Source organism: Oryzias latipes, chromosome 22 (genome assembly GCF_053564925.1).
Source record: "Oryzias latipes strain Hd-rR chromosome 22, Olatipes_Hd-rR_3.1".
Lineage (NCBI taxonomy): Eukaryota > Metazoa > Chordata > Actinopteri > Beloniformes > Adrianichthyidae > Oryzias > Oryzias latipes.
The window spans coordinates 19452044-19596222 of record NC_136258.1 but is presented as its reverse complement, the minus strand read 5'-3'; the positions used below and the strand labels follow the sequence as shown (position 1 = coordinate 19596222).

Sequence of the window (144179 nt, the reverse complement as noted above, 5' to 3'; positions counted from 1 at the left end):
TCATGTGTTCATATGTGTATTACAATCGTTAACGGGCTTTACGTACAAAACGCATGGCCATTGAACGCGTGTTGACAGATAAACCCGTAGTGACTTAGGGATTGCATTCTTTTTAATTCACAGACGTGCCAACCGTTCCACATTTGATTATGAAGGAGAAATTAATAACAGTGCCCGGCTGGATTTTATGGCACCAAGTCCTTTATATATGGAAATAGAGCTGTGAACAAAAAAGCTTCCACATTTCGCACCAAGCCTCATCCAACTGTAGGTGGCAGAGGCAGATATGCGGTAGTAACCCGTAGCAACAGAAGAAGAAACTTGTCCAGTGTGAATACTATGGATTCTTCCAGCTCGTTGTGCAGAGGCATCTTACAGCGTATGTCCCACGGCATCTCCTCATCGCTGTAATCATCAGACCTCCCACTGAGGAGAGATTATCAAAGAACACTTGTAACGAGGCCTGTCTCACCACTGAGTCCTTCAGGCTAAGAAGAAAACATGCATACATCAAGTGAGTGAACACAGTCATCCACCTTATCTCGGAGGTCATTGCGACTTGAAAACCAGTGCCGGGATTTTCTTTAGTTCTTATGAACAGTTTTTACATCAAGAAAGTGTTGCTAAAAATAGAAACTTGGATATAAACGTTGATCTGCAACTGATGAGTATACATTAAGGATGTTCCAATTCTTAGCTTAAAATCGAACCATTGAAATGAATCATGGGGAAAGTTATTACTGCATGTGTTCGCAGATGTGTACGTTGAAGGTGTCAGATATGTTTTGTGCTAAATTTAAGAAAAAAGTATTATTAGTTGTGTTATTACATCACACCAGGCTTAGTATGAGCCAGCTGTAAGGCTTTTCTTCACTGTTACTTGTTTAGAAGCAAATTAAAAACATGAATTTTTCTTAATTTTTTGTTTAAGAAAAAAAACAAATATTGAGGTATGATCTGAATCATGTGTAAAATGAATCACTGGCTCCCTAGTATACATGGTTTACACTTAAATAAGGCATTCAAAGCAAATCTATTCATACACACGTTCAAACACAAAACCAGGAATCAAACCACCAACAGCTTCCCCAACACTAATCCGCAGGTGCCTCGGTGTGAGATCATTTTCCCCGGATCACAGATGTAAAATGTTTTTTTCTGTTTAGATGACTTTCAACGTCAAGAAGTGACATAAGCAAAGGAGTCCACAGCAGGGAGAAACAGCAATAGGGTTAAAAGTCTGTTAGGATTCCCCAGTAAAACTCAAAAGTGTGTTAGCTGCTGAACAGAACATGTAGCACCACAACTTGATCGATTTATGATATTGATCAAGAACCGGGGCTGCATGGTGGTGTAGTGCTTAGCGCTCTTGATTCACGGCGAGAGGCCCAGGTTCAAGTCCTGGCTGGGTCCTTTCTGTGTGAAGTTTGCATGTTCTCCAGGTTCTCTGGCTTTCCACCACAGTCTAAAAACATGCTTCATAGGTTGACTGGTAACTTAATTACCCCTTGGTATAAAGACGGGGGATGCAGCAATTGTGAGGCTCCGCAACACACTGGTCACCTGTCAAGGCTTTACCCCACCTTCGCCCAACAGTAGCTGGGATAGGCTCCAGCAGCGCCATCTCTCCAAAAGGGATTCAGTGGGTATGAATTGATGGATGAAGAAGAAGCATGTCTTTTGTTTGTTTTTTTTTGGAGGGGGGCAGCGATTATTCTTTTATCTCCAAACAGCGGTGGATGCAGTTTATTTTTTGATGAGGTTTTATTTGTTTGGTATACTTCCAGAGAGTTTTTGTGTGAACCAAAGTGAGTATGAAGTGGGTTGTGCCATAAACCAAATGCAGGGTTTTAACAAAAAGACAAATGGAAAGTGTTGTGTCTGTTTTTGTTAACTTGAGTCCATCGGTCCTTTTGTACTAAAAACTAAGAGTACTTCATTATTAGTACTGTTTTATATTACCTTATGCCATGGTTTAGATTTCACAGCTTTTATTACAACAGTAGAACTATTTACAGTAGAAAAAAATCTCTGTGCTTCAAATGGTACTAAGAGTTTTCGATCAATGGTAATTTAAGTAGTTTGCCTGTCTTGAGAACATATATGTTTATAAATAATGTTATTATCAATTAATGAAAAAATTGTTTGTTGACACACTTTCGATGATCAGAGTTAAAGGTAGATATTTTTTGCAATGAAAGCGATCAAAGAAACTATTTGCAAACCTTTGCTTCATTATTAGGACAAAAACTTAGTGCTTACAGGTGCACTTTCCCTCTGAAATCATGGTCTTTATTAAACCTTACGTGACGTTCAGCATATATACCACTTTCCTGCGGTGGCTAGCCCTAAGTTGCAGTGTGGTGTAAACAGGCAGCTTTTTGTAAAAAAACAAAAAAAACATTTAAAAACAAAAAAAAAAACTATTTGCAATTGATTTCATATTTTATTCTTTCATCATTACCATGGTAGAAGAGGGATAATGCCCTTCAAAAGGTGTCTGTTATCAGAAATGAATGAACCTTCCAGAACGAACTGTTCTCCGCTTTGTGTCTGACAGTTCACTCCTTGGCGTCATCCAATAACTCTGGTAATGGACAACTCAGTGGGCATACTTAAACTGAAGCAACCAAAAATATTTTATAGCTGAGTGTAACTGGAGTCATGAAGTAACATATTCTTATTTTTGTGTGTGTCTCCACGGTTCCTCCTGCCTGCCTGTGTTTCTGTTAAATGAGAGACATTAGCTTAAGTGAAAGGTTCGATGAAGGCGGGCATAGCCCAATAAAAAGACATGAAAAGGTTAAAAAATGATACATTTACACCTATGCACCTAAATGCCAATAATGAAAATATGTGATTAGGATTAGAGCCCAAAAACAGTGTCATATTAACCCTTCGGAAAAAAAATTAAAAGTAAACAAGAAGACCCATAAAGGATGATCTTGAGGTCTTTTGTTGCGGTTTCTCGCTTTCGTCATTTCACTATCTCCCACATGAATGCAATAACCTTCATTGCTTATATAACCTTCTGCATTTGATTACCATATTAACGTCCTGCACAGCATGAGGCTAATTTGTGAGCTATGGATGTCTTCTTGAGAAGGTCACCGCAGTGAAGTGTACACCAAGAACACGGTTTCACCCTCACTTATTAAACATTTGCTAATTGTTTATATTTGCGTGATTAGAAATGTTAATGAGAAAGAGACGGCTGCGTTGGTAATGTATGGTCTGACTTCTTTTGGAAATATACCTATTATTCCAGCAGGTTTACCTTATGTAAAAGTCAAAGGGATGGCTTACCATTGGTATTTTTTGTAAATGTTTGGCTTAAGATATGGTGATAATTGGAAATACATCAACAGCATTATCAAACCTGTCTATAAAACTCCGTTTGTTACAATATAATAGAAAAAACTCAACATCTAACTACATAAGGATTAATTCTATGGCAACAATCATAAAAAAATGAATTTTTATTAAGGTTTGTCTCAGTTTCTTACTCTTGGTGATTGGAAAAGCAAATATAATGTGAGCTAATGAGTTTAGTTTTAAAAACTATCAGTGAGCTGACGCAATCAGACTCAAACCAGAGAATTTGAATATATTCTAATGTACGTAGGTCCATTCCATGTAATGCTGCTGCAACCCTGATAAAAACAGAATAAAAAATGTGTTCACATCTAATGATGAAATCTAGCACAGCTTGACTTTGTTTCAGTTTGATGGAAATGAAAGTAGAGAATAAAATGTGAAGAATATTTTATGGTTTTTAATTTTTTTTTTTTTTTTTTTTAAACCAAATTGCATCTTCTAGAGGAAAAAAGCCAACAGTCTGACTGAAGCCACCTGCATACTGGGAGCAGACTGCCACAGTTTCAATGGGCGCTGCATGCACACCCCAGCAGGCTTCCAGATAGCAGCTAAAGAGCTTATTTTCCAAATCTCTTTATCCTTTCTCGAACTGTGAGACGTCGACAGAAAGTCAGTTAACTCTAGCCAGTGGCAGCTGCATGGGTTTTGCATAATTAATTATTTATACGGAGCCAGACATAGTAATTACCATCCAGATGAATATGATATTCTAATCAGGCAGGCTTTAATTTTAATTGCCCTCCAGCATCTAACTGTCAGTGCTGGCCTGGCTTGATAAAGTGGAGAGTCTCTAAACACCATTAGACATCTGCTCTGAGAGCATTGCCTCCACTAGCCACAAGCCGCACCATCCGCCATAAAAATCAATACAAAACGGAGGTGTGTGTGTGTGTAGGTGTGTGTGTGTGTGTGTGCGTGGGTGGGTGGGTGGGTGGGTGTGTGGGTGATGGTGCTCATTTTTCTATGGAAAGCCATTTTTTCTCGATGACAAAACCAGAACAGGGCCTCTAGCTATGGAGTCCCCGTTCCGGTGATTGATGAGGCCTTATTTTGTGTTTCCCTGTCTCCTCTTTTTGACTCAGATGGAAAAAAAAAAACATTTTGAATTATCATCTCAATATATTGAACAGAAGATGTTTTACAGTTGATTATCCTTCAATCTATGTGCTTTCAGGGATTTTTTAGAAACTTTGCATATTCTTTCCCTCCTTTATGGCTACATCATCAGTGTTAAAGGTGACAAGATTTAAAGGAGCTCATCATATGTTTCCAATCTTATTCTTTTGTAAGATGACACTATTCTTTTTAGATAGCTTGTTGTCTCGCCTGTCCCACCTGTGTGTTTCAAGCTGTTTCAAGTAATGCCTGTACCCCACTGCCAAAGGCTCAACTGTAATTGGCTGACATTTTACTGAATCAGAGGGTATTTCTATATATTTAAAAAAACGCCCCTCTCACGCTCCGCAGGTGGTTTTTCCTCCAAGCTCTTGTCCTCTACCAAAAGCCTGGGAGCTTGAGGGTCCTGCAGTATCTTAGCTGTTCCTAGCACTGCGCTTTTCTGGACTGAGAGGTCTGATGTCTTTCCAGGTATCTGTTGTAGCCACTCCTCCAGCTTTGGGGTTACTGCCCTGATTACCACAGTGCCCCGAGTGCTCCAATTACCTTGGGGTTTCCAGTCCATATTCTGCACACATGTTCCTGTATATTGTTCCAGCCACTTGATTGTGGCGCTCCATGTATGCTTTACCTGCCAACATCTTACCTGCTGGATTTGCACTATCTAATATCTATGTAGTATCTAGAAATTGACGATATACATATATATATATATATATATATATACACACACACACACTTTTTTTTTTGGCTCATTGATTTAAGACATGACTTTTCATACAAAATTTCAAATTCTTTCAAACAAAATTGGTACAGCTGGCAAATCATTTGGTAAAAATAAACTGCATCCACTGCTCTTCACTTTCACTTAGGAATTTCACCACATGAATCCTAATTTCACCAACCAAGGACTGCCTCAAGGCCGTTCACACAGCCACCACTTACAATTAGCACATTTTCCACGTGTGAAATTTTTGGTCTTTGGTAATACATGCGTGAAATATGTAATTCAAAAGTGTTTCTTGCGTTTGTTTTTCGTTGATGTGCTCAGATGTCCATCGATGGATTCGGCCAATCACTAACAAATTTTTGCTTTGATGTTGATTTATGTGTTCTTTGGTGGATTGTTGGTCCGTCTTCCTTGGCATTAACGTGATTCATTCGTGAAAACGTAAACTTTTCTCACTCTTTCCAAGTAAGTGACCAATTTTCATTCGTGTATTATGCACAAATTTTACAGAGCAACTGTGACATTGCAAGGGGCTGAGAAAAAGGAAACCATTACTTTTACTCTTTTTTGAGTCAAACTCAAAAAAGAGCATATTTGGATCTTTCGGGCAAATTAGGGATTCTATATGGCTCTTTTTAGGGAGCCAAATCTTTTGGATCAGTTCATTTTATAGAGCTGTTCAAAAGACTGGCTCTGTTTATATATATTCATTTTTAAGAACCAGCCTGGACTTTATTCCTTTAGTCCTGGAAATAATCACAGGGAGGATTGATGGGCTGAGATCTGGATCACAATAATTTAATTTAGAAATCCAGCCAACCACTGAGTTTGAAGTGTATTTGAAATATCAATTATAGCTTCATCAGATATGTGTGGTCAAGATATTAAAGTCTGATATGGATTTAGCATATACCTCCCCGCCCTCATAATTCGTGGCCAATGAGTGGAGAGATCTTTAGTCACGTGGTTTTGTCTATGGGCTTTGGTTTGAAATGCAAATGTCCAGTTAAAAGGCAGTCAGAATACAAACGCAAGGTTCAGGATTCGGTCCAGACCAACAAACTTCTCCAGCCTAAATACACCGTAAGTTTAGTATGATTCTGTTTTTACATCACAAACAGCCTGTTTACAGCATATCAGCGACTAGCAGCACCTGGATCTTCAAAACCATGACACATTCCACTAAGTAAGTGTGCACCCCTAAAAATAACTGTAAACGCTTTGCATCTCCTTCCCCGCATACGATGAGCTCTCCTCAGGCAGATAGCTGTTTATGCATCTGCTGCAAAAGCGAAACCACACAGGTTTTATAGGATATGTGCATGAATAACTGATTGAAGATGTCGCACTTCTTAGGACATGATCTTTTCATGCTATTCACATGCCTGGTGCAGAGTTAAGCCTGCACCTGCAGTGCTAAACAGAGCTTTCACTGTGTGGGCTTAAAAACACTTAAACTTCCTTGACACAGCGTGGAAAAGTAAGGGGAAACGTATGGAATCCACAGTTATTATGGCATTGCACTTCAAGTCAGGAGATGGATGGTCTCACAGAAGTATCTGACAGGCTGATAGAAGCAGCAGCCACTGCCAGCTTTCACAAATTACTGAAGAGAAATGAAAACTATTAAGTCCCATCATATGCTATTTTTTTTCCCTTCCAATACCTTTCAAGCTTTGGGGAAAACTTTGCTTTCCTGGTTGAAATCAGAAACAAAAAAAAAGAGATAATAATTGACAGCATGCGCCAAAAATGTGAAGTTTTTCAATCGGAAAAAAAAAGGAAACGTCTTTTCCTTCTCATCTTGATTGTGTATTCACAGAGAGCTGCCACATTCTTGTGTGCAGCTTTAGCTCAAGGTTTTATGATCTCCACACACCACAACTGAGGTGAGGTGAAATAAGGTCCTATGATGTCTATGGCTTCTCATGCCCAAAGTTTGAATTTCATTAAAGACCCATCTCTGCTTTCTCGGCTAGCAGGAACAAAGCGCAAGCAGGACTCAACGGTAATCCTGCCTGCGAGGGGCTGGTGTCAAAGGTCACTCATCGCCTGCAGATGAATCCTGTGGTTCGGGTGGCTGGGGCTGTGATGGAGAGGTGAAGAAGATAGAGGAGCTCTTTTTCTCAGGTTACCCAGGCAGAATCTAATGAGGTGGATTGGAGGGAGGACAGAGAGTCTGCGATTCTGCTCAGGTGGAGGCAATCGGCGAGCTCTGGGAGGACTCCTCCACATAAAGGAACACAAAGGAGGATAAGGTAGAGAGGGAGAAAAACTCTACTGCGAAAACATGAAAAGGAAAGGGGAGAGTGAGACATAAGGCAAAATCAGAGGCTGCATTCTCTGGTTGTTGCGTGAGAGCCACTTAGAGCCTGAGGACAAGCCCACGGCTAATAAAGCTGAAAGTTGGTGGAGGCTTTGACCTTGCTTTGGAAAGCAAAGCCCTAATAAGGACACAGTCTAAAGAGGAGAAGAAGAAGAAGAAAAAAACTGCTATTTCTCTCCAGAACAAACACTCTTTCCATCCCTATTTCCTGCCCTATCTTTTCATTACAGCACAGCGAGGAAGAGGAACCTATAGACACCCTAATGAAGGGGACTGGTGGATCCACTACTTTAAAAACGAGGATGAGATGGCGTCCAACATCGAATTCGACTTTGAAAACGTTCACTGATTAGTAATAAGCTGTGAAATATCCATCGCAGCTATCAGAGGCTTTGTATAATGATGGTATTCACTATATGACTGCATCAGCACTTTTTTATTTGATGTGCCCAACAAGGCTAGCAAAAGACACGGGGGGAAAGTGATATGTCAATTTTAAGTGGTTTGGAGAGTTTTACTCAAAAGTACAGCTTTAACACCAACTTTTAAAGAAAAAAAGCTCTGAAGATGAGTGACATTTAATGTGTTTTTGTGCACAGATTTTGTTTGCCTATATAAAAAAAATGAGGTGGAATAAAAACTAATGATAAAGATTGTGTTATCAGACGTTTTCTTTGTGCAGATCACATTCATTTTGCCTTTAGACTCTGCAATGTTTGTTGTAAATGTATTGTTTCTCTGCAGCGTTGTTGTGTCTTGTTTGGGCATAGTCCAAAAAAACTACATCTTTAAACCTTTAACACCTGAGACGTCGCCGGTGACAGCAAATGACAGTGACTGCTTTCTGTTCTCGTATTAAACGCCTTCATCGGTTTAACACAAAAGCATCTTCTCACATAGATTTATGTACTCTTACTGTGTAGTTATCGAATTATTAGTACATAAACAATGTTATGTACTAATAGTTCATAACACTATGTTTGTTAGACAGTATTGTAGTCTCAAAAAAACTATATATATATATATATATATATATATATTAAAAAAGGCCCCTCTCACCCTCCGCGGGTGGTTTCTCCTCCAAGCTCGGGTCCTCTACCAGAGGCCTGGGAGCTTGAGGGTCCTGCAGTATCTAGCTGTTCCTAGCACTGCGCTTTTCTGGACTGAGAGGTCTGAGGTCTTTCCAGGTATCTGTTGTAGCCACTCCTCCAGCTTGGGGGTTACTGCCCCGAGTGCTCCAATTACCACAGGCACCATGTCACCTTCACTTTCCAGTCCCTGCTTGTCCAGTTTCTCATGTTCCTTCTTCCTGATGTTCCCATCGCTTGGCACTGCCAAGCGATGGGAACCATCCTATCAGTCTGGATCTGGAAGTCCCACAGCGGATATATATATATATATATATCTATCGCCCAGCCCTAAAAATTATATATATTTAACTTTTTTTTGAAAAAATATTCATTATCAGAATGTAAAATGTGTGCCTTTTAGAACTTTTATTATAAAGATTTGGGTTCCCATTGACAAATTGTACATTACATTTTACATTTTTTACATTTAAATTTTACATTTACATTTATGGGGGGGAATTTTTTTTTCACTCAACTTTCCTGCTTTTTCTATCATTTAAAAAATGAAAATCTCTTGAACTATTTAGAAATAAAAATCTAAGCCTAATTTAAGCCAAAGTTGCTTTGTTTTATTCTTTTATGTTGACTTTTTTTGCCTCCCTTTTGCAGCAACTTTCTGTTTTTCTTTCTTCAAGTCAAAGCTTAAGAATTATAAGCTGATACTGTAAAGGTACTTGCATTTCAGAAGCTTGCCTAGAGCTGGCTGCACTAAGAAACTTTGACAAGTCGTCAATGTATGTCCTCCCAGGGTTTGTGTTTTGCTGCTCAGGCTCAGTGATTCGGAGCACTTTTTGGACCCCTGGAGATAAAAAGAGCTTCTCCATGCCTTAATAGTGTAGATAATTTGTGCCATGATGTTTTTATAACGAGGCAAGGGATTAGGGCTTTCCTTCATGAATTCAAGATTAACAACAATGCCTGTCTCTGTAAAGCCAGAAAGAAGGAGAGATGTAAAACCTGTGAGATTGCAGGGATATGAAGCAGTCCTGCATTGAAGTGAAGTCGGAAAAGGCAAAGAGAGAGTCCAAAAGAAGGCCACAACGCTGTCCGTGCAAGTGAATTGAGTTGTATAGTCATTGCATTCGTGTCAGGGTTGGTTTCTTTGAGACCTCTAACACGGCCTGGTGAACAGACCCCTGCAAATCCCTGAGAATTGGCCCTGCGTGCCAACATTAATATGAGGCAGCGGTGACCATGCACAGTCCAAATTGAGCCCTCAGAGACCATTCACCCAACGAGGAAGCGTTGTTGGATAGCAGCAGGGACCAGGAAGGTACAGCGGGTCGCCAGTCCAATGGATCGTGCCTCTGGAAATGAGAATAGTTTTTAGCAACGTAGCTCCAGTGAGAGGAAGCACTGCATTTTTGCTGCCTGGAGCAGCAGGAGCAGGGACGAGAAGGGCCAGGAGACATAAATATAAGGCCTTGGTCACAACTGGCCTTATGGTAGATAACTGATATTGAAAATTGGGCGAACGTGTATGGGGCACGCAGGTGGCCCATACAGGTCGTAGACCACATGATCCCAAAGAGTAAAAGATGTTTATGCATAATATTTCTGCGGGCAAGCTGCATTGTAGTGAACACTTAAAACCTGAGGGTGTAAGTAGGTGAGACGCAAGCCTTTCATACTGATTTTTCATTTTTCAACCCCCACAAACCCTGCACACTGCGCAAGGGGCCCAATAGTGCTGTGCAAGTGATAGGTGACTGTTAGAATTCAGGAAATTAAACAATCAGAGCGTAGTTTGTGTTGGCATTCTATGGGAAGCTACGTATGACCTGTCTATGCGGCATTGGCACAAGGTCGATAAAACGGCAGTACAAGCACCATACAACAACCTTATCCATACGTCAAAGGTGCGTGCAACTTACGTTATCTTAAATAGGATAATGGTGTGTTCCATCGTTTGGACATCTTTTTAGGTGGCCGTACGAGCCTCCAGGAAAAATAAATGTAATTACAAACAGAGAAAAAACACTTGTCCCTACCCGATTCAAGCGCATGAATCTATAGTTGGAAAAGGCTTGGTGTGAAATGTCAAAGTGGTGCTAATCTCATAAATCTTGCTCCAGGCTTTTGGTTCCACAGCTCTATTCCAGTATGAAAGACTTGGTTTCCTATAATTCCCTCCGGACACAAACCGCAATTATTCATTTGTGATAGATTTTTAATCGGTTGGCACTTTTGTGTTTTGAGAAGGACGGTACCCATACATCACTATCACATTTGAGTCCCTGATTGGTCAAAGTTCAACTGATTTAACTTTAAATGTGCAATCATTGGCCGTGTGTTTTGTACATAGACCCTACAGCAATGCGTGAGTGTGAGAGTTTTGAATGAGGAAGCATACATAAACTTTTCATTGGAAGTGGTCTCTTGAACGCATGTTTCCAAGCCCAGTTTGAACGTAGCATAAGGCTTAAGCTCGGACGTGCATCAAAGGCCATCCCAGAGCCCACACAAGCAAAATGCTACCCTTAAAACCATTTAAGGAAGAAGCATAAGCCCAAATAGAGCGTCTCAAAGCTTGTTGAGGAGGAAGTTTATCACTTTGCGTTTACTTCATTATGAACAAATCTGGTTTCTTTTAAAGAATTTTTTATCTTTTGTGATAAAAAGAAACATTTGCATTTGAGTGAGTGTACCTCAAACACTTCATAATTCTCTCCAGCAGTTATTATTTCAACTTTTTTTTCTTTTTTTCCTCTCATGAGCTGCTGTTTCTTTCAGGGAAGCCAGTGATTGCTAATCATTTTCATTTGCATATGAAGATAAGTTTAATGTGCTCGCTGGCTAATCCCCTCCCTCTAAGTGCTGGATAACAGACCATTTTTAGCTTTTAATCCATTAATGAAATTTGTTTGCTCATTGACTTGAATCAGCACCATAATTATAGGGACAAATTTATCATTTGGAGCTTTTTGAAATGTGTTTTCTATGTGTAATCTGCATATATGAATTAATGACAGTGATGTGTGATTAGGTGAGAGTTTCTTTTTTATTTTAATTTTTTAAAGCCACTCCAGACCTAATCACAAATTTATACGAGAAGTGGAGGTGACAATTTCAGTAAGAGAAGGTCACAGAAATTAAAAAACAGTCTTTTTTATGTTTTTTTTTCCCAGAGTAGAATATTTTAAATGATTCAATCTTTAAAAACACAAGATGTATTACACATTAAGTTATTTTAGTGTTTTCCAGCATAAAAACCATTTAAAATTTATGTAAAATGGTGACCCAGTGTTATGACAACAACTTTTGTGAAAATGGAGGTGCAGGATAGACTTTTTAACGTTATTGCATTTGGACATAATGTACGTTTAGTTACTGAACAAGTAAATTATAAGGCTTCTCAAATTCAAATGTAACTGAAGGTTTGTATGAATTTAAAATATTAGGAATGAACAAAAAGATAATTAAAAAACAACAGCAATATGACACAACCTTGAAATACAGCCATAACCACGATAAAAATCTATTTTTGAAAATTGATGCAGTCATTTTACAAATTTAACACTTCCCCCCCCCCCATTTTTTTAAACTATTTATCTTTATTTTTTACAATATCTTTGTTTCTATCAAATTATAGAGCTCCGTACAGACTAGCAATATTATTTCCCATTTTCCAAAGCCTTAAAATCTGCAGATGCAACAGTGTGAGAGCCCAAACACTTGTGTTCAGCACACTGTCCCCCGTGTCTTTATTTAGACTAAGAAAGTGCTCGAGCTGAGGAAGATGGTCTGGATCCTGTTGTCAGCGGGTGGATGCTGGAGCTTTATCAGGCTGCCTGGTGCAGCTGTGGATCACAAACACAGGTAGTCAGAGCACACAAACCACTGTCAGCTCTCATCACTCTCAAACACCCCGAGGGCTGCAGTGTGCATGTGAGAAAGGTGCTTACTTTGTGTTCCTCAGTCCTGATAGCCACCCTTGAGGCTCCTCTTCATCTAGAGATGTGCTCCATGCTATTTTCAGTCTCTCTGTATGTGAGCACTGGAACTATCAGGAAGCACTAGATTGGAAAACCTGAGAAGTAAAAGGTCCACCACGATTTCCCCCTAGCCTATTAAAGAGTGCCAACTGACCGGCCAACATCGCCTTTTGAATAAATAGTTTGAAGAGTGGGGACTCCAGGGGAGGCGGTGGGAAAAACTATATCATCCCATGTCACACCCTTCGTTTTTAGGTCAAAGCCAGAGAGGAATACAAAAATACTACTGTTTTTTCTCTTTTAGTATAGCTTCATGTCAAACAACCTTTTTTTATATTTGTTTAGCTTTTTTAATTGTCGTTTTGATCTTTAAAATGTTTTTGCGTCGAGTGAATTATTGTTGTGATTTGCACTTCAGGGCCACCTAACAGAACAAAACACAAAAACAAATAACAAAAGACGAGCTAAAACGGTTTTTCATTTTTTTAGATGAAGACAAACATACATTTTTGTGGTTTGACCTAATAGTTTTCATTTCAGAATTAAAAGCAATTAAATGGAATTAGTCATTCTTACTATTGTACTTAAAGCTTCTCCCTTCAAGGGTCATCACAGCGAATCAGCTTCCTCCATCTAACTCTTAACATAGGTCTGATTCGCATAGTTGGTTTAGCAAAGATTTTACGTCGGATGCCCTTCCTGACATAGCCCTCTATTTATCCAAGCTTGGGGCTGGCACAATAACACCCCTCAATGGGCCCCTTTGTAGCTACGTTAAATTAAATGAGTCATTGGTAAACAAAAGGACCAGCCCATGCTAAATAGCACTAATAAAAAGGTGCATCTCACTATAGCAAAGGACTACGGACTCTAAAACTTTTTCTACAAACTTCCATCCATCCATCTATCTTCTTCCGCTCATCCGGGTCGCGGGGGCAGCAGTCTAAGCAAAGATGTCCAAACTTCTCCCTCTCCGGTCACTTCTTCCAGCTCCTCTGGGGGGACCCTGAGTTGTTCCCAGTCCAGCTAAGAGACGTAGTCTCTCCAGCGTGTCCTGGGTCTTCCCCGGGGCCTCCGCCCAGTGGAAAATGCCCGGACCACCTCCCCAGATAGGTGTCCAGGAGGCATCCAGAACTAGATGTCAGAGCCACTTCAACTGGCTCCTCTGGGCGTGAAGGAACCATAGCTCCTCTGGGCGTGAAGGAACCATAGCTCTACTCCAAGCTCACTCCAGGTGACAGAGCTTCTAACCCTATTCTGTTTCTGAGGGAACCCTACATAGGAAGCTCGTTTCAGCCGCTTGTATTAGGGACCTAGTTCATGACCCAGGGCTTATGGCCATAGGTGAGCATTTGAACGAAGATTGACTTGTAAATTGAGCGCTTTGCTTTCTGGCTCAGCTCTCTCTTCTCCATAACGGTCCGGCACAGCAGCCGCATAACAGCTGATGTTGCACCAATCCGCCTGTCAATCTTGCGTTCCGATCTCCCCTCACTTGTGAACGAGACCCCAAGATACCTAAACTCCTCCACATGGGGCAGGAACACTCCACCCACCCAGAGAGGGCAAACTACCTTTCTCCAGTCAAGAACCACGTCACACTCAGCCGCAAACCGCCCCAACACATGCTTGGAAGTCCTGGCTCAATGAAGCCATCAGGACAACATCCTCTAGTGGTCCCAAACCAGACCCCATCTGGTCCATGTTATACAAACTTAAATCAAATTTTGAACAAGTGGACAAGATAGATAAGTTTCTTTTTTGCTCGGTACTTGTGCGTTGGATTGGATTGGGGGCCGGTTCAGCTCGTGCTGGTTTGCGGCACCTTCCGTCCATGAAACCAGGGTTAGACTCCAGGCTGCTCCCTATTCCCTTCTGTGCTGATGTGCCGGTCCCAAGCCCGGTTGGATTGAGAGGGTTGCATCAGGAAGGGCATCCAGCGTAAAACATTGCCAAGTTAATCATGCGACTCATCCTCGAAAGGGAGGTTGTTTCGCTGTGGCAACCCCTGATGGGAGAAGCCTAAAGTGAAAGAAGACATGTGCATTGGATTCCTTCAGCTACAGTATCATCACACTTCAACATGCTAAACCGCAACCATAAATCCTTCTGCTTCAGGCATGATGCTAAAGCCAAAGCAGGCCTTGGACCTTCTTGCTAGTTACTTGATCTAGTTTCGTAAGTCAAATTTTTTTTGCTGAATTGGTTAATTATTTTGTAGAAAAAAAGAGGAAGTAACAATTAAATAAGTCCTGTTTTCCTTTTTTTGTAGAAATTTTGGTAAATAATAAGTTAGCTTATTCACTAACTTGACCTCTTAGCTTCCTAAAAACTAGTGTTTCATTTTGTTTTATTACATTTTTTAATAACTAACTGTTTTAATAAGCAGCAACAGCTGTTTGTTTCTTTTCCTCATTCCATCACTCACCCACTGGGATGATAATCCTGCAGGATGATTAACATCCTGAGCTTCTCTGTGTGAGCGGGATGAGTTCAAAATCCTTGAACCACAAATTTAAAGCTATCAGGTGTTGCTAATGTGTTTCCGAGCCCCCACCACTAGTCCCCTCGCTCATGTAACCTGCTGAAAAATGGCATCAATATTAAAGCACACAGAGCTTTTTTTTCTTTCTTTTACTACAGTGCTGCCGCTGAAGCGTACAAGGCAGCCTTCACATCTGATTATGACCCCGTTATACACAGCGACTGACACATCTTTCTAACTTCTGCCCCCAAACATCGCTTAGGGCTACCAAGTCGCTCGTATGGCCCAAATCTCTCCATGTCAGAGTGGCAGGAGGGTAATCACTGCTGACAGAACTGCCTATCTGAGTAGCTCTCTCAACTCCTTGTATGCATATATGTGTGTCAGACACCCACCCATCTCAGTGACCACTGCACCAAATATGTATATTTTTTTCAGGTTCATAGAAAGCTTCGGATCTGCTGCCTTTCCTCCAATCTCTCCCCGTCTTTTTTGGGTGACCTGCTGCCACTCACCTGGGATTGCAGTAACTGACGATGAGCTTTTTGTCCCAAGGTTGCCTGCAGGGACTCTGGATATGTGATGGTGTCACACAACCCACGCGGCCTTCTGAGACTGGAGCCCCTGACATGTAGTCAAAAGGAGGAGCCAGGCTCTTTGTAAAGTGTGTTTGTGCATTGTGTGTACATGCTCCGGTGTGTAATCATGTCAGAGATGAAACATGAATGACTGAGGTGGCCGGTGTCACCAGGGAGTCCGCGCATTCTTTCTGATAGGAAATTGCACACATGCACAGCCTCACACATGCACTCTCCAGCAGATTGGCATTTGTGAGTGAGTTTAAGATAAGGATGCTCAGCCCCCCTTCAGTCCATCCAATCTCCTGCCTGCACATGCCTCTTTGGGTTCACTTAGGAGGATGCTTTCCTTTTGGTAAAAAATCTGTCTCTGCCAGTCTTTTGAATCTTTCTTTGGCATCTGACGATAAATAAACCTGGAACAACGATGGTGCCTGCCTTTAAAGGGTTTGGAAAATGAGTTTTTACTATTGCAACCACACTACCTAGAGTCTGTAATAACCGATAACAAAGAAGAATGGTGCTGTGTTAAGTAAAAAACACACCATCTTCTATGAAGATCATGTTTCATCTGTCAAAGTTTTTCTGTGTCTGTAGTGGTTCATCAGTGTGGCAGCTGAAGGAGCTTTCACAATAGTACAAACCAGCTAACTTGGTTTGGTTGACTGATAGATCTAGAAATGGCTTTAATTAGCTTTTACACAAACTGTATTATCCAAAGCAAACTAAAGACAGAACTTGGACAAGGCATGCCACGTTCACAACACCCTTCGCAACACGCGTTCGGTGACCAATTTTAATAAAAAGTCTTTGTAAATGCATGTATTTGGGCATTTCAGGCTTCCGCGTTCAAAACTATCACGCTTCCGCGTAGCTACACAAGATATAAGTCTGGGTTTATGTCCGGCTCTAAGTACGAAACATGTGACCAATGACTGTTCGATGGAAGTTAAACCAGTCAAATTTTGAACCACTGACGGGCTTGGCGTACTTTTTCATTCACGGAAGCGCCAACCATGGAGGACTAATTAATACTTTTGGTTTGTGCCCGACTGGACCTAAATGAGACCAAGTCAGAGGGCAAACTTTTTGACTCTAAAATTTGACAGAAGGGCCGAACCAGGACCAAATATGTGGAGTCTTTTGGTAATCCACCTCATTAGACAAAGAAATAATGTGAAATCTGGTCAAAAACATAATTAAAATTTGATTAAAAAATTAATATATACACTTTATGATGTATTTATTTCAAAACTGGGACTTTTATTTTAATTTTGGTGCCAATTGCACCAATGGGTTGATGTCCCTCAGGGAAAATGGACACTTAGAGTAATGCTGCATTCATATGGTGTTGGAATACTCGGAAAAAATTACTGTCCGATTTGGAAAACACACATAATCATCAGAATAACCTTATGAACCTTGGTAAAGGTCAATTTATTTGTGGTGAACCATCTATGGGGAGACATTATAATTACAGGGAGGATCAAACATTAGAATTATCAATAGAATTTATTCCAGTTTGGCAGCCCAGATTACATAGCCTAATGGGTCGCATATGACCCACCCCTGGCCTTGAACAAGATTTGCACCGCTTCAACATCTTACCCTCTCCTCTTCCAACTGTAGGTACATGTGGGTAGTGACAGTTCAGCATGAACACAACATGCTAGAAGCGCGTCGATGAATGCGATGAATGAGGATTCTCGAATGTGCAACACATGTCCTGTGTGAACGCCACCTGAACGTTGTTAGAGCTTCTCATTTTGAGTCAGTTTTGTTTGGCTGGTTTCACTGATTTTTTTCTGCCATGTGCCAATTTGCACCTTCTCCCCATGTTTATCAGTGAGAAGTCTACAATTTTGACCAGACTTAGTGATTGTAACTAAGCAACAGGTGGGGCAAAGGAGGTGACTTCAACAAGGACAAAAGACCCAAGATGACAAAAGTTTACGTCAAGATGATATAGGCTTGCACCAACACTTTACTAGCTTTACTAATGTAACGTGTTGCATAATGATTCTCTGCGTCAGAATCCATTGGAATGATGTTACTTGAGTAAACAGTTGAAGAGTTACAGTAGTCCAAACAATGTCAACACGTAGGGGTTATTAATCATTTTTCCACTTTTGTGGTGTCATTTTCAAGTTTGGAAGAATGTACAAGGCCAACGCTAAAATCCCCTTCCCTTACTTTTATGAATAGTCAACATTCAAAACTGTGAAATAACGTCGCAAACTTTCTCCCAATGTTCATAGATTGCCTGTCGTCATTGTCATTACCAGATGAATGAAATATTAATCCTTTCGTTTTCCCGCTTGGCTTTGCTCCAAATGAGCTGTCAGACCGAGACCCCCATCTCAGCCCTGTCCATCGCCGTGGAGGTGGTGTGAAGCGTTTGTGTATGGCATCTGCCAAACAGCAATGGCCTGTCAGGCCCCTCAGTCTGTCTGTCACTAAGTAATTGGCACACATACAGCATGAGCAGACATATGCAGGTGGCTGTCTCTTTGCTGTGGTACCTTCCCACCTCAGGACCCCCATGGGGCCCGTTTAAGCAGCAATCCCGCTGCGACAGTCTGCTTGTGTATGTATTATGGGCAATATCCTGCACTCCTTCACAGAGTTTAAGTGCCAGAATAAAACATAATTGGCCGTCTGGAGCTGAGGCGTAATAGGGAGAGGTTTTATTTTAGGGATTGAAAAGTTTTTCCTTTCACGTGTAAAAAGATCGTGGGATGTTTGGAGTTTGTTTATTTAACAGATGGCATTTGTTCTCCGGTTTCGCTAACCCTTTACCTCCCGCGGTATGCCAGACTTAAAATTCAGAAGCATATGTAGTACAGCAGGGGTGTTAGTCACGGTGCAATGGCCAAATCCCAAACAGGTTGTAAAATTCAGGTCTGCTTTTTTTAGTTCTTCTGTCTACATCCCTGTCTCTTGGCTCAAACCCAGAGTTTCCAGTGTTCAGAGATTTTCGACAGCAATTTCCCTGTCAACCCAGCGTTCCCCACTGTAGCTGAAGAATTCTCACTTATATAAATCAATATTTAGGATAAATTTCTACTTTCCGACTCAGCTCATTGTTCTTTTTTGTGTGTGTAAAAGTGTCTAGAAGATCAGGGGGGTTAGATTCCAGGCCTCGAGGTCCGGTGTCCAACATGTTTTCCAACCAACCTGCCATTGAAGCTCCTTATTGGCTAAAGACAGCTGATCCAGGTCATCAGCAGCAGATAAGGTCAGGTTTCTGGAAAACCAGCAGGAGACTGGGCCTTGAGGCCTGGAGTTTGACACCCCTGGACTGGATCAATGCATGAATGTCAGCGTCAAGGTCCTGAGTGTCCCACAAGGATCCCGCTGTCACAGTATGCCGGAGGAAGACCCAAATCCTGGAGGACGAAGGAGTTGCTTGCTTTGACTGACTGAAAATGCGGTAGATGTAATATATCAGCTCAATATATCAGCCTCTCTCTGAATTGGGGTTGAAATCATAACTGTAAGTCATAAATAATGGAGGACCAATGGCAGGGCTAAAGGGCTTGCTTCAAAAGTGTATAGATGCAGATTCATAAACTTTTGTCAACCGAGGTCTGACAATGGAAATGTAAGAAACATGAAGGTTTATTGTAGGTTTTTGCAAACAAACAGCAATTTGGCAGGCCTGAGCCGAATTTCCCAGGTTTTTTCCTGCCCGAAATGCATCGTATAGCTGTGACTCTTTAGTTCATCAATTTACATCTTCAGATGGTCCGCTGACTGTGAGCATCCAGCTGTTTCAAAGAGTATTTTAAGAATTTTACAATTAAAATTATTTTTATACATTCCTGTGACTCCCTTAATACGCAAGTGACTCCTAAGCTATGGAAACACCAGGCATGTGACGCATGTTTAACCCTCACACTGGACAAGCAGGGAGGGTCTTTCTTCTTCTTTGTTTTTTTACTAGAACATGTGTGCCACCTACAGCTGGAGGACGCTTGATGCAAAATGTTGAAAAGATGCAAATCTCGTGAATCTTGCCACAGGCTTTTTCTTTCACAGCTCTATTCTGATATATGAAAGAGTTGATGTCAAATATTCTGACCGGGCACACACCTCAATTGTTAATTTCTCCTTCATGGTTGATTTTCAAACAGTTGGCACATCAGTAAACTCGTGTGGACGTCATCCGTGCGTCACTACCAAATCGGAATCTCTGATTGGTCAAAGTAATACTGGTTCAAATATCAACCCACGTTCATTGGCTGCGCAATTTGTATGTAAAGCCCAAATGTGGTTGTAGAAAATTGCGTTGCTACGGATAAATGTAAGAATTTTGATCACGGAAGCCAAAAACATAGTTATTTATGTTTACATAGACTTTCATTGGAGATGGCCGCTTGAATGCCCATTACTAAGGGCAGTATGAATGTAGCCTAAAAGCCGTGTCACAGAGCCATTTTGCGCATATTGCACGGATGAAAAGGGGTCATACTTAAATATACGTGGAAATATGAATAGAATTGTGGTCTTTTCATGAGATTTTCACAGATGTATCACGAATAAACCACGTTGACACCACAGAGGAAGTACGAATATACGATGCAAAGAACACGTAAATCTACGTAGAAAAATGAACCGTAGAACGACGTGGAACAATCGTGGAAATCCACAAATTTGCATCATGCAAAAAAAAAACTCGGACATAATAAATTAGATTTACGTAATAATTGTTTATAAACTATGTAAAATACAGGTCAACTGCAAAATAGTCAACTGACCAAACATTTTGAGCAGCTTAAACCGAATTCATGCAAAGACCCGTCGCCCTAAACCCTTGACGGACATCTACAGACATCTATGAATGAAGAACGCAGGAAAAGCTTAGGAATTGAGTATATCACATACGGTATTTATCACAAAAGACCCAAATTTCATAAGCGAAAAATGTGCAAAAGGTAACACTTTATATTAAGATTCCTTAACAAGCTCTGTTAACACATTAACAAGCATTATAAATGAATTTATAGGGTGTTAGTAAGACATTTATTAGTACAATAAGTCTAATAAGGTTTATTAAATTACTTAGTTAACACATTTACAAGCATTATTATTAGGATGTTTTCAAGATGCTAATGATGCATTTACTGATATTATAAGTGATTAACAAATGTGTCAGTGTTAATAAGCTTAATAAGATTTATTAACAACCTTTGTTAACAAATTAAGAAGTATTATTATTGTTTGGGGTTCTAGTAAGATATTTATTAGCATTATAGATGCCTGACACAAGCCGAAGTGTTCATAAGCTTAATAAGTTTTATTAACTAACTTAACAAATTGATAGGCTTTATTAATGTGTCAGATGCTAGTAAGATATTTATTAGCATTATAGATGTCTTGCAAATATCTGAAAGTGTTAATAAGTTTTATTAACATCTAAAGTCAGACCATTGTCTTCTAAATCCATATTACTAAACTGCTTATAAGCTTTACAAATGTATTAATTAACTTTGTTAATAGTTTATTAATTGTTTTGCAGCACCTCATCTAAAGTGTGGACGTTTTTTAGCACAAACAACCACAAAGCATAAAGATTGTAAAAAGAACTTTATGACATTAAAACAGACTAAACATACACAAATCGTTCTGTAAAAGATATATAATAATTTAATTCAGACAAATATTTTTTTTTTAAAAAACATATATACTGGTGTTGGATGACTCTAGCATCATAGCTATAAGGATAAAGTATTAGCAAAAAAAAAAAAAGATAAAGTATTAGCATCTATCCTGAGTGAAACATTCATTGCAAATCCCATCACCAGGAGACAGTTCTCTGCATTCAATGCCAACTGCATTCAACCACTGTTGCCTTGCTTCAAAGTCCACAAGAAAGTTGCACAAGCCAGTCATTTTTGAAGAACGAAGACAATAAACCTACAGGAGCCATGCTAAAGCTAACACGCTAACGACCGACCGGTACAGAATCAAAGATGGGCGGGGCTTTTTTCGTCACCTGTGTGAAAGCAAAGTCTAAGAGGCCATTCAATAGGCTGAAAGCGAGCACGCCTGTTTTGCTGATGAGTTTGATTGACAGATTCTAACAATCTGTCAATCAAGGTTAACCAATGGTGACATTGGTTAACCTGCCCATCTTTGATTCATAGATGGGCAGGTTAGCGTGTTAGCTTTAGCATGGCTCCTGTAGGTTTACTGTCTTCGTTCTTCAAAAATGACTGGCTTGTGCAACTTACTTTCTTGTGGACTTTGAAGCAAGGCAACAGTGGTTGAATGCAGTTGGCATTGAATGCAGAGAACTGTCTCCTGGTGATGGGATTTGCAATGAATGTTTCACTCAGGATAGATGCTAATACTTTATCCTTATTAGCTATGATGCTAGTCATCCAACACCAGTATATATGTTTTTAAAAAAAATTATTTGTCTGAATTAAATTATTATATATCTTTTACAGAACGATTTGTGTATGTTTAGTCTGTTTTAATGTCATAAAGTTCTTTTTACAATCTTTATGCTTTGTGGTTGTTTGTGCTAAAAAACGTCCACACTTTAGATGAGGTGCTGCAAAACAATTAATAAACTATTAACAAAGTTAATTAATACATTTGTAAAGCTTATAAGCAGTTTAGTAATATGGATTTAGAAGACAATGGTCTGACTTTAGATGTTAATAAATCTTATTAACACTTTCAGGTATTTGCAAGACATCTATAATGCTAATAAGTATCTTACTAGCATCTGACACATTAATAAAGCCTATTAATTTGTTAAGTTAGTTAATTAAACTTATGAACACTTCGGCTTGTGTCAGGCATCTATAATGCTAATAAATATCTTACTAGAACCCCAAATAATAATAATACTTCTTAATTTGTTAACAAAGGTTGTTAATTAAGCTTATTAACACTGACACATTTGTTAGGCATCTATAATATCAATAAATGCATCATTAGCATCTTGAAAACATCCTAATAATAATGCTTGTAAATGTGTTAACTAAGTAATTTAATAAACCTTATTAGACTTATTGTACTAATAAATGTCTTACTAACACCCTATAAATTCATTTATAATGCTTGTTAATGTGTTAACAAAGCTTGTTAAGGAATCTTAATATAAAGTGTTACCGTGCAAAATTTACATAGTGGCGGTGTGACACAGTGGCCTTTAGTTGTGTTACACACTTGTATATTTAATTGCATTTGGCAAACCACTGACTCCACACTTGCATATCTCCACATATGATTTTATCTCAATGGAAATGAAACCAAATTTTTTGCACTTTTGCATGTAGCTAAAAAGGACAGAAAATGACTTTTTTGATTTGTACAAGTGTACAACCACAGTTTGAAAGGGCCTGAATTTTTGTACGGAGCTTATTTTAAGACGTCTCTTTCCCACAAAACAGTAATCACCAATGTAAAACGTCAACCTCTGCACCTCTAAATACTTTTGGATGTGTGCTCAGCAGAAAATCCCAGAAGAATGCACTTTGTTTGTTCAGATGCTTCATCAGATTGAGGTCATGGGACTTTGGCGCCCAAGTCAACATCTCTATCATCACCTCTTCCAACAGAATTTCTGCATTGTGACAGAACGTACTGTCCTTCCAAGGCCACTGTTGTCTTCAGAAGGATGTTGAATGTGATGATTTTATGGATAGTTTGAGTCTCCAGATTTGCCAGATTGGGATGCTGCATTCCAGCTTGTCTGTTACTGTTTTGTATAAATTATGTTTCATATTAGGCTCGGTGCATAATTTGTCCTGGTGAAACAGTCAAACCTCGGATCAGTACGGAAAGACAAAGAAATGGTTGATAGTCGAACCTGTTGCATGTTTCATACTTGACAATTTAGGACTCTCAACATGTCGCCTGTATGGAAATTGTTGAATGTTTGCAGATGACTGTAAATGCAGACCGACCGCTGGCCGTTTAAATGAAAATCCTAATGCTATTCAGTCCTCATGCTGTGTGTTTGAGTAAATCTCTCATTAGTATGTGAGCAGGACCGCAGCGGGTCAAAAGAACAAGACCCGGTGCTGAGAATAATGTGGCCTCAAGTCTTTTTTGTTGACAGAAAATAAGACCCCGGGAGATGGGAGAGCAGGACCACCAGCCTCCCTGCTGATTTCAGTCAACAGGCCACCCAGAGGTCGACGCAGGATCCAGACGCTCATCAAGTAGTATCCAATCAAGACCAGGAACATCTTTTTGAGGAAATTCTTTGCAAAAGTCACAAAGTTCTCTGTTCTGTGAAGAGCCAGTGACCCTGTAGCACATTTTTATATTATTTGCTGCTTCCGTCCTACATGTTGCTGCTGATTTCATCATGTCTTCCATATTGTACCTATCTAGAAATGTCAACACTGTCCAGGATCCCTCCTCTTCTTCAGAAGAAGGTTTGCATCTCATCCTTCCATTCATTTGTTCTTCAAATTGAACAATAAAGGTGTCACTGGCTGCTTCCATTTTGTAACACTACGAACGCGCTAACAGACAAATCTGTATGCTCCTTGATGTGAAACACATCAATAGACGGCATAAGGTTATTTCCATCTTCTTTACCACGGGGAACTGCTTTTGTGCTGATCTACAGGAGCTGTGGAACCAAAAGACTGAATCAAGTGGTCTGATGGGGGGAAGATTGCCTGCACGCAACTCTTCTTACGGCCCTGGTACAACAGTCCACCATGAAAAATTCAGGAAATGCAAAAAAAAATTACTATTTTTTGCAACAGTGGAGAGAAAAACATTGAGAAATCCATAGAGGGCATGCTCCTCAGAAACTTACAATAGATAGAAAAGGGTGAGAAGGAAGATCTTGTCATCCACAAGTGATTTTCAGCATGTAATGGTCTGTCATTCAAAATTGATGTCGCTCTGGTAGTTTTATTTTTAGGCTTTTCTGTGAATCTGCAGGTGCTGTTGCCACCTTTAAATCTTTCACGACCTCCTGATTCCAACACGGCGGCCAATGATTCCACAATATCGATCCACCACCGCCAATCAAAAACACCACGTTGTCGGCCTCACATGTTGAGGCTTCAAACGTTCTCTCCTCGTTTTTCTGCTTGATTAATCAATAAATGCCCCTACAATTTTGCCCAATTAGTTTCACACTCTCTTCCCATCGATTCAACGAGGAAGAAAAATATATTCCATTTTGATGCACATCAGAGGGAACTCAGACACCTCATCAGGTGGTATTGATCACCGCCAGTCGCCTGTACCGAATCGCTTGCCAATGACCTCCATCATTAGGCCCCGCGGCTGCTGGCTTATGCACTTCAGACAAGTGTTTTGCCACCATCAGCCCCCACCAACTTTCATCATCTAAACCCCACCTTTCCAGTCGCCATTTCCTTGTTTCTCTCCCTCCCCTTCCTCGTTTCTCTCCTCCTCTGTTGTTCTTTTGCTTTTTTTTTCTTTCCACATTCACTCTGGTTCTGTAATCAGATCATGGCGAACCCCTGCTGATGTAAATGGAGGTGAGAATCAGCCCAGGGTGTCAGGATATATCTTATCTCTCAGGTGCTCACCAGTAATGAGGCGGGGGGGGCTGTCAAAACCCAACCTCCTGCCTGCTGCACTCGACACAGACGAGGATATAATGAGAAGTGTGTATAAATAAAAGACAAAAAATTTAAACTCCTGCCATGTACTTTAACCTGTTTTGATTAAAACTCTCCTTTTCTTTTGGACCTGCCAGTGTTTTTCTCTGAACACAACTCCGATCCTGTAACTTTACACATTATTGCATGACTTTTTTCCAACCAGGAAATCTTTTGGTGTTTTAATTATTGAGCATTTTATTATCTCGCCATTCGTGTCCAGATCCCCCAAGACATTTTTGGAGGGAAATGTTTGGAAAACTTTCTTAGAAAATGCTGTAAGTGCTTTAGTTTAATGATATGTATTATTTGTGACTGTGTTATTTGAAAAATAAAGGTATAAATGGAATTAGAGGCAATGTTTCCCACAAATGACCTAATCCTTGCTTGACTGATCAAGCACGAAGGTTGGGTGAAGTAAATGTGGAAATGATGGGAAAGAACTGATCTATGTATAACCTTGCAGCTAAATTAGTGGTATAGGTTAATTGATCCCTTTTTTTGTATCAGTGAAATGTTAAAAGCTGTGATTCATCGTCATTATTATCGTCTGTGCTGCCGTTGCCACATGTGGGCCTTAAGCGCAAAAGCCGTCTTGATTGCGATCAACTCATCTGAGGTCTGGAGTTGTTGGACTGAGCCAGGTCTTGATGGCATGAAACCATATGGCCTTTGGTCTTCCCTGCCATCGGGTGTCGTCAGACCGGTATTGAGTATCGGTAACCATGTTGTTGAAGATGCCTGGAGTCAGCACACTGTCTTTTATTGACTGGGGTGGCTGTCACGTAGCTGTAGAGGCGCCAACCTTCAGTTGGGTTCCCATGCGTTGAAATGTCCATGGACAAGACACTAAAACCCCACATTGCTACCGATGGTTACAGGTTGGTACCATGTAAGGCAGGAGAGCTGCCACCAGTGTGTGAATGAGTGTGCTTGGGTGAATGGGACTGTGACTATAAAGCACTTTGAGCCCTAACGCAAGGTAAAAAAAGAACAACTTAAGTACACACCATTTACGAATGAAAGTCTCTACAATTAATTTTCCTGTCATAAGCAGTTTTAGGAAATTAACTTAATTTTGATCTTAGCAGTCCAGGGTATGCATACCTCTGTCCACATCTCAAATGCTTTGAGACACTCAATGTCAACGTCCCGATGCTGTAAAATAGAACAGACCGAAAAAACCTAAGACTATGCAGACAGGTTGTAGTGTTGAGGAACTGACAGAGAATTCAATTTGACTGCCATGTTTGCTCATTACTGCATTTCATCTCGGGGGATGGTCAAGTCAGTCATTGGGTGCCAAGTAGGGGTATTGGAAAAAACAGATTTGGTGAAATTGGGATAGTCCATTTGGCGACACTTACGTATAATTTATTTATATTGAATAAATACATAAATAAATATGAGCAAACATTTAGTTCAGCATCTTACTTTTGTTTTCATCTCAAAACCCAAATGGCAGCTGTTCACACCGAGCCTCTTGCAGCAGCTCTGCAGTGCACCAAAACACCATGAAGAGCTCACGAGAACCTGCTAGATGTTCACTCATTAGCCTCACTGTTATTATTGGTACAGAGCTCAATAAGTTGGTACCGGCACTGGTGCATACGGAACTAACGCTACCATATAAAAACGTGGATTTCTCTGCTTTGTGGCACCCTCATATAAGAACGAGTGAGTCAAGATATTGAAATGTCAAAATGCTGAAGGCTAACTAAAGTTCTGCTGTACTTACCAGCAAAAGATTCTAATTCAGCCACTTGAAGGATCAGAGCGATTCGTAAAGTGCTCCATAAAAAGTCTGGCGTCATGGCAGTGAGTAGTCAAGGAAATAAAGCATCCTAGAACCTTAGCATCTGAACCATAGTAGTACCGGTTTGGCTACGTATAGCTCAGGTGGAAATAAACAACACTTTATGTCCTTATTATGTGGTATAGCATGTAATGTTCAGATAGTTTTTTTCAAACCCATTCTTTTTAGAAAGAAATTGTGAGATATTGTCTCTGGTACAGTCGTGATATATACCAGGATCTTATGGTATCTTGACATGTATTGGGAAATACATCGTATCGCCAAACTCTTGCAAATACACACCCCTGGTGCAAAAGTATGCCGTTGTTCCATAGTCCTGTAACATACGGTCAGAATAACATGGCCACGATCTCCTGTACCTTTAATGCCATAGTTTTTTCAAGGATTAAACACCTTAGTACATCTGCACGCCGTTTATCACAACTAATTCTGATAAACTGTTTGTCATTACAAGAAGACGTTTTTCAAACTTGTATGTTTCTGCAGAGAAAGTCAGCCGTGAGAGACAACACATCAGGCGTCTTGAAAGCAGACATCTGGTCTCACTTTCATTGATTAAGAGGAAAAGTGCAACTTATCTAAGGGTGAACTCTGTTTGAACCTGTCTGATACATCAAGGATGTGAATGTGTACAATAGTAGGCCTACAGGCAGTTTTTGCAGTTTACCTCCAAGAGGGAATAAAATCACTAAATTACCATCTCCAACAACTTTAAAGACAAAGAAATAGATGGCCTTTTGTTTTGACCCTTTGCTTCAATAAAATAATTCTGTCATAACAAATGTTCCAAAGGGATCTTTAATGTTCTGGGTTGTTTTATGACCATTTATCAAGATAATCAATGTGTACAAATATGTTCAGTAACAAGGACTGTATGTAGAAATGATTTTTTTCCATTTTACTTTAAATGTTTTGCTGAAGAAGAGAAATTTTTTTTTTTGATATACACAATGCATTTTATAGTAGTGTACAAATACGATGCATTTGCATATACTGAAGTTGATCAAATGCAACATAAAATCATTTAACCAATTACCTCTATTACTGACAGCAAAAATCTAGACTTACAACTGTTGCAGTTCCTCAAGTGCCCACTAGGAGCTGGTTTCAGAAGGAAGTTTCCTTCTATTCTTTTAGTAAAAGTCTTACTATACACTGAAAATTAATGAAACATATGTTGAGGAGTCACTAAAGGTGATTTTAAAACTAATTTCTCAGTGAACGTGTGTGCAGCAGTTTGAAAGAACACAAAGACTATTTTTGTGGTTTTTAAAATAAATTTTAAAGTACAACTTTAACTGAATTAAAACTTTCTTTCATACACATATACTGTACATATAACTTTCATTTTTGCAACATGGCCAAAACCTACGAAACGTATATAGTTCCTTTATTCTAATTGTTATTTCCTCTATTTATGGGGTAATAATAGTTGCATTCAAGGAGGAAATTCCCAGAATAATTAAGAGATTTATAGCTGTGCAGAAAACACTGATTAGAGCTTTTTATGGGTCCTAATAACTCATGCATTGTCTCCATTTGTTGTTAGACCGCTAGATACTTGTAAAGAAAATTATCTGATCAACTTTGGGCTCTGGAGAGAAAACATTGGTAAATAAATACAGCTGGTTTTATTACAAACCGTATTTCATTAATGTGTAAGTCTACCCACCGTGGCCAATAAACGTCTCCAGCATTTTTACAACAAATTTTCTTTTTCTTTTTTTTCGTGTACCTTCTTTCAAATACGCTGCATTCTGTTAGTCAAAATGTTTTCATCACTGCTGTGTTCAAAACACAAATGGGTCAGTTGATTATTTTAATATTGCATCACACCTCTATTCTCACCTGCCAACAATAATTTTGGACTTTTCATGTTGCATAAATGGCGCAGGCCACTAAAAAAAGTCAATTTCTTAAACAAGAAAAAGTGATGTTGCATTTATTCAAAAAAATATTTATGTATTTTTTTCCTTGTCAGTCCCTTCAGGTTAACCCTCCTATTAGCCTTAGTGTCAATTTGACCCCAATTCAATGTTTGTCATTCAAAAAATAATAGTTGACCTTTTTGTTTTTACTTTATATTTCACGACTTTTCCTAATTTGATGGGGACAATTGATTAAGCATAAAATCCTCATGATGATATCTTTTCAATGTGCTAAACACATTGTATGCATTGGTGTTCCTTTGGGGTCAATTTGTTTAACTCAGCTAATCTGTTTTAGCTGAGTTAAACTTTGTGTGTGTGTGTTTGTGTGTGACCTAACATCCCAACACCTGCAGATGCAGACTTTTATCTTTTGAGTTGATACGTAACAGGTGGGTGGGGAAAACAACTATTCCCACGAGAACTTTGATACTTCTTGTGGTGTGGGGATGTGGGAAACAACATGACTTGTGAACTCCTGCCAAACGAGGAAGCCAATGTAGTCTTGTGAGTAGATCACATCCAAATCTTTCCAACTACACATGCCTCCCCAATAAAATCATCATGTCAATGGCGGCCGTGGTGCAGTGGTAGGGTGGTCAACCTCCAATCTGAAGTTTGTGGGTTCAATTCCTGCCTTACCTGCCCATGTGTCAAAGTGTCCCTGTGCAGGACACTGAACCCCACCTTGCCTCTGGTGGAAGGTTGGCGCCAGAGTGTGTGAATGGGACTGTGACTGTAAAGCACTTTGGGCCTTCAAGGAAGGTAGAAAAGCACTATATAAGTTCCTTACCATTCAAGTAAAATAGTATCAATTGATGGTTATATGAAGAGCTCAAATAATGACTTTGTCTTCAACATGGCTGACTGTCTGTCTGAACACTCTTAGCAGCACATCTACCTTTTTGTCGAAGTGAATAGAGGGACCATCATTTTCCATTTTTGGTGCTAACGTGACATTAGGGAAGGGGGAAACCATATTCTCATGAGAATTTTCCCGCACCATGGGCATGAAGATGTGTGTGTGTCTGTGTGACCTACTGTACTCACACCTGCCAGTCCCAAGCCCGGATAACAAAAGAGGAGGGGTGAGTAAGACTTTATAGTGACCAACCAATATATTTTAGAAAAAAAGGAGATGCAAATAAGTAAATTAAAATGTTTATAGGAGGAAAGGATGGGTCACCAACATCACTCAATCTGCTTCATTCTGCGGGAGTCCTCAATGTGCACCCAAACGGAAAGTTTGACCTAATGGTGGCGCTACAGCAAAGGTAGTATCATCACCAAAACCAATAGGGCTCATCTTTTTGTTGCTCCCTTGGTTTAATCATGTCTAAGTTAATTTATCAAATGTTTAAGTTTCCCCAGCAAGTGTTTTACTCGTCTGTCTCACCGGACTGAGGTTGATCTTCCACAGATCTCATCATTCAATTACCCTCAGAGTACTTAAGTGTCTGGCTTTCAGTTTTTCATTGTCAGGTCATTTACTTTGTCACCTTTTTGTCATGACTAAGTTGATTTATTAAATGTTTTAGTTTCTGACACTGAACCTGTCCCCCTACATTTTGGGTCCTTCATTCAGTTCCTAACACCTTCACCTATTTAGTTTTAAATTGTTCAATGTAATATTTTATCTATGTAAAAATTGAACCTTTGCTGGTACATTGTAACCAGAAAAGCTAAAAGTTATGAATCTTTGTCTTAGTTTTTATAGTTTTGAATATAAATATACCACAAAACTAGATGTCTACCCCCACCCAGAGAAGATGAACCATATTTCTCTGGACGAAAATCTATGGCCTTAGAACTGTCAATGCTGACCCACTTCTCTGCCGCAAATGCCCCAAAAGACGCTAGAAGTTCTGGCTTGACGACACCAACAGGGTCATCTTTCTAACTGAAACACTTTTCTAATAACGTCTGGATTATTTTATGTGTTAAACTTAAGAAGAAGTAATGACAACATTTAAGAAACAGGATTAAGGTGAAGTGGCCAACAGACACATGTAAACTAAATTGAAACAATTTAATCATCTAAAAGGAAATAAAACATTTTTGTTAGTTTTCAAAGACTTCATCTTAGATTAAGAGAAAAGAAAAACTAATAAAACTTTAACATTTTCACTTTTTGTGTAACTACAGAAAACATATAAAGTTAGTCTTTTTGTGGAAATATAAAACATATTTTGATCATACAATTGTTCAAAAATGACAATTGTCTTTGCACTAACATTGAAAAAATATTAAAAAAAAGTAAATCACTATTTAGAAAGAATATATTTGTTTTTTTGTGAGGTTACATAAAATTCCATGTTAATAAACTGAAGGGAAAAAACAACTACCAGGGTAAAATTTCAAAATATTCAGTTGAAAATTATTACTGAAAACTAACGTAACTTTTATTACATCTTTTAGAAAAAAGAGCAGCAACTTCCAGCTTTTTCTGTCCCAACTATCCCAAAAATGCATGTGAGATTGTGGAGGGACTGTACATCAATACAGACTATAGAGTTTCTCCTTTTTTAATTTTTGGATGCTGGTGTGCCGGGGGATTTTTGTCAAGGTTAAAGTGTGCCTTGGCTCAAAAAAGGTTGAAAAACACTGCAATAGAGGCTGACGAGTGAAATTCATTTGATCTGATTTAAAAAGAATGCTCATCTGAAAACATAAAAGAGACTAGATTAGCCAGAGAAAAGCCCAATATGACCTTTTAAAACAAAATTCCTGGAAAACACCTTCCTGTTACAAACGATCAAACTTCTAATTGGCCCTTTTTTTACGCTTGTTTCACTTGCGCTTTCAAGAAGATTTACTACTTCTCTGCCTCTTATTGCTGGCAGCGCTGAAGGGTTTTATGACTTTCATACATTCCAAGAGGCAAAGCTACTTTTTCAGTGCTGGTTCATAATTACAAGTGAATGTGCTTCTATTTCCAAATGAGCGTTCTTTCCGCGTGGAACGCCATCAGTGAGGGTGGCATTGGTCAGCACAGACAGACGGATCAATATCTGAATAGTCCTTTCATTATTCAACCAATGGTGTTGCGCGCAACACTGACAGCAAATGAGCATGAGAGTGCTATCACCTAAGTAAGTGTTTGCTTTTTTGGCAAATCCTCATTATACATGTATGAGAAAATCACTTCAGAGTAAAATAACATGTATTTAACATGTATTTAAAGAGGCCGTATTGTGCTGTTTCAGGTAATCGAGTGTTAATTATAAATACTTTTACACCAACATACATTCTGGCTTTAATATGCTCTGTAAACAGATTCGCTTTCTAACAAGCCGTTTTTAAATTATCCCCCTCCTGCATTGAGGCCAGGTCTCCTATGATCAGTTATTAGACAAATAAACCTCTCACTTTGTGCTTGCTTTTAATTAACATACTGTAACTGGACTTTGTAGAGAAACAGACTCAGACGTTTACCTGTGCAGCTCCTGCTTTCCATCATTCTAGGGTTAATTCAATAAAGGGAGATCCTAGGAGTGCAAGTAAAGATTTATGTGGGATATAGACAGATGTGCATGAAATAAGTCTATAGCAGGGGTGTCAAACTCCAGGCTTTGAGGGACGGCCTCCTGCTGGTTTTTCAAAAAAAATTCTGCCTTATCTGCTGCTGATTACCTGGATCAGATGTGTTTAGCCAAAAAGGAGGCATGGCAGGTTGGTTGGAAAACATGTTGGACACCGGCCCTAAAGGGCTGGATTCTGACCCCCTTGCTCTATAGTCTTTGACAGTTAGGATCTGGTTTTCGTGATGGTCTTGGATGCTTGGGATAAGCTTAGACCAAAAATGCTTAAACCCCAGAGCATTGACCAAGGATGGCAAACCCTGGTCGTCATGAGTCCTCATGGACTGCTTGATGCCAACTACCTAAAGGCCGTGCCACACAGCCACCACCTACATTTTGCGAATTTTTTGCACAGATGGAAAATGGTCATACATGAATATAAGTGGAAAAGTAAGAAAAATTGTGGTCTTAACATTCAATTTTCGGATTTAGCACGAATGAACCAGGCTAAAACCACAGAAGTACAAATAAACCCTGCAAAAAACACGTGAATCAACGTAGAACATGACTCGTGGGTGATCATTTGCGGTTTTTATATGCAACTAATTTGTAATTCATGCATGAATTACGTGATTTTAAAAGTAAAAGTCCTAAGATTTACGTAATAAAAAGATTTACGTAATAAATTTTGGAACAGCTCAAAACTGAATTCATGTAAAGACCTGTCAGCTGAGACCCTCGACAGACGTCTGCGCACATTGCTGAATGACAAACGCAAAAAACACTCATGAGTTAGTTATGTATATCACGCACGTATCACGAAAGACCGAATTTTTACACGTGGAACATGCACATAAGTGTGACACAGCCTTAACCCTTGTGCTATCTTAGATGACCCCACCCTTACATTGACGTGTTCTCCCTACCATGACAAAGGTGGATAAAGGTGGAAAGATTTCATGTACCGTAAATTCCGGACTACAAAGCGCACCCGATTACAAGCCGCACCCACCCATATTCACGTGTTTGACTGCTTTTCACGTGTTTGACTGCTTTTATACATACACAAGCCGCGGCAGAGTACAAGCCGCGCATGTGTTAGCCGGTATTGTCATCCTGACAGATCACGCCCAGCATCCCAGAGTGAGTGCAATTTATTAGCACATTGTGGGTGGTGCCAGTTTTGCCTCTGGGTCACGTATTTGAGTGTATCGACATCTGTCAAACAGCATGGACCTATATTCTGTTCACAAGTCCCTCAGTTATGGTGTTTTTATTTCATTTTTTTTTACTTATTGACAATCTAGGTATCTAACATAAAATTACAAACAGTAACCATATAATCAACATTACATCCCTCAGTTATAATGAGGAAATTTACATCCGCGATTCCACATTTCCCATGAGTCTTAGGGGCTAAAGGCGGGGCCAACGCCCGGCTCGCCATTCTGTTGTACGTGTTTAAGAATTAGCAAGTATCAGCAGTGCATGGAGGGGTGAACGGGTAAAGCTCTCCTTCCGCTTGTGTCGCGGCAGCGTTATGGGAGTAACAGGACTGGTTAGAAAACACAACGGTAAAATAAAGCAGCGGCGACTGAAAAGCGCGCGCCTCAGCGCGATACGCGCGCCTCAGTGCGGCGCGTGCGTCAGAATTCAGAAGCCTCTGCACTCCGCGGACGCCTCTGCGCTCCGCTCCCGCCCCGCGCGCTCCTTGTCTCCCCTTCCTATCTACTCCGACACCTCTGGCCAGGGCAGCTTCAAGGAGGAGCACTTCGGTGGATGGAGCAAATCGTTTCTGTGCAAAGCAATCGGACTTAATACTGTACGTTTTGTGTATGAGGGGCGGGTGCGTTGTTACGTGTGGGAGCCATCAGACTGCCATCGGCCCCGCAGCTCAATCAGCAGGAGAAGATGTCTCCAGCTCACACGGAGGCTGTGAGCTTTTCAAAGCAAAATTCCGCTTTTACGGTTTCCTTAGAAACCGTAAATGGAGTGTAAATTCACTCCATGCGCTGTTCTCTCCGTCACGCAGCAAACCGGCTTTTCCAAACCCGTTGGTGACAGTGGACTTTTTTACGCTGCTTTTAACGATTGCTTTTAACTTGAAAGCTTCATCATAATGTAGCGGCGATCACGTGCACGTTGGGTCTAATGGCCCCAAAGGATTCTGGGATGCGGCCGGGCATGCGTGTTTCGTTTTGTTGAACCATGACTGAAGTGTCTAAGACCTGAAGTCAAGTCCATGCTGTTTGGCTGCTAAGAGGTGTGTTTAATAAAAATGCCTCGTGCTTGGTGTCAGATAGAGAATTGAAACTATTCACTGAGTTTGAAAGTACGTACATGGCGGCCGCCAATTAAATCCATAAATTAGCCGCGTCACTGAATAAGCCGCAAGGCTGTAAACGCAGGAAAAAAGTAGCGGCTTGTAGTCCGGAAATTACGATAATCCATGGACACCAGTGAAGATCACAAATCATTGAAGAAAAAAGGTTCAGAGCACAGTCTAGTGGGTCTAGATGACCCAACTCCCAATGGTAAAGTGCCTAGGATAGCACAAGGGTTACAGGTCAAAAATATGGCGGTGTTTAAGTCGTAATATGTTAAATCTTACATCATTAAAGCAAGATCGATTGCTCAAAAAACTTTGAGTCTTCTTAAAGTTGTTGTTTTTTGAGAAGTGTTTGAATCAACGCCCCTCAAAACAAATCACATATGTATTCTGTCTATACATCAAAGACATCCTCAAGGCGCCGCTTCACTCAGTCGGTAAATTTTCTTTTTAGCTTTCTCTTATGGATTATGACCCATTGCTCTAAAAGCATACTGTGCTTTAAGCCTGTTGATGTGTGAAAACTTTTAACAAAAAGCTTCACGAGACCCCCTTAGTTTGCATTGGCTTCTACCTTTTGATGGGAACTCCATCTATTATGCATGAACTGAGCATCGGGGCTGAATTTAAACCCCAGTGTTGCACACCAGTGCCTCAAGATATCTGAACACACAATCAATAATTCTCCATCAGCCAGGGAGGCTACCGGGAGACCTGCACAGCGCTCTTTGAAGTTGCCTGACAAGTTAAACCCTGTCCAGTTTCTTTTTATTTTTTTTTACGAATGCATGCCTCTGAGGAAAATATGACGTGCTGCTGTAAATACTTGTGGCTCACTATGTGAAGTATTACAGCATTGAGAAGTTTCAAAAGTTGGAAATAGTCAGAAGACGAGCTCGCTTGTTAATTGAGAGAAAACGCAGCAGGAATCATGGAAGAAAATTAGGGCAGAAAAAAAAATCGTTTTTGCACTTTGCACTGATTTCAGCAGGGGTCCGTAAAAGTCACTTTAAATCCTTTGCTATTTCAATCATTGCTCTTCTTTTGCTTTGTTTCTCCACATTGGATGTTGCCGCTTGTGCCCTTTAGCACTATTCTCCAAACGCAGCCAGAGCGAGAGATTTAGAACAAAACTAATGAAGCGCGCCTTTTTCTTTTTAATTCCTTGAACAAGTCATTGATCATTTAGCCACACAGCTGTGTTAGCATCCCTTTGTGTCTCATTTGGGCCTTACTTTGACTGATACTCCAATTCTATCAACAACAAAAGGCTGTTCCCAAGAGGAGTGAGTCAAAAACCTGCAACAGAGTTCTGGAAACATAAAAAAGACTTTCTTTCCTCGATCCTTCTGTTTTTGAACAATCCCTTCTGTGTCAGTCAGATTGTCACTCTTTAGTTTCTTTTCAGACTTAAGGTCGTTGTCACATCTATAGAGTTATTCATATGGTGCAACCTCTTTGCAATCCACTGGGAGACATAGAACGATTCCTTCCCCTTTTGTGTGTGTGTGGGTGTGTGTCTGTGTGTGGGTGTGTATCTGTGTGTGTCAGCACAGTTTGGTTTTCAGATTCCTTTTAATTTATTGCTTTTGTTTTTTATTTCATCTTTTTCAATTAAATCCACATTTATGATTTAGCCAAGAACACACATGTGTATATACATATATACATACATCCATACATACACAAATATATGTACATTACTGTTGAGAACCTTATACACAACTTATACACTTTGAGATTGAGTCTCAAGTCTCGAGTCCCCCCATGTGAGACTTTAGTCCATCATACAAATATGAGTTTCAAGTCCAAATCATACAACTTTACCTTTTTGTCGTTACTTTTCTCATTTCCCCTCATTATACCTCCATCTTCCTTTCTATAAAGCTGTGGTAGTCTTAGAGGTCAAAGCATGATAGTGCCTCAATATTTCCCAACTTAATGCCTCTATTTTAACACCAAAGATTACAACTCTACTACTTTCGTTTTAATTTCTAATTTAATTTTTGGATGTTATTCCTATGTTTTGGGTAATAAGAGCGATTTCTTCCTAGATTGAGCGTGTGCGCAACTTCATGAAGAAACCATGTCCTTCGCGCTGAAAATAATCCACCCCAGAGAACAAGCAAGGGTCTTGAATTTTCTTTTTGTGCACAGCCTTTCTGACTGATTGTTTCTAAAGACGTTGTGTGACTATTTCCAGCATAAACACATTTAATTAAAGCTTCTGAGAAACTGTTATCGTTTAAAAAACGTACACTTTTTATTTATAAGTACAAGAAGAAGCCACTTTCAGTTTATGTAACCACAAAAACTTTGTATTTGGAAAAAAAAAACTATTTTAAAGCCAAAAACATTACAAATTTGACAAGGAATTGCAGAAATATCTTCAGAACGTTTTGCTTTTCTGCGTTTTGCCTTAAAACCCCACAAGAGACAAAACCACTTGATGATCTGTCCAGACAATGTCATAGTTATATGATGCAACAGCTTTAGCAACAGCCTGTAGGACAAAGGTCTCCCTTTTTTTCACTTTGGGAGGGTTGGAAAGCTTGCCTGGGAAAGTAATTGGCGCTCCCTCCGGAGCAGCAGTTAGTTGCCAGGCAGAAAATCCTCAGATAGTAACTATGGAGTCTGAAAGGTACTGTTACGTGTTATTAGTCAATGCGCAAAAGAAAAACTTTGAAAGTCTTCTCGTCTCATTTCAGTGTGAAAGTCAACAGTTCCTCTTTTAGAGTTTATGCTCTGGCTGTTTACACCTCTCAACTTTTTTTTTTGTTTCTTTTTAAGATTTCCTTGGAGTTAAGCTAAAAATTCACGCTCTTTCTTGTCCCGTTCTGCCCTGTGCTCTGGATTCACATTTCAGATGTACATCTAAACAGTACTGACCACAAGGGCACCCGCTGACAAACACACAATGAACCGTGGTCGAAAGGGGGGCCGGTTCTGAGTCTGGATTTCTCTCCTTAACAACCACAGCCACGGAGACCTTGAAGTGAAACAGTCAAGTAACTGTCAGGCGAGACAGTGAAGCGAAGAGGGCAGCAGCAAGAAAGAAAAAAGTGGAGAAAACAGAGGGAAAGAGCAGTGTATAAACAGACTCCCTTTAACAAGTTTGTTTTTTCAGGGGGTCGAGTTGCAGTTGTCTGTGAGGTCCTTCCTGTACGGTTTCTCACAGTGGCGATACATTTCACTGAATCCTGGGAACTGTTAATTAGGCTGGCAAATGGAGCTTGTAATTTTGTCGAAAACAAAACCCACAACACTTTGAATCATAGAAAGAGGCTGCAGCTGCTTTGACAAGGTTAAGATAAACACATCCACTTGATAGATAGATAGATAGATAGATAGATAGATAGATAGATAGATAGATAGATAGATAGATAGATAGATAGATAGATAGATAGATAGATAGATAGATAGATAGATAGATAGATAGATAGATAGATAGATAGATAGATAGATAGATAGATAGATAGATAGATAGATAGATAGATAGATAGATAGATAGATAGATAGATAGATAGATAGATAGATAGATACTCGGTCGCCATGTTTTTCACAGGACGGAACCCTGCCATGTTGGAGCTAGAATGATGTCAGTCAGCAGTGATTGGTCCAAATCTGTCTGTCATTGTTTCTATGGCAACCACTCTTGCCAATCAAGTGCGAGCTTGTTGAAAGTTCACACCCCTACCACTTAAAATAAAAGCTTCACGAAATCTATCACTCAAACATTATGTACATCTGATGTGAGCAGATGACCAGTCAGATGCCTTTTACTGAGACATAGTTTGAATATTATGCGCTACAGACAAATTATCATGAAAAATTGGGAACCATCATCAACACATCACTGGCCAAGTCTGACTTTGATTGGTTGACGCGACGCATCTGCTCACACTCCCAGTTCCAGTCCTGGTCTTCAGTCTCAATCTCCAGTCCTGATCTCCAGCTCCAGCTTTCATCTCCGGCTGCTGAAATCACAAGGCAGCCTGCTCACCTGCCAGCCAGTTCCTTCCCAGTCCAGCCTCTTCAGCTGATTAAGGCTTCTGGTCTCAATAAACTGTCCAAACCTTCGTCTGCCTGCTACTTTGATCCACCAGTCCCTTACAAACAACATGTTGATGTTGAATGAAAGAAAAAAAATGCTCAAGCTGTGTTAAAAAAAGAAAGGTTGAGATAAGTTTTTGTACTTGAGCGTAGAAGGGTTGTGATGGTCTATTTTTCTGTGACTTCATGGACTGCGAGTTGGGGAAACGTGCTTTCGTGCTGGCCCAGTTGATGTATAATCTTTCACCAAAAGGCCAAAACTCCTGTCCCCCTTTTTTTTTTTTTGGGTTTCTGGCTGGAACTGGGATGAAACTGAAATGAACTCTTTTATGCTGTGCGAGCCGCTTCAAATGGCTTCACAATCGAGCGTGGCGAGGCATTTGAAACAACTTGGAGGCGCCGCCATTGACTTTCATCTACATAAAATCAAGGGGCCGTTTGATCACTGCGGCCCCACACAACAGCCTGAGCGAAAACCCCACCGAAACAATAGGAGTTTCATCAGACATTGATTGAATCCTGTGAACTTTGCAAGAAAAGAAAAAAAACTACGAGGGAGGCAAAATTGTAAATTTAGATTCACATAAGAACTGAGTCTGTACTTCTCTTGCCACGGTGGTCTTTGAACACACTGAATGGATGGTAATGTAGCGCCTAAGAAGGTTGGATGTACCGTAAGGATTCCAGTTAAAGATAAATGTGGAGGACCTGCACACACATGTAGCGTCCACGAACTGTGGGGATCCACTACGGTGCTACAGGATCAATTACTGGCTGGTTGCTTGAGGGGTCAAGCTGCATCAAGTGTCTTGGGAGGGAAGCTGATCGATGTGGACTGCAGAGGGGTCCAGCATAACACACAGTGAAGGGTTAGGAACAAATACAGGATATCTACCAATCTATCCGCATGCAACTTGAGTACTTTTAATGTTTAAATATATATATTTAAATATATATATATATATATATATATATATATATATATATATATATATATATATATATATATATATATATATATATATATATACACACACGCTGCTTTTAGTGAAATATTTGTTGAACGTATTTCAGGTTTAGTAGATGCTGATACTGCAGAAATGATTCCTTTGTTTTATAGATCTCCCTAACAAATTAATCCTCTTGGACAGAAATATGCATTAGGACGTATTGAACAGTCAATGACTGCCCACACCTGCCTTATTGGATACTATAGTAGCAACTAATAACTTCAATACTAAGAGAAGTGTAATATAACACAGCAAATTGAATCAAAAGGTCATTTAGTAATGTAAATCTAAAAAACACGTTATTTTCTCTTTCTATATAGGTTTTTGAGGCAATAAAAGGCACCAAGTGAAACAAAATTTAGTTTAGTATGACTGCACTACTCAGAAAGCCTAGAGGGGCCACAAGGCGGGTTATTGGTCAGAGGAGTTGATGGGAAGTTGTTTCAATGAATTGTGTTGTTATTTATCTGTATCTCTTATTAATGCAAGAAGTGGCATTTACAGAGAGAGCAACACGATAAATTAGTCATTTATTCACAATAACTCTCAACTTTGTGTATGAGAACAGGACGGTGACCCCCGCCCCCCCTCGTCTTCCAAACAGCCAGTACCTGCTGACTCCAAGAAGTCAAAACCCCATAGACTTCTGTAGAGAAGTGTGTAATGTGTCTGCTTTCAAGTGAAAGGGGGTTTTGTCTTCCACCCCTGATTGGAGAGTCGTTGCCAAAGTAATGATGACTAAGACCGACTCGGAACACTCAATGATATCTGATTCCAACATGGCTGTGTCCATATCGCGAAAAAATGGCAACCGAGCTAGAAGTAAGCAATTCTCTATGGGTGATGTCCCACTCACTCAGTCCAGTCCTCATTTACAGTCAAGGATTGTCACAAAAAATACTAAACAAAACACTCACTTTTTCAGTTAATTATCTCTTAGCACAATACTCATCACTTCGCAAGGTTACCAAGTATGGTAACTCTTAGGCTCCAAGTATCTATCAAGCCATGTGGCTATGTAGCTTACTAAAGTTGTACTGAAACATTTTGACAGATTTTTCAGCACTGTGAACCACAGAAAATCACTCCTGGTCAGTAAACGCAACCAGAACTCACACAAAAGGTGTTTTTTTTAGAACATTAAAGTGTTTTAAGTGCACCTTATGGTCCAAAAAGTACAGAACATAAAAGTCACTCCTCACATCGCTCTTGAATTATCACCTTCCTTCAGGATGTCCTTGTCTTTTTCCATCCTTCCTGCCCCCCCTCTTTCAAATGGCCTCTCTTCACTCTTTTAATTGGAAAGCGTGAGTTTTGTCACTGATCTGATTAAAGTCTGAGTCTCTGCACGCCCGGTTCCGCTTGGATGGGCACATCTGCCCATGCTCATCCATACAGTCACCAAGGTGTCAGACGCCGAAAGAGGCGCACATTTACTCAGACACACACCCAAAGTATTGTCACTTGGGCCATTAAAAGTAAAGCTGGAGTGATTATGATCCCATTTAGAGACAGAATGGCTGTCTTGATGGTGCGTCACATGGTAAGAACATCAGGACTTTCATTGTAAATGGGGGATGGGAAGAGCATTGACAAAAGAAGATGGAAGGACGTGGTAAGGTGCAGACAATTTTACAGGTAATGAAATATGACAGAACCTTTTGACTACCAAAAAAACTGTTATTTAGCCAATTTTTTTTCTAACTAGAGAATCAAAAATTACAACTCCACAAGTCCAACCCTTCACATTTGGTATCGTTGAAAAGCCCCAAATGTCCTCTATAGATACCAAAATGAGTTAATTCAGTAGTATGTAGTGGTTAGGAGATATTTAGGTTTAGAAATGTCCTCAGAGGACAGATTTGCAGTGATGGTAGTCAAGAGGATTTGGAAGTTCAACGATTGGAAATGTGACAGAAAAGTGTTCCCTTAAACTCCAGAAATTTAAAGGTAGTGTATATCATGGCATCACCAATATAAAAAATATATATAATACCTTTCTTTAAAAAACAATCAAAAAACATACTTCACGTGAGAAAGTGTAAGGAATATCCTCCTTGATACAGTCGTAGTAACTCACCTATTACTGATGTCAACCTTGCATTGATCTCTTCACATCAAGCAGCTGGGCGGAATGCATTTGTTCTCATAAATGTGAACATTTTTCAGTGCGTCCTGCTTGTTTCAAACTCTACATAGCAGAGGATTTGATATTAAAGCTCCCCCATTAAGACTGTGGGACAGGGAGAGCAATAAAAGGACACAGTTCCTGGCGGAACTCCCAAGCTTTCAGGAAGTGAAACATCAGCAGAGTGGAACTGTGAACAAGTCATCTCTTTACTTGCCCACCGATTAACGTAAAACAAGAAAAAACACAAAAAAAGCAAATTAACGTTCTGTAAATAAAGGATTTCCTATGCAAAAGGTTATGCCATTGAGGGAAAATTTAACACACCTGTATAGTAACATAAACGAAAGGTAAGCCTGACAGGATGTTTCTTATGAACCCCTTTATGTTGGATGTTGCTCATTTGCAACGTACCATTGAATCCAGGACTCCACTTCATTTAGCATCACCTTAAACAGAAAAGAACACCAAAGACATTTTTTAAATATAAATTCAGAATTTTTTAAACCTTCTTTGTGTTCTTTTTGCTAACTTTTAATATCCTTTAAATTGTTTGGTAAACCTTAAGATTCAAATCTTGCCCCGCCCTGCTGACACAAGGGCTGAACCCAAATTGCTTCCTTACCCCTCTGGCTCCTCCCTATTGCCCCAATTGTAGGGACGGGTGTGTTCTGTCGCACAGACATTTACATTTAAATTACATTTTTTTAAAGTCATGAAACAAAGTTACAAATAAAAAAAACTAAAAATCACCTACTCATGCGGTGCTGTGTTGTTGCTAAGGGTAACGCGTAAAACTCGTGATCCCTCTGGTCAGGTGACTGATGGAGCAGTTCAATATACTGAAGCCTGGGGGGGGGGGGGGGGATTTTAGCACAAAACTCACTTATTACGATGACACATGCATTTTTTTGCACTTTTTTAAATGAACAATGACCTATATAAACATATACATAAATAAATTTGTCATTCTTCATTTAAATCATGCTCTACTGTAACTTCAGTAGAAGTTGACAGAAAATTAAAGCTTTTCATCACTGTCTCAGAAATCTCAGAAATTGTATCAATATTTGACGTTTTTTAGAATTTATTTTGTCATTGACACATATCAACATAAAAGTATAACAAAAACTTATTAAATTACTTAATTACATATTTACATGTGAGTCTGACTGTTTTAGAGACTGTTTTAGTTCCTTGCATATCTATTTATCGGTTTGTCCAAAACAAAGTTTCCAACATTTACAAAAAGGAAATCCTTTAATATTTACCAATTATTTTAGGACTAATTCCAAAGAAGACCTACTGTTTTGTTCAGATAAAAAAAAAACTGACCGGACAATTAAGCGTCAGGCGCAGAGTGTCGTATTTTTACTCGTGTGGAAAAACCCAATCTGATGCTTCAGATCAGCCAATTAACGAGTAACAGGAAGGTCTCGTCTGAGCAGGTATCCATCAATGGCAACAGCCGGACACTTTGACAAATTTGTCCAAAGGCAGAGATTTATTAATTTGTGAGAACTTCCAGCAGCTTTCCGTGGTTTGCATTAAAAGCCAACATTAATTCCCAACGGGACCTTAATGTTATTCCAAAAAAATGTTCCTCTTTCGGCTTGTGCAGTTTTTTATTATTTCTTTTTCATTAATCAGTTTTGACAGCTACTAGGAGGAGTGTGTTTAACATGAAGTTTTACCATGATTAATTTTGTTGTACAAGGAGGCATATGTAATACACTGAAATGAGACACATACTCTGAGTTTCACAGACTCTCCGAAAATAGACTTTTTGTCTGAAACTGCACCTATACAATGAAAGCTTGGACTGCTATAGGTTGTTTTCATTTATAATCCCCCAAAAAACAGACAGCAAAAGTCTAACCTGTACAAATTTGCAAAGAGTCGCTAATACATTTTCTTTGATTGTAAACTACAAGAACAATCAAGAATTATGAATAGATTATCAGAGTTTTTGTCATTCATTTTTATGAATAGAGTTTAAACTCTGGATAATCTGTGAGGTTAAAAATTTCGACGAAATGCACCAAGAATTTATAATTTAACTACATAGCCAATAGCTATCCTGCTGGATGGCATGAATAAAGCACTTCTGCAGCTTAAGAAAATAAGATTCAATTGGAACTCTGGATGTGTGTTTACTAATTCTTAACTTGTATTTATTTAGTTTTTATGTGCTTCTGCCACATTTTTTTATTCAATAATTCCCCCTTTTTTAATGGTTATTATAATTTAACATTTTCTTGTGCATAATATTATTTTTGATAATCAATTAGCTAAACATGGTGGCAGACATGGGCCTATGCCAAAAACTTAATTACGAATAAATATATTTTTAATTTAGTAGTGAGATTTCAGAAGCCTAATCACACAAAAACTGACCAAACACAGTTGAGTGAAATTTTTATAAATTTTATAATTTTATACTGCAGACAGGTGTATATAAATAGAGAGAGAGAGAGAGAGGAAACGCAGCTAACTCATGACCTTGTTAGTAATGTAAAAAAAACAGTGAGACCGCAACATGTTGGCTGCGTTAGTGTATTTAAAAAACCTGTAACTACCAATTTTGTTTGCTGTAGAAATAAAAAAAAACAGACTGATGCCACTAAAACAAACATTAGTGTGACTACTCTAACTCCCAATCTTGTTAGTAGCGTGTAAAAAAAACACAGGCTATTTACGAATTCCTTCACTACTCACTAAGTAGTGCTGTCTAAATCTACAATTCCAAAATCGAGTGCCCTAGAAATTTCCCAGAAGTCTCTGCAAAAAAACAGTGTGCATTGATGCTCACTAGACTGGCATATATAGACCACAATGCATTGCATTTTAACACTTTTTGCAAACAAAACATATTTAAATGTATTATTTAATCAAAAAATTAACGTGTTCATTTTCAGAACTCAGTGGATTCATAAATGATCGTCGTAAAACGCTCATATCAATTATATTTTCACTTGGGGAAATCTATGACGTCATATGCGCCGTTTGAAAAGAAAGAAAAAGCAGTGAAGTGAGCAGGGTGTCCAAATTGCTTTAATCCAGGGCACTACATAGTCCTGCACTAGATCATTTTTTAGTAGTTAGGGATTAGGGTGGGAATTCGGACACAGTCTGACACGGTACATGTTAGCCACGTTAGCATAACTCCCGACGTTGTTTGCAACATGTAAAAAACAGACTGATAATGCTAAAAGAAACATTATTGTGACTCTGCTACTTCTAACCTTGTTAGTAATAATCAAAAAAAAAAAAAAGTCCAACACTGGTTGGACTGAGTGACATTAGTTGCGTTAGCATATTCACAATACCTGTTACTACCAACCTAGTTTGCAATATTTAAAAAAACAGACTGACACTAAAACAAACTACGCTAGTGACCACACTAACTATGCTAGGAAAACGTTAAAAAAAAAAAAAAAAAACAGTCCAACTCTGCTATCCGTAGCATTAGCACTATTGTTTCTTGAAAAAAATAGTGGTGGTTTTTCTGCGCCTTATACTGCCGAAAATACGGTCTAAAAAACAGAGTTTTGGAGCTGCTCATAGCGCCTCGTGTGCTGAATTTCATCATAGTTATTTTAAAGAAATAAAACAAAAACAAAAATGACAAAATGCTTGAATATGTTTTTACAAAAGTGTTTTAAAAATAAAGTTACCTGCATGGCGCGAAAACAAAATGTTAGGGCTCATTGGCTTGTTTGTAATTTATCTATATGAATAAAATTAGAGTGCTGAAAGTCTGCAATAGAACTACCCATAAACAGACTAACACACACACAGCAACACACAAACCCACAAAGTGCTGACGCTGGCTCTTGCTGCTCTGTGATTTCACTCTCAGCTCCCATAATCTGTTTTATCTCAGGTGTTGTCGATAGCCGCTTTAATTAATGAGAGGATATTCTTACCGTGATTTAGCCGGCGCAGGATTATAAAACAACATATCACCCTTGTGAGGCAACGAGAGAGTGAGAGAAAAGGGAGGACTGAAAAGAAAAAGGAAGAGGTTTTTATAAAAAAAAAATAAAAGGCATTAAAATCTAAATCTCCCTGAATGAATTTATGTGTTTATTTTAAATCAACGTAAGCCCAAGTGATAAAGAAAATACTTTTGATTTTTTTATTTGTGTTTTGTCAGCAGTCATAGTTTGAAGGCATTTCTCCATATGGTAAACTGCATATACTCATATAGCGCTTTACTACCTTCTTAGAAGGCTCAAAGTGTCTTACACTCATAGTCCCACTCACCCATACACACATTCACACACTTGATGACGGCTCCGCTGCTGAACACTGACGCCAACCACCAGGAGCAATGTGGAGTTCAGTGTCTTGCCCAAGGACACTTCAATACATAGGCAGGCAGGGCGATCTTCTGATCAAAGGTCAACCGCTATACCTCTGCATCACACCCGCTTAATCCTGTACTAATTAGGCCTAAGTTATTTTTGAAGAAGCTCCACACGCTATCCAACATAAGCAGTTGGCAAGAAAAGGTCAGACATTAGGCTACGATAGTTGTCCAGATGACCAAGGACCTTCGAGACAGAGTGGGAGCTTGAGTTTCTGAACGCACTGATTCAGCAGGCTGACCACAAACAATGAATTCCCATTTCACCGGAGTAATGCTACAGTATCTCCCAATTATTTTGTTCTTTCTTTTAAGTATTAGTCATATGCATTTGTATGGAGGGTTGACCCATACGGGTGCTGCTGGCCCGCTAGAGGGTCGTACACAGGACGGGCTACATCTTAACGTGAACGATTGTTGTGGGTCTGCTAAGTTTTTCATACGGCTAATGTAAGTCGGACGCACTTATAATGTCTTTGGCCATGTTGTTAGTTGTTAGCAGTGGCGGTTTTTCCTAAAGGCGATCTGGGCCGTTTCTAGTTTTTTATCCCTGTAGATTTCTTAGACTAGAGCCGCCCACTCCTCCGTAAAGTTAATGAAATTTGCGCTAGGGCGCCCCACTATCGTGTCAATTTGCTGCTGTAATGAGAGGACAAGCAGGAAGAGAGGCGGAGGAGGGCCTTAGACAGACGGAAACGTCTATTCAAGGTTGTGGATTTATTCATTCATAATTAATGTCAATAAAGAAAAATAACTCAGGCCTTTTTTACCAGAACCACCCTTCAAAAAGAAAATACAAACTGATGCGTGTTAAGTGTCAACTACCTTACATACCAGATCTCAATTGTGAATTTAACTACACAAGTATATTTTACTTATATGAATAATAAAGTAAAATAATGATTTTTTTTGTTTTTGTGTTTGATAGTATGCAGGCTTTGAGTAACTGAGTGCGAGGTTGGAAAGGCGGGTAAGGGTGCCGTCCAGTGATTCGCCCAGGGCCTCAGACTAGCCAGGACCGCCTCTGGTTGTTAGTAAACTTTGTGCACAAGCCCCATATTGACGGCACAAAAATGCAGCATAAATTGGGTGTGAGTGTCTGCAGGACGCCCGTGAAATGTCCACACAAGCTACACTTTGTCTAATTCCTCACTTTTTATGCCCAGGCTGTGCACAAGGAAAACTCACTTGGGTCGTTCACATCTGCGTCTCAAATTCTTCACCCTTATGTGTTAAATGTTTGCTACGATCTTATGCCCTCATCAGGCCCTTAGACAAAATCAGAATGAACATTTTCACTCTATGAGTACACCAAGCGGTCAACAACTTCATATTTCCTGCAGACCACCTGTGTGTCCAGTACAGGTTTCCCCATTTTTCACAGCCTGTATCCATCCGCATGGACAGTTGTGACTAAAAGCAGATCTCCACTGGTCTGACTGCAGTGGAACAAAAAAATTAGAATCAGAATATTTACATCGCCTCCGTCATGTCTGCGTCTTACATCCGTCCCACAATGCAGGAGTTCTATTTGACGCGTCTACTTCGCAGCAAAAAGCTGGATAAAATGGAAACAGGTCTGGGTTTTAAAAATAAGAACTTCAGTTGTCCTTTCAAAATAAAAATGTACAAAATCTTATTCTATATTCAAGGTAGCTTTCCCAAACTGTGAGTGAACACCGCTGATATCACCATTTTTGCCATGCACAGCAAAAGTTCAATTTGGGAAGGACAAAAGCATAATTTATGAAGCAAAACATGTATTCTACAAGGACTGAGGCCATGTTAGCCAAAGTTGTGGATGAAGCACTGGACATGGGGGTATCAGGACAAACGTCGGAGGGCGTACAGCACCTGTGTCCATAAAAGAAGCATGAAACACAAGTTCACAGACTAGCAAAAATGTGAAAAATGAACAGTCACAAATGTGTTTGATTAATTTGTCAACCATTTATCAGATCCAATGAGTGAATTTTCCTTGAGTTTCTTCTATTCCCAAGTCGGACTCCAGTTAAACAGCCTCACAGAGGGACAGGCATTCATATATCTCTGCCTTGAACCCATGGAGTTCATACGGCAAAGCGTCTCCCAGCCCGGACAGATCATTACTGCAGACCAACCCGCCTTCCATTTATCACATCCCCCGACAAACAAAGGGAAAGAGGCCCACCGCGTTAAAAAAGTTGACATAAATTTAATTAAATGTCTGTACATGGAGCTCAATTTGAATTTCAAGAATAAGACGTGCTGTTGGGAATTTTCTGAAAAGGAAAGAGGTGAGATGAGAGATAATGTGGACAAAATTCAGCATTTTCTACAAGACGAAACAGAGTTAAACAAAATGTTTAAAAAAGTTGCCTTTTACTTTATTTCTATCAACGGAAAATGTATAACTTGCAACCGCTTGTGTAAAGTTTTAATCCAGTTGACCAAAAGCCTGATAATGGAGCCTGATTGAATTCCTGGTTTTGTGAATTAAAAGTTTATCATTGTTTTACAAAAAAGTTTGTTTTCTGTCAAGAAAAGACGTTGCTTTCTGTTGACATTCATTGGTTTGCATTGGCGCTGATTCTAGATCACGGCTTTTATTGTGTCACAAACTTCCACAAGTAAAGATCTACTTTGCTTTTCGGTGTCCGACACTTCACCGGTGGCAAATGAAAGGATTTTTACATAAAACACACTAAGTTTATTACAAAAGCAAATTATGTCCTTTTCTATGCACAGTATGCACATCCATCTTTGCAAAAGTTTGGATGTTGTTCGTTTTCGTGGGTGAAACGCAGAAACGCCGCTGAGGCCGACTCTAGGTTGACATCATTAAAATGGGCGGCACCCAAAAGAAGTAAAAGGTGGAGCCTCAGATATCGAGTCGTCTTAGAGTTTGCGAAAAATAACTCATGTTTCATAAAAGATTTGTTTTTTAGTGTGCCAAAGGTAATATATTATCAAATATACAGATATAGTTTAAAGAATAGCATGATATACGCCCTTTAATATGAAGTTTTTTTAAGCGAAATAAAACTGATCTTAAATATGGGGATACTAAACTTTGTCTAATTATTATTTTGTCAAAACTGTAAAGTCGATAGAATATAATTATTTTTTATTAATTTTGTCCACATTATTTTGTTTTTTAGAGTAAAAACAGATTTTTTGGAGGCAAATTTCACAATTGAGATCAGAGCAGAACAAAACAGAATGTTTCAAAAAGTGGTGTTTTTTTTTATTGTCGTTGGGTCTTTATTTAAAAAAAATTTTACAAACAAAACCTCAAAAACTGACTTAAGCACTACCTTGTTGTTGTTTTTTTAATTTTCATCTTTTATTTTGAAAATGTAAAACAAGGCTTAATGAAGCCCCATCATTAGGATGGCATATACAAAATGTTAAAAAAAGAATGGCGGCACATTCCTGCATTGAAGCGTTCAGATCAATCTGGTTTTTTTTTCTGCTCTGGACCAAAGTGACTTTGAAAACGTTTTGGTTGCGTGATTGTGCTGCGTTCCGCCGTTTGGTGGTTTCTGCTGAATCTCCGAAACATTCGGGAGGACTTGATTTGTTTTCCAGATGACTTGTAATTGCGGTGGCAACATTCATTTCAACCCACTTAAACATTAAAGGCCATAAAAGCTGCACACATTCGGAACATCATTTGAAGAATTTGAAGCAGCAGAGAATTTTGTAATTGGCAAGATTAATAATATTTACAACGCTGAGATGCAAATCTCTCTTCACTGAGACTCCATGAATAATTGAGTGCGAACAATCATTTTGAATAATTCATTCCTAAATAATCTTCGCTGTTTTTCTTTCTTTTTTTTTTCTTTTTAATGACCGGAGGGCACGTTGGGTTTTGCGACAGCAGAAATGTGCTGGCAGTAATTACAGTGAATATCTGCAGCTCCTTCTTAATTGCTGGGAGAAGTTCCTTTGTGCCAACGGTCTCCTTCAGAGAGGAGGAGACAAAAGGATGATAAGAGACAAGACTGAGAATAGGGAACGAGTAAACAGTGGCGCTCTGGTTCCTTCCATCCATCTTCCCACTCGTACTTTGCTTCCCATCACTGAGATTTCCGGAACCGACTCTGTCTCCCTGCCTTTAGCTCCTGAGTAGAATATTGATGCTAATGGAATTAATTACTTATAGTGTGTTTTCGTTCAGTGTGTGCATCCTAACAGCTTGGGCTGCTGGGGGAGAGGAGGCAGGGAAGAGGAGCGCTGGGAGAGACTTTGACTGAGGTGGGAAATTAAAGGTAAAAAAAAGGGGGAAGATGGAGATAAGTTGATGTGTGCAACGAGGCCTCCAGACCTCCTGGACCCCACCAGGAATACCGCTGCCGCTGATTAAAATCACAGCTATCATTAAAGCAACGCCTGGCTCAACGTTTTTAATTGAGGGTTTTAAACAGACACTTCTTGACTGCAAACTACGGGAAGCGGAGGCCGGACCTAAAGGCAATTTTTTTTGTCCTGTTTTTTTCTTCTTCTTTTTTTTTGTCAGGCCACCGGTGCTAATGATGGATCTTCCTGCTGTTAAGGCCACTGGTGTTAATGATAAACCAATTAAATTTTCAAAAAACGGGGGGGGGGGGGTACGACAAACACCCAGCAAACATCTCGTCACTCGGCTTATTTACTTCCTCTGCTCCTCGTTCTGCGGGTGTTGCCTCTCCGTCGGACGCGGTCCCAGTTAATTGTTGCTATGTTTCCTATTTTACATCACACTATTGCAATAAAGTCCCCCCTTTCACTCAAACCTCATCCCTCTCATCCATGGAGATTTCACACTGGGAATCTTACAAGAATGTCTCAAAGTACAACACAATTATTTTAGTCATTTATTTATTTTTTGCATCATTTCTGGTGAAAAACAATTTTAAAACATGTTATGGTAAGTTAAGAATTGTTTTTATAACATGTTCTTGTCGCTTTTTTTCTTTTTTGCTGATGGAGGGCATATACCGTAATTTCCGGGCTAAAGAGCGCACCTAATTACAAGCCACACCTATTACAGTTTAAAGGATAAGCCATTTTGTACAGACATAAGCCGCACCCGTCTATAAGCCGCGTGTGCCCACATTGAAACATGTGTTGTAGAATGACGATGTGTATGTGCTGAAACCCCGCGTGTAAGAAAGATGAGGGAGCGAGTGCAGTGCAAGAGGGAGTGAGAGTGAGAGCAAGAGCAGCAAAAGTGTGTGTTTGTGTTTGTTTTACAGAGAGAAAGAGAACTTTAATAAAAGAAGGTTTCCCCCAAAATTAAACTTGAAAGCTGCGTCATATTGTAGTGGCGTTCACGTGCACGTTGGGTCTAATGGCAGCAAGGGATTCTGGGGTGCGGCCAAAATAGGACTGAGCATGGGTGTCTCTTTTTGTTGCACCATGAGTGAGGGGTCTGAGAGCAGAAGTCACCTTCAAGCTGTTTGTCTGCTTGTGGGTGTGTCAAAATTAATGGGCTTGATACTGGAAATTGTCATGATTACGTATGACATGGCAGACCCAGATGCTGGAACCCGGAAGAAAACTCAAGGCAAATTGTAATTCCAATAGATTTAATGCTTTCTCAGCTATGTAGTATTGTTCATACACAGGAGTCCTAAAAAACACTAGGGGACTCCAGGTGAGACGGGGCCCGATGCTGCAGGTAGATGATGGTGTCATTTTCTCGCTCATCTGAGCTGGCATCTGACTCCAAACTGTTCATCTGAATAGCTCCAATAATCCTTGCCATGTTTGTTGTACCAGTAATGGTAGGTTGGAGGTGAGAGGGGCTGTAAGATAACAGGAGAACGTGTAAAAAGACTGATGACAGAAAGTGTGTGTGTGTATGTGGGGTCGGGGGGGGGGGGGGGGGGGGCTTACTCAATGCAAATTGTCCCGCCCACATCTCGGAGGTAAATTTCTAATGAACTCCTGCCGCTATGCAGAAACTATGTCCTAGAAAAGGACAGGTTTTAAACGGCATAATCATAAATTAAAAGACCACTGGGGCACTTTGACAATAAATCAAAAGATGCTTAGAGTGGAACTTTAAAGCCTGACCAATGATGTGCACCTGTTCTGCAGCTATAAAGCTCCACAGTTTTGTCGTCAGCAGTTTTATGTCTGAAAGTGCTTGGCATCAGTCAAAGTCCCCACTGTACACACAAAAAATATTTCCACAAGCTGGATTGCCGCTTTTCCGCATCGTCCGCTCATTAAAGTCCCATTCTTTTGATTCATTTTCAAAGTGTTTCCAGTGGTCTTTTAGTTACGACTATATTGTTTTAGCCAAAATCAAAAAGATGTTTACCTGTGAGTTGCGGTCAGGACTGTTGGCCTGTTTTACATCATAAATACAGTATTTTTCAAGCTGCATTTTTTTCATCTGCTCCTGATTCACAACGATTTGAACTAAAAAGAAAAACAACCCAAAAAGGCAATTCAGAGCTTAGTTTTGTTTCGATATATCCTCCATCATCAGAAAAATTCCCCAAAAACATTTTAAAAACACAATTTTCCTTAGAGTGGGTCTTTGATTACCTCAGACAAGAGAGTAGTGGATCAGAGACATAAAGCTGTCCAGGCCTCCCGTCCTGGTCCTCATTGTCTACATTTCTGCAGTGTCGCCAGAAACTTAAGCAGAAGCCTTGTTGCCCCCCATTGATCTGCTTGTTGTAATGATGGTTGAGAGATTGCCTGCCCCAGCAACTGATCTGGGAGCTACAGCAGGATTAAGGAAGGCATAGATTGCCATTGATTTCTATCTGATACAATCATTTCATTTGAGCTTGGCTCTCCTTCCTGTTGCACTGCAGAGATCTTTTAATTTGGCTTCATGGCCCCCCAACAGAAAGAAAAACCCCTAATGCTAGAGCATTTTACTCCACTAACACTTCCTGTTGTTCTTGACGTTACAAGAGACCTTATAATTAAGGTCGATCTGGGGGATTGTGACTGGGGGAAGATCCATTCTCGAGCAGAAATTTGATTCTCTCAAGGTTAATCCACATGCTATAAAACATTTGTGTTTACTGATGTTGTTTTTTTGTTTTTTTTTGTAGAGCATTACCTCCAAGCATTGGATGAGTATTTTTATTTGGGGAAAAACAGTAAAAAATAAATACACAAATTATCAGGTGTTGTAAAAAAAGATTTCTGTTCAACCCACTCCTTTTCAAGCAAACTGTCTTGTTTTATCTGTCTATTTTAAACTCTTGTGTTTATTTTCATTTGTGTTTGAAATAAAGAAATTGAATTGAAATAGTATGCTTGCTTGAAAGTGTAGATAAAAGACTTTTCTTTTCGTGTTTTTAATGTTCTGTTTTGTAGTGAGTATTTTGTATATCTTTACAGTTTTATCATTTTTTCACAGAGAAAAAATTAAAAATCAGAAATGTTCCTTGTGGTCCTGGTCGTCTTCAATGGTTTGTCTAAGTGTTCAAGTGGTTGCATGACAAGAATAAATGAAGAAAATTAAGGCTTGACAAATTTTAATCTGTTATAAAATATGAGTCTAACTTTTCAATTATCTAACAAATCTTTTCAGCAAAAACCTTCATATGACATTACAATTTTTTAAACTGCTATTTATATTTATATACAAAATAATAATGATAATAATAATAATATCCAGCTATTTTTAACTGTTTTCATAACTTTAAGACGTGTGATGGAACATTTTTACATGCAAGTGGCTGACACACTTTGTAAGGGGGTTTGTTTCCCAGCATGCTCTTCAATTAGTCCAATTTATATATCAAGGCCTGGATTCACCTTCAAAGCAGAAGAGCAAACAGCAAGGCTGCTATTGATTGGAGCCTGCTTTTTCCTCTCAGACATTGATTAAATCACTGGCATTATTTGCAATACAGGCCAGGGGGATGGCGTTATAGCCTTGCTCCGTTAATACCTGTCAGTGTTTCTCAGCCAAAAGTGGAGAGCTTTACTCTCCGTCACAAACTTCCTCGACTCGAAAGCGACCCCTTTAATGAAGGCGTCACAAAGCAGAAAATGCAGGTGTCCAAGGGATAAAAGAGGTTCCAGGAAATGCCCTTACCTTCTCGACCAGCTTCACAGGCACTACAAAATGACATCTCAATGTTCGACCGCCCCGATTGATTTATCATAATCAACTCTGGACCAGGAAGAAACCAGAAGGGCATGTGCACCGAAGGAAAGGCACCTTGGGACTGTGCACACAATCACGAGCCCCTCCATCAATTTCCACATGACAGCATCCAAAAGCAGAGACACACAGCTGCCACTGGTACGCGTCGGAGACGGGGCGCAAGTCGACCGACCGAGGATGGATAGCTGAACATCCAAGGTGTGCGTGCATGGATGGTGATATCGGGATAAAGAATAGTGGGTCCCGAGGGTCAAGACAGCTAATTAGCTTTGTGAGAAAACAATAACGCTAACAAGGCAAACAGACTTATTAGAGCGCTCCCATTATCCCTGCAGCTCTCTGAGGAGTACAGGAAAGTGACTTTTTTTTTCTTTTGACCACCACAGTTGTTCTCATTTGAAACAGCACTCATTATTTTATGACTGCCATATTTATTCTTAAATATATTTTAGTCAAAGCACAAAATAAACTATAATCCTGTTGTTGAGTTTTTTTTACATATGGTCATTTAACCCTTGTGCTATCCTATGACCCCACCCTTACGTTGACATGTTCTCCCTACCATGACAAAGGTGGGTAAAGGTGGAAAGATTTCCTGTAATCCATGGACACCAGTGAAGATCACAAATCATTGAAGAAAAAAGGTTCAGCACACTGTCTAGTGGGTCTAGATGACCCAACTCCCAATGTTAAAGTGCCTAGCACAAGGGTTACGACCTGTGCGGGTGCTGAGAGGTGCAGTCAGTTCAAGGCGCATCTTAAGGGGGGCGCCGGTTGGTGCACTCATCCTATTTGTCCAAACACAGCGCCAAAACAAATTGTCCAAATCAAAAGCCATTATCAACAAGCACTCTCAAAATAAAAACTGTCAACCAAACTACACAAAGAAGCCCAAAAATCAAATAGAAAAACCCCCAAGCCATATATTATAATAGGAAGAAAACTGGCAACCAAACAGGCCATCATCGAAACGTAATAAATCCCGGACAAGCCCCCAATTTAAGTCACACCCCCCTGTCTAGGGGATTGTACAAGGTCAATGAAAAACAGATGTAATGCCCAGAGGACTGAAAACCTCCCACAAAGATTTCGGTTGAAATTGATCTGGGATTTATTTACCGAATAAAAAGCAACTATTTACACAAAAATTAAGAAGATTCAAAACCTTGTATGAACAAAGAAGAAAGTTCAGCTGGGGTGGGTGGGGGAGTTCCAAAGAGAAGGTGACCGAATCAGGTGCCCTGAACCACGAGGCTGGACAATTAGAAAAGAAAGGAAACCTCCCACTCCAACAGAAATAACAAGAAAACTTAAATTAAATTAAACAAAAAGGAATTTTGGTCTCAGCTGTAACATAGTATTACCTACTTTGCCCTTGTGTGTTGTATTATTTTTCACTTTGACCTATTGCTTGTGGCATGCCCATAAAAAAAAGATGTGCATTAACATTTTTGCTCTTCAGACATGATCTTTCGTGCGTGCCCCTCACGTTCCCTGAACCGGTTTGCCCAGTTTTTGCCCGCAGACAGCCTATATCTAGACATAAGGGCAGTTCTGACTAATTCTTTACTTGTTGTTGAATTGAAAAACTCTGATGGAGGTAATCAAGTTCATTGCCCCCAATGACCAGCGTGAGCTTGTACAATGACACATCCACGCTGATAAGACTAGCATATGGGCACACGAGACTGTATGTCATGCCGTACACAAGGGGCCACAGTGTGGAGTGAGAGCAGATGCTGTCCTCCAGGGGTGTGGCTGGCAGCTAGCTGGTTTTCCTTGGCCTCTGTCCATGTTCTCCCACCGCTACAGGACTATAGGAGATGCATTTAATTTGACTTTAAGTCCCAGTGAGCTGGGGGGAACCGAGGGATCCAATTTAATACCGGCCAGCTGCCCATCGCCCGCTCACAGTCTGCCATATGCAGCTCTCACTGTGAGTGAGCACAAGTTTCCATGTTGTGAGGATGCATGCATGAGCAAATATCAATAGTGGTTGTGGCAGTTTCCCCTGACTGAAACTCCACACAGGAACTCAAACATACAGACACATCGTATACTCAGGGACTAAGCTAATGCTGGTTGGGTGGGTGCACACATTCAACCATTTAAAACATCTTAGAAAGTTCCTGATAGCAACACACACTGATATACACACTGTTAACTCCTTTTATTCCTTTATTATTTTGGGTGTATTATGTTTATGTATTTTTGTATGTCTTGCTGACTTGTGTCTTACCTTTTTCAGTTTCACTTCCTGGGTCAAAGGACCCGATCTCTGGGTTTGGTAGGCTTTTGTAGGGCCTGACCAAAAATCAGCAATTAACCTCAACTGAAACCACCTGGCCCAGGGGAGGGGCCATGTCTTATAAAAGTGTGAATTTTGGTTCATGAGAGAGAGGAGTTTGGGTTTCAGAGCATGTATGGACATTGCTGCTGGTTACCTACTGTAAAATAAAAATAACAGCCATTTTCAGCATTCACAAAAACCTTGTGGAGTGGCTTTTATTGGTCTTGCCTTGGACCTGTCGGTCTCACTCCGGACAGGAGCGTGACATTTGGTGTCAGAAGTGGGATCATGACCCAGAAGACAAGGAGCAAGGCTGCCAAACATTTGATGGAGCCAGAGCCAGCTGAACCTGATGTGGAAGGTAAAGACTGGGCAACTGATGATGGGGATGAGGGTCCTACCTTCCAGCCACCAGGAGCTGCGTCCTCAGAGCAGGAGATGGTTACACTGCTGCGGGAGTTCATTTATGCCCAGAGGAGCAGAGAAGAAATGCTGCTTGGGGAGCTCCAAGGTTTGCGGACAGCTATGGAGGCTGGCAGGGGGCTGCCATCTCTTTCCAATGTGGAGGTTGCTGCCTCTCCTACAGGACTTTCCTTGGGTGGGCCTTCACCACTGCAGCAACCAGCTCTGCAGTCTCAGCCAACGGTTCCAGCCCTACGGAAGGACCCCAAGTTGCTACCGTTCCAGTCTGGTGAGGACATTGAGAATTATTTACTCCGGTTTGAACGTGTAGCGAAGACCTGGGCTTGGCCGGAGACTGAGTGGGCCTACAGATTGGTTCCTCTACTGACTGGGAAGGCATTGGAGGCCTATTCTGCCATGGATGAGGACCTTTCTGATTCTTATTTAGATCTGAAGCAAGCTCTCTTGGCTAAATTTGACATTTCTGCTGAGACTTATCGCCAGCGTTTCAGGAGTACAGCTGTTCCTCAGGGAGAGACGCCCACAGAGACCTACCAGCGCCTGAAAGGTTTATATCGACGTTGGATTAAGCCAGACCAGTGCAGTGTGGAGGACATCGGGGAGGTCATCATACTCGAGCAGCTATTGAGGACGTTTCCACCAGACGTTCGAACATGGGTTAAGGAGCGGGAACCCACTTCTGGCTTGGAGGCTGCAAAACTGGCAACGCAATACGTCAACGCCCGAAGACCCCACGTGACCAGCACTTCACAGCGGCCGTTGCGTAAGGGACATGAGGACAGTCGGCTAGAAGGTCAGAGGTCCAGAAACCATGGGACATTTGGGAATGTGGGGGCTACAAGGGTGGAGCAGCAGGCTACTGTTAGTCGGGGTGCTGTTGGGACTAATAGGTTTGGACATCAGGCTGGTTCCAGTCATGGGGAAATCATCTGCTACTACTGTCAACAACCTGGTCACAAGGCCTCAGACTGTCCCCTTAAAAAGTCTAAACTTTCAGGTTACTGCTATGTTCCAGGTAATGACTTATGCAGACAAAGTACCCCACATTCATCCTCATTGTATCCTGTTCAAGTTAATGGTAAATATGTGTCCGCTTTATTAGACAGCGGAAGTTCTTTGTCACTGGTTAAGAAGTGTTGTCTGTCAAATGGTGTCATTGATTATAAAAACAAGACTAACATTAAGTGTGTTCATGGGGATCAGAGATCGTATCCTACAGCAGAGGTTACTATAGCCGTTGACGGCCATGCATTTTTGTTACAGGTGGGGGTTATTGACCAACTGTCTGTAGAGTGTGTTTTGGGAAGAGATTTGCCGGTTCTCCATGATTTGATCACACAAATGAAACCTAAAATATGTGCAGTGGTTACAAGGTCTCAAACAAAAGCTGGCTTGGAGCCCCTGCCAGATCTTCACAGTGATCTGTGTGAGGGTGGTTCCAAAGGCCCCAGGAAATCCCGACGCCAGCGTCGCATTGACAAAATTACAGGTACAGATTCTGATGTAAAAGTTTATCCTGAACCTGTAAGTGTTAACTGGGATATTCCGAATGACATAAGTTTTTTGCAAATGTCTGATCCTTCTCTGTCTTGGTTGTATAAGCAGGTGGAGAATGGGGAGGGAAAACAAGGATCTGGATTGAGGTTTTTGGTTGAAAATGACATTTTGTATGCTACAGGGGAGGCAGGTAAACGGTTGGTCGTTCCAGTTAGTTGTAGGCCTCTCGTTCTACATCTAGCACACACAATACCATGGGCAGGACATCTGGGACAGCAGAAAACATACATGAGGTTGGGATCCCGGTTTTTCTGGCCTACAATGTTCAAAGATGTCAAACAGTATTGCTCTACATGCCCAGACTGTCAGGTCACCTCACACATCAAAGTCAGACAGGCACCGTTACACCCATTACCGGTAATTGGTACCCCCTTTCGGCGCATAGCCATGGATGTGGTTGGGCCATTAGAGAAGAGTAGCTCTGGTTATAAATACATTTTAGTAATCTGTGACTACGCCACACGTTTTCCAGAAGCTTTTCCCCTTCGAAGCATAAAGACACCGAAAATAATCAGTGCCCTTGTCCAGCTTTTCTCTCGAGTTGGGGTGCCAGATGAGATCATCACGGACCAGGCTACCAACTTCACCTCTGGCACCATGAAGCAACTACAGAAGGAACTTGGCATCAAAGGCATAAGGACAACCCCCTACCATCCACAGACTGATGGCTTGGTTGAGAGATTCAACCAAACGCTCAAACAAATGCTGCGCAAGTTTGTGGCTGATACAGGCCGTGATTGGGACAAGTGGTTGCCTTTTGTCTTGTTTGCTTACAGGGAGGTGCCTCAAGCATCAACTGGCTTCTCCCCGTTCGAGCTGCTTTACGGGTGGCCTGTCCAAGGGCCACTAGATCTTCTGAGGAAAGAGTGGGAGGCTACCAAGAAACCAGTACCAGAAGGTATCTTGTCTTATGTCCTCCAGATGCGTGAACGCCTTGAGAAGTACCAGGATGAGGCCCAAGTCAATCTGGAGCGGGCTCAGCAAGACCAGAAGTACTGGTATGACAAACGGGCTCGACAAAGAGAGTTTAAACCAGGTGAGATGGTCCTGATTCTGCTTCCCACAAGCAGCAACAAACTGTTAGCCAAATGGCAAGGACCTTACGAGGTATTGAGGAGGACTGGACCAGTGACTTATGAAGTGGCTCACCCAGACAAGGGAAAAGCATCCCAAGTCTACCACATCAACTTGCTAAAGGCGTGGAAGGAGCGTGATTCAGCTCAGGTGTTGTTGGTGCGTCAGGCTAACGAAGACGATGGTGAGTCAGAGACTAATCTGCACCAACTCTTACAGCCAAAAACACCTCGTCTGGAGCACCTGACCTTAGCACACCAACAAGCTTTGCAAAGGCTGCTGCAGGAGATGCCTGGGCTATTTCGGGATGGTCCAGGTCAAACAACACTCATCAAGCACACCATCCGTCTCCAAAGACCTGAGACTCCTCCAATACGGCAGAGGCCGTACCGCATCCCAGAACGATTGGTGGGGGTCCTGAAAGATGAAATCCAGCGGATGCTGGATCTTGGGGTTATCGAGCCATCAAGGAGTGAGTGGTCCAGCCCCATGGTGATGGTGCCCAAGAAGGATGGCTCTCAGAGGCCCTGCATCGACTTCCGAAAGGTGAATGCTGTCTCCTGTTTTGATGCCTATCCTATGCCCCGCATAGATGACCTGGTGGAGCGTGTTGGGACTGCCAAATATATAACGACATTGGACCTCTGCAAGGGGTATTGGCAGATTCCACTAGATGAGACGTCAAAGCAGTACACCGCCTTTTGTGCCCCAACAGGACTCTACCATTTCACAGTGATGCCATTTGGGCTCCATGGTGCCCCAGCAACATTCCAGCGTTTGATGGATGCTGTCCTGAGGGGGTTTGAAGCCTTCAGTGCGGCTTATCTGGATGACGTCGTCATCTTCAGCCAGTCCTGGGAGGACCATCTCATGCATTTAAGAGCTGTTCTGAGTGCGATTGAAGGGGCTGGTTTGACTCTAAATGCTCAAAAGTGCGAGTGGGCCAAGGGAGAAGTCCAGTACCTGGGGTTCCAGCTTGGAGGGGGTCGCATCCGCCCTCTTGTGGACAAGGTCGATGCCATTCGTAATGCCCAACGCCCACGCACCAAGAAGCAAGTAAGGTCTTTCATCGGCCTTGTGGGGTGGTATTCCAACTTCATCCCTCACTACTCCACTCTCGCCACCCCCTTAACCAATCTCACAAAGAAGGGGGCTCCTAACACTGTCAAATGGACTGCTGACTGTGAACAATCTTTTATTGCATTAAAGACTGCAATGTGCTCTTCACCTGTTCTCTGTAGTCCTGACTTCCAGAAGCGTTTCACGGTCCAAGCAGACGCTTCTGATGTTGGCATTGGAGCTGTGTTGACTCAGAGTGATCAGGGGGGAGAGAGGCCTGTGTTGTACCTCAGCCGAAAACTGGAGCCCAGAGAAGTGAGGTTTTCCACCATAGAAAAGGAGGCCCTAGCCATCAAGTGGGCCCTGGAAAGTCTTCGTTACTATCTCCTGGGGCGTGAGTTTGACCTGGAAACGGACCACAAAGCCTTGTCCTGGATTGGAACCATGAAGGACCGAAATGCCAGGGTGACCCGTTGGTACCTTGACCTGCAACCTTTCTGTTTCAAAATACGGCACAAATCTGGCAAAACAAATCTGATGGCAGACTACCTGTCTCGGTGGGCCACCACGGCGGCGCCAGGAGAGGGGGGAGGTAATGTGGCAGTTTCCCCTGACTGAAACTCCACACAGGAACTCAAACATACAGACACATCGTATACTCAGGGACTAAGCTAATGCTGGTTGGGTGGGTGCACACATTCAACCATTTAAAACATCTTAGAAAGTTCCTGATAGCAACACACACTGATATACACACTGTTAACTCCTTTTATTCCTTTATTATTTTGGGTGTATTATGTTTATGTATTTTTGTATGTCTTGCTGACTTGTGTCTTACCTTTTTCAGTTTCACTTCCTGGGTCAAAGGACCCGATCTCTGGGTTTGGTAGGCTTTTGTAGGGCCTGACCAAAAATCAGCAATTAACCTCAACTGAAACCACCTGGCCCAGGGGAGGGGCCATGTCTTATAAAAGTGTGAATTTTGGTTCATGAGAGAGAGGAGTTTGGGTTTCAGAGCATGTATGGACATTGCTGCTGGTTACCTACTGTAAAATAAAAATAACAGCCATTTTCAGCATTCACAAAAACCTTGTGGAGTGGCTTTTATTGGTCTTGCCTTGGACCTGTCGGTCTCACTCCGGACAGGAGCGTGACAGTGGTCATTATAATCACTTGATTTCAAACTAAAGGTTTCAAAAAAAGTGAAGTATGTGACTGTTTTTTATGGTAAACCGTTGTGAAACTCAAACTGTTATCTTAAGCAGCAGCAATGACTTTTTATTGTCATCGTAAAAGTTGGAGGGAGAGCCTGGTCCAAAACGACTGATTTACAGTGGCCTGTCTACGGTGCGTCTGCGTAACATTGCAATGACGCAAGAAAACAGTTCATTTTCCAAGTTCATTAATCAATTAGAATGTTTACATTAACCTAGTCATGTCTGCGTCTGCAACGCAATGCAAGCTTTACACAGTAGTTCAATTTCCAGTCCATCAACGCATCAATGTCTCAGCAAAACGAAACAAATGGGAAATAGGTCCAGGCTTCAAAATAAAAGCTTCCATTGTACTTTCAAAATAAACATTTATACAATTTTCTTTTAGATTTAAGTTGACATGCCAAAGCGATAACGCATGTTAACACTGCGGAAAACACCACCTTCCATTTTCCCAATGGTCAATGAAAGTTGGATTTTGGAAGTTCAAAAACCTCATTTGTGATACAAAACCTGCATTTTACAAGGAGTCAGTGAGGAAGGCGAGGGCATGGGGCCCAACTGTCAACATTTCGGATGTTGATGGTACGCAAAATCTTTTTTATTTGAATTTCCTCAGTTGTATCTACTCCTCCGGAAGCCAGGGTGAAGGGAGGACGACTGGAAACGCAACAGAGAAAATGTAAACTGACTGATGGTCGTGAAATGGGCTCCCCATGCAGCATTAGGAAGACTGCTGGGGTAGCCCTCCGCTAGCCTCCCCGAGTTGATTGATGATGAGGAGAGTGACAAAAACTTGGTTTAAAAAATGTATCCATTTATTATAAAGTCTTTAAAAAGTTGGATCAAAGTTTTATGGAGCTCTGGGTGTCTAGCAGCATGCACTACTGACCAACCAATAGTTGATCAGCAGTTGATCAACCAAGAGTTACCCCTGCAAATCAGACTTAACTCCTCCAAGGCAAAAGTTGAAGCCTGGTTCCCAGCTCCTACTCCAACTGTTAGAGCTGAAGTTTGACACCGGCCCACTGGAAAGCAATAACCCCAGCCTTCACCGCGACCTCTAAAACCGCTCCGGGCCTCCGGAGGCAACTCTGAACACATGGATAGCATTTATAGCTCACGTTTCCATGGGCCATCCCATGACCCATACATGTGTGAACTAAGACGTGTGTGTTTTCAGGGTGCTGTATTTTACAGAGAGAAGCTGCATACCCTAGCACTGCGTCGGAGAGAAAAAAAGGCCTCACAAAGACTCTTTCGTATCGCTACTCTAACTGTAAAGCAAGCTGTATTGATACAAATGCACAGAGAGGCAATGAAAGAACGAAACCACCGAAGATAAAGTGGTTTCAGCCGGCTGTGCTGGTGCATGCGTGTGTGAAGACTAATGATGCACCGCGTCTGATGGGAAAGTCACATCGCCAAGATGGATGGTCGATTATGGAGAGATCTCTCTGCTTCTACTGGGCCCGATGTGCTGTTATTAGCATTCAAATAAATGGATCATACCGAGGCAGTCTCTTCGCTTTTGCAACTCCTATTAGATATGCAGCCTGTCTCTTCATCAGCTAAGCAGTCATACGGGGAATTAGCATGTGTGTGTGACAGACCGCAGGGCTCAGCTTTTATTTTGGTTTGACCAAATGTCACAATAATCTCTCTGCCCTATCAGGTGTCCTGATAGTTCTTTTTTTTTTTTCTCCCGGGTTGAGTTTGTGTTTGCAGGGTTGCAGTGATAAAACAGAGAAATAAGTATTTGTCCAGACTGTGACTCTGACCTTCTTTGAGCACACTCACACCACACTGGTTGGTCCAGACTAGACTGTGTCCCTGTCTACAGTAGCTATGTCACACAGCCACTATGAACATTTTACGCATTTTTCCCATTTGACATTTCAGTCTTTCGCGATACAGGCATGATATATGTAATTCACAAGTGTTTCTTACGTTCATCATTCGTCGATGTGTGCAGATGTTTGTTCAATGTTTAAGCCGACAGGTCTTTATGTCAATTAGGTTTTCAGCTGTTGAAAAATTTTTGGTTGGTTGAGAATTTAACATTTTTTATGCACAATTTTTACTTAAATCGTATGCAATTGTGCGTTACTTTTGTGAGATGCGTGACCAAATTTCTGGCTTTCCTCGTCCATTTCACATATGTCTAACGGACTTTTCATGCATGCACCACATATGTAAAACTTAAAAATCGTGTATGCGGCGCACGCATCGCGTTCAAAATACATAATTGACGCAATGAGCACAAAAAATTGCATATACAGGGCGTTCTGATCACACACGGTTCATGTACTACATTGATTTGTGTGTTCTTTGCGTGTTTTTTTCGTACTTCTGTGGTTTTAATGTGGTACATTCATGGTAATTTCACATGAAGACCACAACCTTTTCAAATTTGTCTACGTTTATTCACGAATGACAAATTTTCATCCATAGCAATACACTTTAAATGTATGTAGTGGCTGTGTGACACGGCCTTGACTCGTTCTGTTCTAATTGAAATGTGGTGTGCATTAAACAAGGCAACCACGGTCCACCATTAACTAAGTCTCTTTTTTGTTCTTTTAAATAATTCCTTAAAAAGAACTTGGAAATGAAAATATCAACTCTTAGGAAATTTGTTGAAAGTTAATATATTGACAGGATTTCAGCAAAGATTTGGAATAATAGCAATAAAAGTAAACAGTAGTAAACAAGCAAGTGTTTCAAAAGGAGCACTGAGAAGGACAATGCTTCTGCTGAACGCAATGACCGCCTCATGCCCAGCCATGTGTCAAAGTGTCGTTGGGCGAAACTCTGAACCCCACATTGCTCTTGGTGGTTATAGGTTGATGCCAGTGTTCGGCGACAGAGAGGCCCTCAGTGTGTGAATGTGTGTAAATGGACGAATAGGAATGTGACTGTAAAGCATTTTGAGCCTTCTAAGAAGGTAAAAGACCACTATATAACGATACGCCTTTTACCATTTGGGGTGAGAGCTTTGGCCGACAGGCGCTCACCTGCAAGCCCCAACCCCAGAGTGGGGTTGTGGTGACACCAATCCATTATCAAATCTATGTGTCTTGGCAGTTTTGCTTAAAATGCTGCCCCCACAACCCAGTCCTGCAGCAGAAATTTGGAAAAAAAACAAAACATAAAAAGAGTCATAATAATTTTAACCAAGTTTCTGTTCATTCTGTTATGATAACGACGCACAGTGATGTAGTGGGTTCTGGTTGGAATCCCTGTTGGGACCGTTCTGTGTGGAGTTAGCATGTTCTCCTCGTGCATGCCTGGGTTTTCTCCTGATTTGAGATTCTAAGTTGTCCCAGAGTGTGAATGTAAGTGTGTGAGGTTGCTTGGCCTTGTGACAGACTGGTGATCTATCTATCCAGGGTGTATCTCATCTTTGCTCGACAGTAGATGGGATAGGCTCCAGCAACCCCATGTCCCAAAAAGCGATCTTTGTCATGTTTTCTTTCTATTCAGAGCTCTGTTGGGCACATGTTTCTAAGCCTTAACGTCAGCTTTGGGCTTTGGTCCACTCCTAAGAGTGCACTGTGAAAGTAACACATGTAGGCGTCAATTTTTTTTTCTACACATTAAAGCAAAAACCACAAGACAATCAAAGTATTCAAAGCCTGCTCCAGTCCTCTTTCGAGCTACTTTAAAAAAAACCCGTTGTCTTTTAATTATGCTGTTTTTATCCAAGAAATTTTAAAAATCCATGTGGTTTTCCAGGATAGTGTCTGCAGAGCAGCAGTACTTTTTTGAAATTCACCTCTACTGTTGGCGCAGAGTCACCCCGGAGTATTTGTTGAATCACAATTAAAATCTTTTTCAAACAGCTTTTTTTATCTTCACGATTTGAATATAGAAATACTCAGAAATGCAATTTTGACCTTAATTTTTATATAAATAAATGTCCTCCTTAATGAAAAAAAAGCCTCACAACATGTTAGAAACACAACTTGCCTCTGAGTGGATCTTAAAACACTTAACCTAATGTTTAAAAGAAACAGAAACCTCATTGCTTAAGATGTTTATCATGCTGTACACTGAAGATTCTTTAAATCCAATTTTAATTGAACAAGTGTGCTTTATAATGTCATCTGTGAGTATTTTATGTTCATCCTTTTGAAAAAATCCACAAGTATCTGCAGCGCTGCTGCTCAACCTCTGCCTGAACGTAGTAATGAAAGGCGTGGAGAGCACACTTTTGCCAACGGGCATTTCTTAATTTACAACCTGGCAACGGAGGAAGTCCGCCATCCAGGGACGCATAAATCTGTGTAACACACAGGTTATTGCACTTTTTATGCTGAAATTCTGCTTGCTTCTGAATGCCACAAACAGTGTTTCTCTTAACTGCACAGTCTGTTCCAAACAGCCACCGTTTGTTTTATGGACTCAGGAGTTGTGCTCAGATGCAACAGACAGACCGGGAAAGATGCAGCCGAGCATAATGAACAGCTTCTCCTCCCTGATTATCTGCGAGGAGAACACCACCATCACATTTAGGAGGGACGGTGAAAAAAAAAAAGTGAATTATGTAAAATGTGGCTGTGTTTTGAATCTCGTATTGCCGTCCTAAATCATTACAGAGCATCATCAAGATTTGCCGCTGCAAACAAGAGCGTTTCATAAATCTGTGCTGCTGTAATTGAGTGCACATGCGCCAGCAGAAACACCCCTTAATGATGCTGAAGTGTCTTCCTTTTGGGCTGCTCGCCGCCACTCTGGGATAAGTTGTGTGTAATAACACACAACTTAAAATAAGCAGTAATGAACTCACACAGCATGTTTTTTCAGGACCACCAGTGGGCCTCAAAGGAGAAATTGTTAATTTATTCTTCGTCAGATTAAATTAATACATAAAAATAAACTGTTTTTCGTCGTCCTACTGTTTCCATGGATCAGAAATTAGGCAAGACCTGTTTTTCACTATTTCTATTCGAAAGTAAACCCCAGCTAAACCTTTTATCGTAAACAATCCTTGGTTTTGAAGTAAAAAGTAATCATTAAACTTTAAAGAATAAATTGATCCATTTTAGAAAGTATATTAAAGCCTTTCCTTTGATCTCCTCAAGGCCCTGCAATAGACTGGCAACCCGTCCAAGGTGAACCTGTCAGAAGTCAGAAATCTGTCTCCCTCTCTAGTCACCAGAAGGAACCATCTCCAGACTTCTAACCAACCTTCCTGGATGCCTCACAGCTGACTCTCATTTCACTCGATAAACCACACTCTACTTAAGCTCTGCAGGGAGCTCAGCTCAGTGTGAAGTATTGTTTGTGCCACACTGCCTTCATTACTGAGTGCTATATCTGGACCTGATCTTGCCTGTCGCCTGCCCTGACCCTCGCCTGGATTTTGACCAACCGCCTATTCTCTGATGCTCTCATGCCTGTTATCGATTCCTGTCTGCCTGACCCTGATTTAGCTTTGTGGGCCTTTAGCTAAGCTAATAAGCCTGCTACAATTGGATTCAGCCGTCTGCCTGTTCTTGTGACAGTACACCACCTTTGCCAAACGATAGCCAGGACAGGCTTTGGCAACCCCGCGACCCCGTGTATGAGGCTTAATGTGGAATGCAGAAGCCATGCAAATCTTATGAATCTTGCTGCAGGCTTTTTTGGTGTTACATAATTCCAGCCAGGCCCAATCCACAATTATTCATTTATTTTTCATGATCGATTTTCAAGCGATTATAAGACTGAGTTTTAGGGCCAGTTTCCAAAAAAAAATTTGAATTACACCTTTTAATTCGTAAATTTACGAGAAAAAAAGTCATAGATTAACGAGGAAAAAACACCAACGTTTTCTGTTTATCGGAGCCTAGCCTGAGGATGAAAGATGTGGAGCCTTTTGTGAAGCTTTATTTACAGATAGGTTTAAAAAACAAAGAGATTCAGAGACCTTTTGGCGACTCTAAATCAGATTATTTTCAGTGGAGCTGGCTTTCCGGGGTTCAGTGTCAGTAAAGCAGAGTTTCATATGTAAAATAAGGAGTTCAGAAACACGTTGGGTGTAGAGGACCGCTGCAGCCTTTATTCTCCTTTTCATTCACATAACCTGAAGTTCATTTGTTTCATTGCGTCATGAACCTGTCATCAAAACACCAATGCAAAAGTAAACAGTGTAACAGACGCCCCCTCCTGCAGATGAAGCGTCCCGTTTCAACATCAAACAATAAAGAGGAATGAAAATAGTCTGTTATATTAGCATTAGAACGGTGAAAATGCCAAAAAGTGCTCCTCCTCAGACGGAAGCGTCACACAGACATAGAGATCTGGTCTTTGGTGGAAGAAGAAAGGATTGAAGTGGACAGCTGCCTGCAGGGATACCGACGGCTTCATCAATGGCCTGCAGAGATCCTGCAAACCAACCATCAATAAATAAAACATTAATAAATCATAAATCAAACAAATGAGCTTCCAAACATTTGGAACATTATCAATAAACATTCAGCTCACCTGTCCCATTGAGTTTAGTCGGTCTGCTCCGTATGCTCACTTCCACTTTAATATCGTAAAATTACGCTTTTTTTTTTTTGTAAATCTACAACGTAAAATCTTGTAATATTATCTATTTTTATTTTTATGGTGGCCCTTAAACTCTGTCGTACGATTGGCACTTCCATGTTTATTTTTTAAAAGAACACATTCATGACATTCCTGATTCGTCAACGTTCGACTGGTTTAATTTTCATCGCACATTTTGTATGTAGAGGCCAACAACTTGCGTAGCGACCTGGGAACCTGAAACACGCATACACGCAAAAACATTACATCGAAAGAGGTTGCATGAAAGCGTATTGCCGTGCCTCAAACACCTTCATGTAGCACCACCAAGCTTTTCAATGGCAGACGGAGGGTGTAGATATTCCGCATATGAGTTTGGATCAAAACTTTCATCAAAACCTCCTAAAACTTTATTCATTCTTGCTTTGAAAGACCATCATTTTGCGTAGACCATTTAAGGATTTAGACTAATAAACCAAACAAGCTGCCAACAGTAGAATTTATTCTAATGCTTAAGATACTCCCTCTTTGAACACTGCTTAAGTAAATGGACTCTTAAGGTATAAAAAAAATGTAAAGGCAAAATTTTGCTAAATAACCTTAAAAAACCAAAACCATTCTTCATTTCTGCTAAATCTGCAGATCTTACCCGTACACTTCCACTTTGAATCCAGATAAATGTGTGCAAAGGTTTCCCTGCAAGATGCATATCATACAACCTTCTTATTATCCTACTTTTGAAATGAGTTTTTTTTTTTTCTTTGATCCGCAGCCACGTTTACGCGGTTGGTTTGATGAGTCAAATCCAAAACGTGGTCGGACAGAGCCTGTTTTTTTTCCGCAGGAGTGGAAGAGCAAGAGATGCTGATAGGGAAGGCTCCGGGTGAAGGGTAGTAATGGGGTCACTCGCAAAGGTGAGGACAATAATCCATCAGTAACCTTTCCTCCCACTCCAAAGCCCCACCGCCACATCTGTAGAAGCAAGTGGGGTCTCGTAACCTCTCCGGTATCAAACGCCAGCGTCTGTTGCTTGATGAAAGCCAGAAATGCCCCACCAGATCTCACAAATCCCAGTTTAACTTTCCAAAATTTTTGCATCATAGACTGAGCCCAGTCTGTCTTGACAATGTTTAAAGCCAGAGGATTATCCTTTGGGCTCAACAAAGATTTTTTTCGACCACTGCTGTCTCACTGTGGGTTTTACAAACGCTTTTGATGGATACGCCCTATTCTATCAAGCAGCTGTGTCCTGTAGGTACAAGTGATACCCTCTGGAGCAGTCTACAGCTTTCTTTTAGCGCGTTGTAGTTTCATGTTAATTGTAGGCTCTGTCAGGCTGCCAGCTGGAAAGCACAGAATATCCCAAGCTGTCATCAGCAGCTTGTACTTAAGCCCCCGAACTTCTCTTATTCACTCCTATACGAGATATTCAACGACTGCACAAGAATAAGACCTGTAGAGTCGAATTAGTAAGACACACACAATGGAACTACAAGCCTACAATTAAAACAAAACTCCTTTTTTATTCAGACTGTGAATTAAGGATGTTTTGGAATACCTCAACGCCGAAACTTGGGTCGGCCTCGCCAAGTGAGAGGAACTTCTTCCACTTTCGGCTTCTCCCATCAGGGGTCGCCACAGCAAACGAGTCGCATGGTAAATTTGGCAATGTTTTACGCCGGATGCCCTTCCTGACGCAACCTTCTCAAACCGGGCTTGGAACCGGCAGAGGTAGAGAAGGGAACAGGGAGCAGCCCGGAGTCGAACCTGGGTTTCACGGACGGAAGGCGCCGCAAACCAGCACGACGCCGAAACTTGGGTCTGCCTCGCCAAGTGAGAGGAACAAGAGCTTTAAACCTCCGGCCAGGTTTTTTTTGTTTTTTTCTTCCTTGGAACAAGGCAATCTCCTTTCGCTCACAGAGCCTGCATTTTTAATGACAACATCTGCTTCGGTGGCCCTCTGGTGGAACCGAGGGGTTGCTTAATCACACAGTAGAGCCCCTTAAGTCGCTCGTAGTGGGATCTGCTCAGCCCAGCGATCACACAGACCTCGCCACCTTGCACTGCAGCGAAGACCGAGCTGGGAGAGGGCATGGAAATGTGGTACAGGCGGCACAGAGGAGGCAAATTCAAATCAAACTTTATCTGTAGCATTCACCGCCGTTTCTGCACTTTAGGGGGCACCGGATTATAAGGTTCACTGTCAGTGAATGGTCTGTTTTCAAACTTGTGTCATAAATACCATAGGAATCATTGTACAAGACAAAAGTCAGACTTTATTAACTGTGTTCACAGTAACTCTAACGCTTGTTTGTGACATGTTAGCCACGTTAAAAGCGCAACCAGACACATATTTTTTTTTAGAATGCGCTAAGCCTATACACTGGTGTCTATCCACGTGTGTGCATTTAAAAAGTGGTTATGAGTTTACTGGATTTCCCCTCGTGACCCTCTCAGACCGGTGAGTACGGTGAAATTCAAGCTCCTGGGATGCCAACAGCCTTCTAGCCTCCGCTTGAACTTCCAAGCACCAATTAGGAGCTGCCGTAATGAAACCTGAAAGATGCACTGAGCCAGACAGCTTCATAAACATCCTCCTTGCTCATGACTGCTGCTCACAGCCTCGCCTCTCCTACTCTGCTTTGAGTGCGGATGTAAGGCTGTGCACCGGGCGTGACCGCGATGTACGAGTGATAGAATCCTCCCTCCAAGGGATGCACTCCCACCCTGACGCTGAGTCTCATAGTTATTGCACTTTCTATTCTGTCTTTCTCACTGCCTCTGACTACATTATCTTATCTGATTACTCTTCTCGGCTGCCATGTGCAGACATGCTGGAGACTGCAGTGTAATATAACATGCCTTCGTATGACTTGCGGTTGCCACATGAGATATGCCTGCGCACACGTCATACCGGCGGTAACATCAGACTTGTCTGCTCGCCTCTGAGGCCCTGACAGCTTCATTGTTATTAACCGTACACCGGCTCTGAAGCAGAGACAGCCCGGCATATCAATGCGGTAGCAAAATGCTGTAATTACGCCATAAATCAAAGCAATCTACAACCAAGCCTGGCCAATTTCTCTGCAGACCTTCATTTCATGTGCACACAGAGGCTATCTTGCCCCTTGACTTGGACGCACCTGAAAAGGGAATAGGGGATTTCGGATCAGCCCTTCTGCCTTCTCTATGTTTTCAGCTGAAAGATAGCTTTCCCAGCTTTGGATCGTAAAGTGGCTGTGAAACCGTAGTCGGCCATCAGCATACAGCTCTATTAAATAATCCACATTGTTCTCAGTGGCCTACAGGGACAGAGGATGGTATAAACATTAGAAGCAAGAACAAGCGTGCAGGAAGGCGTTTTTATCCCCTGGAAGCAGGTGGGATCCCAACTTCTCTGCTTTCAAACAACCGCTTGAGTTAATAGCAATATCAAACTTTGCTTGAAGTATGGAATGACTTGTCTTTTTTTAAAGGAAAATGGCACCAGCCCAGAAATCCCTGCTGAATTTGAGATAAATGCAACAGCTGTAAGTCGCTTTATTGTTTTGCACCGCGAAACTGACAGAATAGCTTGCTGCAAGGCAGGGCAGATCATTGCATCAGGCAGACTGTGAAGTAGAGGAGTTAACTTTAAATGGGCCACCGTGTTGCACAAATCCATCATTCTGGGAGCAGTCTGACTTGTTTGAGGTCAAAAGGAAAGAAAAGAGCAGTCGTTTAGGAGGGCAGAAAATCGAGGTCAGAGGGAAAGAGGGTAGGGACTGTGGGATGATGGGAGTGAAAGTGATGGAAAAGCCTGGTCTCTCAACACAATGTGGAGCAAGGTATGATGGTCTACATCAGAAGGTCTGCAACTTGTGACTCCAGAGCCACATCAGCTCTTTTATACCTCCATTGTGGTCATATCTTTTTACTACTGTTTCTCTTTTTCTGATAGTAAACTATTCTACTTGCTTGTCAGTCTTTCAACAGGCCTTTTTGTATTTAAATGTAACTTTTTTTTTATTTTGTGTAGACTGACGAGATTTTTTAAGCACTTTTTTCGTTAACTAAACAGAAAAAAACACTCTTATAAAGTAGAATAGATTCTTGTATAGATGAATCCAGCTGTGGAAAAATGAAGGTTATTCCTTTTTTTAGGCCAAAATCTGTTTTTTAAAATATATTTTGCAAACCTTGACTGTGTTTTAACTTTCTTTCATCGATAAATACACAACCCACATGTAGGAGTCTTGATCTGGGATGGGTTTTTGTGTCCCCAAGCAGATTTATGCTCTAATAGTATTTGAAATAGCAGTTTTTCATTTTCACCGGTCCATGTGAAGAGTGGAACGCCTGTCTCACAGATTTCCTCCCATGTTATAAATGAGAGCGTGTGTTCATGCTGCTCTGGTTGTGTTTCCATGTGGAGTTGGGTGCATCTGTAATAGAGATTTAACCTTGTAATAGTATATCTGCCTACGGTTGCTGGACATCCCTGAGGTTAACCCAAGGGTCAGGAGGTTCTCAGATTTACAAGTTCCGTTTAGCTCTCACTGTGTTTGAAGATGCTGTTGATCTACTGCCATCCCTGTGCTGTTGTTATGGTCTGTTTGACCATGCTGCACCGGACTATTTACTTAAGTAAACTTTACACAGCAGGGATTATCACTCCCTTTGCAGCAGTTGTAGAATGCAAATGAAACTGCAAACAGGTATATGTTGCACCGTACAAAACAGTGCAGTATTTATAGTCGATGCGCCTCTGAGACACGAGAATCTGGAAAAGAAATCCCAGCTCCCTTGTCTTCATGTTTCATCACTTTCGAGTGATTGTGTGTGTGCATGTGGTAAAGGAATAACCCACACTGTAAATGCAAATAGATATATACGTTTTTTTTAATAATTTTTTTTGTTTTTGTCTTCAGGCGAGAGCTGCACAGTTTCAAATTAGGCTGACTCCTCCTGAGCTCACGGATTCCCTGAAAACAGTTCAGGTTGAGTATTTTCCTAATGACAACAACAAGTCATTAAAATGAGAGACTGTTTTAAATTCACTGTTTATTCTACACTAATGTTGTACTACTGGGACCCTTTAAATGAGGTATATACCTGCAGGGATGTCACTGTGTGTACACGTCAGTGACTATCTCATCTGCCTGTCCGAGCTGAATAATTTGACAATCAGAAACCTCTGAATTCAAGTCAACCGTGTATTTGCAGCTTAAATTTCTTCTACTTTTTCACATTTTGTTATCACAAAACCACAGATTTTAATTTGTTTTATATTTCTCTTATTTTTTTCCTAGATTTCATTCAAGGTTGTGTATTGTTCCCCGTCACCCGACACCGTGCACATCTCAAAACATGGTCAATGAATTGATACATAAAAGATTCAGTCCAATTGTTTTACCTAAATGGATATAGTCTAGATCTATATTAATCCTTTTTTCTTCTTATTATCAGTTTTTATCTTAAGCAACAAAAACAAAATCTGTTTGACATAACAGTTTCATACATCAAAACCTGACATTCTGGGTCTCTTAGAGTGTTTGTGTGAAATGATACCTTATGGTTCACTTTTAGCCAATTGATCCAACTTGGTAGAAGCAAGCTTGTGATTGGACATCTTGTGTTTGCATCACAAATACACAAATAGGCAAAGACAGTAGAGACAACACAAAGAGAATCTGACAAAGTTTGCCAGACACCAATTATTCACCTCCTTTGATACCTTTTTAACAACATCATCTTGTTCGCACCTGTTGTTTAGAACCATACCTCTGTTGCTCTCAGTACTAGAGCAGATTTTTGATAAGTACCTGTATCTTTTACATCTTTAAATCCTCAGTCACATGAACCCCCGTATGGGAGGGTTGATCAGTATGGGTGCTGCAGGTTTTTGGGCCCGTGGATGGTCAAATAAGGCAGTGACTGCATCTTAAAGGTATGTCTTGCAGTTCCCTTGAGTCTCATACCTTATGGGAAGCCATGAAAATGTAACATACCATTGTTGTGCATACCATCATGCGATGCCCTTATGCCACACTCTTGGCGTTGCTAAAGTGAGTGTACTGGCTCCTCACTGATCGTGCAGGTGGTAAGTGCCTATGGGATGCCCAATCAAACTATTGCCTAATTTCCTAGATTCTAACACACACTGGGCACAAAAAGCAAGCACTATCTCTTGAATAGCACTAATGATGTCCTTGTGCAGGGTTGGACTTCCTTTACCCTTACATGCTTCTTAAGTGTTCGCTACAACCTGTCACAGCAGCATACCAGTAGGAAAAAATATCCATAAACGTGTTCACTCTACAGGCTTATCCAACAGTCCAAGACATTGACACTTATGCGGGTCAACAGCCCATATCCATCCGTATGGGCGATTGTGACTAAGGCCGAACCTTAGGTTTTTTTAACTGATTTACCTTTCGTTTTAACATTGTTGAAATACTTATGGGCGGAGCTGAATGGGGGACAGGGGGGTAGCTGCCCCCCACTTGCACCCCCAAGTTTTGTGTCATCATGTTACATGGAGGGTTTTTTTCACTGTCTTTCCTTCTTCCTTCTTCTACATGTGCTTCCTGAGCTGAGTGTGCGAGTGAAGACATTTGGTGGAGACCTGGCGAGCTGTCCAACCAGGCCCCAGAGCCAGACACCAGGCCTGCACAGAAGCTTTGTTGGATCACTGGGAAAGGGGGGCTTTTTCTTTATTTACAACTTTCATGGGAATGCTTCTGACCCCTTTGTGCTGAAAAGTGTGGGGGTGTGTGGACAGGTAAAACAGGGTACCCTGTACCCCTCATGTAGCTTATCTGCTGTTATGCACAGTAGGTAAGTTAGTTGGTGCCACCTCTTGTATGTTTTCATTCCCTTTTTGTAGATAAGTCAGTAAGACTCTTGTTTTCTTGTTTTTGTTTAAGGAGGGTGATAGCTAGGCCGTGTTCTATTTATTTCATTCCTTTGGCCCAGTGGTGGTCCCTTCCTCCCCTCTTCCCTTATATCCAATAAAAACCTTAAACGAGTGCTTGTCATGTTTCTGATGTGAGACAGATCCAGATGCTGGAACCCGGAAGGATGACACAGGTAGGTGAATGGGTAATGATTTATTTTCCAGTGAGACAGTTTGGTCCTGGCGTGACCGGTGATCTTGATGCAGCGTGACTGGAGGTTTTGACGTAGCGTGGCTGGAGGTCTTGATGCGGCGTGGCTGGAGGTCAGGAAACGACTTGGCTGGAGTTCTTGACGTGGCCTGTCTGGAGGTAGTAGTGCGGTGAAGCACTCAGGATAACTTCAGGAATGCAGAGGCTACTCGTAATAGCATCCACTCGGGTGACACTCATAGGATGAAGTCTTGAGACAGGGAGAACAAAGTTAGCGTGGTCCGAGAATTGAGAGAGCAAAAACATGAGTTAGACTCGACCAGGCATAGTCACCATAAGGGGTAACGAACTGTCATTGAATGCTGGAGCTGGGTCTCCTTAAGTAGATCAGAAGCTTGATGAAGTGAGTGGTCACATCTGGCGGAGTCAGCAGCAGAGCAGAGGGGGAGAGGGAGGAGACTGACAGAGGCACCATGACAGTGCTTTATGTTACGGCCCTATACAGCCCTAGACCTGCATGTTTGTGGACGTAACAGTAGCCAAAAAATAACAAAAGCAATATTTTTAAATGAAATAAAAACCATAACAATAATAAAATCATTAGAAAAACATAGTGTTGTTCCTTCCACTCTGCTGTTCTCATTTACCATTGACCCCCCCCCCCCCCCCCCCCAGCGTTATTTCGCTAACTAAGCAACTTTTATATTTCATGCGGGCCATCTGCCTGCCCCATACAGGTTTTCTCATTTTTGGCCTGCAGACAGTCTGTATCTCCCAGTCAGGGCAGTTGTGACCAAGCCCCAATTCTCTTATTTTTCTTAGGTGAAACCATTTTTTTATCCTTACCTATCATAGTCTTACAGGAACATAATGCACATCTTCGTTAGGAAAAAGCATTTTTTCCACTTGAATCCAAAAGACGGGATTAATCATCTTCCTCCAATGGAGCGGGTTACTCCATCTCTGCCCAGAGAAGACATCAAATGTGCTCTCCCGGCCCGCATGCCTACTGTTTCCCCTGGAGAGACGAAGATGGGTTAGTGAGTGGAGACTGGCCTCTGGTAGTGCAACTCTCTGTGGAGTCCATATTGATTACACCTGCCACCGGCGGCTAGCTGGAGCTTCGTGCTCTGACAGCTGGCAGCACAGGCCGAGATGGATAACTGCTCCAGTCGTGCTAAAGCCAGCTACATCATCACTTGGCACCACAGAAGGTGTTAAGATAGCAAAAACACTTCTTTTTTGTCACTGGTTCAGTTTTTCTCCGTGGTTATTTGCATTTCAGGTACATTTTGCAGGTTATTAAAATATTGTTCTTTCTCATTATCATGAGTTTACAGTTTTAATCTGTAAAGCCCTGTTATATCTATTGTGTTTTAATTGGTTTCTTTTGGGAATTATAATTTGTTTTCAGTTTTCCCACCCATCATGCTTCACATGGGCTCTATTGATTGATTGATTCCCCAAACTCACCTTTTTTGCGTCTTGTCAAATAGTCTTTGGACATTTTCTCCTGTTTTCCTCTTTTTCTGCCTTTTAAACCACAAATAGACTATGTTGCCCTTCCTTTCAGTCTCCAAAGCAGGTCATTTGTGCTTCTTTCCTCGTTGTGCTAGCCTTGTTTACCCTGCTAACCTCTAATATACAACCTAAGAGAAATTAGTTAGAACGAAAAATTTCAAAATACACTTGCCGCAAGCCATTTAGATTGAAAAAATGTTGTAATTAAAATGAATGCCCTTAAATCCCCAAACTACATAAGATTCCAATTTCAATAACCACATTGGAGTTTCAGGGGATATAGTTTTATTGAAATATGAATTGTTTTATGTATATGTGATGTTGTGATGTTATTTTGTTCAATTATCTATACATTCATCCACCTTAAAAACCCGATGAATCCCTTTCACATTCATGTGGTTGCTGGAGCCTATCCCAATTACTGTTGGGGGGAAGGTGAGGCACACCCTGGGCTTGGCACCAGTGTGTCGCAGAGTGATTTATGCTGTTATAATGTGAGGCTTGGTATCTATTTTGAATAATCAGATTATTGACAGGGGTGTTTTCTGTATCTGGTTAGTTAGTTAATGTTTAAAAAGTAATGTTAAAAATAACTAAACCAAACACCCCTTTTTTGGTGGCTTTGGCCAATAGCGGTGAGGCTATAAAAGCAGAGGTGTTTGTTCAGTAAGGATAGAGAAGGATTTAAGAGGTGGAGTTTAATATCTAATATACACTGGCTGGTGACAATAAAACCATTTCTACTCTAAATAGACTCTGACTGGTCACTTTAGCATAGCCGCTTTGTGCCACTCTGTTACGTGTTAAGAAAGAAAGCAGAGCAAGTATGGTCATTATGACAAATAGAATGACTGAGTAATAGCTGTTTAGAAGTCTATGAGGAGACTGTAAAGCAGGCGTAACACTGGAGAACCAAAAAGAGCAAACTTAAACTGGCGTAGAGGGATTCCGATGGCTTAGTGAGGATAAGGAACCGGCTTCTGGTGTGTCTCTCTTATGTCCTCGTCTCTGTACCTCTCTGTTCGCCTATCGCTTTGCATTTTCATGCCCTAAACCTTGATCTACTAACCTTTGGTATATATTTATAATTGCAGTCAGTGAATAATCATCCTCACCATGAGGTTTGTCGCTTGATTTACATGCAGACTGGCCAATCAAACATCCTCTAAACATACGTCACTGCACATGCGTGTTTAACTACACTGAGCATCCGATGTGTGATGTGTGATGGACCGGCACATGTGCCTCTCCTAATGCCTTTTTTTTAGGCCCGGGTCGGACCGCATGCCTCCCCTATGGGGGCGGGACCGAGCCGTCTTGCTGCTGGGTTCTCCAGGAGCCTGCGCTTCTTGAGCCCTGCCCTTAGAGCAGGGGTCGCCGTTCGCTCAGCAGTGGTTAAGTCGGCTGCACTTTAGAAATGTCTACACCGTTTAGAACAGTGCATGAAATGCGATCGTCGCTGCTTTATGGTTTCATGATAAAACACCTTATCTGTTCTAATAACGTATCACTACAACAGTAATATTAATGCATATGACAAAGGTATCCCCTCACAAAGAGTTGTGTACTCTTCCTGTGCAGTTTTTGAATTATTGGTACAACGACATAGCATTTTGGACGGAAAATAATGTAGAAGTCAACTTTGAAGTCGAATAAAGTGACTTTGGTGATTAACTCCAGGCCTTGACTAGTATATCCTTGTTCTTCACGTCCTGCACTGTCACCTCACAGAGATTTATGTACTTTTACTGTGCAGTTTTTGAATTATTGGTACATAAACATTGTATTTTAGACTAAAAAAAATGTTCAAGTTGTCAACTTTGAAGTTAAATAAAGCGACTTTGGTCCTTAATTCCAGGCCATGACACATATGTCCTCGTTTTGTCGCCTCAAAAGTAGCTTGCATGCAGAGAAAGTGGAAGCACCTCTGTCATACTGTTTGGTAGCACCCAATCCCCCAACGCAAACGTTCAACACACGGACTTAGCATTTACATTTTAAAAAAGTGGATTGATATCCAGCACGGCGTGACGTCCCACTGAAGTTGGGCAAACATTTGCTCTGCTTAATGATTCATGTTCCTTCGAATTTCTTTGTCGTTCTGACTCCTTCTCCTCGTTCCACAGCGCATCTGCCTTTGGCTCATCAAAGATCGGTGGCTCCCCAGAAGACGACGCAAGAATCCCGGATCAAGTTGCTCCACTTTTATTTATGTGTCACTCCGTGTGTTTTTAAATGCTTTTTTTCTGGTGATGAGAGCTTAGTCTGTTTTGACCCAGCCATTATTTCTGCGGTAAAGACCACAAAACCAGACCCTGCGCCGTCTCCGGAGAGATGGAATCAAAGGCGGGAGGCAGAGGAGGAAGGAGCGAGGGAGTCACTTTAGGTATTTTCAGAGTCAGTCATCCAGTTGGCTGTCAGCCGCTCAGCCTCTCAACTGTCGGTTGATGCCTGATGTCGTAGGAGACATGCCTGAGCATTAGTGGAAGTGAAACAAAAATAAACCGTTTTCAAGTATAGAAAGAGACGCGTACACACGCGTGCACAACTTGGTTGGCGTCGCCTTTGATTTATTTCTCTGGAGGGAAGAAGGACTGTATTTGTGCGTTTGAAGGGGAAAGGGGGGTGGCGGGATAAAAATGTGGCACGCAAGGAATACGTTTGCCACAGGAAATCAATTCATGTGAAAGGGCAGCCAGGCTAAGAATAGGAACGTACGTTGCAATTAATTGCTCAGATTGTGAAGGAATGCGCGACAAAAGACTCCAGAGACTCCAAAGTTGTTTTGTTACTGTAACATTCGTCTGGTCTAGTTGTTATTTTAGGGGTTTTTTGGCCCACTTTTTTTTTTTTCCTCATCTGCTGCTGTCAACCACAAGCGAATCTTAATCAATTCCTGTTTGGCGACTCATCAACGCCACCGCCTGCTGTCTCTTTTGACAGGACGGAATGATTTATCCCAACTTCTCCGCAAAGGCAGATAGAGAATAACCGTTTTGTCACACTCCAGCGGGTTCTAACTGTTTTTTTTTTTCTTCTTTTTTGGTGTGAGTAAGGGGGGGCTGTAGGGGCCTTACGGGGTTGATGTGCTGTTTTTAATGAGATCTCACAGCAGTGTTTAAATATTTAACCGTTTCTGGTGAACCTTCCCCGGCAGCCGCCAGGCAAACCTGGTGAGGTTTCATGCAATCATCACAGACAATGCACAAGCTATTCCCTGAAAACATCAGAAAAAAAAAAAGAAAATGAGCCCCTATACCTGAATATATAATGGCATTATGAATACACAGCCCGCTGTTCCTAATACCTGCACCAGAAATGCCTCTGCCCTCGCAAATAAGCATTCAGACACCATGACAAACGTGTGAGCGCTGTGATGAAAAGCTGCTGAATTATACATCTGTTTTTTAATGGGATATTTTCAAAACTTTCCTTCCCCCGCAACAATTCCTCCATCTCTGTCTTTTTTTTTTTTTTTTTTAGCTTTTTCTTCCTCGTTTTGAGTCTGCAAGTTTTTTTTTCTTTTTTTTTTTGTGAGAAGCATTTCAGCAGCGATCAGTTCAACTCCCACTCCCTTCATGTTTTTACATCCCACCACCCATCGCTCACACAGAGCGGAGCTGGGGTGTCTGCCACCACCTGCTGTGTTCAGAAAAAGCTCAGTGATGTGTGCGGAAGAGGAAGCTCGAATGCTTTTTGGACACATTTCATTAGCTTTTTTTTTTTTTTCGTAACCTGTCCTGATTCAACCAAACCCCAAATCCTAAAATAAATTTAGTGTAAAAGCAGTTAACGTAAACACACACCTGATTATTTTACTGTCCTTTATTTCAAGTTAACTAATCCGATTTATTAAAATGTGTTTCCACTCTGAAGCTACAATTTCGTGACCACAAAAAAACACAGTTTTTTAAATTTATTTACCCCAGTTCGATTTTAGCTTTCTTAATGTTTTATCCATAATTCATTGCTCACAAATAGCTAAGCTGTGTATCTGCCACCAAATTTCGTTAGCTTTTTTTTTTTTTCCGTAACCAAATACCAAATTTGATAAACTCCATGTAAACACACATCTGATTATCGTTTTTTTCTTTTATTTCAAGCTTTCTAATACGATTTGTTAGGATGTGTTTCCACTCTGAAGCCCAAAAATATGTGATTGCAAAAAAGGCGTGTTTTTCTTTTTGAGAAGCATTTCAGCAGCGATCAGTTCAACTCCCTTCGTGTTTTTACATCCCACCACCAATCGCTCACGCACAGTGAGCTGGGGTGACAGCCAATCTTGATAGCTTTTTCATTTTTTCGTAACCCGTCCTGTTGCAACCGAACACCAAATGCAATAAACTTCGAATTTAGTATTAAAAAAAAGTCAACGTAAACACACTTCTGATTATTATGTAAGGGTTAATGGCCGAGTCGTGGAAGCATGAACCGTTGCTTCCGCGAAGTGCGTCAATTCTCACGATGCACACTTTTGGTCACTTACAAAAGAAATAAATATTCAACCAGTTTTTAGTTCTTTATTCTTGTTATTTGGGGTGGCAGTGGCTCAGGCGGTTGAGCAGGTCGTCCAATGATCAAAGGGTCAGCGGTTCGATACCCAGCCAACTGCCGTTGTGTTCTTGAGGCAACACACTTCACCCTCCCTGCCTCCAGTGTGGCTCCACTGGGGTGTGAATGTGTATGAATGATGGTTAGAGGAATGAGTAATAAGCTTTGAGCATCTGGAAAAGTGCAGAAAAATCCAATCCATTATTATTATTATTATTATTATTATTATTTCGAATTAAATAGCTTTTTTCACAAAAAGCAGACTATTTGTTACATGGTGCAGCGCGTTGTCACGGTAACATCACAAGAAGTCACTCTGACCTCCGATCTCGACTGCAGCAGCAAAGGAAAGCTATATCTATGCTGATCATCACGATAGTTTAAATAAAGCATCAGTTCAGACAGAAAGTTCACTTCTTCCTGCTTGTTTTTGTCCAGATGATGAAGCAAAAGTTTGTTTTGAAAGATGCTAGCGCAGTGATACGAAACATTTAAGCTAGGTGACCGGAACTTTTACGCATGCGGTTATCACTATGCGTCATCACTTTTTAAGGCTCACCAAGCAGCCAATCAGGATTGAGGGTTCCCCCGGACCATGGTGTAAAAATTTGATGTCAAGCTTTCTAATTCGATTTGTTGGGATGCGTTTCCACTCTGGAGCTACGAATTTCGTAACCGCAAAAAAAAAAGTTTTGTTTTTTTTAAGGATGTGGGTGGAGGATGGCAGGGGAGGTGCGTGTGTACCCTGCCAGCCGGAAGAGTCTGACGGGACCCACAGATGACAACACAGCCCCGAAAAGTCCCGTCACTTTCACCACCTACTTTTTAGCATCCGTCTTTTCCTTTTTCCCATTTGCATGTGTTCTACACACGCAATCGCAGACAACCTATCGCTGCTTTTATCGGCTCCCGCCCCCCAAAAAGAGGAATAAACCAATGACTGAAAGAAGGATCATTAGCCCCTCCCCACCCCCTTTCTGCTGTGTAAAATGTTGTTTATTTGACGAGGGGTGTATATAGACATTGCTGAAGGGCCTTTAGAGTTTGGCAGACGCTCTGTGCCAAATCATATGCATGACTCCTCTTGCCATGCCGCTTCATGTGGCTGCCAAGTGAGGTTCACGGAGGCTTTTGCCAGGGGACCCAGACAACTATTCCAAGCCCCCCATTGCTCCAAACACACACTCATATGCATTAACAAAAAAAAAACACCTTCTTTGCTTCCTCACCCCAAACCTGTACCAACCCTACGCCCTCCCATTCCCCACACTCATTATTAATGATCTGAGGGACAGCTTCCATTTGATCTATTAGTTAGGACGGGACTGCTCTGCTGCCGCATCCCCGCTGGATCTTTAATTATTTCATGGAGGGCTTTCCTCCTTCGCCGCTGCTCCTTCTCTGTTGGGCCGATAAAATATTGAAGTTGAGGAGTGCAGCACAAAGTGGCTTCATACTGGGGTGGGTGGGGGTTCGTTTGAGCGCCTCTGCCCCCCCTCGCACTTGCACTGTTTATATGTGGACAAAGTGTCTGGGGTTGACCTTCTTCTGCCCGGATGGTTTTAAATTCATTTTTTCACCAGGCGCTGGACGACTTTTTCGGCAGTAAAGCCGCAAATTTCAACAAATTTAAAGCCACTTTATTTTTTATTTATTGACTCAGCCCACAGCTCCCCTTTGACACAAACAGTGACTGTGTGAGCTGGAACTCAGAGAGTATCCAATGAGGGGTAAAGTTCCCCGAAAAACAAAATCCTTTTTGACAAACGCGAAGGGAATTATTCACCGCGTGTGTAATGCACTGCGATTATGGGCCATTAATGTCATATTACAGCTGTGCTGAAAGACGGTAATGGCGCGATATCAACCGCTTGTGTTTGGGTGCCAAGAAAATCAGGACTTAACAACACTTGACAGGGAAGTGTGGCTGAAACCAGAGGCAAACACAACTTTGCATTGAAGTATGATATACGGCGCGAGCCATAACCACCTAATGGCACATTCACAGAGTCGGCGGGCTCTGACACCTCATGCAGAAGGAATCCATAAACATAATAACACCTTATTCCACTTTATGTTACCGCGAGATGCAAGGATTTACATCCCTAACTGTCACGGAATAGCAAGAACTGGCAGCAGCAGTCGTCCAGGCACTTATGTGGGGGGCGCAGAGGAATGACATTGATATACAGCGCTCCATTAATTGCCATATGAATAGGGTCTGCATTTGGTTGGTGCGCTGCTGATGCATCACAGTAAAAGAGATGGGTCACTCTGTCTTCTCCAGCCCCAAGCTTTGCCAGGCTCATAATTACTAAAACCCCCAATTAATCTTCCCATCACACAGGCCAAATATACACTTCCTACCGTATAAATGAGCTACGGCGTGTGCACTTAGACAAAAGTCGTGTGGCCTTTTACGCGCTAGGCCATAAAGCAGCAGCAGCGAGGCCCGATCCTTCACGGTTGCAATTGTAGAGGCGGCCGTTGTGCACGAGATACTTTTGGGAATGAGGTTGGCGTTACATTCAGAGTGGCAGATCGTGAAAATCTTTGCAAGATAGAGGAGTTTTGTTTGGTCCACAGCAGTTTGGCTTTCTCAATAGAAAGCTTTGTTTGTGCAGAGGTTAAAGGTCACCTAATTCTAAGATTTGTCCGAATTTAAACACTACTCACCACTTAGCGCACTTGATAGTGCGTTCACCATTTTGTAGTGCTCTCCGAATCTGCAATTCCAAAATTGAGTGCCCTATAAATCTCCCAGAAGTCCCTGCGAAAAACTAGTGTGCATTGATGCTCACCAGAGTGGCTAATATAGACCACAATGCATTTCGTTTGAATGATTTTTCATCTGAAAAAAACGTATGTACCAAATTTTACACACTATAAGGCACACCGTCAACGACTGGTCTATTTTCGAACTGGAAAGTGCAGTAAGTGAGACTAAGGAGTCAGAGATAAGTCGCTCAGTTCCCCTTGTTTGCCGTGTTTACAGTAACGCTACAACTTTTTTGTTACATGTTACATGCTAAAACCAGCCTCTAGTGGTCATTTGTGGTACTGCAACAATTAGAGTTTTTAGGTATGCTTCAAACTTGGGAATCTAATGTGGTATTTTGGAGAAGCACAAAAGGGAAATACAACCCCAGAAAAGACAAAAATAACAGAAGTTTTAGGCATGTAGATCAGAAAACAAAAAGCACAACTGAACGCTAAAACTAAAATCCAAAATAACAACAACACACAAATCTGGAAAAAGTTCTTGAAAAGTCTTGAAAGTAAACCATGTGCAATTAAAGAATAGAAATCCCTTTGGGTTTGGATTTTCTGATCATCTTTATTAGTCTTTTTTGAGGAAGAACAATCCCTTAACCAACATCAGTTTGCACTGTTTGCTAGTGTTTTGGCCCACTCAGATGTAAAAGGCCACCAAACAAAAGTCGTGAATATATATATATTTATATGTATCTATATATATTTTTAGTATCGCCAACCCAAGCAAACACAGTCTGATGGCCCATTCCAATGCCTTGTAGTCTTTCCTGATTGCTCACTTACTACAGATGATACTCTGAACCTTCAAAGGTGGCTTTGAAGATTTACTGCATCATCGCATCACCTTCTGGTTTTTCATCATCTCACCAATCAGACAGAAAAGTCGTAACTTTGGGGGGAATCATAAAAGAAATGTTGATCTGTTAACGTGGACTAATGATGAAACTGAGTGATGCTAGTGGACTTTGATAGAAACAGACAGAATGTGATTGGTTAACGGATTCTACAGCTTGTAAATATTATTAGATTAGAGATTACTCTACTTAGTGTTTAAATTAGTACAAAATTGTTGCAAAAACACACAAATATATAAACATCAGGACAGATTTTTATTTATTATATTTATTTAAATATTAATTACCTGAATAAAAACATTTTTTTGGCTGAAACAAGTCAAAAGGTTCACTGTTTTGTTTACAAAATCAATGTTAAGATCATTTAAATTGTAATTATCGGTAACTTGAGCTTGTAGAATCATTTTAATGCAACATTTGGTTTTAGGGCTACATTGTGATGTTTGAAGCGTCTAAACAACATTGTGTACACGTGTGGTCATCAATATATCAGTGCATGTTTGTGTGTGTGCGTGTGTGTGTGTGTGTACGTATTAATATGTATTTGTGTCAGCATGCAGTTCTGGCTCCTGGCCACTCAACCTTTGCTCATTGTGAACACAGTCTGTTCTCCACAGTCAGATCTGGCCACCTGCTCTCCTGCTGTCCCATCGGTAACACCTTACTGGCACCCAGTGGTCAGAAGAGGTACTGCACCCACTTTGAGCAAGGGAGAGTTTAAAATAATGTAAACAAAAAAAAAAACCTCATAAGTGGCAGTTGTTTCTAATTAGGAGCAACGTTTGTTGGAGCACTTTATCCGCAGAGGGGCTAGCATCCACGGTGACGCACGGCGGACCGCTGATCCTCCGATAAGCTTCCTCTACTCTGCAGACAGATGCACACAGACAGAACAGCCAACAAGTGAGATAAAAATATTCAAAAAAAAAACCTTGAAGCATGCAAATTCCACAGATGGACCAACATAAAGTTAGATTCAGACAATAATGAGGAATTAAGAGGATGATTGACAGTTCCAGATCTCTCATTCTTCTGGGAGCAGACGCCAACTGTCTGCTGTTTGGATCCTGCGAGCCCCAACATCTGCCTGTCCCACGTGGACCGTCCATCACGTCGGGGACTGAAGATGAATGAAAGTAACCATCGACCTGTCTAAGCAGCGACTAACCGGGTGAGTTCTGACCGGCTTAATGGAGCCCAGCAGCTCAACAACTAATCACCTGCTATTTCTCATCAGCCGGGACAGTAATTGATTGTTAAGTGTTTGACAGACTGAGGAGGCCAGACATGCAACGATTAGCACAAGAAATGTTCCAATTCAGTGTGAAACCTTTGATGAAAACCTCTGTTTTTTATAATTGGACGTTAATACGTTTGGCCTTCCTGGTGTCGAAATTGACATATTTGCCTTTTTACATGTTTATTGATAAAAACTTTGTTTTTGTTTTACAGAAAATATAAATGCTCTAAATATTGAGATTTTTGATTTAATCCCCTTTTTTCAAATAAATATACAACATTTTTGATTAAAGATTACGACTTAAAGACCCACTCCGATGAAAATTGTGGATTTTTTTTGTTTTTTTTTAACATGTTCTTGTGGAATCTTTTTATAAAAAGTTATAAATGAAGCTCAAACTGCATTTTGTGGGTATTTCTTTATTGAAATTGTTGTGAATCATAAAACATTCTGTGTGGAAAAAGAGTTTATTTGGGTTGTAGAAATTACACTTTGCGGGCCACAAGCGCCCTGTTCCATCTCTCAGCAACGGGGGAGGGGAAGAGGGGGTGGGGTTGCTCTCCCGCCCACAACCCAGATGCAAATTTTCTGATGAACTCCTGCCACTCTGCAGAAACTATGTCCGGGAAAATGACATTCATTCATCTTCTTAACTCGTTTTGACCCTTTCGGGGTCACGGGGCCTATCCCGCCCACTCGAGGGCGAAGGCAGGGGACATCCTGGACAGGTTGTGTTTCACAAATCACACACTCACATTCACACCTAGGGGGCAAGTTAGAGCATGTTTTTGGACGGTGGGAGGAGGCCGGAGAGAACCCACGCATGCACGGGGAGAACATGCTAACCCCACACAGAAAGGCCCCCCCCATTGGTGTTCTGGTTCAGGTCCCCCATCCGGGACTTCTTGAACCGTCCTGCGCTGCACCACCATGCAGAATATTTTTGGAAGATGACACTATTTTGAAATCTTGGCTATAAAGGGCATAACTGTAATTAAACGCTTTGAAAATACAGTAGATGAAAAGATGATCGGAGTGGGACTTTCAAAAGCTTCCAGACGCTTCATCATTTTCAGAAATGGATCATTGATTCTTCAAACACTTCAAACGCATTTAAACTTAAAATGTTAGTTCTTGTATTTGGATGATTTTAAAAATGATTTATTTTTTGAATAAAATTGTAAAGTTTCTGAGTTTTTTCCCAACAATTCTTCCGATGGGCGAACTTCACAGGTTGTGAGGGTCGGTGCCTGTTTTAGTCGCGTTGATCAGGTGTTGTGTTCTGTTTTTGTCTCCGTTTCTCAGCTGTTTGTGTTGTTTCCCCTCACTCCATACCAGATCATGGTTTTCTGTTCACCTTTTCCTGTTTTCACCTCATTTCTTTCTCCTCTTTTAGAGAATTTTCTCATGGCTTTTGACCTACTTTGAAAATTCTTGGCCTTTTTTCGCAGCTAATATTCTTAGAAAAATAAAAGGAGCTGTTGTTGTTTTCAACCGTTGTTCACTATTTTGTTGTTGTTTTCTTAGCATTTTGAGAAAATGTATGAGTTACAAATCAAGAATTCCAGATTCCAGCAGGTTTTGTTCATAGTTTTATCTTTCACAAATGCATCTTTTTACATATTTACTCGTTTTCTAAACTGAGATGAATGTTTTCTCCAAAACGATAATTCAAATGTTAACGCCTCACCTCAGACGGAAAAGTTGGTTGCGGTCCAGCTTTTGTTCTTCATCCGTCTTCTCCAGACCTCTGTCCTTCAGCCTCCTCTTCCTCTCTTCAGCATCCAGAGTGAGCAGGAGCACCAAGCTGGGCCGCAGCAGATCGCCGGGCCAACTGTAAACTTCCGAACCTTCCCCAGGAAGGTTGGAAACCGGGCCGCCTGTTGCCGTGGCGATGGCGTACGCCGCCGTGCTGTGCCAAAACCTGCAAGTAATGAATCGCAGATTGAAGAAGACTGATGACAAAAATCCATCTGCACAGGGCTCCATCCCACCACTTGGAAAGAAAAGGGGGGGGTTAATAAAGGGTCCCAAAAGCGAGGAGGTGCCACTTCCCCCGCCAACAACACATCAACTGTCTTTACCTGTCAACAATGACAGGCGTCTTCATGCCTTCCTGGGCTATCTGCTGTGCCGTGATGTAGTTCCCCAGAGCGTAGAAGGCTCTACGGATGAGAGGCGGCTCCCGATCAAAGAGGGCTCTCCAAGGGGACAGGCAGTCGGGAGGGGATCTCAGGAGTGCGGCCCCAAGAGTCTCCCTCAAAGACTCGGTCAAAGTGGTCTTCCCTGTGAGAGGAGGAAAGACAAAAACTGTTGAAAGACAGAAAAGTGGTTTGCTTTTTATGAAAGTGGATGAACAGATAAAAAAAAGATCAAGATGAAACAGAGAGAACTGTTATTAACGGTTTCCATGGTGATAGGTCATGTTAATATCCAGGTAATTGACAATAGCCATCAGCTGACCCCTATAGATCAATCAACGCCGATGAAGTAGCATGATTTACCCGTGGCGTCCAGTCCCTCTAGGACAACAACAGGGAACAATGGCTTCTGGGAAACTTCCGCTGAGCCGGGAAGCATCTCCAGGACAGACGCCGCCTCTGGGATGACGTCCCTGCACTGGAGAACACAGAACACAGCGTTTCCTTTACGGAAAAAACCCCGGGATTCGATTAAATGGTCTGCACTTGGAGGGAAAAGGGAAAACGGATCTGGTCCGATCATGTTTGGATCTCTTTTCAAAGCGTTCCCAGTGGTCGTTTGATTATTTTTATGATGTTTTTAGCCCAAAACCTGTGTGGCTTCTCTAGGACATAGTTTCTGTAGAGCGGCAGGACTTTATTAGAAAGGTTGTTGGTGCTCCCCCGCCCTCTTTCCCAACAGCCATAACTGAGGCCTCTCTGTTTACTGGCTCTACTGCTAACTTACACTCCCAACCTAACAATAGAAACTTTTCAAAGGCTGGTGGAAAACTTGAATTAATGAACTTCTCTGTTTTATTCTATCATATTTACTGTTTTATTACATTTCTTTGGTATATTTATAAGAAAAGTTTGTGATTTTAGTGTGAATTTGCCTATTCATGGGATTTGACCTGTTGGCAAAAAATGTAAAAATAATAATAAGACAAATTGATAAAATACGCTTGGGTTATTTCTTTAACCCAATTCTTGGGTTAGTCCCCTTGGGATATATTTCTGGCTTACTTTTTGGAGCAATACTTGTTTTTCTGGGGGTCATATTGGTTTCATTTTAACCTAATTCATGTTTTTATTAATTAAAATAACAAAATTAGTCCATTTGGGATTAAAAAAAACCAACTCACTTTATTTTTGACTATGTCGTTTCTCGTGTTTATGTACGGTGGCCCAGAAGGGTCACAACACAACACATTAACTTTACACACAACACATTAACTGCAGCAATTGAAGTGCTTTTATTCTGAAATTTGAGCGGCTAACTACCTAACAGAAAGTAACGTCACAGTGAGCTGTGGAGGGAGCATGATTAAAGTAAAATAAAGTAAATCTTATTAGTGATTACTGGTTTGTGTGTTCGCTTCATTCCCCTCCCTTAAGAGCATTTAATCAAACTCTATTTGATAATTATTACATTGAATGGTGATAGGTCACATTAGATTAATTAAAGATTATACTAGATTTGGAGCAATTATATATTAAAAATATAGCATTATTTTCTTTAGTTATTTTATTTTCTTAAATCCTTTTTCTAATAAATTTACGAATTCTTAAATAGATCAAATGTATCTGTTTTATGTCTTTTTTTCTTTCTTATTGACAAAACCTTTATAAAGTGGAACAAACTATTCCCTCCTCGACCACCAGAGGGCGCCAGATAATCAGTAAAATTCGGCAACCCACCTTCCTGAACACGTCACGCGCCTCCTCAAAGCTGTAGAAGACGTCATTGTTTATCATGCTGAGTGCAGATGGGTGGCATTCGGGTTCATCAGAGGACACCACAAAATAATCGGACACCGTCTCGTCCTCCGATGGAGACCACAGGCGCTGCGTCCACGCCTGCCCACCTCCTCCACTCGCAGCGTAGGAGCACACTAATAGTGGCTCGCGGCGCCCCAAATCCCGCAGGAGTCGCTCAACGTGCGCCGAATATTCAGCGCTGCTTTTTAGAAAATAACCCCTGATAAAAGAGTCCCTGACGCGGGGCAAAAACGAGCCCATGGTGGTGAGATCGCACCCCGGGGGCAGCTCGTTTGACAGCTTGTCCCTCAGCTCCGGGTAAAACTTTGCTCCCTTAATTCTGTCTCCGGTGCAGACGAGCACCGAGAAGCACCGGTCCTCCTGTCGGAGCCGCCCGAACACCCGCGGCGCCCGTTCCCCGCCGTGCCGCGCCTGGAGGCGAAAGTAATGCGGCTTTTCGTCGACCTCCACGAGGAAAACACGGGAGGACCACCGTGACAGCAGAGACTTTGCGTGTTTCGCCATGCTTCTTATCAGCACCGTCTCCTCCCGCGAAGTTTGACAGCTTTGAGCGAAAGTGTGAGCCCTGCCGGCTTCCGTCGTACGATGAATCTAAAATGAAACTGATGGCGCCAAAGAGGCAGAAAACGAAACTTACAATGCCTCTGCTGTCACCAACAGTTTCCCTTCTAGAGAAACGAAAGGCAACACACTTATATAACAAAAATAAATAAAAAATGGGTCATTTTCAGGCAAGTGCAACTGACAATTGGATTTTTCTTCTACATAAGAAAATAATTCTTAAACGTGTCCCAAAACGTATTTGCCCCCCCGTAATAATTCATTTGAGTGATTATAAAACATTAAAATAAAGCACCAAAAAAGGTTAATTGTTTCAAAACAATAATGTGGGTTCATATAAAACCTAACAGTTGTGTACGAAAAAGTATTAACTCCTAAAGGCTAATGCCCCTTACACTGTTTCTATGGTAAAGCAAGGCAAGGCAAGTTTATTTGTACAGCACAATTCGTACACAAAGTAATTCAAGGTGCTTCACAAAACAGAAAATGCTTTAAAATCATAATACATCATAGAAATAATCAACGTAAAATTTACTTTAAAAGAAAAGAAAAAATTTGAAAATTGATTTAATAAGAAAGGAAGGAATGGTAACCACTCTTGCCAATCAGGAGCAAGCTTGTTGGAAGGCCACAACCCCACAACACGAAAGCGGGACATACAAAGACTGTGTCTGAATTCCCATTCCTATGAGGTTCCATTTGTGCCAAAAATATCAAAATGTGTTTTTGCGTCTACTGTTATGTCTTTGGTCCATTGTCTATGTCCACTGATCGTGTTTTTGCGTCCACTGTCTATGCTTTGGGCTCATTGTCTATGTCTATTGAACGAGTTCATTTTACATTGGTTCATGTCTATGTATTACTAAGCAATACCTTCTGCATGCCCATGATTCTTTGATTATTACTTTGTATTAACTTTGTGATGTATATGCTTGCTTTATCCTTAAACCTTATCTTTGTCATTCATTGTCCTTATCCCATGTCGTCTAACTACGGCGTCAGGAAGATCCTTATCAACCGTTGCTAGTGTCGTTTGCTACGTCGTCTCACCATGTCGTCAGGAAGATCCTTAGCAACCGTTGCTAGTGTCGTTTGCTACGTCGTCTCACCATGTCGTCAGGAAGATCCTTAGCAACCGTTGCTAGTGTCGTCTGCTACGTCGTTTCACGTGTCGTCAGGAAGATCCTTAGCAACCGTTGCTAGTGTCTTTTGCTACGTTCTTTCACCATGTCGTGTCCTTAGATCTTGCTGTATTTCAAATTTTGCAAAAGTCGTCAGAGAAGTCTTTTGTACGGTCGATAAATTGTTTCCCGTATTATCACGGAACAAAACACTTTAAAAAAAAAAAACCTTTATTGACAATCCTGCAAACGCGCACTGCCAGAAAGGGGGGGGGGGGGGTGCAGCGTACAACGGTTTCACGTTCCCGTTTAAAGTTATTTAGAGTATGGCTTTAATTTAATCTTGTGATGAAACTATTATTTCAAATTATTTTGAAAAATGACTGATCTTTATAAAATATGTTGTTACAAATCTGATGGATAAACGAGGATCAGACGGGCTAATAAGAGCCTTATGTGGTCCCGAGTGCGCCATCTCATGGTCACATAAATAGATATAAGAAAAGCTCAAAAAACAGTCAGTTTTCGACTGTTATATTCATAATTAGTGACTCGACCCACTAAAATTTGAGAAGGTAACTCATCAAAGATATTTTAAAGGCCTCCTTGCAAGGCCCCCGTAAATCGTTCAGCGGCAAAAAAATAAATATTGCCATGGACTAATGACTTGAGGGTTTATTTCTGAACAAATACATTAAATCAACACCAATGTGTTTGTAATTTTATTATTAATAAATCAACCACGTTTTTCATGATCAGAACACAGCACATTCATAAATAGTCTTCGTAAAATGTTCATATTTATTATGTGTCATTCTCCGCGTTAAATAGAAGTAGTTCGCCTCCAGATCAGGTGGTGGCGGTAATGCGCCACTTTGTTTTCGTTTCAAGCGTTGTATGCAAGCCCCCCCCCCCCCCCCCCCCCCTTCTGGCAATACGCGTTTGAGGGAATATCAAAATAAAGTTCATCTTAAAAACGTGTTGTCATGGTTAACCCTGACGTCTGCTTTGATAAACATTTCTTTTTCGTTCCGTGGTAGTACAGGAAAAAATTTACCGGCCTTACAAAGGACTTTTCTGACGACTTTGGCAAAATTTGAAAAACGAGAACATCTAACGACAAAACACGGGGAAACGTCGTAGCTAACGACAGCAGCAAACACCCTAGCTAACGACAGTAGCTAACGACAGTAGCTAACGACAATAGCTATCGACAGTAGCTATCGACAGTAGCTATCGACAGTAGCAACGGTTGCTAAGTCCTGACGACAAAGTGAGACGACCAAAGACATAGACAGTGGACACAAAAACAGATTTTTGGCACAAATGGAACCTCATACATTCCTGAATTCAATTTTTTAAATGGCAAATATGACGTCATCGATTTTGCGAAGTAAAAATCTCATTGAAATGAGAGTTTTGTGACGAACATTTATGAATCCACTATGTACTGAAGATATAGAAGTTGATGGTTTATTAAAAAAATACCCAAACATTTTTTTTTCAAAAATCGTTCAGATGCAATGCATTGTGGTCTATATACAATATATATATATATATATATATATATATATATATATATATATATATATATATATATATATATATATATATATATATATATACATTCAATCTAGTGAGCATCGATGCACACTGGTTTTTTGCAGAGACTTCTTTGCACAACAAAGGAAAAAGCATCATAATAGCAAGAAAATGTCAATAAAACATATCAGTGCAAGAATAGTTATTCTAACAATATTGACCAGTCACCCAGACCCTGATTACTACACTACTGCTGCCATGCTTTACTGTAGGAATAATGTTTCTGTAGTGATTTTGTTTGTTTTTGTACATGGAAACAGATCTTCAAAGCTGTTTTTGTTCTAATAGTCTTTATGTGTCTTAGGGGTAATCAGGACATTTTCTGGTCAATGTGACCCCTTTTTTGTTGTTCTTTTTCATCAGCATTTAGTTTTTCTCCTATCTCTTTTTTATTTTGTTGAATCCTTCACTATAACTGAAGAAGATAAGTTTGGAACTGTAGCTGTTGGATAGTGCATACTATTCATGTTTCAGACTTGCTGGTTTCTTTGTTGGTAAATAGAAACTCTGACTCTCAGCTGATCGCTCCTCCCTCCCACCCTCCGTCCCTCCAGCCTATTTAAGGCTGGCTCTGCTGCTCTGGGTGTGTCAGCACAAACTGCAGCTCACAGATAACAGCTCCCAACTTGTCACAGAATGCTGCTCTCTTCACTGGTCGAGCCTCTGATAGCGCTGCTGCAGCTCTGCATCAGCACCATCCACTGGATTGTCGCCGGCGTCTTTGCAAAAGTCTGTTTCTGGGACGGAGGAGCGAAGAGGGGAACAAACTCTTGGGCTGTGAGTAGGAAACCGAGCCAGAAGAGAGATCAGACTGCGCCCATTCCAACAAGCGTCAATTATCATTTCACTCGCAAGTGCAACTACAAATGTGGCTTTTGCTTCCACACTGCAAAAACCTCATTTGTTCTGCCTTTTGAAGAAGCCAAGAGGGGGCTCAAACTTTTGAAGGAAGATGGTAAGAGACCCAGATTTTTGGTGACAGTTTTAATGCTCTAAACAATGAAAACTGAATTTGTTTTTTTCCCCCTTAGGGATGGAGAAAATCAACTTCTCAGGAGGAGAGCCCTTTTTACATGAGAAGGGGGAGTTCTTGGGGAAAATGGTCCAGTACTGTAAGGTGGACCTGCAGCTCCCCAGTGTCAGCATTGTCAGCAATGGAAGCATGATCAAGGAAAAGTGGTTCCAGAAATACGGTAAGATTTTTACACAACCATTGGATTAAGTTTTGTTTTGAGATAGCTGCTTTCTCATTGGTCCACTGTCCAAAGATGGGACCATGCTCTTAGTACACATACAGATGGATGGTGTTAAATTTGTACTTAGATGGTTAAAAATTGAAGATTGAGACTTCTGTTGTTTTTCTTATTTTTTATTATCATTATTAGTATCTCTGGTACAGCAGAGCAAATACAAAAAGTCAGGGTAAATAAACTGCATCCACTGCAACCTGCTAGTGTTTGGAAATAAAAAAAAAGATGTTGATATTATAATAATAATAATAATAACAAACTTTATTAATCCCAACAAGGGGAAACTTCAGTTCCAGTACATCTCGAAGAAGAAGGCCAGACAAACAATAATAACACAGAATACACACACATTTCGAGAAGTTACTGAGGTCAATGCTGCCGAGCGCCTTAGATGACCTGCGCCAGCGCACCTCTGTATAGCATGCAGATGGTCCACGTTGGGGGGTGGGGGTCGGGTTGGTGACAAAAAAAAGTTGTGTCTCTACACTGCGTACAATGTGTAGATACAAGGAAAAAAGACTACACCGTTTAACACAAAAAAGCACATATTTAGACAAAAATCAACTGTACATGAGGCTCAGGAGGGTGGGGAGAATTGGGGGGGGGAGCCCTCCATGAATCTGTCATTCAGGTGCAGCTCCGCGAGCCATGCACATCCTCCAGGCATCACACGGAGGAGGGAGGGGGGTTGTGGGGAAGCCAAGGTCAAGCAGGGGGTGAGTTGCAGTTATCAGCCCTGTGAACAGGTATGAAGTCAAAATCAGGATGTTCATAAGTCCAAAAGTCAGAACTGTTCAGCTACATTAACACTGGACATGTGACGCACTAAACGCGCATTCTCAACACCTGTTTAGCATATTGTGTTCACACTGTACTGTACTTGCCTGATACAACCGCATGTGCCTACAGTTGGAAGAGGTTTGGTGCAAAATGTCAAGGTGGTGCGAATCTCGTGAATCTTACTCCAGGCTTTTTCTTTCAAAGTTCTATTCCAATATATAAAAAAAAACTTGGTGCCATACAAATCTGGCAATGGTACAAAAATAAATAGCAACTAATCAATTTATCCTCCATGAACAATTTTCGAGCGGTCGGCACTTCTGTGTAGTAAGATGGACGCCATCCAAAGGTCTCTACCAAATTGCCCTGATTGGCCAAAGTTTAACCTGGGTTAAATTTCAACAGTTATTGCACGGAGAGCCTGAAAACGGTTGTAGAAACATGTGTAGCAACAAGAGTTTCGAACACGGACGCCTACAATTTGCATTTACGTGCGTTTACATACTTTTCATTGAAAGCAGTCGCTTAAAGCCATGTTGCCGAGACCACTGTGAACATAGCTGTACTTGTTCTAAGCAGCACTGCATACGCATTTCTAATCCAACTGACATTTAACCCTGTCTTATCCTATGTGCCTTCTTATGGACTACTTGGTCTATTACAGTCCAAGATTTCAGACAGAAGGGCTTCAGAATGTCCTTAAGAAGAAACTGTTAACTTCTTGGTTCTTTTGCTATCAGACATGGATTGTGTTTACCCATTCCTGACATGTTTTGATGGACGTCTTACATCTTCGTTAGAGTCGTCAGAAGTCACCTGTCAAACTTTGACAGGTGATGTCCGTTTTCTGCTGCAGGATGTTGCTCCAGGTATGGAAGCGTTGGCTCGCTTTCGGAAGAAACTGTTGCAAAATCATCCTCAAACGTCAAGCAAATTAGGACTTCAACCTTCATATCATCATTACTAAACATACATAAATAACAACGCAGAAAGGCACTTTGCAAAAATGCAAAATAGTTGCTGATCTTTATCCTCAAATTGTTTTTGTCCCAAACCTGTTTTCTTCTCTCCTCTAGGTGACTACTTGGACATTCTGGCGATCTCATGTGACAGTTTTGACGAAGAAACCAACCAGTTGATTGGGAGGACCCAAGGCAGGAAGAGCCACCTGGACAGCCTCTACAAAATCCGCAGCTGGTGCCAGCAGTACAAAGTGGCCTTCAAAATCAACTCGGTCATCAACACCTTCAACATCGACGAAGACATGACAGAGCAAATCCGGCAGCTGGACCCTGTCCGCTGGAAGGTAAAGGTGGGGAACACTATGGGTGCGAGCAGCTGGGAGCTGAAACCCCGCTCATCTTGAGCTTGTGTGAAGGTCTTCCAGTGTCTGTTGATTGACGGAGAAAATGCTGGAGAAACAGCCCTAAGAGAGGCGGAGAAGTTCGTCATTAGCGACCAGCAGTTTCAGGAGTTTCTCTGCCGGCACAGCGACGTCTCGTGTCTGGTTCCCGAGTCCAATGAGAAGGTAGGATATCAAGAAAATGATCTTTCTGTCATATAAGTATGACACTTGTTGATAAGAAGATATTGTTATGGATAGAAGAGATGTTGTTAATACCGAAGATATTTTGATCAACATTTTATTTTGGGAATTATACCAGAAAATTTAAATTTTTTTCTTTATTTTACACTTGAAAAATGTTTACTGTGTAATGATTGAAGTCCAGTGATTCTTTCCTCTTTAGTCATACTTTGCATCATGTCTATTTATGAACGTTTTCATCTGTGAAACTGCCAGGAATGGTCTTAACCCTTTTTGTAGTTTGATCAATTTGGGTAGCGGGAATCAACAGCAGCCGAATATAAATAAATAAATAAAAACATGTAAAAATAAATAAATAGAAAAACATGTAACAATACATATATATAAAACTACTGCTGAATTTGACCCCATGGGTTCTCACAGGGTTAAGAAAAGTGACTTTAAACATGACTCAAAAATGGGGCAGTTAAAAACTGATCACTAAATGGCGTGTTATATGATATCTATATATATATATATATATATATATATATATATATATATATATATATATATATATATATATATATATCATACTTACATTTGCGCTCAAAATTATATATATATATATATAGAGAGAGAGAGAGAGAGAGAGAGAGAGAGAGAGAGAGAGAGAGAGAGAGAGAGAGAGAGAGAGAGAGAGAGAGATAGATATCATACTTACATTTGCGCTCAAAATTCCTCTCAAATGGGGTGTAGAGTCAACATTCTCCGCTTGTAATCTACCAGCAATCTAGAAAAGTTGCAAACAAAAGGAAGCATGACCAAATAAGGACAAACCCCAAGGTACAACCATTGACTGTGTAAGAGAACTGGACTGAGTGAGTGTGATGTCATCTATAGAAAATGACACATAGTCAATTCAGTCGTCATTTGTTCGCAATATGGCGAGCCAAACCTCATTAGTAAGCAGTGATTGGTTTGAGTCGGTCTGTGTCAACGTTTCTATGGCAACCACTCTTGCCAATCAGGTGTGAGCTTATTTGAAGGCCACACCCCTTTCAGTTGAAATAACTACTAAAAAACGGGACCATAGTGCCTTGGATTTTAAAAGCAATTCGGACACCAGGACTCGAAACAGTCAAAACAGGGGAAGCGCATAATATGGACCAGCCCAGGAAGAAGGGAAAGACAAACTCAAAACATGACAGAACAAAAAGAGAACCAAAACACAAAAGCAAAGAAACTAAAACTGTAACAGAGGTAGGAGAGGGGGAATGATTGTTCTGACAAATAGAATGATGGAGTAAGAGCTGTTCATGTCTCTACAGAAGTCTATGGGATCTTGGCTGCTAGCAGCCAGTGGGTACTTCCTCTTTGGAACACGAGGGGGGAGGGATCACTCAGTCCAGTTCTTATATATAGTCAATGGCCTTGACTGTGACACATCAATGCAGCGTAATATATGAACTCCACTGGTAGATCTGATAAAAGCAGTTGGAGTGAAAGCATTAGGAAATGTGGAACTCCATTCATAAAAGAAAGTATATATAAATAACTGGACATATTTGGAAGGTGTAGGTGGAGTTTTTAAAGAGACCAAACTGTTGATGAGCCATTATCAGCAACATCTTTAAGGCATTTTTAGTTAAATGCATAATTTTACACCTGTTTATGTCTGATTTGTCCTTTTCTCCTCCTCAGATGAGGAATTCCTACCTGATCCTGGATGAATATGTAAGATCAGAACCTCCTAAAAGAAGCAAGTTTATCTCCATAATTAGGTTTTTAAGGAACGAACACACTGTATTTCCTCTTCGGCAGATGCGTTTCCTGGACTGTCGAGAGGGCAGCAAACGTCCGTCCAGATCCATCCTCGATGTGGGAGTGAAGGAAGCCATTTGCTTTAGCGGCTTTGATGAGAAGATGTTTCTTCAGAGAGGGGGGAAGTACGTTTGGAGCAAAGCAGACATGAAACTGGAGTGGTGACAGGAACTGCACCATGGCTGATCAAAAAAGAACAATTTGCACAATGTAAATAGACTTGCTGTTTTGACTGTGTGTAACTTTAGCAGAAGGATTCAGTTACGAATGTTAATAATGTGTTGATTTACAAAAAACTTGCTGGTGTATATTTTCATTTTTGCCATTCTGCCTTATGTTATTGTTTTTTCCTAATTTTTTTTGCTGATGCCTTTGGAAATAAGCTAAGTAGGCGAGTTCCATCGAATTTCTTGTAAAAAAATAAACTAAAAACCTGCATTTGAAAATTCCAAAGTGTACATAAGTTTGTGTTTGAGAAGAAAATAAAACCTCATACACTGTGCATGTTGAGTGTCTCTATAAGAAATGGCGCTAACCTCTGCGATCTTTATCTGGTCTTTATTTGGCATCTGGTACTTTATCTTTATTTGATCATGAAAAGGTAAAAATAATCCAAAAACCTTAATAATCTCTCTCTCTATGCCCAAATTGGACGTGGAAAGCATTTCAGATAAATTCAAATGTAGAATATTTCAATACTCAATAGAGTTTAAATAAAGTTTTGTTGCACTGGATTTCATATATGCGTATTTTTATTGACAAAATTTAAAATAACACAATTTGAAAATCTAAAACATAAGGCAATATAGCATCTCACATTTATAAAGCTAGAACAACTTTTAAGCAGCATAAGACATATTTATAAATACCAAACTATAAATAACAAAAACTTAAAACCGCAAAATTATTAAAATAAAAACAAAATAAAACATTTACTTGTAGCCTATTTTTTGTAGGAAACTGCAGAAGGCAGATAGTTTTTGAAATGCAAAAAAAATAGACTTTTCTTTCAGAAAACGACGTTTATTAATAAAAATTATACCTAAAATATTAAAATTGTTTAAAATAAACAAGAATTTCTTTCTTTTTTAAAACGACCAAATTGAATGTTAAATGTTGAGATTGTGTTTTTTGTTGAAAGCCACCTACATAAATCATTCCAGAAAATTGTAACCGTTTTGCTTTATGTTTGATAGAACGTAAATCTGATGCACGTGCCATTTGGTTTTGCTATTTCAGAAACGTGCAGTGTTTGACCAGCAGGGGGAGCACTCTTGTTTTAAATTGGTGAAACAAAAATAAAGGTATTGGTGCTCAGCTGTCCTCTAGGGGGCAGAGTTGGACGGCGGAACGACGGCAGAGTCTGTGGCAGACTAATGGCGTCTCTCCAGTGAGAAGCAGCTGATTTCCTACCGAGCACGGCAGCAGGAACGGTGGAGAGGTAAACACGCCGCCCCCGGATTTTTTTCTGAAACAAGATAGCCCGCTGCTTTGGCGCGAGGACTCTGCCACGGGCTGCACGCGCTGGGATATCTGGGAAATTGGTCGTTCCATCAGACAAAACAACAAGCCAAGCGAACGAAGAGGCGGCGCGAGCTCCCTAAGCTTTTATTTGTTCCATTTCTTCTTCGTATTTTATGTCTAAAATTGATTTAGTATTTTTGTCGTCGGTGCCTGCGTTTACCCGGGGCCTAAATTTGGGCCCAGTCGGCGACAGTAGCAGGTCAAATGTTTCCACCGCGATGTTTGACGGACACATAATGAGCATCCCCTCCCCAGAGATGTCCTGCCACTCCGCCTGACTGCCTTGCTCGTTAATCCAATTCAGCAGATCATCTTCTCCTGAGGTCACAGCATCGAGACGGCCTACTCTCAGCCAAACAGGTGAGACTTCTGTGCTCCTCTTCATCCTCTAAACATGATGTTTTTGCAGCAAACAGTTGGATTGTGGGAAAGAAATTAGCTGCAGGTGGTTGTTTTTGAGTGACATCACTCAACTCAGACTTTATGGGAGCTGAGACTTCTCCACAGCTGGTCAGACCTCCATTTTTCTATTCCAACTCCCACATCATGGGAGTAGAGTGACTCTGAAAGCAGGTGAGGAGACAAACAGCCCTCTTGCTGCCCCAGGGGTTGGGGGCTCTAAACTGTCCTCCACTCCTCCGATCTCCTGCTTCAGCCATCAAGGACGAGCAGAGCTTCCATGCCTTCTTCTATTTTTATTTATTTATTTTAGAAAACCCTCCCCATCAGAAGGAGGTAAACAACAGGAAAAAAAAAAAAAAAAAGCATCATCCTGCTTCTCCCTTCCAAGCCTGCAGAACGCTCAGAGGGGCCGTTAGCAACGGGGCCCCCCTTTCCAGAGGGAAGCCGTGATGGAATGAGGATAGGGTGACTTGATCTTGGTGCAGTGTCAGAGCTACAAACGTGTTGTTTTTAGGGTTCGGTAGCTCGTTCGCCTAGAGCTGCGAGACGGATCGCAGTCCGAAGTCTGCCACACATAGGGCACACGTAACAAAGCATCCTCCCTTCCCCTCAAACACAAAGCTATAAGTCCGGCTGCTCTACTCAGAGACACGGTCGCTCGGTACACCGGTCCGCTGGAGCGGACTACTTGTCTTCTATTTTGTTTATTTTTTTTGTTAAAGTCACTTCCCTCAGTTTATACTGGACATTATTTTTTCATCGGGGATGAGTCATTAGTTGGAAAATAAAATACGATATCATCGTCCATCCCGATGTTTTACTGTAAACATCGTCAACTGCCAATTTAAGGGACATCACCCAACCCTAGTTGTTTTCCACGCAGGATGGGCTCTTTCACAGTAAAAGCACTAAAAAAAATCATTCAAAATGCGAATTTGACCTTAGCTCAATTGTTGGTTGTTTAAATTTTGTGAACACATCGCGACCAACGCTTGAATTAAGGTCAAATTCGCAATATTAAAGCCAAAAGAAAAAAGTTTTTACTGTGCTTTTACTGTAAAAGGTTCTGTCCAGTGTGGAGTGGGAACCTCCAAACGCACCGGAAAACACGTTTGGCCACATTGAATAGAACCTTTCACAATAAAAGCACCAAGAAAACCTTTTCTTTTGACATCAAAATGCGAACTCAACCTTAACTTAAGTGTTGGTCGCGGTATCCTCCAATTTTGTGCCTTATTATATTTTTTATACTTTCACCGGTGCCTGAAGAGTAAATCGAAAATTTACCACAATATCGTCTTGTGCAATAAGCCGATAAGGTAACCTTATCACAGATGTCCCCAATATTGTTAGTGATCAATATTGCAATGAAGATAAAACTTGGGATAAATGAACAAAGAGCAAAACAACTAAACATATTATTTCCATTTCACTGCAACAGTTTAATTGAAATCAAAGTCAACATAACTTAAATTATAGTCCAAATGAGCCTTGTCTACATAGGAGGTGAATATCTACAATAAAAGGGCTCCATCTGAATTGTCAAATTCATAAAGGGATTTATTTGATACGTTAATCAATTCAAGCTGCCATAAGATTGTTTTAGCACATTTAAAGTAACTATTTATCTTAGTTTTTGCCGACTTTTGCCAAATCCGTATTGCACAGCTTGATATATACGATCAATTCACGATATCTTGTGCAGGCCTGGGTGATATAATGAATTTGCTCATTTCATTCTACCTGTTACTAAAGTATCAGATTGGGACTCAGTATTGACACTAAAAAATCAAATGACTCGGAATCGGCCCAAAGAAAGCTGATCGGGACATCCCTACTTAAATGTTTACACACATGATGTTTTTCCAAAGTAACCCATCGTTATTGTTGTCCATATTGGTTTTGGCCAATACTACCAGAAAGGTAGATATTTGTTCTTTGGGGCGTTAACCTGACACACCAGTTCTTACCCGTTTCCTATTGAGATGAAACTGCTGCAGGGAAGTAGAAATGATGCCTACTTGCTTTGCTAATTGTTTCCTTTATCGCAAGTCATATCGTGTTCACAATATTGATGTCTAATATCGCACATCGCAAGTTTTCCTCATACCCTGCAGCCCTAATGTAAAACCTTATTTAGACGTTACATTGATTTATAGGCGCATTTGGTGAATGTCTATACTAAAGCACCAATTATGGTCTGTAGTTCACAAAGCAGCACCTAATGTAAATTAGATTAGTAAAGTGACATCCGTTTAGCTTAACCTACACTACAGCGTTAATCCCTACTAGGGGTTTGCTATACTAATGAGTGTCTATTGGGTCTTTAAGAGGACTGAATGGAAAATGATCTCTTCAATACTTTTATTTTAGATTTTAAGGGACGAATAACAAAAAAAAGGATCAAATTCAATTCCATGAAGTTTAAAGTCCATGTTTTGTTTGCTTAAAAAAGTTGTCAAACCAGAGGATTCTGCTTGTAAATGATCTCAAAGATAGAAAGAAGTCATTTGAACCACAACTTCCTGCTTCTTATTAAATTTCTTCTTGATCCAGTAGGTGGAACCGTTTAGTTCTACATTTGTAAAGCCTTAGTCACATGCACCTGTACGGGGAGTTGACTCTTACAGGTGTTGTTGGCTTGTAGTAAAAAAGTAGTAAAAAAAAAAAGATCATGAACATATTGGCTCACAGAGCGACCTATGACCTTGATATTTCCTGCGGGCTACCTGCATGCGCCATACAGGTTTAGCCCTTTTTCACCCACAGACAGCCTGCATCCACGCGGGAGGGCAGTTGTGACTTGGGCCATAACGAATAAAAACTGCCTTTAGAGTTTATGCTTGCAGATGGATCCTCCAGTGGCGGTAGTTTACGGTCCACACTGTAAACGCTCTAGCGATGAGGGAGGGTGCGGCAGCAGAACCCGATGCTGAAAGTCCCAAAAAGTCCAAACTTGACAGTAATCCATAACTTTACATTCACAGGTTTGCTGTGAGTTCTGAAAAGCTGCTAAATGTAAAGACAAAGTTTCCAAATGAAAATCCCTGTATTTAAGCTAGTCTAGTACTTCAGCCGTGTGTTTATTCGTCCTTTAGCCGTACGTTTCCCCAGTACAGCTAAAGCAGAAGCACTTTGGACAAAGTCCTGAACGCTGTGTACGGTATAAATGCCGTTCTCACACACAAAAGCGTCAAAAAGCAGACTCAACCGGCTATATTGAGTATTTGGTGGATTCTTTTGCGTCCTAAAACATCTACATGCTGTCACATCGAACATCCGAGCTTTTATTCTTTATGACCTGGTAACATTCAGATGAGAACTCACTGAGGAGTCATTTGACTTCTTCCTTCAGTGCTGCCAGGTCACTGAGGGTGTATGCAATAGTTTAAAGGCAATTTCAGTTGGGGGAGGTGTGTGTGTGTGCGTGTGGGGGGGGGGGGGGGGGTACTTTTCAGGTGCGAGTCAGAGGGAGATGTTGACAAGTCAACGGCTTCTGAGTCCAAAATAGCTCAGCAAAGAACTCCAGCCACTTCAGCTCAGTGTGTTTGGGCTCCGTTCCAGGTATTGCTTGAAGATGAGGCGGGGTTATTATGAAAGAGGGGGAGGCTGCATTATGGGATGCTCAGGCTCTCAGCTGTGTGGCATTCTGAACATGCTTTGGTCCTCCCGGGCAGGTACGCCGTGTAAAAGGAGACGCTCTTACGCAATGCTCTTCAGAATCCGTGGACACTATCCAAGATTTGGCTTTTAGGCGGCGTAGGGGTTCACGGCCCGCCTTCAGGACTCAGAAAGCTAGCACCAGTCACATTTAACCAAAAGAAAAATAAACCTAAAGCTTCCAAGAACCATGTCACACAGCTACTAAATACATTTTGCGCATATTGCATGGATGAAAATACTTGGAAAAAGTGAGAAAAGTTGTATAACGAATGAACCACACTATAACAAGAATTATGAATAAAACACAAAGAACGCATAAATCAACGTAGAACATGAACCGTACGTGATTATAACGCTGTTTATATGCACTTCATTAGCGATTCCTGCGTCAATTAGATAGTTTAACCATGAAATGAGTGCCGTATACACAATACAAAAGTCATACATCGGTGGTAGACGCGTAAAAAGTCATTTAGACATACGCGGAATGCTCGTGGAAAGCGACAAATTTGCGCACACATTATGCAAAAATGACACAGTTGTTTAAGATTGACATAATAATTGCATATGAACGACGTAAAATATGCGCTAACTTCGTAATTTTTAACGACCAAAACGTTTTTAACGGCTCAAAAACAAATTCACGTAAAGACCCTTTGGCCGAAACCCTCCATGGACATCTGTGCATGACGACAAATGACAAACACAAGAAACACGTAGGACTTACGGATATCACGGATTGATCACAAAAGACTGAAATTTCATACATGAAAAAAGTACATGGTGGCTGTGAGACACGACCTTAAAATTTCTATAAATAATTTTAGCTTCTTTTTTGCTGTCTAGTGTCTCTTTAATAACTTTTAGGGTTCCTCTGGGTTTTCTTAGGAGATTTCCAAAACTATTGAGAATCATCATTAAATCCTTAATAATTTCTGTCCACGATAGACAAGTAACCGTATTAGTTTCAAGGTGCTAGAGGGTATTTTTGGTTAAAAACAATCGGTTTTTCCCCCCAGAAATTGAAACGTTTGACTCTGTTCTGTTTGAATTTGGTATTTCTTGAAACTGATATTACAGGTTCTGCTCATCTTAAAGTCGCAACATCTGTTCCATCTGGCTCCAATATCTTGATGAGTTCATTCAGAATAAGCAGGAGCAGATTTATTTCGATGTTTGGTGCTTTGGCGTTGAAGTTAGTTGGTAGATGTCGAATCCTACGCTCCTCCAAAGAGGCCGTTTCTCTTCCTTCCGTCACTGTTTTGGTGCAAACGGACAGGATGCCGGATCATTTGGGTTTCCTCTGAGTCGGCCCTTTGACGACAGCAGCTCGTCCGTCGGCAGCGAGGAATGTTAGTCCCGTCGGGAGGGGCCTGGGAAGTGAGCCGGAGACAAAACGCTGTTGTGCTGCAGCGTGCGCACAAGGAAGGCCCTTATGAGACGCCAGATCCTGGAATGACACCAACTCCGTACCGCTGTTTTGTCTGCAGAGCTGTAACTGAGTGACTTTGGGGAATAGCTGGGTTCACGGTGGGTAAGATCTGACAGACTCCACTCTGACGGACTCTCTGGAGCGTCTCTGCTCCCCGAAAAAGTAGAGCGGCTGCAGCACTCGTACTTTACGGCCATCTCTATAACATTTAAGTGATTAAAGTGTAATAAGAGGATAAGAATAAGCGTCAGGCGGGGCTGGTTAAAGCTAATGTGAACAGACACTTTGTCAGTTGTCTTAATTCTTTTTGAGTTTGTTGCATATTTAACTGTCATGTTGTGAGATGGTTGGAACTGTGGGACATTTGACACTTCGGTGGAGCGTTTTGTTTATGTCTTCTCATCTCTTCTGCTTTACGCTCGGTGTTTTACTGTTGATGGAGCGATACACTCGGTTCAGATTTGAGTTTTTGTGTCACGGGTTTGTTCGATTCGCACGGATCAACAAGAAAAAAAAACAAAATTCAGATTTTTTTTTTTCATTGGTTAATAAGAAAGTAACAGTGAAGACAAATCTTTCAATTTATACTTTTAAGCTAAGCCTTGTGCAAAGTAATAAATAGCTAATCTTTCTTCTTTTTAGCACAATACCCATTTGACACTTTAAATGTAGAACTAATGGTACACAGTACATACTTTCTCCATTATTTGGTTCAGCGTTGTAACGCATTTTGGTTTTAAACCGGGAATTGTGGCATCCCAAGAAGACACAGCTCGGTTGGTGCTTAAGTTAGGAGGCTTTCAGTCAACAATAATCCCATTGATCCAAATGGGACGGCTAATCAGTTTCACTGGTAGATTAAAAAAAAAAAACTGTCACACCTTTGTTTCTGCTTTTTCTTTCACACAAGTGGTTATCTACCTAAAAAATGTCTCAGTTCCAATAAAAGTCCACTTGGGGACAGTACGCAAGTTCTAACCGGAAAACAGCTATTCTACTGCTATACTTTGCACTTTCATGTAATTAGAAGCACCTCCACCTTCTTAGTAAGACTTCACCTAAAAGACATTGAAAAGTCTTTACTAACCTCTTAAGGCTCGAGCTGATATTTAGGCTAACCCTCTACACACGTACTCACAGGACCTTAGTTAAGCAGAATGAACTACTGTGGTATTATAGCCCAAAATGTGATGTCCATGCATGTGGACACCAGGTCTTAAGAGGTTAAGACTTGCTGTTTATCAGATGATAAATTGTCAATTAAAAAAGAGCTTATTTGGGATGTAGAAAAAACGCTGGGCGAGTCACAAGCTTCCTGCATCAAGCTCTCATCGATGGGGAGGGAAAGGGGGGGCAGGGTTGTCCACGCTCCAACAGTCCCACCCACGACTGTGAGACAAATTTCCAATGAACTACTGCCGCGCCACAAAAACTCTGGAAACCCTGGAAAACGGACGCTTTTTTGATTTTGGCTAAAATCAGCATAATAGTATTAAAATACGACAAGATATGCTTTTATCTCTAGAGCACTATTGGCAGGGGATTTTCACCTGAGCAAAACCATTTACATGAATTTTAACATGTTGCGCGTCAAGGAGTCTGTACCTTTACCAGGGAAGTCTCACATGTCCCAGGAATGGATGGACAAAAGACCAAGTTTCTCTTATCATTTTATTATTTTTTAGGATTTTTTTGTTTTCAAATTCCTAATTTTTCTGTATTTTTTGAGCATGTTTTTAGGAACTTCCTATGTATTTTTTTTTTAAGTTTGTCTCACTTCCAACAGTTGAAAATAAAAGAAAACGACTCTTATTTATCATGTATTGTCATGTTTTGATCTATTTTATATGACAAGTACTTTTTGTTGGGTATATTATATCGGTTAAAAGTTACCCGGCAAAGGGATGATGTAACTTTTTATCGTGAAAGTGTTCTAGGGTTAAAACAGATCAAACAAGTCTTTAATTTTGGTTGGATGTCTTATGTCACTGCGCATTGCCAGCTTTTGATTTAATACCGCTCTGTTGTTCCACGAAAAAAAGCAGTTGTCACTCAAGCGAACTGTAGTACAGTGTTTACACCAAGACCAAGGAAGTGGACCAGGGTTCACTTGTTTGATTTTAACTGAGGGTGCATTAATTTTGTCAGTTGTCATTTTTGGTTCTGATCAGGTGCAGATTTGATTTTTTTGGTTCAGTTTGTAATGTTTTCAAGCAGGTCCACTCATTTGTAATTTTCTCATGCATGTTACCAAAGTCTAATTAGATGACGGTTCAAATTCCCCCTTTTAGTAAATTATATTTGGTGAATTTCTCTCCCATTTTAGCTCCAATTCAAACTCCAAGAGTTCCTGAACCGCTAGCTTGTTAGCACACTTTTCCAACGCCATGAGGCAGGGAGAAGCTGATAGCAGAGTTGACCCTTTGACCCATTCATCTGTCAATAGAAAGGAGCTCATCGTGGAACTCCTGTCATCGTCACCTAGACAAGAACAATCTTGTAATGAACTTATGCCCAGTCTTATTTGACGTTCACACGGCACTGAAGAGACGGTTTCTTTTATAGCTTTTGTTGTTCCATTTTCTTTGCGTATTTCCTTTTCAAGGTTTCACAACCATCTGCAGTGTCGGTTCAATGTTCTTGTAAAAGTGCCTCATTTCAGATGGATAAATAAATGCTTAGGGCTTACCGCCAAAAGAAAGAAGTGTTGACTTTTGAGTAGGCTTTAACATAAAAAAATCTGGTCAAAGCTTTTACTGGGTAATGATTCGACAATGCTGCTTCACTCTCATTCCAATTCACTTCTTCTTTCCACTGAGGACGAGTTCAGACACTTTTTCCTCCCTTCCTCTTTTTTTTTTGCTTTGTAACACTTGTGGCAAACCTCTTCTGAAACTTGAGAAACTTCTGTTTCTGTTTGATCGCTTTGATGTTTTAATTTAATATAAAGATTAAAATCTTTAAAAAATGTTATTGCAAGCACTTGAAACAAACAGGCTGTAAAGACCCGTACAAAATTGATACTAAAAGTGTGTTAAAAGAAATGTGGTCGAGTTGATCCTCATTTCCTAAAATCAAACTATATTGGATACTTCTAGGGTGGGTATGTTTGATCTAATTTCTTTTTGATGACAGTCTGGTTCATTTAGATGAGTGTGAAAGTTCATTTGACCATTGGCACTGATCCGACAAACCCACCAAAATGAAAACTGTAAAAAGTTTTAAAAGAAGAACCTGGCGTGGTAGAATCATGGTGTGAATTTGGCCAATCTGTTCATCTTTGGGGTCTTTTTTCAAAGTAATAGTCAAAATAATTACAAGAAGATCTAATTGTCTTTCTTGGTACTTCTTTTGCCCTCCTGATTGGTCCTTTTGGCTGTTCATAACTCCCCCAACCAAGGAAGTGTTGTAACCATAGGTACTTAAAAGAACAGTGTGATTTTTGTGAGACGCATACGCAAATTTGTGGCTTTCCACAAACGTTCTACGTATAACAGACTTTTCCCGCATGTACCACCGTTGTATAACTTTGATATTGCGTATACGATGCACATATCACTTCAATAATCGCGCATGGTTCATGTTCTACGTTGATTTAAGTGTTCTTTGCGTCGTTTATTCGTACTTCTTCTGTGGTTTTAACGTGGTTCTTTCGTGATACATCTGTGAAAATTGACCAAAAACACCAAAACGTTTCGGACTTTTTCCACATAATTTCACGTATGACCAATTTTCATCAGTGCAATATACACGAAATGCATGCTCTACCTATGTGACATGACCATTATGCAGATAAAAGAATAACACAGTTTGTTGGAAAAACTTCCCATCAGCCTCTCTGACCCATGGCCTGCCCTCTTGGTTTCTCTAGGCATTCTGGGAAATTTTTCGCTTCACTTAATACACACTGTAATCCGCTGCGCAGTGATTCTTGCTTTGAAATGACATGACGTTCACACTTTTGACACCAAAGTCAGCTGCACCTGTGACCTTCTCGAGTTACATCTGCAGCTTCTCCGCAGCATCCGTCAGTCTGATGGTTTAAACGTCTTCTCTCTAAGCCGTCGCCTTAGCGTCCATTTCCATGACCTAAAGAGAGGGAATCTTCTGTCCAAAGAAAAGCCTTTTCAGTATTGCACAGCCTGTGTCTGAGCTCTCTAAAGGGTTATGAATTTAGGTTAGAATAACAGGCAGGTTCCTCTGGATCATTGCTCAGCACAGAATGGCTGAGGTGTGGTTTCATGTTCTAATTCAAGCTATGGCCTGCATAAGCCCATGACCTACATTCTGCTCTTATTGTTCTCAGAATAGAAGATGGCTTCAGCTTTATGAAGATGAATTTGGCAAATGTCAGTTATGGATGTTATAAAAACACCTCACGTAGATTAGTTTAGTTTAAAAGTGAAGATCACTGGTAATTGTGTGACATTTTTTGTGAATTATTGTAACTCCTATTATTTTACATTAAAATTTTTAATATTTTTGGTTGGCTAAACCAATCAAAATACAGTACTAGTACCCTAATTAACATATTTTCGCACTATAGGGTACAGCAGATGATATCGGTACTGTAAATGGTCTATTTTTGAAATGATGGCAAATATAAAGCGCATCGAACTATAAGGTGCAGTGAGTGAGATTAAAACATCAAAGATAAGTCCATTAGTCAGACTTTAACTGCGTTCACGATAACTTATTTGCAACACTACACGTTAGCCATGGTGGCGTATTTACAATAATGCGCAACCTTGCTTCCAACTTGTAAAAAACCAGACGCCGTGTACCTCTTAAAAATTGCCTCGACAAACAAACAAAAAAAGGCTTTTAAGTGCGCCTTATTATGCGTGACCAGTACTATAAGCTTATTTGTTAAATATTCAAGAAGATACAGAAAGAACGCGTTACTTTGATCTGTCATTGTTGGAAAAGAATCTTTATGAAGCTTTCTGTTCATCTTATAGGGTTCCGACCGGGGTTAGTTTCAAAGGAGCATATTGAGGTTAAAATTTTAGTCTAAAATAACATTTTCAAATAAGTTCCTTTTTTTTTATCCCTTTTTAAAAATCTGTTTATTGTGTCCATTATGAAAGAGTAAACCCCGCTTTTATTAAAGGGTAACTAAACACTCAATCCAATTTTTTTAGCTGTTTAGTTGTACTAATCTGTAAAGTGCTGACTTTTGCTTTTTGCCAAATTTTTCTGACAATTTAAAATAAATTTGTTTAATTTCTGAAATTAGTCTGAAACCATCTGTGTGCTGCCCCCTCGTGGTTGAAACGAGGAGGTAACATTGAACGTTGTAATTCATCAACCGATGTCATTTCTACGGCGCCCATGACCTGACGGGGAAAAAAATAATAATAATTCGTTCCCACCAAGTAATTGTGGCCTTTCTACTGGAAATAAACTTAAATGCTTAAATGAATGACTTATCACGTGAATTATTATTTTGTGGGAACGAATTAATTATTCCATGTGTAGGCGCCATGAATTAAGTGTGGTCTTTCTTATGGTGAATGAATATAGATTTGTTTTGATTATAGGTCATTGAGTTGGGTAATCAGCTGCTGGGTCACATGTTTGTGGGCGGTGACATTAATTGACTCACCTGTGGTTTTTCCCTGTGTAAGATGGAAGGGGGGTTGAGCTGGGTTGCCGTATTTTTTGTTGACCGGCTTATTCGCTTTTGTGCTTTTTTTTATTGATTCCTAGTTTTTTTTCTTTTTTGCTCACAATATAATAAGCGGATTTAATTACCTTCATTTTTCATTATTAAAACTTCAAAATACAAACTTCGTCATGCTCTATGGTTTTTTGAGTGCGTCATTCAATACCCGGACCCACCCAGCGTCAGGCTATCAGCTACTGTTTGGTTTTGAACAATTTAAGTCGCTACACCGTGGAAACAAACTATTATTTCTTGGGAACAAATTTTTTTTTTTTTTTTTTACCCCTGTCAGGTCACAGGCTCTGTAAATCTCAGAAGTTTCACGCTGTGCTCTTCAGCTCCAGTATAAAAGCTCTGCCCATCTTTAAACGTGTAACCCTCAGCTGCCCAAGCGGCGCCACCATTGGGGATTGCTGAGGCAGCATTTTGAGCCAGCGGCTCAAGAAGGTGGAGGAGAAGAATCCTCTCTGTGGAAACAGGCGACGCGTTGCTCTGTATTGCTATCCATTATTGAAGACGCGGTGTGACTGTATTTTACCTCAAGCTAACCCTGCCCCCCCTAGCCCCGCCCTTTTTTAAATCTGTGGGGTTATTCTCATCTGTCCTGTTGTTCCCCAATAAGAAACATTTTTTCCTTATCAGTCAGAAAGCTTTTTTTTTCTTCACTTTTTTCAACATCTTTTCTGCGCCGCAGATGGAAATCGGAGGCCTCACTAATTGGTCACGAGCTCCGTGGTCAGGGAGGAGGTGAAGGGAGGAGGTGAAGGGAGGAACAGCTCCCTGTTTATTATTGAACTGGAATGTGAAAATTAGCCACATTGACAAACTTAATTTTTTTTTTTTAAGCTGAATTTCACTTGTTCAAGGGTTGAAGCATCCCTCTCTTCTTTAATACTCATCTATTCATTGAATTACAGTTATGTGAAGAATTAGTTGTAGATCATCTGTATTTTGGTTCCGTATTTGGATGAAAACGTTCTTTTCTGGCCTCCAGCAGCACCTTAGTTAAAACACAAACTGGATGGCGTCGAGCGTCTCCTCCAGCAGCCCGGCTCGCTGGAAGCGAAGAACGCGATCTTACGCAACGGCGAGATGCGACATTATGTAATTGACACAGGCTCCTGAAACGGCCGACGCAGGTGAAAATGGAGCGTTGCGTTGTTTGCACGCGTCCATTAGCAGAGAAACTGGATCCTCCTGCACAGAGACTCGTGTTTGTGGGTCGCTGGCTGTTATGTTGAACTAACTGTCTGCGTGTTCAGAGGAAGATGGGAAAGGAACCTCCAAGGTCGGGCATTATGGGTAATATCTTTTCATTCCTTTTGTGTTTAACTCAATAAATGTTTCTTTTTAGGCACTGATGGCAGCAGTCAGACGGTTAACCAGGAGAGCCGTTCAGTTTTGTTTATTTTGTGTTTTCTAAAATGAAGTAATTGAATCTGGAATCACTGTTGTGGCTCCAATTTATCTATTCAATATAATTTTATTAAACTCACTCAGCTGTTGACATTTTTTTGATTAAGTGTTCCTTTTTTCTCTCAAGTTTAAGAAAAAAAAGAAGGAAAACTAGTAATTTAGTTGTATAAGACAAAAAAAAGTAGTTGAGCTAATGATGGTAGTTTAAAAAACTTTCATTTTAGGCTCCGACTAAACGTCATTTTTGTTGTCAATCTCTTTTTTTATCAGTCGGCATTTTTTTTAATGTTTTATTTTCTTAATTGGTTGTTTTTCTTTTTTATAAACAAAAGCTTAGGTTTCACAAAAGGATAAATGTTTAGTCCACTTTTTCAATAAGTTTTATTGTGTTGAACAGGTGGGTTGGGGGTTGATTGTAATATTTTTTAATGTAATATTTATTCTAATGTTGTGAATGGTTTTTGTTTTTAAATGTACAGCGCTTCAAAGTGCGCAAGGCATGAGACTCACCAATTTTGTTTGGTTTGGTTTGACTTGATTTGTCAACTCCAAGCCAACAGTCGGCAAACTTTAGTAGTTTTAAATCAAATATTGCTTCTCGGATTGAGGGTTACTTTGTGGTAGGGGATTAAAAATCTAAATTTTTGTCCTTATTCTTTTTAAAAATGAATTTAGCTTCTAAGAACTTTGGATTCTTTTTAATCTACTATAATTTCAGTTAAACAAAAACCGTTTGGTTTAATGGAGATCTGTTGGTCGTTATGTGGTCATCATAACTCATTCACCTTCAATTCAATTCAATTCAATTCAATTTTATTTTATTTGTATAGCCCAAAATCACAACAACAGTCGTCTCGATGGGCTTCGAAGTAAAACATGAACTCAAAAGGATCACGAATACAAAGAGTTCAATAGGAAAATACTAAAATGAACTAACAAACTGACTAAGCTATACTGGCATCCCTGCCCTTAGACCCCCCTTCGCGGTAAGGAAAAACTCCCAAAAAAAACGGATTCCGGAAAAAACGAAGAAACCTCAGGGGTGCCCACATGAAGGAGGGATCCTCCCCCAGGACGGACGGGCGATTTACCAGAACTCTTAGAGAAGAATTAACTTATCTAAATCTACAACTACATATATAAAAGTCCAGCAGACGAGCTTCATCCAGCCGTGGTTGTGGGGACAGTCAAAGGCGCGAGTCGAGCCGGAGACAGGAACCACAGCCAGGTGTAGGAGCAGGAGCAGAGACGAGGTACTCGGTCAGGCACAGAGCAGAGACGAGCCAGAGATGAGCCAGAGGCAGGATCCACAGCCAGGTGTAGGAGCAGGAGCAAAGGCGAGGTAAACGGTCAGGAACAGGAGCACGGATGAGCCAACTGGAGTCTGGAAGCACTCCCACTCCCCAGGAGGGGAGAGGAAAAGAGGGACAATACATGAATCGCACTGCACCAAACAGAGGCATGGAGAACTAAATGATAAATTATGATCAAGAATAGAGGAGAGGAAGGGTAGAAGTAAAAAAGGAAAGAGGACAGAACCCCAGTTCACCATAGTTACCCCAGCTTCAACTTCTAGCAGCCTTTTAAAAGAAATAGTTATTATTAAGTTTAATTTAAACAAATTAACATTAAGTTAAATAATCTCTGAATACTAACTTCATTTATTAGACTTAATGTTTGACTTTATCATACGTGTTCTATTCTTTATTTCTCACAAAATGTTCTTTTTTAAAAGAAGTGAAGTTTGTTTTTCTAAGAAGTCAGAAAAACGAGACCATTTTTAAAAAAATCAATATTTTCTGCATTAAATACCTGCCTGACTTTAGAAAATAACAATCAGAAAAGAATTATTAAATGTTGTTTTTCTTGGTGCAAAATGCATAAAAGCTTTTATTTTGAAGTGGAATGTCACAATCTCACTCAAAGGTCCTCTTTGTTGCTTTTTTTTACTTCACATTTCTTTGTTTTGCTGAATCCTTCTGATTTATTTTACTTGGTAAGCCGTTCGTTCAGACCAGACAACATCAGATTTTGTTTTTTGTTTTTCATCAATATTGAAAGAATTCCTGAATGTTTTGAATTATTTAGAGGAAAAAATGATCAGCTTTCTCGCCTGTTTTTTTGTTTTTGGTTGTTGTCTTTGAATTTGGCATCAGGATTCTCCTGATATTTCACCATGCTTCATAATCTTGTCAGAAAACGGCTGAATAAAAGGTTTTCGCTGGCTTCCATGTGGACATTTCCCCACAAGTTCACCTCCATCTGCTTTCAGCCGTTTGATATTTTTTAATAACTCTTGAGTTTACGAAGATTTTTGATGCCAACGGATCATAGAGGATTTCATCGCAGAAATGATGCAATCAGACAACAGCAGCATGGAAAGTTTTGATTGGTTTTATGGGTGTACATAGTTAAAACATAAAAATAAAATAGATTCAAGGATTCATGGAAGATGAGTCTTTAAAGTTCCTGCGCCGCACATGCAGAGCGGACTTGAGTCGGCAGAGCTCGGTTGGGAACTTTTTTCCTCCTGCTGTGTTTTTTTTCTGCCAAACTGCCACCAATGAAAACCAGCTACAAACTGGCCTTTCATTGCCGTGATATCCAAGCCCGCCCCTTCCCCAACCCCGTCTCCAAAATTCTCAGCCTGTTGCTAAGCAGCATAGAGAGAGCTCGACGGGGTCGCCGGTTGCACAGGAGCACTTCCTGTAAACAGCGGCGCGGCTGCTCTTTGCTCTCAGCTGCAGAGACAAGACGGACTAAAATAAACTGTTTCGGCTCTCAGCAAACACACAGAGAGGCCCGTCGGAGAAGAAAAGGAGACACTCTGCGGCTTCGCAAGGAGAGCTCCGAAAATCCTTTAGAAAAACAAAAAACTTATAGTTTGTTTTTTTCAGTAACGTCTCCAATATCTGCCTGAATAAATTTTTTATCACAAAATAAGCTACTAGTGGGTTTACAAAGACCAGTGACACAATTGGAAAAAGAAATGTGAACAGATTTTATTTTTTGAGCAGAAAGGAAACAACATTTTGGGAAAGTAAACAGTTCAGAAAAAGTAGAAAAAAGAATTCATGTACCTCTGAGAACATCTGTAAACAGCCTGGAAGAGTTTGACATTCCTGGAGCTTCTTTTGAGGATTTAAGTTAACACAATGACTGTATAAGTGAACTGGACTGAGTGACCCCTCCCCCATCTTAATCCAAACAGGAAGTGGCCGGTTGCTTCAAGAGGCCAAAATCCCAAGCAGCTATTGCTCAGTCATTTTTATGTTTTTTTTCATGAAACTTTTACTTTATGACAGTTATGAACTGACCAATCAGATTACTCGATAAAAGTAGGTGATCTCACGTTTGATTGACAGAATCTGCAGAGCCCGCTTTCAGTTGCTAGGGGTGTGGCCTTCCAACAAGACCGGTGAGAGTTGTTGCCACAGGAACGTTGAGTCAGACCAACTTGGACCAATCACTGACGTCATCTGGCTCCAACATGCTGGATTCCATATCGCGACGACTGAATTGACTTCATTTTGTTGGACCATTTAACAAAGTAGATGCCGCACGCTCTTTCATCACTGTTTGAAATACCGTAACTCATTGACCGTTTACATTAATCTAATTTTAACGGAAAGAAAAGCGGCTTGGCGCTGATGGGCACCACTTTGCTACCTTTCACCGCGGCCGTATCATCTGATTTACGGTGATGGCGTAAACACTTCAACATTGTTTGGTGATGCTCATTATCGCAAAGTTGCTTTTGTCAAATTCAGAATTCGTTGGAATAACGTTAATTGCGTAAACAATGAACAGTAAACAGTAACAGTAAACAGAGTTACGGTAGTTTAAAGTGTGGATGCCATGCTTTGAACAACTTTGTCAAATAAAAAAGCCCTTTAAACGCTGATTCTATTGATACCAATAGTTCGCGTCGAAAAAAATCCGAAGCATATGAATAATAGACATCTTTCGAAGGAATCAGAGATTTGGATCTGCCGCTAGAGCGCAGGCTGGAAGTGAACCCGATATGACCTGTGACGTCATGAAAGGCGTTGATTTTCGCAGTTCCGCTTCGGACAGCATGTAAACAAAACCGGTAGTCTTCGTTTCTCTCGTGTTTAAATCTGTTAATCATCAACATGCCAAGTCGTTGTGTGGCAGCTGGATGTAGCAATACATCTACTGAAAGTGTATCTGTGTATAAAATTCCCAAACAAGAAACGCTGCTGAAAAGGGGAAAGTTCAAGAAGGTGGACGGCGAAGGATTTTTCCCTCCAGATCTGCAGGAGAGAAGTCTGCGTTTTCGAAGGGACAAAAACCGGGACACAAACGAAGAATTTTGAACGGAGAGTTGGGAGGAGGATCTTGGCTTCTGAGTCGAGGAAAGGCGGGTGAGCTGGAAGCGAGCGAGCCGTTTTCTGGGTCGGAGAGGACGGCGCTGGAGTCGGGAGCGGAGGCTGCTAAGCTAGTGTGCATCACGATGGATCACATTGAGGCGAAGTAGTCGTGTTTTCTGTTGTCCTTGGATCCAACTGGAGTATTTCAACGCACTCAATGTTTTGCAAGAGAAGCAACAGGCCTGCAACGTTTTTTTTCTTTTGCTTTTGAGGTGCCGGTACCGTGAGTAAACTGAACTGTGTGTGTGTGAGCGCGCGCGCGCGCACGAGAAAAGGTTTCAAACGGGTAAAACTGTTAATGTTCCACAGTTGTTAATGGTATACAGTGACTTTGTTAACTAAAGAGTAGTACCATCTGGGAAACTTTTATTTTGTGACATTTATTTTGTAAATTGGGTTGAAAACCAGTGTTTACCTTTGTTTAGATTAGGCCAAAAGGGGACATTTTGAGTATATTTTAGGGTAAGTGGAGTAATTTAATTTTATACATTTTTTAGACTTACTGGAGTCTAGCCGAATCTTCATGCTGGCTATCGTCATGATCGGCATGATCACTAGACCTACTACTTTCTGCTATATCCTCCTCACTTTCGCAAAAGGGTTCGAATCGATACGGTTGCAAAAGTGACTCATCATCATGATAATCTCCGCAACTTTCCTCTTCATCTTTCTGTTCATCTGATGATAAATCGCTAATAGAGACGGTAGCATCACTCTGTGCTTCGCTATCGGTGCTAGCCATGTTGTCTGCCTTGTCTTCCTTTCGTTACGTCACAAACAGGGCGGCGCGAATTCGGCGGAATGCGTGAAGCCGGCGGCCGTCCTCGTTGTTTATATTGCGTTTTTCGCTATTTATTCTTTTTCGAAAAATATTAAAAACAATCGCAACATGAAATAGAAACTATTTACTATATTTTGGCTTATTAAAATAGGCCATGTCACCCACACTGAGGGTGAGGTGGATTTTCTACACAAGCCTGGCTGTATCTCACCAAGTTTAGCATCCAGCTTGCCAGACAGTTGGTTAGGGGTGCAAATCCCAGGCTAAATAGTTGTCAATCAGGATCATTAACCCAATTTTACAGCAAGTACATATTTCTGTATTTCCTTGAACCGGTGCACCACTTTCCAGTAGGAGATCACAACTAAGCCTCCTGTTTGCGTTTTATTTTTGCATATCGTTAATGAGACATGCGGTACATCCGTCCATGCTAACGTTCCTCTGTGACGTTGCAGCTCGGTGGTGGTGAAGATGACCACGGCGCGATACCGCCCCACGTGGGAGCTGGCCGTTGACCCCTTGGTCTCCTGCAAACTGTGCCTTGGAGAGTTCCCGCTGGAGCAGATGACCACTATCACACAGTGCCAATGTGTCTTCTGTACGCTGGTGAGTTCTTGCCCTCCGCCAACAGCAACAGACTTCATTTTTCCTTTTTTTTTGTTTTTTTTCAAGCTGTTAACAGATCAAGCTGGTCTCCACCAGCGCTTGTGTGTACAAACCACTAAGCTCGTCATGATGGATAAGAGATAAGAGTGGCGTGGATAATGCCTAAAAAATGACGAACGTCGTGGCAATGAGCGCTGAAATACGTGTTCACGTCCGGGCTACAGTCCAGACGGTCAAGAAGGAAAAAAGCTTTGTTTTTTTTCGTGTTTAAAGCACCAGTTTGGCATCGAATAAAATCCAAATGCCACCTATCCCTGATGCTCACCAGAGGTGGGACCGAGTGAATTCCTTTTCAACAACAGAGCAATATTATTTACACAGACCATGTATGCTTTTAATAGCTTTATTTATCTAAGTTTTGCAAGCGAATTGGGTAAATTGCCTCTAAGTTCATGCATCCCAACTTCAAAACACAGCACCACAAAGCACAGCAAAATGACCAAATCAAAAAATAAATAAACATCATCCTGGAGCTCCACCCACTAGCAGGCAAGACTCAACTGTTTCTGTCTCGCTGTCATCGCTCACGTCAAGTCTGACTCATGTCCAAGTCATGTGACTCGAGTCCACACCTCTGATGCTCACTAACTCACCTCTTCTCCACTTTAAAAAAAAAAAAAAAAAAGTCCTATATGATTCCACCCATTTGTAAAACCTATTAAATATAAACATTTTACGAAGACGTTTTAAGATGAATTACTAGCATTTCTAGTTCAAGTGCAGTGCATTGTGTTCTATATTTGCCTTTCTTAAAAGCATTGATACACACTGGTTTCTTGCTGCGTCGTCTGTGAAATGTCCAGCGCTCTGGTTTTGGAAATGTAGATCCGGACACCGGATAAAACGGCAACTGCTCTATATAGTGCATTTAAACTGGGAGTGGTGAGTAAATGCAAACACAGCCTAAAAGTGAACAATGAGCGCTAAGAATAGCTGCCACTTCCTCCAGCGCAGTCCATTTGACGACTGCAGGTTAACTCGCACTGACAAAGCCAAACAGAATTCCAAGCTGCTCTTTGGTCACAAAATGTAAAGAAGGTGTGTTTATTTGTTTATCCCCATGTTTAGTTTAAAACCAAACCAATTATAGCCTCTTAATTAATGCAACTTTCTTGCTAACCATGTAGATTTTGCGCATATTGCACAGATGGAAATTGGTCATAATTTACCAATAAATACGTGGAAAAAGTGAGAAAAGTTGTGACCTTTATGGGAAATTTTCACAGATGCATCTCAAAAGAACCATGTTAAAACCACAGAAGAAGTACAACTAAACCCTGCAAAGAACACGTCAATCAACGTAGAACATAAGCTATGCGCGATCATTGCGCTGTTTACATACAATTCATTAGTGAGTCAATTACGGAATTTGAACGTGATTTGTGCGCCGTGTGCGTGATCTAAAAGTTATACATTATTGGTCCATTAAAGGTTCGTTAGACATACGTGGAACAGTCGTGGAATGCTAAAAAATCTTCGCAAAAATCACGCACATTTCCATAAGATTTACACAACAATTGCCTATTACAACGTAAAATACACATAAGCTGCGTAATTCTCAATCGACCAAAAATTTTGAACAGCTCAAAACTGAATTTACGTAAAGACCCGTCGGCTGACGGCATCGACAAATGACGAACGCAAGAAACACATCTATGAATTACAGACATCATGCATGTATCACGAAAGACAGAAATTTCATACGTGAAAAATGCAAAAAACAAAAAAAAGTGTCTGTATAACACGGCCTCAAATAAGAACAATTAGCTGCTTAAGCTCCACCAAAAAAGCAGTCGTTTCTATGGCAACGGTTGCATTTCTTTGACGTTTATGGGGGCTGTGGCGTTTTTTTTTTGTTGTTTTTTTTTCTACTCTTATGGTGTTTTATTTTAATTACCCTCACCAGGATACGGGTTAGCATCAAAGCTCATGCTTGTTTTTAAACCAATATGCCATAGAGGAATTAGGACATGGATTCACCCACATCCTCCATATTATGTCAGCACGACATTCCAGCTCAGCGCTCCAAAATACAAAAGATCTGTGAAGCTCCCAGCAGCCCCTACGATCCTGACAGCTCTAAAAATTGTACCTGAGCTTTAATGCTCCTTTTTTCCCCCCTTTCCTTTAGTGCCTGAAGCAGTATGTGGAGCTCCTAATTAAAGAAGGCCTTGAAACTGCAATTAGCTGTCCGGACTCTGCCTGTCCCAAAAGAGGACACCTGCAAGAAAACGAGGTAAAGCTAAAGGATGGTTGAGTGACGTTCTCTGCTCTTAACGTCAAACGCAGTTCTTTATTTTTTTTCTCCTCTCCTTTAATACGACTCATCTGCTCAATCAGAGTGCAGCAGTTTCCATAAATAAGTCGGTTCATCGTCACGCTGTCTTGGCTGATACTAATGTTTTCACAGAGCCGTGCAAACACAACATTATCACGTAACTTTGGCAAATATAGAGACAGGGAACTGCAGTTTGAATTTTTACTTATAATCCCTGTTGCATGTGGGCTGTAGCATTCAAAAAAACGGCAACCGAAAGGTCAAGAAAAACACATTTTCTCGATCTGAACTGCCAGAGAATGAGGGCAGCAGTGTGATAAATCATTTATGTTCAAAGAGGGTAAATCGTCCAGTATTGAAGAATAATCTGAGTCCAATGCACTTTTTATACTTTTTATACTCTCACGTCTTTTTTTAAGTGTTGCCAGACTCCCGGGTACACCGGATGGGTTTTCTGTGTGCTAATGAACACAGACATGATGTGATCTGGATGAATCTCCTAAATCTTACTAACGTATGACCAGCCACCCCTGGTCGAACATTATTGTTAATGTACTATAAAGCTGTTTTGTCATTGGCTGCGTGCGCCTAACAGATCAAGAAAACATGTTTTTACTTTTTTTTTTTTTTTTTTTAATTGTTGGCTTTATGCTCACTTTAAAGTGATTTGTCTTTATCTGAAGAAGAAGACGAAGAAACAGGAAGAAAACAAATCCCAAGTATCTCTTACATCGTGTTCTACGCACACAGCCGTACTGATGCCATTTGTTCCAAACTCAACGCACAGCAGACGCCCAAAAACTCCCAGATTTAAGAAGTGGCATCACCAGAAAGCCAGTCTTAGTTGACAAAACTCTTGCAGTTGATGTAAATAAATCAAACCTCTACTGCTTTGCTTCATTTCAGAAAAGAATAAACTGCACCCACTGCTTTATGGTATAAATTTGCTCTTGAGAATGATTAGACGCTTTAGCATTCGACTATATCACGTTTTTTAAGGAGGAAGTGACAAATTCTCCCTTGTTTTTTTTTAACTAGCTTGCTAACGTTGGCAACACAACACTTGATCCAGGTAATTAGCTGCAGCTAATAGCAGGAATATCTCACAATCCGGCCCATTGTCTCAAAATAGTTAAAAAAAAAACCTTTAAAGACATCTCAGGTGTTTTTAAAATGTCGATTGGAGGAAAATGGAAAACATTTTAATTATCGGGCCTGCACAATAAATCCTTCATTGGTTGTTTGGTACCATGTAGGTTTGAGCACAAATTCTAGCTAAAATCAATAGAAAAATGCTAAAATCCACTTGGAATTAAGCCTGCACAATAAATCGCAGATTCATCGTTATCGCGACATCAAGCTGTGCAATACACATATGGCAAAAGACGGCCAAAATTGCAAGAAATGGTAACCTTAAATGTGCGAGAAATAAACACCACAAATGTGTGATTTATTGTGCAGGCATTTTACCTTATTTCTTTTATTGATCTTAGCTAGAATTTGTGCTCAAAACTACACAATGATAGATAAAACTGTGTGTGGAGCACTTTTCGTGCTCCACACACAGTTTTATCTATCATTGTGTATCTATCATGTCAAAACTGATGTTGAATTAATCAGATGTGGGAGTTTTCTGCTTTTCACTTCCAGTTCTCCTTCCTGTCTGTAGATCGAGTGCATGGTGGCCACAGATATGATGCAGAGGTACAAGAAGCTCCAGTTTGAAAGGGGTGAGTCTGCTGGCTGCGTCACCGATGGCTGCAGAGTTGTCAAGTGGGTGGATGCCTTGGAAGACGCTGTTTTAGTTTTTTTTTTTAGTTTTTATTTTACCGACTCACTGAAAGGTCAAGAGCCTTTTGTCTTGCGTCATCTGTGTGGGTTGTTGTCTGGTGCTTTTCATTTCCAAAAGGACGAATCACAACAAACTGCCTTTTGTGTCCTAGTTTTCCTAATTTTACCTCTAGAAAAAAAAAAAAAAAAAAAAACCTTAAATAAAAGTTGGAGATAGATGCTAGCTTTGCTAATTCCACGTTTAGTTTTTAGCTTCGTAAAATAAACTGCAAACAGGAAGCTTAGCTGGACCTTTTGGGGTTTTTTGGGGTTGTTTTTTTTCATGCTAACCCCCTACCAATCACACAAAAGAACCAAGTTCAGACGTCTTCAAGGCTCAGATTCAATCCAAGCGCGTGGAGATTCAGCATTTGATTAATTAGATTTCAGGTCAGATTCAAATTCAGATCAGGAAGCGGCGTTTTAGAGTTTGAAATAGTGAGAATAAGCTAACGGTTCACTGATATGTCTGTTTACCAAAATACTTGTCTGAGTAATTATTTCGAGTATCAATACTTTTGTTTTTGATCGAAAAATGTTTTTTAGACTATTTATACAGCACAGCAGACGGACTTAGGAATTTCAGCGGCTGAAAGCAGAAAACATCTCATCGTTTTTACAAGATACAAGAAAAACCAAACAAACACTGAACAAATAAAGATTGCAACTAAAGTTGGGCTTTAGGGGCAAAAACAGAAAAAATCCTCCATATTTTGTAACTTAATACAAATTTGGATTTATAGTTTTTTATTTATAAAAACAGTGCTAGCCATTTTCCTCCAAAGGCAGAATCTGAAATCTGTAATTCCTTTTCCAGATCCCATAAACGATACATTTGAATTTATGAATGAAATGGCTGAATTGTTCTGTTGCTAAACTCGACACATTTTCTTTAGTTCTGGAACTTTCTCTCGTCTAAGTGATGCTTCCATTCAGATCTTTAAAAATCTTCTTCTTCTTCTTCTGTGCCGTCAGAGGTTCTTCTGGACCCGTGCCGGACGTGGTGCCCGTCTTCCTCCTGTCAGGCCGTCTGCCAGGTAAAGGAGGCGGAGTCTCCAGCCCTGCCGCAGTTGGTCCGATGCTCCGTCTGCACTCTAGAGTTCTGCTCGGCGTGCAAGGCCAACTGGCACCCGGGGCAGGCCTGCCAGGAGAGCAACCTGCCCATAACGTCCTTCCTGCCCGGAGAGAACAGGTTAGAAGGGCTTAAATTCAAAAGGGTGAAGAGCGTAGATCCTGGAGGGAATGGGAGCTTTAAACCGGGGGCAGACGAACGTCTGGACCGGACCTGTTTCTCTGCCATATCCTCTTATTGTGGAAATGACATTAGTGCCACACGGCATCAATGAGAGGCGGAGCCAGAGCTGTTTGGTTTGACTAACAGAAACAAGCAGAAAGAAAAGGAAAGTTAAGTTAAAAAGAAAAGAAAAAAAACATAGAATTTAGACGCCAAAATGTTTGGCAGAGTCTTAGAGCCTCCATCAAAGAAAAAAAATCATATTTCAGTATAAAGTCATAAAACTCTTAAGGAGAGAAGCGATGCTGTTGTAATTTAATTCATCATTTTTTCTTATAAATTTGTTTTTGTAAAATTGTTGAATATTTCTTTCATAATTCAAAATTTTAAAAATTTTCTCTACAATTTTAATCAAATACAATTTTTACTTTCTCTTTCTACGATTAAATTCCCGTAAAAGTTTGATATTTTTTTGTTTGTTTTCAATTTAATTTTTTTAAACTTTGACACATTTCTCTGTTTTTATACTCATCAATTCTTAACCTTTTTCTCTTTTACTTTATTCTTAAAGGAGTTTTATTATTTTCTTATTTTTCTTTACAACTTTAATCTGGTCAAATTTTGATTTTTTTTTTTTTTCTCCTCACGACTTTCTGACTTTAGTTTCAAAAATGTATTTATTTATTTGTTTGTCTTTTGTAGAGGCCTTTAATACTCCTTAGTAAAACTAAGGAACAAGTAAACTTGATGAATTAATTTGTCTTTGGACATAAATAAACAAAATAAATCATAAAAAAATAAATGTTTTTCTATTTGCTTAAACCAGAGTAGCAGTTTCTATGAATAATAAACAAAATCCTGTCTGCTGGTTGTTCCAAAGATCCAACCAGGAGATCTGGACCCAGGTTCAGGTTGGTTACCATGGTGACGTGCAAAAACCTCCGGTTCACACAAATTACTGAAAGTTTTTTTTTCTTTTTTCTTTTTAATTTCTGTTTTAGATTCGGAAATGAATAAAATCCTTTCTTGTTTAGTTTGTTTGCTCCGCTCACTCCTCCTGCCCTCCACCTCCCCCCTCCAGCTCCTTCTACAAGTCGGAGGAGGACGACGCGCCCATCAAGCGCTGCCCCAAGTGCAAAGTGTACATCGAGCGGGACGAGGGCTGCGCGCAGATGATGTGCAAGAACTGCAAACACGCCTTCTGCTGGTACTGCCTGGAGTCCCTGGATGTGAGTTGAAGCCGCGGTTGGAACGCTGTGATAGGAGAAGCGTTCTAGTGGAACTAGTTCTAGTGGCTCAACCTTGACTTTTAGGACAGGAAACCGGATTTATGGCGCCGCTTGTCTGGTGAAAGCTGACAGCTGAAGGTGGATAAAAGGGACTTGTTGTTATGTAACCAGACCGCACAGGTCTTATTAAAAAGAAAGAGAAAAGCAGCAATTTAGCAGGAACAAGCACCCGCTGCTCTGAAAGTGCTCCCGCTAAGGCTTTGATGTGTTTGCTCGCCGCAGGACGACTTCCTGCTCATCCACTACGACAAAGGACCCTGCAGGAACAAGCTGGGCCACTCCAGGGCATCCGTCATCTGGCACAGAACGCAGGTGAGAACATCTCCTCCTCCTCTTCCGTGCCTTTGTAGACCAGCACACGTGACACCCCCCCCCCCCCCCCTCCCTGATTGGTTTGTTCCAGAGCAGCATCTGCTCGCCATCCGGCTTTTCCCAACTCTGCCTGTTCAGAAGGTTGACGTGACGAGCGTCACTCCACATCTGTGTTTGTGAGAAAGGAGATTTGGGTGAAAAATGGAGCCTGTTCTGCTGACGCTTTCCTTTGGGACGTCCGTCGGGTTACAAAAGAGTCAAAGTCTCCCAACAAAATATCAAGAGACAAACAGACTGAGAAAGAATTTAAAATAAAGAAAAAATGATGTCCAAGTACAGATTTAAATGAAGCCGATCCATATTAGCAACATCTTCAGCAAAATCTTATAGGAAATAAAAGTAAAGAATGGATCCAAAACAGAAAAGATCTTAGATTAATGGGAATTTGAAAAAGATTTCAACATTTAAACGGGCAGAAAAGACGGAACAAGATTCAACCGGGATCTGGAGTTTCCTGGTTTAGAAAAAGAACTGCAGCAGGAAAGACTGAAGAAGGAGGAAAAGGAAAACGAAAGTCTTAAAGGGAAGAAAGAAAGAGGGGAAAAAGACGTAAGAGAAAAGGAAACGAGAAAGAGGAAACTGTAGGGAAGGAAAGAGACTGTAATAAAGTAAGAAAAGAAGGAAAGCAATACAGAGAGAGAAAGAAGGGAGGAAATGCAGGAGAAAAGAGGGAAATATGGAAGGAGACGACAAAGAAAAGAAGTTGATACAGAATAAGAGAAAGAGAGAGAAGGAAGAAAAGATGGATTGAAAGAAGTAAAGATGTAAAGGTGGAAGGAAGGAAGGGGGGAAGGGAAAGAGGAAGGAATTAAAGACAAAAGGAAATATGGACAGAGAGAAGAAAAGAAAGAGAAAGAAAAGGGATTGATGAAAGGAAGAAGGAGGGAAGATGGAAGCCCAGGTTTTATTTTCCCGACCATCTCTGACGCCGTTTCCGCTGGAATACCGCGGCATTCCCCGGACCGGAGCTGGAACTCCTCCTTCATGTCTGGCCTTTGGTTGGACAGGAAGTCAGTTTGTTTGTCCCCACATCTTCTCAGTGTCTCATCTCGCCTCCCTTTTAAAAAAAAGAAAAAACTTTATTTCTTCATTCAGAAAACAGCCATCATTCGTTTTAGCCTCTTCCCTTCAAACCCGTCAGAACTTCAGGACGAGGCTTCCTGTGTCCAGCACCAGCAAACCCGCTGGCATCTCCACACGGAAACGCTGAGTCATACCACTGCAGTTCAACTGGTGGAGGCGGATAATTCTTCTCTTTTGTCTTTCCCACATTTTGTTTTTTTGCTTTTTTACACCTAAAATAGCCTCCTTTTCACTTCCTCACGGTCAAACCGCTTCCTGACGCATTTTCCTCCTCAGTTTAGCTTATTTCCTTAAAGCAGGAAGGACTACGGAGTCCATCGCCTCTCAGAAACCTCCCCTCCTGTCCTTAAAAATAGAGGAAACGGCAAAAATCCCCATTACATATGACTGCTGTTGATCACAGCCATATGGCTGACCGTGAATGCGCTGGTCTCTTCCGCCCCCATGTGGTCAAACAGGTGAACTGCATTGCATCTTCAATCAACGAAGCAACTAAACAAACACATTCTTACTTTTCACAAATGTGTGCAAAATTTGATCCTGTAGATTAACCCTTGTGCTATCTTAGATGACCCCACCCTTACATAGACGTGTTCTCCCTACCATGACAAAGGTGGATAAAGGTGGAAAGATTTCATGTAATCCTTGGACACCAGTGAAGATCAAAAATCATTGAAGAAAAAAGATTCAGTGCACTTTCTAGTGGGTCTAGATGACCCAACTCCCAATGGTAAAGTGTCTAGGATAGGACTAGGGTTACAAACAATTCTTTTTTAAATAATAAACGCAAGAGTTAAAAATAAAGCAAAATAAAATGCTTGAAAATCAGTGGGAAGAAGAATTAACCCACCCCTTGTGTTTTGCATATTTCTATTTACAGTTTTTTGACTAAATATGTACAATTTTATTGTTTGATTGTAAAATTGAGTAAAATCCAAGTTAAAATTTATTAACATTTTTTTTATTTCTTACATTTTTTTTTCGTATCTAAGCGAAAAACAAACATCAATAACTTTAAAAGATTTTATTATTGGGATGAGCCCTGACCTCTAGTGGTAAATGTTTACTATTGCACCTTCATTTTATTGCTCTCAGTTTTCCTAATTTATTAAAATATAAATGTACACCGATAAAATTTAGTCAGGTTTAAGTTGTCTTCAGTTGTTTTTTATTTAGAACAACAAAAAAGATGCAATACACAGACACGAACAGAAATAGAATTAACTTATAAAATTAAACAGTTTTCTTATAAATATACAGAAACAGCCCCGACACAAAAGAACACGCCTCGTGTCTTTAAATGGAGACGTTAAAGTGTTAAACTTCAGTAAAAATCTTCCTAACGTGCTTTTGCAGGTGGTGGGTATCTTCGCTGGTTTCGGCCTCCTTCTGCTCGTCGCCTCCCCCTTCCTCCTCCTGGCCACGCCCATCGTCCTCTGCTGCAAGTGCAAGTGCAGCAAAGGCGACGACGACCCGCTGCCAACCTAAGCAGCGGCGCCGGCCTTCACGGGTTTACAGCCGCGCCACGGACGGGCCATGTTCATCATCTCCTTCCTCCTCTTCCTCTGTCCGGTTCTTTTCCCCCTCAGTTCCCATCCTCCTCCAGCTTTAAGTGGCCTCCACGTTTTCAGGCCACGCCCACCGCTTTTGGGATCCATTCACTCTTCACGAGGAGGACATGAGAGACAATCCGGATGTAAAGAAGGTGAGCGGAAAGGAGACTCTGATGATGCCGGACACCTGACGGCGTCACGGGCGGCGCCGCTGCATTTGGGGGGGGGGGGGCTTTTGAAATGTGGACAATACAGGAGCCTCTGGAAAAAGGGGGAGGAGCTTCTATCGCTAAGATTGTCCGCCGTAAATGACAAAGCTTTTCCGCCAACACTAAATTCTGTAGCTGTGCGGGTTCAGCGGTAGCAGCGGAGAGTTGCACCACGCATGTTTGGTGTAACTCCACACACACACACACACAGCATGGTGTCTTAGTCGGGGGCGGGACCGGTTCAATGTACAGCAAGCCCTCTTGATGATGTCAATGTTTTATAATCCCGCGCTATAAATAGACATGTGCTCCGAGTGTTGTCACTTGTTTTTCCGCTCAGAAACGGGGGAAGCCACTCAAAAAAAAAAGAAAAAAAAAGTTTTTTATTTCCGTTTATGCAAAAAACAACTCGTTTTGTTCGTCTTTGCTCCATTTAACTGCTTTATGCAGGGACTGAGTGGCATTCCACCTAAAAAAAAAAGCATCGATTCATGAGGGGATTTTTGGAAATCCTGTCCAAATGCTGAGAGGAAAATTTCAAAATAAAGTTTAAAAAAAAAAAAGGAAAAATGGTGACAATTCAGTCATCATAACAAAAAGCCTTAAATGCAGAAAAGCCCAAACAGTCAAACACTTGTAAACCCAGGGAAAGCATCTTCAAGCTTTTCAAAATGTTGTCAAAAAGATTTATGATGTCACTATTTAAATAACCATACAAGTTAGAAACACTAAAACAAATCTAAAAAGATTTTTTGTGATAAATTAAAAAATTTCTTTCCTTTTATTTTGAAAATCTTATTACCATCTACCATTATCACAGCCAAACGGAGCCCTTATCATGATCACAACTCCTAAAGTATAGGTCACTCTCCCTTTGATCGAAAACTTGCTTTAATGCTAACGGCTGTTTTGTCAGCAAAACGTTTTTTTTTCTGTTTGCTGGAAAGACGTAAAACAAAAACAAAAAAAAACGGTCCACGTTAAAGAATGTTCAGTGTTTGGGTTTCAGAAACTGTTCTGTGAAACTTTATCTATGCAAGTTTGTACATCAGCGTTTCTATGGTGATTTTTAGCTGTTCTGAAGCTGCAGAATGTCCACACACGCGCACAGCAGCTTTATTTTGAAGGGAAACTCCTCTTTTTTTTAGGGCATTTTTTTAATGGTAAAATCAAACAAAAAGATTTAAAATTTCTCCAGGATAGTTACAGAAGGTTGTTGCGAAAATTGCTGTAAAATCTTCAAACGTTGAAACCCCAAAGTGGAAACAGCGAATCAAAAGAAGGCAAAACGGAAACAAATGTTCTCAAAAGTCTTTTCCTCTTAGGCTTTTCTTTTGAAATGTCAGTGTGCAGTAACTCCACTTTACCACAGGGGGCTCTCTAACTTTAGCCTTCCAAAAAAAAAAAAAAAAAAAAGTTTTTTTTATTAGTTAATTTCCATTTATTTCTATTCTGCTTGAAATGGGGGTTTGTTCTAACAAACTTTATGCTTTAACTGCTGCGAGGATCCAAACTTCAACATCCTTTGTTTGTTTCGGTAAACGGTGGCTTTGGATGGACATGATCTGAGGAAACAGAATTTCCATTCGATCTTTCTCTCTCTTATTTTAAATAAATCCAATACATTTGCTCCGCCTTTCGAGGTTTATTTTTTATGGTTTCCATGTAGCATTGTACAAAAATTACCAAAATGGCCGGTCGGGTAGCTAGCATGCGACTTTTTTTTTTTTTTTTTGTAGCTCTGAGCTTTACGAGCTCCTTGTACCTTGTGCTGCTTTCACTGACCTACGTACAACAAGCATGATGTACGGCTCTCCTGCGTTTTTTCATTAGCTTCTTTTCTACAAATGTGTTTTTGTTTTGTTTTTTATCGCTAAAGCCTTCATACTTTTTACGACAATCGTGCCATGATTGATGTCTGGAAGACACTGAGCTGTCAAGTCTGCGTTTCGGGCCATGATGAAGCGTCTGTGGCCGTTTGGTACGAACAAGCCTGGTTCGTCAAAGTTCAAGAGGTCAAACTGCAGCACTTCTTTAGAAGACTTTTTCAAGTTTTTTTTATTTAGAACAATTTGTCGCCTCTGGAGTTAGCGATATGGGCGGACTTTCTTTGCATGCAACAAACCCGAAGCGCAAACAATCACAGCGCATATTTTTGGTTCCGTTTCAGGGCACGAGAACGCTAGACTCAAAAAAACCTGCGCACTACTTTTTGCACACTAAAAAACAAACAAACATTTTGGCTCAGTAACTCAGTTTAGGCTTTTGAGCACATGGTTTCAGCTGCATGACTTTTCTCTAACGTATTAAATATTTGTCTTCTTAAAAAAAAAGAAAAGGGTAGCAGCATTCTTTTTGTTTTTTTTTCATTTTGACGTTCATTCAACCAGGAAGTTTATTTTTCTGTCACTTTCGTGTACAGTTTGAATCACAAACGTGTGTTTGTTTTGCATCATGTGGTGAATTATTGCCGTGTTGGTTGTCACTCACCGTCTCCAACCGGGAAATTTTCTTTTTGTAAGTACGCAAAACTTTCAAAATCTTTCAATATCTACATCTCCACCAACACTGTGACACCAGGCACTTTTAGTTTATTTTTTTGTGTCTTTCCGAAACCTTTACATTTTTTTTCATCCATCTGGTTTATTAAATTTGAGAAATGGCTCCCTCTGGTGTTGAAAGTGTGTACTTTCTGCCTGTGCAGGAAGATCTGTGTTGTAAATCTTCTACATTAGTGGAAAAACTCATCACAAAATTAAACAAAAAGTGAAACAAACAATTGTGGAATGCGTCATTTAAAGAATTTATTATGTTTAATAACTCTAAAATAACAATAAGAAGCTTCTGTTATGTAGTTTTGATCCTCAGTTCTGTTTTTGGTCACCCTCTCCTCATGGAGCTTCTGGAGGACATCGTCCTCATTTCCTGTCTGCTCCCCTCGCCCCGCCTTTTCGTCTCCAGGACAACAGGTCGCTCTCCTTTTGTGTCCACTTCCTGCCAGATGCTGGAAACCCTGAAAATGAAAGTGCAAACGCCGGGCGATGCATCATCCCTCGCCCAGCTGCTCCCGGCTTGAAAGTTTTTTCCGCCAATCGCCGGGCAGGACCGCGGGAAGTGGCCATCTGTGGGCGCCATGGCGACGTGGGGGAGGGGCACTGAAGCTGATGTGTTATCTGGGGGCAAATGAAGCATGACGGAGGCGTGAATCACCTGGAAGACAAAAGAACCTGAGGACGGAGCGCGGCCTTTCCACCTGCTCGCCGGCGAACACGTGCGCTGGCCGCTCGCCCACCAGCTCGCTCACCTCCCAGCAGCCCCGCTGCCAAGTCCTTCCTCCTGCTCCTCATTAGCATCTTCTCTGCTGCGCTGGACTCAAACCTCTAACCCTCCACCAGCCATGATGTCCGACTTCTTGCAGGCTGTTGAGCGAAATCTTTTAGTGCTTTTAAAGCAAATAAAACATCAAAGGTGTTCAGTTTAAGATCTTTGAACCTTTAAACCTCCTTTTCTGGAAATCAGGAACTCAATTCCTCCCATCTGTGTGCAGAAACTCAAACCCTCGCCGTTTGAGCCGTTCGTCTGCCAGAAGAGGGAAGTAGAGCGCCGTAAGACTGCCTACAGGCTTCAGCCATGCCTCTTAGAAGAGACGATGTACACTTTATGTCGGCGTCATTCTGGCAGCTTTTTACATAAAACGAGAACAAACCGATCTCCCTCAGAGCGTCCGGTGATGTTGACCATGTTTGTTTCATCAAACTTCCACACAACTCTGTCCAGAAGACACGAAACGGTCTCATCTGTTGAGGAACACGAATGCTTTCACGAGCGGATGATCCACTAGAAAAACCTCTGTTGGTTTAACTTTAAAGTTCTTGCCTTCATTATGATCAGAATATGTCTAAAATAGCTTCTTTTTTTTTCTCATTAAAGATTCTGAAAAAAACAAAAGTTCCAAAACTTGACGTAAAAAAAGTTGAACACGGTTTTGTTTGTTCACCTACAAATATAATTTTTCATTGACGTTTTACTCAAATGTGTTCGTCAGTACTTCCCAAAACCAACATATGGAGCATGATGATGCATTCAAATCAGAAGATGAGGACAATTTAAAGCCCCCCTCCCATGACATTTGGGTTTTCAATGAGTCATGCTGGCATGTTTCTGATTATGGAGGACATAATATGAAGACTTAAGATTGCATTTCTGAGTTTGTATTCATTCAAATGGTTATGAATCAGAAAAAATGACATTTAAGAAAGATTTTATTTGTGATGTAATACAGTGGGCGGGCCACTAGCTCTCTGCTCCGCCCCATTCTGGTGCGTCCACCTGTAGACGGCTTCGTTTTCCTCGTCTGAGCTGGAATATTACATAAAACCACGGTCGCTCAGCTCCAAAGTTGCTCGCCATTTTTTTTGCACCGGTAATGTTGGGTTGGGGGGGGTGAGGGGCTGTAAGCTAGCGGGAGAGCGTGTAGGGGCGGGCCACAAATGTCTAATGACCTCCTTCCGTTTTTGCAGAAACTATGTCCTGAAACAACACAGATGTTTTAATTTTAGCTAAATATGGCATAATCATATTTCAAGGACCACTGGAAACGCTTTGAAAATGGATCAGAGTGGGTCTTTAATACATATTTCAAATAATTCACATCACCAAATGTGACCTTTACTCCTGGAAGTTGCACATCTTCTGTACCTTTGCAAATGCCCCTGTTTTGGAAATCTTTATTTTGAATTTCAAAATGATAAAAAACAAGGACTAATATACATTATATATATATATATATTATATTACAAATAAAATTCATTTGAATTAATTACCTTTTGTCTTTTCAGACGTGCGGATTTAGAAATCTTCAAATGCATCCAGTTCTTCATTGTTGGGTCTTTTTGAATTGACTGATTTAGTGAAAAAACAAATCTCACAATCTACTTGGATCTCACTGGTCAGAAATCTTTAGGTTTTTATCTTTTTTCTGTTGGTTTTGTACTTTGAAGTCCTCAGCCCTCCTACAGATTCTATAATCACTGCTGTACAGACTTGGAGCCAAGTACGGGAAAACACAACGTGGGCTTTTATTGACAGTTTTCTTTGGAATGGTTTTGTCTTTTTGTCATCAGAGTCCAAAATAGTCCATCCTTTGGACATTGACAAAACTGCAATCAAAGTGAGATCAAATATCTTAAAAACTACCCTATACATGCTTTTTTTCTAATGATAAAATAATTCTTCTCAGTAGCTTTTATGCTAGAGAATGTTTATGGTACTTAATTATCTCAATAAGATATTAAAGCTTGTTAAAGCTCAAGTTAAGACTTTTTTATTTAGGAAAGCTTTTAGCTGACTTTTGCTTGTGTTCACTTTTGCCTGTTTGTTTATTTCTATGCCTGTGTGCGTTTTATTGGGTATCGCAACTGATTTTATAAAAAATAAAAAATAAAATAAAAAAAAGAATTCCAGATTCGTCAATCCTGACTGAACAATATGATTCAACACACTCTTGATTTCCTCCAGAATGACATGCATTCTGTCTTATGGAGTTTGTTGTCAAAAGCTTGGAAATCCACTTATTTGCTCCATCTCTTGATCCCATACGTTTGTACCCTGACTGTTGCGAAGCAATTCTGCCTTTTCTTTTTCATCAATCTGTCTGATATGCTGGAAAACGAACTCCGACAAGTCAAAAAACACAGCTGAGTTTCCGCGGAAACAAGGCGAGGTGGCCCGAGTTGGAAGACCGGCTCGAGCGATGGATTAACGATCAGAGAACAGCTGCCTACAGCCTACAGTCACCATTCGACTGAAGCCAGTAATGCTTGCAGAAGAAATGAAAATTGAACATTTTCAAGGAGGTCCGTCTTGGTGCTTTCGTTTTGTGAAACGCTGTCATCTTTCCATCCGGGCAACGACTACGGTGGCGTAGCAACTTCCAGCGGATTACAATGAAAAGCTGTCCATCTTCCGCTCCTTTCACTAAGATTGGGAGGCAGCGCTGAGTGAGTTTGTAAAAGGATTGTGGATGCTTGGGCTAATGTTTGTGCTTGCACTGTTGTTCCAGCTTTCGCATAAGCCGGCATCGATCATGAGTAGCCGCACGGCAACGAGACGGAGTCTGACAATGACGAAAGGGAACCTGGTGTGTTTGATAGAAATTAGAATAGCATTGCTGTTCATTTCAGATACAGAAGATGAGGACTTTGATGGATTTTTGGATGCTCACTGATGACTGAAAAAAATAAAAAAATAAATCCGAACCAACTCAGTTTAGCTCCAGCTGCATTTTTAAAATGCACACTAGCATGCATGTTTTTTTACTGGTATGTGTTAATGTGCTTGCACCTTAAAAACCGGGGCTACTTTTGTGTGTTTCAAATACCAAAGTAGCACTGCGCCCTATAATCCAGTCGTGAAAATACATTAAAAAAAAATTTAAAAGGGCGACTTTGGACATCTCTATTTATCACTTCACAATCAAGAGAACATTGTCAAGACAATTGAAACCCATTTACTCGCTTGTTGCTGGAGTGGTCCTTGACTTAGCTCCCATGACTGTTCAACTGCATGGTTGCCATCTCCCGATCTAGTGGGCTCAAGATGATGTTTGGAATGTCTTCTCTTTACATGATGGTAAAGTTATACACTCAAAATTCCTTAGTATACTCATCAATTCCGGAACCGGGTCGCGGGGGCAGCAGACTGAGCAGAGATGCCCAGACTTCCTTCGCCTCAGCCACTTCCTCCAACTCCTCTGGGGGGACCCCGAGGCGTATTCTCTCCAGCGTGTCCTGGATCTTCCCCGGGGCCTCCACCCAGTGGGACATGCCCGGAACACCTCCCCAGGTAGGCGTCCAGGAGGCATCCGGACTAGCTGCCCGAGCCACTTTAACTGGCTCCTTTCGATGTGGACGAGAAGCGGTTCTACTCCGAGCCCTCCGCGGGTGACCGAGCTTCTCACCCTATCTCTAAGGGAGCGCACCGCCACCCTACGGAGGAAGCTCATTTCAGCCGCTTGTCCTGTTGGCTTCATCGAGCCAGGACCTCCAGCGTACATTAGGGTGGTTTGCGGCCGAGTGTGAAGCGGTTGGGATCAGGGTCAGCACCGCTAAATCTGAGACCATGGTTCTCGACCGGAGAAAGGTAATTTGCCATCTCTCTGTGGGTGGAGTGTCCCTGCCCCAGGTGGAGGAGTTTTAATACCTTGGTGTATTCTTCACGAGTGAGGGAAGACCTGAGCGTGAAATTGACAGGCGGATCGGAGCGGCGTCCGTAGTTATGCGGTCGCTGTATCGGTCCGTCGTGGTGAAGAGAGAGCTGAGCCAAAAAGCAAAGGTTTCAATTTATCGGTCGATCTTCGTTCCAATACTCACCTTTGGTCATGAGCTCTGGGTCATGACCGAAAGAACGAGGTCCCGAATACAAGCGGCTGAAATGAGCTTCCTCCGCAGGGTGGCTGGGCGCTCCCTTAGAGATGGGGTGAAAAGCTCAGTCACCTGCGAAGAGCTCTGAGTAGAACCGCTTCTCCTCCACATCGAAAGGAGACAGTTAAGGTGGCTCAGGCATCTAGTCCGGATGCCTCCTGGACGCCTCCCTGGAGAGGTGTTCCGGGCATGTCCCACTGGGTGGAGGCCCCGGGGAAGATCCAGGAACACGCTGGAGAGACTACCTCTCTCGGCTGGCCTGGGAACGCCTTGGGGTCCCCCCAGAGGGGCTGGAGGGAAGTGGCTGGGGCGAGGGAAGTGTGGGCATCACTGCTTAGACTGCTGCCCCTGCGACCCGGTCCCGGATGCGCGGAGGAAGATGGATGGATGGATGGATGGAGATGGCTGACCATTACACCACCCTGCAGCCCCCAGTCGATGGATTCATTTTCCCATACTTGTAGAGTGATATCTGCCTGTGCGTAATGTTAAATTACATATTCCCTGACGTGTTCGCTTACTATGTGTTAGCTCATGTGTTAGTTCACAAGTTAGCATATGTGTTAGCTTACATAGTAGCTTATGTGTTAGTTTACAAGTTGGCTTACATGTTAGCTTATGTCTTATCTACTATAATTTCTGATGGTTATAAGTTAGCATACATTTTTGCTAACAAGTTAGCATATGTGTTATCTTACATGTTAGCTAACATGTTACCTTACTATGTGCCTTTTTCTGTTTTCCTACATGTTAGCAAATGTGTGAAATTGCATGTATGTTGCCTTATTACGTGTCTTTTTCTGTGGTCCGACAAGTTGTCTTACAAGTTATCATACGTGTTAGCTTGCATGTTAGCTTATTATGTGCTTTTTTCTGTTTCTACGTGTTAGTTACAAGTCAGCTCATGTGTTAGCTTACATTTTCACTTAATATTTAGGTTGGGTGTTGGCTTATGTTTTAGTTAACCTCTGTTTGCATGCTGGCTTATTTTATCTTACATTTTGGCTTAGACTTGCATGAAGTTGCGACGGCTAACACCCACAGTTGCCGTGTGATTATTCCTTCGCATTTGCTCTTACAGCCCATTTTATAAACTATGTGAATAACTCAAAACAGTTTAGCCGAAGCGTTGCTTCTGTTTATAAAATATTGCGATTGGAAGCGCTATCCACCGGACCTTTGTCTTTGTTTCAACAACAGGAAAGTTCAACTTCTTACCTGTCTTTAGCATCTTTGCCATCAGTTTTAACCATGTAAATGGAGATTTGATTTTCCATAACTGCACAGAAACACCTGTACTGTATCTGTAGATACTTTTCGCTCAGGCTTCTTTCCTTTTTCCGCGGGTTTGGTTTGGGAGCAGCTAGCCTTGGGTCTTCCACCTGAGCCTCCTTACCTCTCCAGCAAACGGCCTGCTGGGAAAAAAGAGGGTGCCTAGTCCAAGTTCTCGAAAGAGCCTCGGGGAAACCTCAGCTGCTTCCTGTCAAGACGACAGACCTGAGAACGCCAAAGACGGGTAATGTTGCAAACACTGAACACTCAGGTAGATGAGGTGCGGTCATAGTAGGTCCAGGTTGATTTAGAAAAAAAAATTTGATGGGCTAAATACGCTTCCAGCTCTTTTTGTCAGTCGTGTCAATTTTTAAAAAAAAATCTGGAGTTGATTTGCGCTTGATAAGTGGAATCGACTGTCATTGGAGATGACGTACCTTTCCTAGCCCCTACTGCTCCTTTTACCAGCACAGCTCCCAGCCATGCACCTGTTCCACAGCCTGCTCTACCCTCTCTCCCTCTCTCTCTCTCTCACACACACACACACACACACACAGGGACACTTCCGCGTCTGTGCCTTCAACTCGTTCCGTTCTCGTTAAACACTGTGAGATTTGACAGGTTTCGACTGTGAACGTTTCCTGACAGATAAACAACAGCTTGACATTAATGGCTGCTCTATTGCAGACACAAAGGTGTCCCTCATGGCTGATAACAATGCAGAAGGTAGCTTTGATTGATGGCTCGGACCCGTGGTGCAAAGCCGTGTGAGGTCACTGCCAGATGAATGCGACTAAATACTTGTAAACTAAAATGTTTACATTTCTTTCCCAGTGTCCAGGAAAAACAAGCCTTTTTGCCTTCATAAATTGGATTCAACTGTCTTAAAAATATATACAATTTACCATAACAATATGTATATTTGATTTAATAAATCTTTATTAAATCAAAAACTGAGGCTCTTTATGGGATTAAAAAACAGACTAAACTATCAAAAGTATAAGGCCCTGCCCTTTTGACTAACATCTACACCTAACACTAAAAAGGAGAAATCCCCAACAACTTGTTGCCTATTTTTGTGATTGTACCCCCCACCCACCCCCACCCCTACTCTTTAATCATCCTTCAAATTCTTCATTCCTTTCTTCTGTACTCTTATCCCCCATCCCTAACATCTCCTATCTTTTTTTCTTTTGCAAGCGGTCAAACAAGCAAAATGTATACAAACAAAATCAATCTAAACAAAGTTTAGCCTCAAATACAGAAGGGGTTTATACAAATATACACCTTGTGTGTCAGAAGATTCATAACCCCCATTGTAACAGTAACATCTGTCCAACACAAGAAACCTTCAGCTCTGTTTTAGTTGCTCATCTGCTGGACAGGACAAGTTTAAAAAAATAATCATTTTAATCACTATATGCTAATTTAGCTAAACAAAAAAAAAGTAAAAAGAAAATCTGAAACTAGTTAGTTGATTCAAGCACAATTGCTAAATTAATGCAAAAAAAACAAAATTGGGAAAGTTAAAGTTGGTTGAACACTGACTTGGTAATACTAACTTAGAGGCCAAATTCTGAATTAGAAAGAAGTTAGCTAAATAGTAAAAATAAGATTGATACAGGCTAACTGGATTAAAAGTTTGCTTAATGATTAGAGATGTTGCTAATAAATGTTGTCATGTAAAAGGGATGAAAACAGCCAAACAAATGGGGGAAAAGCTCGGATAGGCCGACCAGTTAAAGGCTTAATAAGGCGCAACATAAAAAGGAAATAAGGAGTTAACTAAGTAACTTTGAGTAATTTAAAAACAACAAAAACTTGACTGAAGTGTTAAGAAAAAATGAACGTTATATAATGATGAATGCTAAGGAAATAGTAGATTACTTTCTTAACTACAAAAAAGTCAAACGTCTTATTGTAGCTGAGTAAAGTGCAGTGGTTGATCCTGCAGGACAGTTTTGGCATTGAATCTAGAAATACTATAAATAAAAATGTGAAACCAGGTTTTTTTTCTGCACCTCCCTCTTTAGCACCTTCTCCTTTGCCCTCTTCCTGTAAGTCAGCTCCGTACCGCTGCTTTTGATTTTGTTCAGGCGAGCAGTCTCTCTGCCGTTCGTGCCTCTCGCGTGCCCTCTGTCAACAGAAAACTTTCAGAATTTAACAGGCCGTGAAAGGGCGGCACAGATGGTAACATCCTTAGGTGGTAATTATCAACCCACTTCCTTTTGAAAAGAAAAAAAAAAAACAAAATAAACAAGCGAAGGTGTTGCAGACAGGTCAACCGATGCCGCTGACATGTTGGAGCTCTCAAACAGACATGCGGGAAAGGACGCCTTCTGGCAGCGCCGTGACAGTGTCATGGGTCAAGACGCCATAAGAGGATGATTTTTGGCTCCAGTGCACATCAAGGAGATCTATATTAAAACTTCCTTCCATTAATTTATTAAAGCGATGAAACCATATTTCTATGTTATCAATCAACAACCAAAAAATTCCACAGTGATTATGTTTATACTGACTTTAAATGGAAATAATGTAAATATTTAGGATGTGTGACGGCTGATTTGAGTCCTCAATTTAGAGAAATTTAACGCCGAACATGGTGAGAGGCGCCGTCCAAAGCGCCCGCCGCATGCAAAAATATGTTAATGCTGCTCCTATTAGAATCTTTGTCTGGTTGTCATTCTCACATGGGGCACATCAAAGCCATATGACCTGATTTTGCACCTGCTGTTTAATTAAATTTACAAGACAGACACAGTCTCCACTCCCGGTGATCTACAAATCTGGCTTTATTACCCCGCCACTGCAATTTACAAGGCAATTTACTGCTGGGCGGTAATGGGGCCTGCCAAAGTGTTCCCTCTGAAAAGACGCGCAAACATGCACACCAACAAGTTATCCCAATCCCCCCACCCACGTCCTGAGGGGCGGGGCCAAGAAGACTTGAATGAAACCAGAGGATGAGCAGGTGGGTGCGGGGGACCAGAAAAGCCGTGTGTCATGGCGCCTGAGTGATCCAGGTACAGAGAACCAAACGGAAGTGCAGACAAACTTTCAGGACTCAAACCGGAATTCTTCTGCTGGTTTGGTGACCGAATGACGAACCAGGCTGTATAAAAGATGTTTCAAAGAAACGTGGTACATCCTGACAGGAGTTCTGCAATTCCAATTAATGATTCCCTTTTGTTCAATAACTCCATCGCAAAAATGTCGGAAAAGTGGCCAAAAACCTATCTTGAACCATATTAATAGTAGTAATAAAAATAGTAATAATAATAATAATAGATCCAATTTTTCTGTGCTTATCCAGAGCTCTAAACTCCTACAATGTGTCCATAGTTCATTCACTCTTCATTCATACTTGGTGATGGTAAGCCACTGATGAAGCCATCCCCAGGGATGTGGCTGCCTGTACGCAGGGGAGAGGTGGCGGGAATCAGATAACGTTTATTGTTTTTCTTGAAAATGGTAGTTTTTGTTAAATAACAAAAAAATGTAACTAAAAAAAACTATCGGTGCATTGTAACATGTAGTGCACTTGAACTTTATTAAATATACCTGAGTATATGTACAGCAAGTATATGCATCCTAGGATGTGTACTAACCCAATGATTCTTCAGACTAAATTGGAACATTTTAAGTTTAAAATACATAGACGGTATATAAAAAGTAAACTTCAAGTGCAAGTCACTTGTAGTATAGACTAAGTATACCTGTTGCCAAATATAGACCACAATGCATTGTATTTAAACATGGGGAGATTGTGTAAACAGAGAGCTCTCAGCAACAGTGATGGGAAGATGGGGTGGGGGGGTTGCTCTGCACCAACAACACAGGCAAATTTCTAATGACTGACGCTACGCAGAAACCATGTTCTAGAAGACATTTTTTTTTATTTACCAGTAAGCTACAAATGACAATCACAATTAAAAGACCATTGGGAATGTGTTTGGATAAAAGATAAGTAAGTGACATTTAAAACTTTATTTAAAGTTTATTTATCCTCATTTTACATTGCAGATTAGATTTAGTTCAGTGATTCATGAAGGGGAATAAAAGTTAAAAATGTAGAGCCAATGGCCCCCTTTGGTACACCTTTTTCCAGTGCCCCTACATGACCTTCATATAGAATCACAATTTGTGAAATGTGTCGAAAAATAATTTGACTTAACCTGAAGTTTATGAAAGAGATTCATGACTTAAATAGTCTTTTCCACGGTCTGATTGCCTAAAAGATTTGGACTCCTGCTATATATATAGATTCACCTGAACGCCCATGAGTGTGCTCTCAAATTTGCGATGGCATGTGAATCTAAGATGCCCTCGGTTGCTGTAGAGTGTGCATCACAAGCAATCCATAATAGATGATGAAATTTGGCAAGCCGTCCAGCCTTATGGTCCTTTCCTCCTCCTGCAGCTGCTTGTTTTCCCAGAACTCATCTGTGCTGCTGACCAAGAGTTGTGTGCGCATGTGTATCTGAGAGAGACAGAAACTGTGTCCGTATGTCACTGGCTTTGCCCACGAGCGCTCCACGAGCGCTTTTCCATCCCTCAATATGTCAGACTCAAATATGAGAACGGGCAACTTTTTCAGTGCCCGGACCGACATGAGCACATATGGTGGCGAAGCAGAGGGAGAATGTCAAAGATGTGTGGAAAGGCCAAAGAGGAGTTGCAAAGTGACAAAGCTGCACAGACCATAGATCTGAGTCACGCTGTGGTGACAAACGCAGCGTCAGATGATGTCCACTTATCAATGTCAAATACCATTTTTAGCGTTTTTTCTTATATGTTCATAAATCATAAGACATTTTTGTTGAATGCGAATATGTCTACTTGAGCAAATTTAAACTTTGTTGCTGGTAGTAAGACGTTATAGAACTTTCACCTTTCGGCACGCAGACATCTCTAAGACTCCAGTACTCTTCACTTATCTAGACTGTAAAATCAGAAAACCTATCATTGATTTACCAAGAAGCACAGAAGTGAATTTTAGGCCAAATTCTGGTGTTTTATTCACCAGAATTGTAGGTTTTAAATGTTTAAATATGACATGTTGCTTCATGTCTTCATCATAAATTCAACTAAATTCAGTTTCATCACAGAGGGTCAGTTTGTAACTCGGATTGGCCCAAAGACTTCTACTAAGGATGAATCAGAATAGCTTTATGCTATAGCTTTAAATCCGAATAGCTTTATGCTATAGCTTTAAATCCGAATAGCTTTATGCTTCCAGATAGAGAGATGTGGATGAATAGTGTCTCTAATTTTAGACGATACTACCACTCGAGGATGTCACCAACAGTCGCGGGTCATCTGCCTTAGCGCGTAGCTACTTGCACTCGGAAAATACTTACCATCAGTTTACTAACTTTAAAAAGTCAGGCGAAAAAAATGTCATTTTTTGTGCTTCAGAGAACACCCATGTGAAGAAATGCGTTTTCTCCTCCACGACACGGCTCACCCTACCCAAAAGTCCTTACGAACTAGCAACATAGTGAAGTGTTGGGTAAGAAGTTCGTACACCACTACAGCTTCAAATGCCCTCACCTGAAGGGGTAGGGGAATAGTTTGGCCTTAAAGTGAAAAGTTAAATAGTATAAATATTTAATGGATGATTGTAAGCTGTTGACAGAAATGTACACTTTTGCTTACATTTTAGCTTACAATGTGCTTTTCTATGCAGACTGATCAGATAGGTGTTAAAGATCACGGAGCGACATACATGTTATCTTACATGCTAGCTTACGAGTCAGCTTACATGTTAGCATAGGTTATAGAAGGAAGTTACCAACCAGGTGTCACTCGAGGCGAGTATTCCTTCAAGTTTGCTGTTTCAGGTCATTTTAAACTGTTAAGTGACTCAAAAGGGTTTTTAGTTACCTCTCACTATTTAAATCCATCTCGCTGTAGAGAACCTGTCTTGCTATGCCACTTTGCAAGCTGAAACAGTAGCCTTAGGCTATAAAAACGTGTTTTTTTTTCTTCAAAGTTATTGACCCACACTGAGCTACGCGTCTGTCTTTGCAGCATCCATACCAGCAGCAATCCGTAGTGCGCCGTGATTGATGGGATAGGTTGGGCTGCTAAGGTAGGATGCCTGTGTGCAAGCTGTACAGCAGCTGTTTTCTCAAAGCTTGGGGAGCGAGCAAAGACGGGGAGAGGTGGAGAGAAAAGGTCGAACAGAAAGCGAAGGGAGGGCAGGAGGAGAAAGAGAGGAGGGGAGCGCCGGTCTACCTTCCTCATGTCCTTCAGGCAAACCAGGTGTCTGGAGCTCCACGCTGGGCCATACCAGAGAAGCTGGCACGGCTGCTTTCAAACAGGTCCTCCTCAT

The 144179-nt window shown here is 40.9% G+C and overlaps 3 protein-coding genes and 1 long non-coding RNA gene across 10 annotated transcripts; 2 read left to right on the top strand and 2 right to left on the bottom strand.

The window, feature by feature from the left end:
- Positions 1–85723: 85723 nt before the first annotated feature.
- Positions 85724–91456, bottom strand: cmpk2 (cytidine monophosphate (UMP-CMP) kinase 2, mitochondrial). Its single transcript, XM_004085034.5, has 5 exons — positions 90609–91456; positions 89232–89346; positions 88812–89013; positions 88418–88651; positions 85724–86354 (listed from the first exon to the last, which is right to left on the bottom strand). The coding sequence occupies exons 1-5, from the start codon at positions 91191–91193 to the stop codon at positions 86234–86236; spliced, it is 1257 nt and encodes a 418-aa protein (XP_004085082.4). The 5' UTR covers positions 91194–91456; the 3' UTR covers positions 85724–86233.
- A 3080-nt stretch (positions 91457–94536) lies between these two features.
- On the top strand, positions 94537–99854 carry rsad2 (radical S-adenosyl methionine domain containing 2). Its single transcript, XM_023951893.2, has 6 exons — positions 94537–94928; positions 95005–95166; positions 97080–97309; positions 97382–97531; positions 99233–99265; positions 99353–99854. Exons 1-6 carry the CDS (start codon positions 94610–94612, stop codon positions 99515–99517), a joined length of 1059 nt encoding a protein of 352 aa, XP_023807661.1. The 5' UTR covers positions 94537–94609; the 3' UTR covers positions 99518–99854.
- A 764-nt stretch (positions 99855–100618) lies between these two features.
- rnf144aa (ring finger protein 144aa) lies at positions 100619–131925 on the top strand. 4 transcript variants are annotated; one of them, XM_023951347.2, is made up of 9 exons: positions 100619–100793; positions 101132–101236; positions 119088–119238; positions 121430–121534; positions 123246–123306; positions 124382–124598; positions 125722–125869; positions 126152–126241; positions 128741–131925. In XM_023951347.2, exons 3-9 carry the CDS (start codon positions 119104–119106, stop codon positions 128870–128872), a joined length of 888 nt encoding a protein of 295 aa, XP_023807115.1. In that variant the 5' UTR covers positions 100619–100793; positions 101132–101236; positions 119088–119103; the 3' UTR covers positions 128873–131925. The 4 variants fall into 4 exon arrangements, with proteins under 4 accessions (XP_023807115.1, XP_023807117.1, XP_023807114.1 ...); XM_023951349.2 differs by lacking the exon at positions 128741–131925 and adding an exon at positions 126333–127359 and having other exon boundaries at positions 100659–101236; XM_023951346.2 differs by having other exon boundaries at positions 100666–101236.
- On the bottom strand, positions 129459–139351 carry LOC144989095 (uncharacterized). Of its 4 annotated transcripts, none has more exons than XR_013653243.1 (3): positions 137786–139351; positions 130069–132943; positions 129459–130031 (listed from the first exon to the last, which is right to left on the bottom strand). It is a non-coding gene; the product is annotated as an uncharacterized LOC144989095 (long non-coding RNA). The 4 variants fall into 4 exon arrangements; XR_013653245.1 differs by lacking the exon at positions 137786–139351 and having other exon boundaries at positions 130069–132725; positions 132853–133905; XR_013653244.1 differs by lacking the exon at positions 137786–139351 and having other exon boundaries at positions 130069–132565; positions 132639–133904.
- Positions 139352–144179: the final 4828 nt, after the last annotated feature.

Coding starts and splice junctions, on each gene's coding strand:
- cmpk2 (XM_004085034.5), bottom strand. CDS start 91,193: ATGGCGAAACACGCAAAGTCTCTGCTGTCACGGTGGTCCTCCCGTGTT. Junction 89,347..90,608: donor CGCGTGACGTGTTCAGGAAG/GTGGGTTGCCGA, acceptor TGTGTTCTCCAG/TGCAGGGACGTCATCCCAGA. Junction 88,652..88,811: donor ACGCCTGTCATTGTTGACAG/GTAAAGACAGTT, acceptor CATTACTTGCAG/GTTTTGGCACAGCACGGCGG.
- rsad2 (XM_023951893.2), top strand. CDS start 94,610: ATGCTGCTCTCTTCACTGGTCGAGCCTCTGATAGCGCTGCTGCAGCTC. Junction 95,167..97,079: donor AAAGTGGTTCCAGAAATACG/GTAAGATTTTTA, acceptor TCTCTCCTCTAG/GTGACTACTTGGACATTCTG. Junction 97,310..97,381: donor TGGACCCTGTCCGCTGGAAG/GTAAAGGTGGGG, acceptor GCTTGTGTGAAG/GTCTTCCAGTGTCTGTTGAT.
- rnf144aa (XM_023951347.2), top strand. CDS start 119,104: ATGACCACGGCGCGATACCGCCCCACGTGGGAGCTGGCCGTTGACCCC. Junction 123,307..124,381: donor GAAGCTCCAGTTTGAAAGGG/GTGAGTCTGCTG, acceptor CTGTGCCGTCAG/AGGTTCTTCTGGACCCGTGC. Junction 126,242..128,740: donor TCATCTGGCACAGAACGCAG/GTGAGAACATCT, acceptor GTGCTTTTGCAG/GTGGTGGGTATCTTCGCTGG.